Source organism: Rhipicephalus microplus, chromosome 3, assembly GCF_043290135.1.
Source record: "Rhipicephalus microplus isolate Deutch F79 chromosome 3, USDA_Rmic, whole genome shotgun sequence".
Taxonomy (NCBI): domain Eukaryota; kingdom Metazoa; phylum Arthropoda; class Arachnida; order Ixodida; family Ixodidae; genus Rhipicephalus; species Rhipicephalus microplus.
The window spans coordinates 164,949,768-165,078,959 of NC_134702.1; the positions used below are offsets into that span (position 1 = coordinate 164,949,768).

Consider the following 129,192-nt stretch of genomic DNA (forward strand, 5'->3'; position numbering starts at 1 on the left):
CCGTTGGCTTTGCCTTGCATGAAGAAAAACATCTCTCTGCCACGCTGCGTTGTGTCTCTCACCGAGGGAAAAACTAAATTATGGGTAGGTAACTGCTCATCCGAGTCTTTTGTACTACCAGAGGGAATGCGCCTTGCCATGTTTGAAGGGCAGTGCAGTATCTGCATAGGAGCTCTCAGCAATGCGGCAAATTCGGACTATGCTGATGTATCCGGCACGGAATACGAATTTTATAAGATGGTTAGCAAGTCTATTCCCTCGCATAAGCGCAAAGTGTTGGTTACACTGCTGGCAAGGCACGCTAAAGTATTTGATTTTGCACGGAAGTCGCATAGACCTCAGACGCCCAGCACACGCACTCGTCACAAGATCGACACCGTACCTGCGCACTCCCTCAGACAAAAACCTTATCGAGTTTCCGCGTCAGAGCGCAAGGCAATTTCAGAGCAAGTCAGCGAGATGCTAACCTCTTGCGTAATTCAAGAATCGTCAAGTCCCTGGGCCGCGCCTGTTATCTTGGTCAAGAAAAAAGAAGGGTCCTGGAGGTTCTGCGTTCACTACCGACGTCTCAACTCTATAACTAAGAAGGACGTGTACCCGCTTCCTCACATCGATGATGTCATCGACTGCCTGCATTCAGCGTCCTATTTTTCATCGGTGGACTTGCGATCCAGGTATTGGCAGATCCCCATGGATCCGGCTGACAAAGAAAAGACGGCCTTTGTTACACCCGACGATCTGTTTGAGTTTAATGTTATGCCATTCGGCTTGTGTACTGCCCCCGCCACATTTGAAAGATATATGGACACCGTTTTACGGGACCTCAAATGGGAAATTTGCCTGTGTTACCTGGACGATGTGGTGATTTTTGGCCGAATATTTGAAGAACATAATCATCGCTTTGACCTCGTTTTAACCTGTCTCGAGGAAGCTGCGCTTACACTGAACTCAAAAAAATGTCGCTTTGGAGAACGTGAAACCTTGGTTCTGGGACACCTGGTGGATAAAAATGGCGTGAGACCGGACCCGCAGAATGTCGCCGCTGTCAGCAACTTCAAGCAGCCGCAGTCCCCCAGGGAGTTGCGTAGCTTCCTGGGCCTGTGTTCTTACTTTCGTCGATTTGTTCCGAATTTCGCTGATAAAGCACAACCACTGACTGACTTGCTGCAAAAGGATGTCCCTTTCCACTGGACACCGGATTGCGAAGCAGCCTTTAAGGAGCTTCGGTTCATATTGACTTCAGGACCGGTACTATGCCATTTCGATCCTTCTGCTGAAACGGAAATCCACACAGATGCCAGTGGAATCGGCCTTGGTGCAGTGATTGTTCAGCGCCATGACAATGCTGAACACGTGGTTGCTTACGCGAGTCGTTCGTTGAGCAAAGCAGAACGAAATTACACAGTCACAGAACAGGAGTGCCTCGCAGTCGTTTTCGCCGTGCACAAGTTTCGCCCATACATCTACGGCCGTCGCTTCTCGGTAATCACCGACCATCATTCTCTATGCTGGTTGGTACGCCTCCGAGACCCATCTGGACGACTGGCGCGATGGGCTTTGCGCTTACAGGAGTTCGACTTCACAGTACGCTACAAGAGGGGTAACCGGCACGCAGACGCCGACTGCCTATCGCGCCTTCCTCTACCGACGACTGAGTGTGACGCTGACAACTTCGACCAGTATATCGGCGCTATTGCCTCTGAGTTCCTTGATCTCACGACTTTCCGGACAGCCCAACAAGAGGACCGCTCCTTATATTCTCTGTTCGCCTCCGCAAATGAACACGCAAACCCAAGCTCTTTTGTGGTTCATTACGGCGTCCTTTACAGGAAGAATTATTCCGGACAAGGCGCCTGTCTGCTTCTAGTTGTTCCACGCACTTTACGGGCTCATGTCTTTCGGTCCTTACACGACGACGCAACCTGCGGCCACATGGGCTTCGCCAGAACGCTTCAACGAATCCAGCAAAGGTTCTATTGGCCCAAGATGCGACACGACACGGAAAAATACGTTGCTGGGTGCGAACGATGCCAACGACACAAAACGTCCCACGGCTACGCCGCCAGGACTTCTCCATCCTGTTCCACCTCCTAACTCTCCCTTCGAGACTGTTGGTGTCGATCTGCTCGGTCCATTTCCACAATCGAGCAGTAACAATCGATGGGTCGTCGTCTGTGTTGACCACCTAACGCGCTACGCAGAAACTGCTGCAATACCTGCTGCAACGGCCATGCACGTGTCGCAGTTTATGCTTCGCTCTATAATTCTCCGCCATGGTCGTCCACGCGTTGTCATTAGCGACCACGGACGTCAGTTCGTTAACGACGTCGTTGAAGAGATCCTGCGTCTGTCTACCTGCCAATTCCGCCATGCCACACCATATCACCCGCAGACCAATGGTCTCGTAGAGCGCACGAACCGTACTCTCACGAACATGCTGTCTATTTATGTCGATTCTAAGCACAAAAACTGGGACGAAGTGCTACCTTACATCACGGACGCGTACAATACCGCGAAGCATGAGACTACAGGTTACTCTCCATTTTACCTGCTGTACGCTCGCTTCCCACGATTTTGTCTCGACACTATACTACCTTTTACACTAGACGTGGAAACCTCGATAGCCGAGACGCTCTGCCGCGCAAAAGAAGCCCGTCGCATCGCACGCCTCCGAACCTTGGCATCCCAGCAGCGTTCTAAGAAACGTTACGACGCCTGCCATCGCTCCGTATCTTATAGTAAGGGCGATCTTGTGTGGTTATGGACACCAGTCCGCAAACGTGGTTTGTGCCAGAAGTTCTTGGCCCACTATTCCTGTCCATTCGTCATTCTTGACCGCCTCAGCGACGTCACGTACGTAATCTCGAGCGTCACAAGCAATGGTCGCCGCTCTAGCAAAACACAACTGACGCACGTTGCGCGCCTTAAACCGTGCCACCATCAACCATCTGAGTGACTCGCCCAGAGGGCATCGTCTGCGAACCGGGAAGTGAAACGCGCTAGCGAAGATTCGACAAAGAGGAGGAAGAGACTCGGCTGGCTCGCGAGCGACGCTGTGCATCCTTCGCTGAGCTACACTTCTGCATTACCCATCTTGTAAATAAACGCGTTCCATCGTCACAATATTTCACAATCTCAATAACGAAAATTTTCAATGCTTTCCGAGAAGATATCCCCAGCAAATGTCGTAAAGACTGCTCAGAAGTAACCGAACGATATCTCTTTCACTGAAATAAGTGCTAGCTGATATTTATGTATTGCGTGATACCGCAGACAAACATCTTGGAACGCGTATCTGGGACTCCAGCGAAATAGCGAATAGCTTTAAAAGACATCACGTGAAGGAGTTCTTATAAACAGCAGTGTTAGTGCCTTTGCATGACTGGCCAATGAAAGGTCTAAACTCTACATATGTATCGGTCATTAACGACTGAGATGAGCTTTAGTTCCTTGCTTCAATTTTCACCATCAAAGATGTATTGTAAGTTGAAGTAATAAAACAAATGTGTACATATCACGATTGTGACATAATGTTTAACGCAAGCATTTGTAGGCAGCACGAGACGTGTATTCTCCAACGACTTTGCGATAGTCATGTCTTGGTTTTTTCCTATTGATTTACTTGGCCCAAATTTATTCACTTCAGTGATGTACACACTTCTGTGTATTTTGAGAGTCGCGGGGCTGTGTTTACGCGTATAACTATACAGGGTGTCTCACATAACTTCAGCCAAGAATTTAAAAGTGAAAGGCACTTAGAAGGCGAATTGAACCAAACGCAAACTACTCGCACAAGCCAGTAGGTACTCAGGCTATTTTTTTTCATGCTAACCAATTGACAATTTAATTCGTAATTTTAATTATGGGTTGGAAACCAAAAATAAAGACACTAAGATGTAGACCACTTTCAGAAACCACCAAAAACTCGTTTCCTGTACGATACGTCTAGCGCTGTTATTTTTTACGCGTTCTAAAGAAAGCCCATAGCAGTACTATATCGGTGCGCTCGCGGTGCGTCCCACGGCTTCTCTTGACGTTTCGCGGGCTTTCTTTACAATGTCGAAAAAATAACAGTGCGAGACGGATCGTGCAGGAAACAATTTAGTCGGTGGTTTCTGAAAGTGCTCTACATATCAGTGTTCATATTTTTGGTTTCATGTTAATAATTAAAAATGGATAATTAAGAGTTAGGTTTATTAGTATAGGGAGAAATAAAAAAAAGCCTCAGTACCTACAGTCTAGAGCGACTAGTGTGCGTTTGGTTCAAATCGCCTCCTAAGTGCCTTTCACTTTTAAATTCTTGGCTCAAAGTATCTGGGACTCCCTGTATAGTACAGTGTCTCCACCAAAGACGCGTGAGCGAATTTGGTGTTCATTTCCATTTTTTTCCTTCCGTATCTTCCTCTCATCTTTATATTGCACTGTTTTATTGCCCCAGCGTAAGGGGGCCAACAGTTAGCGCCTATGTCTGCTTCTACTTCCTGCCCTCTCTGTTGACTTCTTCCTTCCTTCCTGTTCACACATTCTATCACACCAATACATTTTCACCTATCCGTGTAAACAGTCAATGGCATGCTCACGTACTGATGACTGATTTCTTCACAAATGTTTCTCATCTTAATTGGATTTCGAATCTACACTTTTCCTTTGTTTGCATTTTGTCACGTCGCATATATTAGCTTGCGTGCTTTAGATCTGAAGAAATTCTGTATGTCTCAAGTATTTCTGATTATCTGAAGACTTCCGGTCCAAACGGTAAAAACTGGTAAAATGAAATGAACACAAATGTTTAATTCCAAGGAATGAGCTAAGCTGCCCCTGATGCCTTGGTCCCGCCTACGTAGGCGTTTAAAACGCATGTTTCATTCTTATAAACTTTTAGTTCTCTTACTAAGAATCCCCTTTTAAAGCCATTTCATCAAATATTGTGTGCAGTTTCACAAAATCAAGACTCTATGTTATGAATTATTGCTTTACTCGCAGCTTTTGAGACTTCGTTCTAATAACCTGCTTCATAACCATGGGCAATATTACACTAACTTAAGTTCAAGTCCTCGCTAATTTCACTTTGGATGACCCCATCATTCACATTACTATCAGAAGAAGCCGTCTACTGTGGTGTGGTAGGGTACCCATATATTCTCTTATAGCTTTCTTTTTCAAGTACATTCAAGCCTTGATAGCTCGCCCACGTCCAATCATGCCGTGAACGGCATTCGAGAGACTATATAAGGTTTCTTGATCCATTTTCTGGCACTAAGTTTCACTACTGTCTAGGTATACGCCTGGCAGTAAACGACCTCGGCAGGGTTCGGATCATGCATTCGCAACAGTCAAAAAGGTCACGTGGTCTTTCTGTATAGTAGATCGCGAAGGAAGCATTGCTTTTAGTCGGAAAGGATCTTGTCGTGAAGTCGAAAAGAAAAAAATTCATACAGCATTGCATTTGGTTTCCCACAGAGATACTGTCACTACACCTGGGGACATTTAGTATACACTTAACTAGAATTAATCTTTCACTCCCACTGCGCTACGCAACAGCGCTGACTTTATTGACCTCCCAAAAGTTTTAGCGACAGAATAGGGGGGGGGGGGGGGGGGGAATGGAGGATACTTTATCCTTACTTTATTACATTGTGAATGACAAAAGACGTTTGTTATAACTATCCGACTTGCCTCTCGACTCTGAAGGATAGTGCACGTAGTGCGTACTGCCCAAAGCAAAACGTGTGTGCTATCACTAAGCGAAAATGAGTCTGTAGCCCCAAAACGTGTTTGTATCTGTGGAATCCGATACAAACACGTTCAATCACGTGAAATTTCCTAAACTGTCAAACACGGGCTAAAGCACAGCTGGCTCCGTATCACCTCTTAAAACGCTCCTAAACCACTCCAAGTTCGCAGACGAGAGGGTGGTTTTCTTATCGCCTTCACTGCCCTTTCTAGCTCTATCACACCCTCGCCACTTATATTTTTCGTAAAGCACGTGGAAAACGTCAGTGCTAAGCTTTAAGCAAATGAAGATGTTATGCTTTTTGACGGCACGCTGTTATCTACACTCGCAGTGTAGAAATCACACAAAACGAAGTGAAATAAGCGGATTTTAGTTCTACAACACAGGTTGAACTCAAAGTGCGGGGACAATACCTGTATGAGTATTCCGTGTGAAATAAGCCAAGAGAGAAAACGAAACGTTTATTTCAATTGTTTTCAGTGAAAAGATTAGTGAGTGAAATTCTCAAGTAGGGATCCCATCGGTGCGGGCAGCTGTCCTCAGACATGTCACGAGGGCCTCTGGAATCCTGGGACCAGAACTGGGCAGAGCTATTTCCTACCCTTTCTATTCCGGGTTGTGAATAAAAAAAAAAACACAATACAACCGATTGCGTAGAGGAGGCTCGCGCCATCTGGTCTTTTTCACTAAAAACAAACCAGTTCGACTTCCGCGCAGCATCGAGGGGTGGCGAGTATATCGCTCGCCAGCGCAGCAATACGCTCTTGGAAGCATAACGGAATAATTGTTTGATATATTTTCGATTCAAATGAACATGAATTTTTAAAAAGATTTCTTAATAAAATATCGTTTTTATTGTAAACATCGACTCACGACGCGGCCAAGTGAGCAGTGTCATTATTGCAACCTGTCGTCGGTAGTGGTATTGAATGGTAAACATAACTCCCTTCAAAATAAAAGCTCATACAATGTAATGGTTACTTTTCAATAATTCTCAATTGCTGATGCACGAATTGGTTTCTTTACTTCATAGTGCTTCGAAGAACTCATCTATAACATTTATGTTTTTTTGTGCGTAACATGCGCACGCGTACCCACATTTTGATTTATTCTATCTAATTGAAGTGATGAGTTTTTTGCATTGTCACCTTGGTCTAGAATTGTTCTGGTTCCGTGAGTTTCTTTTGGGTTTTGTTCCTTGCCAAAGCTTTCGGCGCATTTGCATAACGTGTTTTTGTGAACATGAAAACGTAATCTGTTTTGAAATCGAATTGGGGTTGTCCGAATAGTCGAAAATTTTTAATAATCGAATACAAGGCTGCTTAAATTGCTGAATATTTTTCGAATGCTTCTGCAATGATTAGCACCGACTGGACAGCCAAAAAAAAACAACAACGTGTCGCAAGAAGGAACGGTTGTTGTTCTTCCTTTCTTGAATGATTGAAATGCCAAGATTCATGCTAGTGTAGCTTTTACGGTGCTTTGTGTGTTTAGGATTGTGAAATTTTCACCTTGGACGCCAATGTGGCAGAACTGATTTTGTCCTTGAACCACTATTTTATCATCATACTGATGCTGTTTTTTCATAAAGACTTTGCTTTTGGGCTTTAGAATAATTTAGAAGCAGGTGACATAGTGCCACCTCAAATACTGAAGCATACCTACTGTATTCATATTGCAGGTCTACAGACATCAAAATTTTGTTGCCATTGTTGGCGTCAAATGAAAAACCATGACTTCAAGGACCCAGAGAATGTACTGTTGAACATAAATGCACCCTGAAAAAATAATTTCAGTGTGATTTTAGAAGTAAGTATTAGTTCGCCGTGCACCAGGACCTGCCAACAGTGTATGAGACCCCCGGCAGGCGTGCGCGTATGATATCGCGACGTTCACATGGTTGCTTCGCACCGTGACTACGTTGGTGACGCACTAGTCGCCATTTCGAATGTTTTGGTGTAGCGGAAGGGACCATATGTATCACGTTTAGTACGTGAAGTCAGCGATATTAGCCAGGCTGGTTCTTCAAATCACAAGAATCGGCAATGTAGCCGCACGTCAAGCTAGTTTCAATATCAGTAGTTGCGTAAGGGCATTTCCCTATCAAAACAAAAATCTTATCGGCATATGCTCAGCATTCTTCTCGCTAAGAGACCTCACTGAATACAGAAGATTTATGGGCTAGAAAAAACACACCTAAGGAAAATGATGTCAGATTTCGTTATAATATACCTCAAAGGCTTTTGCAACTACGGAATTGGAGCTTGCCTCAATATACAAATATGAGACATCGTCAGTCAAATAAACATAACAGTAGTGCTTATTTGCCTATTTTTTATTGTGAACATTTGTCTGAAAGTTACCATGCACAAGTTGTAAAATTTTAAGCGTGTCTTTAAAATGGTTACCTTGTTATTCTCTAAAGCTATTGTAAAAAGAGTCAATTCATGCTCGTATTTGATTCTTTATACTGACTATTCGATTGTCAATAGATTCGGTTCTAAATTTCACTAATCGCACATCTTTAATTGCGATGATATTGAAAGTAAACGAAACACATGAGGGGCGAGGAGATATACGCACTTCAGATGCAGGAGTACTGCCGGGGGGGGGGAGTGAAAGGGGGCCTGGAGTTTTTCCATATATAGAGCATGCCTGGATCACTTCGCAACCCACCCTCCGCCTAGTACCCCTGTCACACAGCCAATACATTGTCATTTACAACAAGTGTCATTCGTTTGCAAGGTTAATTGTTTTCTGTCACACGGGGAAACTGATGCCATTTAATAAAAACGCCATTTTCGGTTCAACAAGTTCCCGAAACACATTTGCATTCGATTTTGGTCTGAATAAATTGTCTTGGCACCAGAAACATTTACTGAGATGACTGTTACTTATGTGTACGTAACTTTTATCATTCGTAAAAATTATGTTCTTTATTAGATCAACGTATTATTTGTTTGATGACATAATTGCACGCGTGAAAGTTTTTGGAAAAAAGACTACTCTCAACTACAGCTGCTAAATGCCGACCATCTTTGATTTTTGCGCTGTCGTCGTTGTTGCCTGTATTGCGGATGTTCATCGTTCGATTGCACGTGTGGTGGTAACCAAAGTGGTGACTACACGAAACTGCTGCGACCTTCTCATTTATGCAGTCGGGAAGTCGCGCGCCTCACTTCAGCTGACTGTATCATGCCAGGTCGCGGGCCATGTTGGTTTTCGAGTGTGTCGTGTAGCTGTTCCAAGTTGTGTGAAGCGGCCACGTTTATACTAAGGTGAACGTTTTCACCCATAAAAAATATTTCTTTGGGGATACACGCTTGTTGCACGCATGTAATACTATATTCTTATTTTTTTCCAAAATCCATAGCTCAGGAGGGCTAAAGTCATGGTCATCGTTTCAAAAATGATATTCCTTTCCATCGTGTGACAGCATCCAGGTAAAATCAGATTAGGTACGCTTCATGTCCTTTGTTGTAAATGATACGAGATTTGCCACGCAACAGGGGTATAAATTTCATGCTTCATAGCCCCCTGAAGGAACTTATTTGTTGTGGGTGACCCTCCTGTAAAACGTTGGCCCTGTATCTGCATGTGTCACAGCAAATGTCGTCGAAAGAATATATTCTTGTGTATGAAGAGAGTGAACAAAACGTTCATTTGATGTTCTGCACGACAAAATCGGTGAGTTGTATTCTGGAAGCGCTTCGTTAGAGAGTCTCGATCCGTGCAGTGAAAGCTTAAGAGCGCATTGATGCACGTTAGACACGAGCACCATCTGGCAGTTATCTTCGAAAACAAAGGAAGGCGTGCGCGCCCGAAGAAAGAGATGCGTGCTTGTCTTGGAGGCGAGTAGAAGTAGAACGCAATTTATTGATTGATATGTCGGGTTTAACGTCCAAAAACCACCATATGATTATGATAGACGACGTAGTGGAGGGCTCCGGAAATTTCGACCACCTGGGGCTCTTTAACGTGCACCCAAATCTGAGCACACGGACCTACAACATTCCCACCTCCATCGGATATGCAGCCGCAGCAGACGAGATTCAATCCCGCGGCCTGCAGGTCAGCAGCCGAATACCTTAGGCACTAGACCGCGGCGGCGGGGCGGAGTAGAACGCAAAGTGACGGGCAGGGGCCTCCACCTTGTCGTGTCAGCAAAGCGTTAGAAACACTCGCCTTCTCGAGCATCGCGTTACCGGTCCTTCAAATTACTTGTGTGTGCCTTCTCTAGTATTAAGGCACACATACAAAACATCGACGTGTTGTTAGGGTGCCTCACATATGCGCAATAATTTCTTTTCAATTGGCAATCGCACAAGTATCAACGCTGAAACATGAGCAATTGGTGGGCGCTGCGGATGGGGTTGGCCGTTTGAGGTATCGTTTCGTCACTTTGGTGCCATAAGGGGTTATCGTTACCGCGGAAAAACAGGCAGACAGACGGACAGACAGACAGACAGACAGACAGACAGACAGACAGACAGACAGACAGACAGACAGACAGACAGACAGACAGACAGGCAGGCAGACAGGCAGGCAGACAGGCAGGCAGGCAGACAGGGCAAAATTTTTATCGCCTTTAAAGAATCCTGGAGCCATCCCTGTGCAGGTGGTTGCTTGCATGTCAGCACCTCAAGTGAAGGAACTTTACCATGTGCGCGCTATAGCGCCATCTGCTTTTCTCTCGTAAAAACGGCGCAACTTTAGTTCACCATTGCACCGACACGTGGCGAGTGCGTCGTTGTCCTGCGCGGTGTTTGCAACTTGGAAAGCATTACGAATGGCGACGTTTATAACAAAGCCACAGTGTTTTGGCGAAACCGAAATTCGTCTTTCCTGCACAAGCAACAACCCTCAGCGGATAAGTGCCAACAAAACTGGGTACGCTCAATAATCACCATTTGTCCACTAGACCTGACGAAGAGATCACTCAGGCAGTCAATGCAAATAAGGTCTTTCGGACAGACGCAACCAATACCTGGGCATAATAAATGAACCACCGGGATCAATACTGCGATGAACTGATCAACCAGCAGCAGGTTGAAGTACGCTGTTTAGCATGGAAGGCTTGGGGCCGCTGTTTGCAGGCTGCAAAAATAAAATGAACCATTTTAGAAATTCGATTTATTTCGCTTTGCAATGTTGGTTTTCGAGTGTGTCGTGTAGCTGTTCAAAGTTGTGTGAAGCGGCCACGTTTATATTAAGGTGAACGTTTTTACCCATAAAAAATATTTCGTTGTGCAGAAGTCTACGTTGTAGACTTCTGCGGTAAACGCTGCCTGGCACGAAGCGCTGAAAGCGCCACTATTACTAAAATTTATTGCAGACACGGGGCATCCGTTAGCTCGACATATTTGGTAGAGATGACGTTCACGTTTCTCTTTTGTTTCATGCATTGAATGGGACTCAAGCCTAACTGTTGACCTGTGTGTGAAAGAAGGCTTGTAAGAATTGTAATAAAATTAACTAACTACCAAAGCTTCACTGGTGTGAAAAGTTCAAAAAGCCCAAGAGGAATATCAAACGTACACGCTGAAAATTGTAGATCACACTGAGTCATAAGCTGCGACTCTCACTGGCATAGAAGTTTACAAATGAAATATGTATAGTATAAAAGAGCGGTGGCGTAGCTGGGGGGTTGCACACATGGCCCATGGTCCCCTTCCCCTGAATTTTTTCTTCCCTTGGCACACTGAGTGCTAAATGCCGTTTGCCGGCCCGGCCCCCTGTTCAGATCAAGGAGGTACCCCCTGCCTACCACACTCCTGCAAAAAATGTCTGCCTGCTGCCATGTCAAAGACTGCGGCACATAACTCAATAGGTGACCGGTAATAAGGGCAATCGCAGGAAACTGTGGGATATGACGGCTTCCGGTTCGACGCACCACCTGGGTTAGAAGGGAACGCGCGCATTTTTGTACCACTCCATTGAAAAAAGCACCTCTCCGTGCAATGTCAGTGCTTTAGATGTTAGTTTTTTTTTTTTTTTGCTAACTGTGACTGTGACGACGACAAGCTACGAAAGCCATGAACGGTAAGGAAACTTTTTTATCGCAGTAAAATGGTCTGCAATGTTTTTATGTTGCTCGGGAGTACTGTCAGTTTGGCTAGCAGATCAGTCGATACAGAGGACAGTTTTCATTGTATGATACGTTGCTGCAGATGAAAAGTCACCATTTTAAAGACCCTAGAAGATGGAGCTGACTGTAGCAGTGTGCTAAGAGTTCATTTCGGGATCACTGCTTCGGCCGACATCGTCGGTCGATCGGCGAAGCGCAGTACTTATTGAGCGCGTTGAGATATCCTTTTTTTTTTCTATCCTTCAGCACGCTATAAGATGCATTTTTTAAAAGAGGCCAGATGCTCTTTTGAACGCTGATCTTGGTCAAGCTGCGCAGCACGGCGGCATATAAACTGTACAGTCGAGCATAGATGGCGCCGAATAATCGAAACCCTGCGATAGTTTAACACGCCTCTTGCTTTGTTTTCCGTCCTGGCGCCCTGTTTAACCAAGATAAACGCCGATGCACTAGTCCAGCGCTTCATGTAAACTTACTCTTGAGTGACGCTTTCACGTTTTTCGTCATATATGTAAGTGCAATGGCCGGCGTTCAATTCGTATGGCAAGTAGATTTCGCCCGCCCGTTCCCATAATAATTTGCAAGCCGCGCCTGCGCAACAATTTATTTCTTCATATAATATTCGCAGAAAATTCGTGCGTAAGCTTTTCATTAGTGCGAAATACAAACGTAACTGTGAGAAAACTCATCGCACACTCTGACGTCAACGTTTGGTACCCAAAGACCAACTATCGCTGTAGCTCTCTTCACAGCCGCGGCCCACCTCATTTTTCTTTATTCATTAATCGATACTTGCGTTCGCCTTTCACGCTCGACTTGAATCAGGTAACGGCTGAACAGGTGACCATGGTTTATCAGGGCGAAGGTAAACGGGCACCCACGTGCGCGAATACCGCATAATTTGAGGCTTGCGGTGGAGCGGTTCGCCGTCGTCTACTCTTCTCGAACCGGAAGCCGGCAGCAGACGGTGCACCCCACCATTCCTTGCTCTTTTACTGGTCATCTATTTAGCATGAAGCCCATGTCAATCTGAATGTCGTCGGCACGCTACAAGCCGTATCACAAGTCAAGTAATCTAAATACATTGTACTTAAGTGCCATGCCATGATTCTCGTTTTCCTTCAATTATCACACCTAACTCCCTTTGGCCTGGTTTCAGTTTCTAACCGCCATGACACTGAGTCTCCAGAAGTTTGTTCACACTCTTTTTCGTGATGACAAAAAAAATGAGCTTCTGACTTTTCTACCGAGCATTTGAATTCAAACCATTAACAATATTTCTTCAGTATATATCTATGAACCTCAGAAGTAGGCTTTCAATTTAACAATCGCTTCTCCTATTCAACCACTGCATCACAGGGTCCACGTATAAGATGTTGTGTATAATTTCCATTCCGTGCAAATTTGCAGGCACGCTGATCATCACGTTAAAAATAATTGAAAAGAGGTCTAGCCCCTGGAACATCTCTCTACGCCCCATATTTGATGTTTTCGAGAAACTGTCTGCTCATTCTAATGGTGGCTCCGTGGTTTGTGAGAAAATATCTTGCGCAGTTGTATGCTTTAACGCCTACATTTAGTGCGCTTAGGTTCGCGAGTAAGGCTTGATTGATATGTGGGGTTTAACGTCCCAAAACCACCATATGATTATGAGAGACGCCGTAGTGGAGGGCTCCGGAAATTTCGACCACCTGGGGTTCTTTAACGTGCACCCAAATCTGAGCACACGGGCCTACAACATTTCCGCCTCCATCGGAAATGCAGCCGCCGCAGCCGGGATTTGAACCCGCGACCTGCGGGTCAGCAGCCGAGTACCTTAGCCACTAGACCACCGCGGCGGGGCCGCGAGTAAGGCTTCGTGTTTTGACATTATCAAACTAATTCACCGCAGTATTCTGCAAATAAAAACTAACACCTCCCAAACTAACATCGAGCACAAAAAGTCATGTTAACGTACCTGTCTTTCATGCCCGGACTGAAATTCACAAGCATACCCTTTTCCACGGACCTCAAAAAATGTGAAACGCTATAACAGGTCACAATCCTTCCTTATCCAGGCAATAGTTCTTGAGTGTTATAATTGTCTGCGAAATATAACCCCCTATTATTTTCTGTATTCTATCTTTTCCTTGTTGCTTCTTCTCCTGTTTATGTTACTGTTCTTTAACGTATTTGCAACCAACTCATGCGATTGCTCTGCAACTGTGCTGGAATATGTCAAAATAAATAAGTTGATAATAAATTGCACAGATTTCAAGCATTGTGGGGATCAATTTGTTTTGAAGCGTTCAGTGTGGGTCTCCCTACGCAGCATATTTTTTTTTCTATTTATTAAGGCTCAAACACCTTGGCTCGCACAATGTGCAGCTGCTGTCCTCAAGACTCGCTTCGCCATGGTCCCCAGTCGAAACGCAGTTGTGAAACAACTGTGGGCAATACCGACTACAGAGCAAAGGTGGCACACATATGGTTTTAGAAAGTAAAAGGCCTTAACACCGCAAAAACACTGACAATCCATCACCCATCAATCAAAGCATATCACAGAGTAAATGGTTAAAACGACCGACAACTAATTTTGATGGTGCCGTATTTTTTTTAGCAAAACGAAAAATTTGTCGGTCAGTGACTCTAATCACGGAATCACGAAGCGGTAAGCACCACGAAACGTTTGTGTTCTGAGATATTATATCTATGGCGAACATGAAGTCGTACACTCACATGCCTCAAACAGTGAGCGCACGGCTGGTTCGTGCTCGAGCGTGGTGGTTTACTGCGCATGCGTGCACTACACGCGCATGCGCCCCGGCTCAACTTGGTCTCTTGGTGGCCGTGACGCCAGCGCCGCTTCTCACCAACTTCGTTTACGTATTAAACAGCGCAGAATTGAACGACACTGGATAATGATATACATACTAAATTCTGAAGGCTGGCGCGCATGACAGCCTCAAGATACGTGACTACGTGCAGGAAAGTGATCGACTCCTTATTTTATAAACCACCTTGAATTTTCCTCCGCTAGGCTGCGCACCTTTGTGGTTTTTATTAGAGTGCTTCGATGCCCGCTCCTCCGGGGGCGCGAGCATCGAGGCACTCTAGCTTTTATTACGTCTAAATACGATTTAAAATTATAGATTCTACTCACATTAAGAAAAATGCTGAAATTAGCGACTATATTTCATCGTCTTTTTCTTTTCTGCTAATATCGAATCACATCTTCTAGCAAGCTGTATGTCTCTTTAAAGGCCAACTCCAGCGATTTTAGACCTTGTCAGGATAATGTTGCTTTTATGTTCCTTAGACCCTCTTCTCATGCGCCCCATAACTCAAATGCTAAAAAAATTGAAAACAATTAATAATTACCTAAAAACCGCAATACCAAAACCGAAACCCAACTAAGTGTGCTTCTACGTGTGGCGTAAAGATTTGCCCGACGCTGTCGGATCCTGCCTGATGCACCTAATGCCCGCCTGATGGCACTTTCTGTCCACGCCGTCCACGGCGATCGCCTAAACCACTTACGCTGTCATGGTGATATATGACGAATCATGTGCGGCTCACAACGCAACACCACTTGACATATCACACTCCCACCAAAACGGAAAAGGAAATTGCACACTCAACCAAGGAAGCGCTGGCCAAACCCACATAATCCATAGCAGAGAAGCAGGCGCTGCAGTGGCACTTCAATTCGTCGCTTTCGCCAGGCAAAACTCAACGTCACACACAAAATCTTGGCATTAAGTCTGGCAAGCAAGGTGAGCGTTTGAAGGCAAGCTATAAAATTCATTTAAAAAGAATCTGTGAAATTATCAAGCCTGCAATTGGGAATGAATGGTGCACACGTGCAAATCAACGTATCCAGTGAATTTTATTGAAATCCACTAACCTCAATAATTTGCCGGAATAGGTCTTTAACAACACGAATAGTAAAAGCGCTGAACCAAACCAAAATAGACCTCAATTCATCATCCGATGCACACAACTTCACCACATCATCAGCACTCACTTTGTAGATCTGCCTTAATTTTTTTTCGCCAAGCATTATAAGCTATATGAATGTCTTTGAATTAACTGAATGGCTGTGAGAATATCGAGGTTTTAGGTCAGTAGCACCTAAAGGAAAACACGTAAGCGAAAAAAACTTGCTACACACGTCCAAGCTGATTCGTTTTATCGAAGTGAAGTGGACGCTCAGTCGTCCGTGAATTTCCACACGATCGTGCAACGCTTGACAATAGCTTGTTTCTTTATGATAATGTGTGCAACGTTGGTTATATTTTTATCTTTCATATTCTGATTTGTTGTGTATACTGGCATGGCTCTGATGTTGGACAATATGTTAATGCCTCGCATATTGCCTGGGTTCGATTCCGGCAGGAACTTTGTTGACCACTCTTTACTTCTATCGCAATTTTGTGACGCGGGCTTCTTCACACTATAGTGTGAACATCTATAGAAAGTCGGTTCTTGTTGCTGTCTTTCATTCACGTGTGGAGCGTAGCCCGATTCCATGGGCCGCGGTAGGCAGGTAGAGAGTGAGTGAGAATTTATTAGAAGGCAGAGAGGTCGGCCTGAGCTAGTTCGCTCTAGCCTGCTACTCTACACAGGCGATAAAGGAAAGGGGAAGGAAAGAGGGATGAAGGGTGATGATGGGGACAAGAAGAGGTAGTGCGTATGTACAGTAGCCACTTAGCATGGTACCCAACAGTCTAGTTTCTAGTCCAGTGGTTTTTATAAAGTCTAGAACAGCCTTTGTAGCAGTTTTTGACACTGTTTGGTCGTTCATTGCTGACAATATGTGGCTTTCACTTAATGGTGTTCGTCCAATGCTTGCCAACGTTGCAGTTAGCATTTTTCTTTGCGCCACATATAATGCACAGTCACAAAATGTGTGAGCTATTGTTTGGCGCACTTGGCAGCGTTCACAAATTGGGCTGTTCGCACGGCCGATTAGGTGGGTGTAGTGGCGAGTGAAGGCGACGCCCAGGCGAATTCGGTGCAGTATATTAGCATGTCTTCGGCTGATTTTATCTGGAAGACGAAAAGTCATACTGGGGTCTGTTTCCTGCAGGCGCTTGTTCCGGTGATCTGGTAGCGACCAGTAAGTGGCAGCGCATTCGCGCATGAGTGATCTCAACAATGTGTTGACGTCACCTCGCGAGTAGGGTACTTTGACGTACATAGGAGCGTTGTATATTGCCGCTCTTGCTTCGCAATCGACTGTTTCGTTGCCAACCAGGCGGCAGTGCCCAGGAATCCATTGGAGTGTAATCAAGTGACCGCTCCTGTGTGTTAGGTCGAATTCTTGGACGATTCCTAACGTTAACTCGTAAAATTGGCCTCTTCTTGAGCAAGAATGAATAGCTTGAAGCGCTGATTTTGAATCAGACAGAATCGTCCATTTACGCGGTGCTTGGTCGCTCACAAACTTTATGGCTTCTTGTATAGCAACAAGTTCTGCAGCTGTCGAAGATGACCTATGATCTAATTTGTACTGTCGGGAAATACCGAGTTGAGGGATCACGAAGGCTGCAGCTGAGGCGGATGAAGTTACGGATCTATCGGTGTAAATGTGCACAGTGTCGCTGTATCGGTCATCTAAATGTGCCAAGGTGAGTTGCTTGAGGGCAATATAAGAAACATGCGACTTATACGAAATTCCACGTATGTGAAGGCACACCAGTGGTTTAGTCAATGTCCATGGAGGCACTGCAGGAATTACGGCAGGTGCAAAGCCTGACGGGATCATGTGCCTATGCGTATCGAGGCATCGCGAATAGGTACAGCCTGGTCAGTCCACTTGTAGCGAAGACAAAGGGTGCTGTGCATGTCGGGTCAGCAGACGAAGGTGCACTCAAAGAGGCTCACAGGACGTGTAAACCTGCATAGGGTAGGTGCGTGACTCCTCTACAGTGCCAGAGGTAGATGTGCACCGTGGTAGGCCAAGACATATTCTCAGTGCTCGTGTCTGAAAGCTCTCTAAAGTACAATGGCACGTTGCCCGCATGCTGGAAAGCACAGGTGAGCTGTACCTTATATAGCCCACAAATAATGCCTTGTATAACTGCAGAAGACTTTTTTCCGAAGGGCGCCATCTCAGTCCTGCTATAACACGAAGGACATACACAAAACTGATTAGTTTGTTTCGCAGCACGGACACATGCTTTGACCAGGACAGATTATGATCAATGACGAGCCCTAAATAGCGGTGGTGCTTAACCACGGGAATCACTGCTCCGTGAGCGAAGATTGGGTACCGCGACATTGATTTCTTCGTAAATGCCAATGCAGCACATTTTGCTATTGAAAGTTCCAGGCCTTGACGACGTAAGTACTTAGATGTTATTGATGTGCTTTGTTGTAGCCTTGCTCGCAGTTGTGGTCGCGTTGCTCCAGATGCCCATATGCATATGTCGTCCGCATGCGCACTGATTCTGACAACGTCGGGAAGCTCAACTTCAAGGCCAATGAGTGTTATGTTAAAAAGCATGGGGCTCAGGACGGCGCCTTGCGGAACTCCACGGCTTACGAGGTGCCTGGCCATGTCACCGTCAGATGTCGACATAAAAATGGTACGTCCTCTGAGATAGCTCCCTATCCATGCGTGTAGTCGGCCACCTACGCCGATGTCTTCAAGTGCGTCAAGAATGGCCTCATGGTAGACGCTATCATACGCGCCCTTTATATCTAAGAAAATGGCCCCTACCAATCCCCGACGTTGTTTTTCCTTTTCAACAGAAGAAACTAGATCTACAACACCATCTATAGAGGATCGACCACTACGGAAGCCATTTATAAAATCTGGTAAGCCGACATTATTCTCCAGCAGCCATTCCAATCTTGCCAGCACCATGCGTTCCATCACCTTACCGATGCAACTGGCTAGGGCAATGGGTCTATAAGAAGACAACTTGTGTGAACACTTGCCTGGTTTCAGTAAGGCCACTAAGCGGCTGCACTTCCAACTCTCTGGGACTGTCGCTGTTTCCCACGCAGAGTTGTAGAACGACAAGAGAGCCTGCCTTGCTTCCTGGCTGAGGTGATATAGAGCCGAATAAGTAATTCCGTCAGGCCCTGGTGCGGACGACCGTCGGGACGTAGAAATCGCAGCGTCGAGTTCGTGCATTGTGAATGGTAAATCGAGGCGATCGTCGCTGGATGGCGGTGAGGCTAAATACGAAGGTGATATCGATGAGGAGGACATACCTACGAGTAAGTGGCAGTAATCTTCTGCAACCTCTACTTCAGGTCGAACTTGCTTTAGAGCCAAAGATCGGAAAGGGAACAACTGTTGAGTGGGCGTCTGAAGGCTTGGGACTGTTTGCCGTATTCGAGACAGGATTTTTCTGGGATCTAGAGAGCCACAAAATACTCTCCACCGTTGCCTATCGAGCTTATAAAGGTGTCGCAATACATGTCGCTGTGCTTGGCGTGCTGTGGATAGGTCAGATGGTGATTTCGTCCTCCTGTATTTCCTCTCTACCCGACGACGGATTGCACGAAGGTATTCATATAATGCGTCAAGTTGTGATCTTGGTAGCGACACATTCACAAGTTTCGTATGTGTTTTTAAGGCTGATGCAATTAGGCTTTCTATTTCAGATATAGATTGAATGTTCCCGCACAGAGCATTTACAGAAGCTTGGAATCCTGGCCAGTCTACGCTTTTCACAGGCCGGGCAGACAAACGACGGAATCCTTTTAGCTGTATATATGTAGGGAGATGGTCACTTCCATGTGTTTCAACGTCTACAAACCAACAGGTGGTAGGCAAGAGACTTCTGCTCACAAAACATACGTCTAGACAGCTGCTGTACGATGCGCCACGGAGGTGAGTAGGTGAGCCATCGTTAATGGACATAAGGCCCTGATTGAGCACAAAATCGGCAATGTCCCTACCGCGGGTGTTCATTGAGGCAGAACCCCACATGGGATCATGTGCATTAAAATCCCCAACTAATACATGTGGTCCAGGGCAAGCTTGGAGAACAGACAAGAGATGGGGACAGTCCACGTGGCTTCTGGGGGGAATGTATCCACCAATGATTGATATTGAACGTCGCTTGTGCTTTATAGATAGGCAAATATAGTCGTTAGAAGCATGAGGAGCCACGGATTGTCTCATGTACGTTAAATCTTGACATACGCATATAATTACTTTGCTCGCATTGCGATCATCACGTGACCACAAAGTGACGTATCTGGAAATACGAAACGACGACATCATATTCGGCTCACAAATTACAACCAACGGAAATATGTATTTAAATATCCGTTGTCGAAAGTCAGACAATCGGCTTCGCAAACCTCGTGCGTTCCACTGCATTATAGCAGAGGTGCGCACACGTTCATCGTAGAAATTCGCCATGTTGTTTGTGAAAGGGTCAGCAGTAGTGGTTCCAGCACGTTGAGGATCTGCACTGCTGTTTTCGCTCCTAGTGTGTGTAGCTCGTTGAGAATCGCACGAATAGATTTTAGTAGATGTTTCAGCATAGTTTGGCTCTTCTCAGTGTCTTGCCTATCATTTTCCGCCCTCTTTGAAGTTGCAGCCCATGATGTGGTATTTTTTATTGCTCCGGTCGGCAGCGAATGCCACTCAGTATCTGAAGCATCGGCGTGCAACGCGGGCGTTGGTCCACTTTCTGCATCCCTGGGACGTGGTGCGTACAACATGGGTGTAGCGGCCTGATAATGCGCACGTGTGTGTTCATCTGTTGCTGATGGTGATGCATCACTCCTATGTCCACTATGCTTTCGCTGGTGCCTACGTTTTGGACGACGTCTGTGTCGGCGGATGGACGTGACTGCCTCTCTGTGTGTCGAGTTGTCTCTGACCATCTTCCGCAGGACGCGAATTTCTTCTTTGATTTTCGGGCACTCCTTCGACGTTGCTTCATGTGCACCAGAGCAGTTTGGGCATTTCAATGGAACAGCAGTATCGCAGTTTTCCACCTTATGAGACCCGCCACACCGCAGGCAAGTTGTCTCACTTTTGCACACTGCGCTGACGTGTCCCAACTTGCCACACTTGTGACACTGCAAAGGCCGTGGCACGTAAGGGCGCACGGGATGTCTCACGTATCCAACCTTCACGCTAGGGGGCAGAGTCTCAGAATCAAATACTAGTTTGATGCAGCGAGACTGCCCGAAGCGGCGTATGGTCACGATTTTGACTGTCGACGTCACAAGATTCTGCAGGTCAGCGTCTGTGATGTCAGCGTCGACGTCATTTATCACGCCAGTCGTTGTTCCTTTCCCGTGAGCGAGAAACGCGCGAACTGAAATACTTCCGAGCTGCGTGACGGCCTTCAGTTTGTCAAGAATGGTTTTGTTTGTCACATCAACTGACAATATGTTTTTCTTGCTATTTATGCGAATTTCATTCACTTGAGCAGGTGCAACTCGCTCGAAATAATTAGTCAATGACTGCCTGTTTAGTGAGTTCAGGTTGTCTGATAAAGACATGGGTACATACGAGATGGTGAAACATCGCTTGCCTTTGTCTATCGCTGGTTGTGGCTCCGCCGTTGATGACGTCCTGCGAAGCTTCCTTTTCAACCGGCGGGTATGGAATGTCCTGAAGTCAGCTTCCGATTCCATCTCTTCCACTGATGAGCTCTCGGTAGAATCATCACAAGGAGCAGATGCGCCAACGCGGTCACCCACATTCGGTCCATCCTTATGCAAACGGCTAGGGCCCACTGTCTCGTTGGATGGATGGTCCCCCATCCCGGGGGTGACGTCTTCCGTTCCGCTTGTTCAGAGAAAGTCAGGAATTCTGACAGTTTAAGAAAAAACGATAGTTGTTCAAGGCAGAATTATGCCCGAACGCTGGTAGGCAGGTATGTGTCACAAGGGACGAATGTGAAGGGTTTCATGACGTACACCACTAGCGTGTCATGATACGTTCGTAATAAGCTTGTCGTTTAATGAGCTCTTAATCGTGCTCGTCACACACTAACGTCCTTCTGTGCTAATTTTGATTCTAACCACATTGTGGAGAAGAGTGTGCCCAGACAGCTGTGTACAACGATGGATGCACAAATATAAAAGGTCGAAGTGCCTTTGGTCGGCAAATAAATCACTTGCATTTTAATATAAATGAACAAAAAAATAAATCAATGGCATTACCGAGCACGCCAGAGATTGGCTCCTTAAGTGTGAATCTCTGGCGTGCTCGGTAATGCCATTTGTATGTTACCTGCCAAGCCGCAGCCCTGCTTAGCAAGCACCTATAGAACGGCGTCACAAGCACGGTCATAGCAGAGTGAGGGACCAGTTTTTCGTAATGCTGTGGTGCGGCTAACGTTAAACTGCCTAGCTGCTTTTCTTCATTTTCTCGCGAAGGTCGTGAAGACAAAGGCTCCGCAGTTAACTTCATTGGAGCCGAGATCTAGAACGTGCTAGGACAACCGAGGAATGCGATGCGCAGCATAATTGCTATCATATACGCTTTGAATGCATCACTGATGTAGAAGAAAAGGTGCACACGCGCACCACCTTCTTCTTCCATCCTATCGTATACCCTCTATTCGGGCCACCTACCTTAACAGCTTTTGTCCTACTTAGTGGCTTTTTTTTGTTCTGAACATACAGGACACCTTTCGAATGAATAATAAACAGGTTTCAAAATTTTGATCGTGACAGGGACAGGTTGATTTTGTGCCCTTCACTCACTGCGCAAAGGTTAGTCTGAAAGACAACGACACGTTGAGTGTTCGACGACCACGACTTTGTTAAAAAGTTCACCCAGCGTCAGTTGCATTAACGGCTGCGATGCTTATACGTGGGCGAAGGAGCGAAATGTGCGGCAGATACATTTGCGTACTAAGTGATACATCACTAGACCAAACTGCGATTTCACGGCAGGTAAAATGCCCCAACGTGTGTTAGTTCACGCAAGTGTTACTGCTCATGTCCAAGCACATTAGATTAAAACGCATGTGCGAGATCCAACAGGAATGAAGGGCGTAAAATAAAAGTGACCACTGGTGTATGCACCTGTGACCAACTATGCGCAGTATGCTTGTGACACAATTTGCTGGTCATCAAAAGTGTGCACCATTCTTACCGACCTACATTAAGTAGCTTTCAGGCTGACGCAAAGCATCACGCCATCCTTTAAATCATTTAAACCATGACACGAAGTTATTTTATCCGTGTATGGTACCGATATGACTTGATTTCTTCCTATGCTATTAAAAATAAGTGTGTTTATTGGCAACATTACTGAACATTCAAGGCGTTGATAATCACACAAGTTACTTCATTCAGAACCCAATGGAAACAAGGTTCAAAGAAATGAATATTCATAACAATCTTCCACTATATTCAGAAACTTTTCCTCTCAACACTGCATTGACGTGGGCTTTATTCCGTGCCCTAAATGGAAGTTGTAACAATAAAATGATGTAATCAGCTTAGCAAAAAAATAAAATTAGTTTTAATGGCCACCTAAGCAAAAAGCCTGCTGGTAGGGTCCTCTCTTTCCGATTTCACGTGGGTTCTCATGCTTGAGATTTAACACCTCTAAGTACATACAAATAATGAAAGGAAACCAAAATTCCAGTTACCAGTTATGACCAGTAAACATTGTGTGTAACTGTACACCGCTTGGCACTCATTTACATGCGTGAGTAGTCAATGTCGCGGGGGGTGTACGGTTACACAGAACAACCCCACTGCTTCATTTATTCATCATTAAAGACTTTATGAGTATGCCGAGATTGTTTTCGTTCTTTTTTTTGAAATCTCATATCATTCATTCGACAGAGAAAAGGGAATAGTGCTTCCTCGCTCTTGAAACAAATCGTGCCTTCTTAAGAAAGCACATACTCATCGCACAGCTTGAAGACGTCATAGTAAAGAAATAACAAGCACATCCTTGCATGTAGCTTTGTAAAATGTTAACGCTCGATTATGACAAAATACAACATTCGTTACCACAGCAGCCACTTGCCGGTTACACGACTCGCCCCCCTCCTCCGTTTTGGTGGATCGACTCAAAAAGGCGACAGAAAGAGAAGAAGGAAAAAGGCAGAGAAATATGTGGCTGATCCCCCTATTCATGAAGCGGTATAACACAAAGGTGAAACGCGTCTTCTTAAAGGTAGCTGATAATTCATTGTGCATTGTGGCCGTAACAGCAAGAAATTGAAAAGTCACGTGAAGAACGGCAAGCAGCACAACACTTGCAGCGCACACCTCAAGCAGTAAGCAAATACGAAATTAGCATACACAAGATGAGCTCGGACTAACAACTGCCTCAGCTCAACACTTCAAGCGCGCTGTTCATACAAAACGAAATACGCACAAAACGAGTGCATAAGTATGCACATGACAAGCCACAACTGTGACATTTTTTCGCATATCTTACTTCTTCATTTGTGAGCAGCGCGCTCTTTTTGTGAACGCAGCCGCGGCAGTGAGTGAAGGGACTTTCGTTCTCTGCCAAATGACCAGTATTATAAGCATGCGAGCCAGAGAAACCACGCTCCCTGGAGGTGGTGCTCCTTGAAGGCGACGAACTTCAGAGCACGCCCATCCCGAGCCCGTCACGCCATTTCGCCACAGATGATAAAAACGCGCTAAAGCTTCAAAGCTCAGAGGGCACCAAACGGTGTATGATGTATGTGAACAGATAGCCATTAGCAGCATCGACAACGTTCGCTCCGCGGCATAGTGGTTAGGACATGCACTGTGAATCAACAGGTTCTTGGTTCGCCGCCGTGCGATAGAATCTTTCCTTCCGTTGTTTTCTTTGCAGTCTGTTAGTATATACTTTACAACGTCATATCCGTGACGGAAATACGTCAGCGGAGCTATGGTGGACCCCGGTATAAAACACTTAAATGTACGAATGAATTTCGGGAATTTCACATTTCACTTTGTGACAACCGAAGTGCGAAATGCCATGTATACGATCTTTTTAGCCATGAATTGAGTACTGCTTGAGAAAATCACGAATTCTTTTATTAAAAAAAACATATGTAGCGCACAAAAACATATGTAGCAGAATTGTGTTCAACTTTCCAGCACCCATGACCAAATTAGTTATTGGAAAGATGCGTACCCTGCCCAGCTCACGAAGTTGCGCTTAATTTGATGCTCTCTACTGTATAAGAGCAGTCCCCTGTGATTGGCGGTGGTAAGGAGAGCTACCTCATTTAGGTATAGACCAACTTGGGGCACAATACAGCCAACAGTTATAGGCTGTCTACCATCACCAGTCCCCGCACCACGATAGCCAGCCTTTTTTAAGACAATACTCTTTCTTGGGGCCTTCGACGCAAAACTTTTGGTCTGTCTGTCTGTTTGTCGCCTCTTAACGGTACCGAGCACTTCCAACGGCTCCAGCAATTAACTCAAACGACCGACCCCATTCGCAGCGCCCACCAATATTGCTCAAGGTTCAGAGTTCATATTTCTGCAATTGTCAAATAAAAAGCAATTATCGCGCATATCAGGGGCACCATAACAATACGTATATATTCTCTATGTGCGTCTTTTACTAGAAAATGCATTCATAAGTTATTCTAGGAACAGTAGCATTTATCACGCGGCGCCAACCATACAACGCTTGCACAAAAAGGGAAGTGTTTCCAACGCTTTGCTAAAACGACACGTTGGTGGCACCTACCCGGTGTCTTGCGTTCTCTACGTTATCACCTCTGAGACGGGTGCGCACCCCTGTCTCATAGCTGCGACTTTTGTTTTCCGAGATAACTGCCAGATAGCGCTCATGTCTCACGTGGCACGTGACTTGGTGCGCTCGTTCGCCTCTGACACACGCTCGAGGCACTCTAAGGAAGCGTCTCCAGAATACCATTCACCGCTTTTCTCGCACACAACAATAATAAACGTTTTTTTTTTCAATTTCTCTAGACGCAAGACTATCGTCTTCTGACGACATTTGCAGAATAACATGTATATACGGGGCCAATTTTTGTTTTTGTGATGCCACGCAATACGATTATGGTGCTGGTGATGAAGGAGCAGTTCATATGGGTTTAAATGCTGCTTTTAGCAAAAACCATTGTGGTAACAGAACCGAGCGAGGGGCGGGGGGCAGAAAGAAGAAAAAGAAAGCAGGTTGAATGATATGTGTGGTTTGACGTCCCAAAACCACCCTATGTATATGAGAGACGCCGTAGTGGAGGACTTGGGAAATTTTGACCGCCTCGGGTTCTTTAACGTGTACCCAAGTGTGAGCACACTGGGCCAGACCATTTTCAGCTCGTTCGAAAATGCAGCCGCTGCAGCCGACATTCGATCCCACGACCTGTGGGCCGGCGGCCGAGTACCTTAGCCACTAGACCACCATGGCGGGCAAAGAAGGAAGGTAGCAGCGATTTCTTTACGGATGGGACTTGATGTACTAGTGCTGGTTAACATGCCTGCCTTTCCCTTCATTTCTTCGTGCCTCCCTTCCTTCCTTTGTATGGATATATATGTATATATATGCACCATGTTATGTACATATGCAAAATTGAAATACTTCGAAGACCTCCCCCCCCCCCATTTTTTAGCTTACTAAACCAATACTGGGAGACGTTTCTCATGGCAAACTTCTATCATGCGCTTTCATCAACATTCGGCAATAAACCGTGTTTGCTCAACACCAAATTTTGTATCAGACAGAAAAGAGATAGGATGATTGACCGAAAAAATATCCGTTGAGCTAATCCGTATGTGATGAGGACACTTGGGGTCTAAGCGAATGGAGAGTTGCGAAGGCACTGCGAAGTCATAACAATAGCATTCTTCACCCTATTGCAAAAACCAGCGTCACTGGGTACCAGCGTCCAGCGCAATGCCTGATTATGGGCCCAGTATGGCGCTCGTACCAGCGCCTCCGAGCGCAGCTGCTGGGACGCTGGAGTGCCATCGTCCCAGTACTGTGAGGAAAATAGCTTCAAGGGGTTAAAACAGGGGTGCCCATTCACCATAAATAAATAAATGAATATACAAGCAAAATAGCACGCATTCACATCGAAAGTTAAATAAAAAAAAGTAAAACGCCTCTTAACAGTATTCGATCTCGCCACTTCCTGATTCTTAGTTGAGTGCACTACCCACTACGCTACGCCAGAACATGCATATGGGGTTTGTAAAATGACTATCTATTCGAAGAACGGGCCGTTCAACTTCATGTTCACAAGTCGCACAGTCAAGACTGACCCAATAATCCTTTCGAAATAACAATTGCGTCTTGATTAGACAGTGACGACCGGCTTCCGGGCAGCGAATTACGTGCGGATATTAGCAAGAGCGCCAAGTTTTTTGAAGCATCCACACGTTAACTCTGAAAAATCTCAAATTGACTGGAGCAGCAGCCACAGATTGTCAGCAGTTGCTGCCGATAGTTTTTTTTTTCTTTTGATTGTCGGCTCTCGCGTGCACTTGCTACTGGTCAACATGTACAGATAATTTAAAATTACTTATTCGATAGATATGTGTGCTCACGAGTGAACATTGATTTTTGATTTCGCGCAAGTTACAATGTAGCAGTACACATCCGGCGTGCCAGACTACATATTTGCAGTTATATCGATACCTGCAACTAAGAAACCGCCGTACAAAAGACTAACGCAATCCGCTGAAAAAGTATGCCAGTATGTCAGTTCACTAACGCGTACCGAAATTACTAACTCAAAATTGCGTGTTCTTACATACGTGTCAGAGAAGTACAGGCTCCTGCGCTCAGAAGGAAGCCTTTGGCGACAGCCTACGTTGCTGAAAGCACGACACATAAACCGTCGCCGCTCCTTGTACGGGCATCGGACACGCAGATAAATGGTCAATTTCAGCTTAGGGATGTCTAAACTGTACTTTACAGCCATTCTTACACTTTAGAATTGTGCCGACTTAAAGTAAAAAGCACCGGTTGCATGTACACCGACGCAGCCGACACGATAGGCCTCGTTGGGACTGGGCCCTGGGTATAAGGCTGCTCTCGAAGCAGCTGAGTTGCGATGCTTGAAGTTTTTGCATTTGAGCTTTGCGACATTTCTAACTGTTACCTAAACTTTACCTGAAGTAAGCGGAAGGTCAATCAATGCCAGAATTGCATTTACGGAGTGGCGATGCTGAGCGAACAGCCGTTTTTCTGGCCTTCGCTGGCAGTATACAGCAGGCGTGCCAGTGTGCAGATATATGCATGTATATCAATACGAACAGTAAAAAAGAACACCCAAACACCAAAAAAAAACACCAATGCAATCCGCTGAAAACGTATTCCAAGGAGTGAGTTCACGAAGGCGTACCAAATTACCAACTCAAAATTGCGTAATGTTACATATCAGTCAGGAAAGTACAGGTTAAGTGCGCCGGCAGCTTTCGGTGAAAGCCTACGTAGCTGAAAGCGAGGCGTTCTATCGTCAGCGCTCCTTGTGCGAACATCAACACAAGATAGAATAGTTGATTTAGGTTCATGAATGTCAAAACCATACTTTACAGTTATTCTCACACTTTAAAGTTGTGTGTACATGAAGTAAGAAGCGCCAGAACACATATACCAACGCGGCCGGCCCGACAGGTTTAATGCTCGCTGGGCTGGGCACTGAGTAAGACCGCCCTCGATGCGGTGAGTTGGGATGGTTGAAGATTGTGCATTTGAGCTCCGGAACATTTCTAACTCTTACCTGAAGTAAGTAGAAAGATAAGCGTGGTCAGACATACATTCATGCGGTGTGGCGGAATTGAACAACAACTGTTTTCCTCGCCTCCACTGGGAAACCTTGCGAAGCGATAGAGAGAGCCCATTTACGTTTGGTCAACTTTGCGGCAAAAACAATTTCCTGTTTCTGTTAGGAGTGGCATGCAGCTCCAGGCTTACAAACACTGCAACTTGGAATCGTTACAGCAATACACGTTTGATGCGAATATGGCTGGTAAACGCGAGGGCATATGCGAAAAAAGTGCATTATAATTGCTGCGATGCGTACGTGCGCCTTAAAGTACATATGCTCGGTATCCCCTAGGGTAGCATCTCTCCGAGCCGTTGAATCAAGCGCTTTATATTTAACGACACCGAAACATATCATGGCACACGGTACAATAACGTGCAAGCGGCGCTGGTAGAAACAGTGCGTGCTCCAGTATTCACCAGCGCTCGCCAGTGAAAATTCCAGCGCTTCCAGCGCTTTGCAGTGCGCACTAGCATCACAGCAGTTGAGCCAGCGTTCCTAACAGTGTGACACCGCTTTTTTCTGGTGCGCCCAGCGAAATGCCAGTGGTTACAAACGTGTACCAACGTCTCCAGCGTGTACCAGTGCCAAAAAACGTACTGGCACCACGCTCTTTTTTTTAATAGGGCAAGAACGACACAGAAGCAATGTCCGTGGAGTGTTGCCTTCAGAATTAACTCGAGAAGATAATAAATGATTAAATAATTCTTTCATTGACACTTCCTATTCAGCTTTGTTTTTCGAAACCAACGCAACCACTTTAATGCGGGAAAAAAGATCGAGCTGTACGCATAAGGCCATTACTCTCTATGCGAATGACCAGATGTACGTGGTCGAAGCGCTGAAGTTGCAGGTCACCAGCCGCCCTAATTTCAGTTACGTTAGGTGGGCATCATTCGGTTGTGATGACAAGTTTGTCATACGGAGATCATGTCCTTTCAAGTCGTTACGGTTTTCCGTTTTTTTTATTGTCATTTCATTATCCTATTGGCTAGCAAGTCAACTTTAACAAAGCCAGCAATACGCTGTTATAGCATCCTAGTTTCTTGCTCTTTATATACTGTGGTCAAAATACCTAATTCTCTCACTTTCATGCACAATCATGTTTCACTGCCGTATTTTTTTCCTCCCACTTTTCTAAGGTAAACAGCGCTGTTTATTTAAAAAAAATGAATCGTTACTAACTTTCCCAATTTTCAATACTACTCAATTTCTGTTTCCCATTTCCTTTATTAAAGACTCAACCCCATTTATATATTCATTTTTTGTTGAAAATTTGAGAACTCTTCACAGTTTACTTGAATATTCAATAGTAATTTCCCTCACACAATAACACTCTGTATTATTTTAAAAAAATACATGGCTTCTAAGCGAAGAGTATTTTTTATTTACTAGCGAACACTTGATTCGCGATCATGTACAGCAAACGAAGGATTCTTTTCTTTTTTGTGGTGACATGGTGATTTACTTCGGAGGGCCGTGAGGGTTCTGTCCGCTCCTTGCGCGAGTCACCATGTCCCGGATGAGCTTCAGGGCTTCAGCAGCAACCTGTTCGTACTCGGGGAGGGCCTTCTTGAAGCGCTGGTAGTACTCCTTCAACTGCGGGAACTTCTCAAGGCCATCGTACTCGGCACCCTGCGATGCAATGCAAAACATTCGAGGATTTTAAAAAAATACACTTTTCGAGAAAAATTTTGCACAAAACTGAAACGTGCCCACAGTCAAACACAACTTCAGAAGTCCGAGGCATTTTATCCTCCAAGGCGTTTGCACACGAGCTTGTACCAGTGGCGCTCTCCAGTTTGACGTCGTGAGATGAATGACAAGGGGGCCATCATTAGTGAATATTGCGGAGTACCTAAGCGAGATAATTTTTTCAGCCATGGAGCGGGTTGGCTGCTGTGCTTCGATCGTGTGGCATGGGCACTCTCCGCACTTCTTTAGTTGTATTAGATTTTAGGAAGCACACAACCTACCTTAATATACAAATAGCAATTATATATATGCCACTGACAATTATCAACGCGCCTAATATTATCATTCATTTATCATTATCAAGGTACCTTAATCGAGGAGAAGGCAAAATCAAAATAAAGCAGAAATTTCCTTTATAAGAGCTGAGCAAACAACTCACTTCTCAGGGAGGATAAGAAAGGAACCGAAAATTAGATGTAAGAGAGTAAAACCCAGTACATATAAGGTCATGTCCGGAAACCACGTCAGACAGGGTAACGTTGTGTCAAAATAAAAACCTGCACAAGTTCTTCCCTAAAGTTTTGTCTAGTTGCAAGAACCTATAGGACACTCGCCATCGCATCGTGGCTACGCGGTGGTCGAATCTCGCATTTCTGTCACCGATTTCTGTGCGCTATAAGTTTATTGCATAACTTGCCACGCAGTAGCTCACAATACACTCAGGTACCACTACACTCTTGTAAAGTCTCTTTATTCGACCATAGCCTATATATTCTTTTTTTTGCTTGCACCTAAGTCAATACTTACCCATTAAAAGTGGTGTTGGGCCCAAATGAATCATACATCTATACTTCTACTACAGCGTTTTCGTGTTGTTCTCCGAGGAGATCTCACTTAGAACTGGCAGCACATATCCACCAACCACCTTTATTTCGCCAGTTTTTTTTTCTTTTTCGTTGTCTGACTTTTCAAAACCACTAATAACACGAAGGGAGGACTCCAGCAATGTTCTAATAAAGAGAAGTTCTTGTAGTGCGGGGGCCTCTAAATTACTCTTGACAAACCATGAAATAGCGTTAGTTTACAAAGTATTCCTAACTTGCAGTCTTGAAACACTATGCTAAGAAATTGTATCGCAAAAAGAGCAAATTGTTTATAAATTATCCAAGTTCAAGTTTTTGGGATTACGTCTGAAATAGACAATGTTTTAAAAACTTCCCATAGCATTAACCTTATAAACTAGCAATTGTGCCAAATGTATTTAACGAGCATACTGCTAACTAACTTTTTAATAAGCCAGCTTAGATGTTCTTTAATGTACCGAGAATTAACGCTAAGTGCTCGAAATCTACCATTGTATAGCAAGCAGTTCCTGGCTGCGGAAACAAATGAGTTAGAAAATGACTAAAACAGCTTTACTAAGTCGAAATTCGACAAGAGCCTAGCATGACCTTCTTTTTGGGCCTCATAAAAGATATTGCTCTCATTGAAGTAATCAATCTTTACCTCACTATGATTTAAGTTGTTTCGTGTTCCCTCTCGTCTGTTTTGCTATTTTATACAAACTCAGACAACGTATTCGATGGCCCATTTAGATAAGCGGCAACATGATACGCACATAGCTGACGTTGCACATAAATTCAAGGGCGCCCCTCTATATTGTAGAACACTTGTCTATAAGCTAAAATACGAGTGGGACTGCTTGACTTGTGAACGATCACTAGAGTGAGACGAACAATTAGACCGTATAACCTATCGTAACACATTCTGTTCGCTGTTGGCATGGTGATTATTTGAAATAAAATATCCTGTTTCCATTTCTGGGCAACGTATGAGGTAATCACTTTCTTTTGCATTCATAAAACTTATTTTATTGCAAACAATACCAAACAGAGAAATGTCATCAATGACTCCGTGTATGTGGCTCGAACCACGCTGTGGGGTGTCACGTTGGTTCCCTATTTCATATATTAGACGGCCCGCAGTGATTTCCGGAAAGCCCAGCAAGTAACATTGACAATAAAAAAAACGATGTGAGTCGAAATGGATATTGCGATTGTCAGTATGTACCGAAGGTGAGGTATGTAAAAAATACCACTGAGTACTTTTCGTTTCTTGGCGTTAGCTTGAAGTTACACCCATGGCACTGTTTTTTTTTAGGGGCGAAGCTCCTTATGGCGTGGCTTGTGCATTTCTCGTAGTACGTAACCACCAGTGGCACATACCCGAAATAGGTATAACATTTGACCTCCAAGGTGGTGCCAGTGAGAGATTTTTTCTGTGCGTTGTTTAACAATAAAAAATAGTGCTCAATGTACATGTCAATAGCTGCTAATGGGGAATGAGAAACAGGAGCATTCGGCTTTTAGTCAACGCGCACGCTGCGATCCCCATTAGCAGCCATTGGCATGTACATTGAGCACTATCGGAGAAGAAAGGGTTGCTACATTATACTCGCTGGGTGTAACCTCCTTAGTTTTAGAAAGCTTTAGCGATCGTTGAGCCGCAGGGCCGTGAATACAATGAACTTGTATATACCATGAATGAATTCGAGGTGGTTAAAGGGGGGAAGCAGATACGAAGCGCAAGCCGTAAGAAATTAAAAGCTGAATCCTCCTGTCTCTCATTTCACATTGGCAGCCACTGGCGTGTACATTGAGCACTATCTGACAGGAAAAGGTTGCTACGTTATACTCGCTGGGCGTAACCTTCTTGGTTTTAGAAAGGTTTAGTGAGCATTGGGCCGCAGTGTCATGAATACAGTGAACTAGTATATACCATGAACTCAAGGTGGTTGAAGGTGGGAAGTAGACCCGAAGCGCAAGCCGTAAGAAAGTGTGCGTGTGCCACCTCTCGTTTAGTCCTTGGAATGTCCACTGAATGGCGGTGCTTCTATATGGGGAATATATGATAAAAAGATGCGAGATGGTGGGACTTGGAGTGTTGAATAGATGGACGAACGGACACACAGACAGATGCATGGATGGACGCATGAACGGACGCAGGGGCGGATGCATGAACGAACGCAGGGACGGGCGCACGAACAGACGCATGGATGGTCACACAGACGGACGCATGGACGGACGAATGCTTCGCCCCACTCTCCATCATTCTGCCATTTTTTTTATTCGCCTAGCGCCGAATATTTTCTGCCAAGGGGATGAGGCATAGAGAGACACACGAGAGACAAAAGATGTGAACCTTACGTTGTTGAGCTGATATCTTCATAAAGTCTAACCTTCTGCGTTGGGCAATGCTGCGCCGCGGATGAGTACGCAGATCGCCTTTTTTTATGCAGTCGGGGTATTTATGCTCGAAAGAACCAGCTTCTTTCATGAATACAATCGTAAGACACACCTCATGTAGCTATTGTCTTTCAATTCCTCTTTCTATTCAACTGAAGTACATCGGTTTAGGTAGAGAAAAGTGTCGCTTCCCACGCTATACAACGAAGTGACGCTAACTTCACCCTGGTCAAATGAGGCATTCACAGGGCTGAAATATTTTGCTTCAAGAAAACTGTAGATATCGGGCTGTGAGTTATTATTGCACGAGAATTAAATGTATAAAATGAACATCAAGATAGTTTGTACGTTAAGGTGGTCACGTGGCCTAATTAAAATTCATGGGTGCAAAGCAAAAAAAAATTATGCAGCTTCCCACAAGGGGTGCCAATCCTCAAGAAAGAGCGAAGCTGGGCAGCCTTTTTTTGTTTCTTTTCGGTTTTCTTTCTCTTCCCTCCCTTCTTGGCCGTTTATCCTTTATTGTTTTTTGTCTTTTTTCTCTCTTCCTTGTCATGGTTATATTTCTTGCTTGATTGCATTTTTTATCACATTTTTCTGCCATTTGAGTCTCTCTATGTCGTACTCGCTTCCTTTTTTTTGCTAATTTTATTACGTGGGTTCGGCTAAGTTACACCAAGCGCACTAGTTAATTTCTGCGTGGTGATAAGAGTTGATGATTCAAGTGCTAGAATAGCAGTAGTAAGAAGTTTCTTTGAGTAAGAAGAAGAATGTTGAGCACATGCTCACAATTCTACACAAAGAGCGCTGTGCCAAGCGACAGTCCAGCCCTCTGAAGTTTTCCGCTCTAACAACTTCCACTCATTTGATGCTTTTCACAATGTTCAGACTTCCGGATTAAGAGCCTTGCTTCTTGGGAAACTTCGTTTGGTTAGGTTGCTTTTGTTTAAGGAGCTTGACAGCATCTGACGACATGTGATCAACACACGGGTTAGGGAAGGGTTTTGTGTAATTCTAAAGTTTCTTCAATGTGGACAGTACATGGGCTTCTTGCATTGCATCTACATTGGCTGCACGCGCTAAGCCCAGAGACAGATGTACTTTTAGTTTAATAGAAAGTTATTGTATCAAAAAACCGTCACAGTTACCTTCGTAGTTTTTTCACCAAATAAAATGTCACTGTCGTGGCTTTCGTGGAACTCAAATGCATATTTACCGAGCGTCTGTTTACGTACTGCTTATCATTGTGCAACAGCCTTTGCTAACAATGTATAATTTGCTTTTGTATAAAAAGCAATGGTATGCAGCCCTCGGTAATACAACTCGCGAAGACATTAAGAGCTATGGCAAATGATTTCTCACCATGTTACCAGCTCTGAGCACTCATCGCTGTCGGAGGTAAACTCAGCTGAGGCCTAAGCTGGCGGTAAATCAGCAATAAGCAAATGCCGGCGATAACTTTACGATAAGTACAGAATCATATCGCGCTGGCTTTGTTGCTTTCATCTTTTTTCTACCACTTCTTGGGGAACCAAGCTACACACGCTGCCCTTGTTTCAATCTCATTATTTCAGTTGCTCTTAACTTTTTATCAAACTGCTTTTACTTAGCAGAAAGTATGCAAGCAGTCTATACGCAAAAGCTAGCTTCCATATTTTTATATCTGCATCACCTTGCCAATCTTCTACTCTACATAGACATGAGCCATGTCCAGTGGTTGCCGAAAATTGTAGAACCCCTTTGCTAACCCTCCTTCCGTCTGAATGCATCAAGCTCACAGTAACAAAGCAGAAAGCGAACGCAGTTTCACACGCACCTCAATGACTACTCCCAACGTGCAGGCAAGACCAATGTCCGCCAGGGTGACGTTGTCGCCGCACAGGAACTTCTTGTCTCCCAGCAGCGTTACGGCGGCGCCAAGGGCCTTATCATACGCCTCCTTCAGGTCTGATGTCGGTTCCTGACCCTTGAACCACTTAGGCCGCTGCAACGATTCAGACAAAGAAGTAAATTCAGAGAGTTACAGAATGCAAACACAACACGAGAAATCAGATAACAGCTGCGCTCGTTGTTCTCGCTTAGTGGCGTAGTCGTTTGGAGCGCCGTGCAGGCCCTGGTTGTGCTTTTAAGCGTCACATAGGCGTGCTTTACACTTATCTCTAAGCAACCATTGTGGAGTCAACGCCCGACTAGGAGGTCTCGGAAGCATTCGCATAAGGCGGCAAACGAAGTTAATGCTTATGCGTTGCGTTAAACCACCTCAACGGATGCTAATGCCATGTTTTGTGGTGTCAAACTTACACTACGCATACAGTGAGGGAGAGTTTCCCTACCAGTCAGCGAAATCGTGCTCGAATTTCTATGTGAAAGTGGTTTCTTATGCCTGTCATAAAACCTATGCTCATGTTATTGGATCATACGTAGAAACTCGTCTGCTATGGCACATATGCGATGAAATCAAACGAAACAAACGGCAGTCATCTCAAGAAATGATAACCAAAACCGTGATAAAGCCAAGGAACCACCTGTTTGACTAACTTGACCAAGTTCAGCGAAAAAGCAGTGCATCGAACTTCTCACCTTTATTAGTTTTCAAGAATGTAGTAACGTGTTATCGCTTGCATATGCGTTTGTGTTTGTTTTTGTGTACTCAACAATGTAAGAAGTAGTGCCCCGCTCATATATAGTTAAATCAAATAAAGCTTTACATAAATACACCGTGACAAAGAATTTATTTTATCTCCATTATACACGACTGCCAGCCCAGTTACGGTGCTTAAAGTGTATGAATAGAGTAATGACAAAAATAAAAGAAACACAGCCGTGGTGCTTTACGCGCGTTCCAATGCCCTTCGACACGACGTCTCTCATTCATGCACTCAACATGAGCGCGGCCCTGCGTGACCTCGCACTTTATTTTCATCTCTAGTAAAAAATAGAAAAAAAAAGACTCGCGGAGAAGCTCTAAACAAGTTTCTTGACCTCTGGTGATTCCGAAATAAAATATGGTTTTGGAGGGAGCCCATATCGTCGTGCATGTTTTTATACGTGCCGCAAGAAAAGAACAAAACATTTCGTTGGTGCCCGCAATTCCACGTACGCTTTACTCTCAAAGCGTTTTCTTTCGGTCGTGTCTGCACGTAATGACAACGAAGAAAAGGAGGGGAGTGCGGTGGGCATTTTCAGAACGTACTATAGGTCATTCGCCGGTTTCCAACAATGAAAGTAAAGATGGCCATGAGCTTTGTCGGTAACAGAAAATAATTTGAGCTGTTCTCTTTTACTTTGGTTCGAGGAAACCGCGCGCCTAAATATAGCTCCAGGTAACAATCAAAAAAGAAAATCACGCACGTTGGCACAACTAAAGTACTCCCACTGAGCGGAGCATTGATCTCCGATCTCCTAATGTCCCTTCATTACGCTCCCTCACTGCTGTCCAAGAAAACTTGCACGTACAGAAATAGCGCCTGCATTATGTAATATTGAGAACGATATGAGAAAATAGTCGCATGTTTGCTTCAGGCAATAGCCTATGGAATATTACCGTTGCCGTTTCGCCCAGACCGGAAGCACTCGCGCGTGTTATAAAGGCAAGAGTGGCTGAGAAACCATGCTCCAAACTTAAGCGGTAGAGAGAAATTTACTCGAGTAGCCTAAAAATTAGATCAATAGCTCGTGCCACATGCTTTGAGGTGAGTTGTGCAGCAGCGAAAGTACCTTCTTGTCTGGCAAAGTGGTATCTTTTCATACAATGTGGCCAATATTTTTCTAATAATTTGTAAAGGTTAGCGAACGCTCAGAGTCTTCGGTTATATTGCTATCACCTGAGAGCTAATGACCGCGTGTCAAAAGTGCACCTGACCATACCACTCCAAGTGAAAGAAGACTGGTAAAAAAGAACTAAAGAAATTATTAGCCGCTGTACAGCACTGGGTATTTTTCAAAATTACCTTTCATGAATTATCAGTGGTGTCTAGTAGCAAGATAACAGAGCGTTGTGAAATTTGCCACAAATTTTAATCTTAGGTTTTTCCTGGCATCAGTTGGCCATTGGCGCTTATAAAATGTCCTAGTATCATAATTTCCTAAAATTTCAGTTGCCCTTCTTCGTTCAAAACCAAACGAAAAAATGCGACAGAAATGGTTTGTATGCGATTCAAGTACGCCACATATTTCTTAACATTTTTATCCATACTGGTGCATGGCAAATATGAGCATGCTATATGAACGCTGTATGCATTCCGCAGAAATGCATGAATAATTACTAGCGTGATATAGACAATGTGACAGTAAATACAAAGAGCAGCCAGCAGCACACTTACGAAGTATGCCATCTGTGCCGACAACAAGGTGCCGGACTCAAAGAAAAGCAGCCTGTTGACGGTGGCTCTCTTTTGCAAGTCCTTCGGGTACAGCGTGGACTCCGGAGCATACTTGTCCACCAGGTACATCCCGATGGCACGGCTGAAATTGTTGAATATTGGCAGAAACAGGCAGAACAAATTTCATGAGTTTCAGGAGAGCTTCGCAAACCGTGGCTTCATGTTTGAATAATGCAGTCGTTATTAGGTGTTCCCTTTTTTTGCTAGAGAGTTTATAATTTAGAACTTACAACGAAGCCACGCAAAATATAGGGATAGTTATTTATAGAAGCTAGACCAGTGATCTTCGAATAACGAGTCACTGATTCTGTTCCACTGAGGTACATTTGAAATAACAGCTTTGATTGTCAGCTTAGGCATCGCCAGAGCTGTACAAGATTCTGGTACTACTCAATCGAAGGCTGGACCAGCAGCGCGAGACGTTAAGTGAGTATGTTTGTCCATAAAGTTCTGCGTGCCTTCCTTATCTTCCAACTTGTACAGACACAGTTTTTTATAGCAAGTCTTTTCAGACTTTTGCACCCATTCACCATCATGTGATGGAGATTTTAAGGGAGATTGTGAACGAGGACTGTGTAGGCAAATGTTCGTTAAAACTGAGAAGCTTAAAGAAGCCACAATAAAAGATTGTACAACATACCTTTCCCAAAGAACAAAACCATTATCGTTGATTGTGGGGACGGTATGTACCGGGTTCAACTGCAATAAAGAAAAAAATATCCGCTGACAATTTTTCTATGTGGAGGATCGCTCGAAGCTCCTTTGAGCTCCATCAGTCATATCAGTAATATCAAGAACTCTATGAGATGACGCTGCTATGTTATTACAACCATGGTAATGCCTTTGTGTGATGGCAAGATTGTTAGGTAGCAGTAACTTCCTAGATAATTAGAAATGAATCCATTTGCCTTAAAATGCTTCCCGAGAACGTTGAATTAATTAAAGAAGAATGGTGGGAGTAGAGTCTAGTGTAGTGCGTTGCCACCTGCATGATCTAAGCAATCTCTAGAATTTCCCTTCAGTAAAAAAAATTCGTTGGTCATTATATTTTTATTTTAAATCTTCAGAACTTGAAGTTTTTCTCACGCTGGCATCGAGCAGAAAAAAAAATATTAGAACTAGACAAATTCTTTCGATGCTCTAACTTTTTGCCGCCAACTCAAGCAAGCATCTTGTTATGACAGTGACTGCTTCTTTTAAAAATGTAACTTCCGTCACACCTATAGGTACTGATGCTACTACGGGTAAATATTTGAATACGTGTGATAATATAATAATGTGGTCGTAAGTATTCGTACCAGATATAGCGGCCACTAAGAGATACTAAAATTTAAAATTGAAAAAGAAAACTGATCATTGTCTGTGTGTTAGAAACCAGTAATAGTTTTTTTATTTACAAATTATTCTTAAGAATAATCTAAGGGATTAAGGGCGACATACTTAACGCTGTTGCCAACACCTTCACTCCTGCATTTTCAGATATGTGTACTCTTCTTCTATACGCAATACGACTCGAAGGAAACGCATCGGCAAAGTAGTCGTGCTCTTACGGTCTTGGACAATGTCTCTGTTAGGGCCTATCTTTCGTTTTTAAGAACCTACATTCAGTATGGCATGACACGAGGATCTTTTGTCGAGGTTCAACACTCTGTATATCCTAATTGCAATTTTTGCACCCGCTATCTATGCTACATTTGCAAACGTTTCGTTTACATTCACCAGTGCTTTGGAATTGATTTGTTCCGCAAATTTTTTTGCACATTTACTCCACCCCGCTACTGTAACAGCTTGTATCAGTCGTTCGGCACGACGTCCCTTAGAGACCATTGAATATCCTTGTGTTGCTTAGGTGGTTTTATCTGCCCACACGCAGGGCACAGCTTCAGCTTCCAAGTCCCGCTTTCTCTGTCGCTCACAGTAATCAGCTGATAAAGCACTTGAACAATCGTCTGCATTTTCGATCATGCGTCTCGAAAATTTCCTGATATCTGTCACATATCTCAGTCCCGTCAAATTATACTAGGTAGAAGCCAGCTCGTTGACTGTATGAAAGAACGCACGATTCGTACAGGCTCACCTTGACAAACTCGGGGTTGAGGTGCTCCTTGGCCATGAGGTTAAAGTTGTTCAACTTGAGCTCGACGCCCAGTTTCTTGGCTACAACTCTGACGAACGTGCATGGTGGGCTTCCCGGAGCGTTGTACAGTTCCACAACCATTGTGCTCTTTCGTAGGTTCTCGCTGCCCGCGCGTACACTTGCCTCGTAAAGTAAGTTTCCCCGGGTTTTTCTTCCTCCTGCCGGCGGTCCCTCCAGAAAGTAACGATATATAGTAATTTTCTTATCACCCTCTATGCATTCTCTTTTAGGTGTTCGAATTGGTTCGAGATAAAAAGCACTGTACTTCGCACTGGATCTTTTTATGGGCGTTTTTTTCTTGTTACACCTCCTGATAGCGGGTGACGCCTACCTCTCTTGCTAGGTTTGCGTGGAAAGCGGCTGTAGTGAGTGGCAGTCTCAATAACGCACCCCTGCGTATCTCGAGCGGGGAACAGCTGATAAAGTATGTAAGAATAATAGAAAACAGCTTTCACCGCAATAGTCACAAGCTCGTAGGGTCAGACTGAATCAGGTTCCAGACATTTCCTTTGTGTCGTCCAAGCTGAGGCGACGTCTAAAAGATAAGCACGTTATGATAGTGAGACACCAGTCGCATGGTGCGTAAGCTAACAAGTGCAATCGTAGATAACGTGTATCGGAGTACACGTGACTGTGACTCAGCGTTGCTCGAGTAGTGCAGATGCCACACGATAACAAGATTTCAGCTTTCCGGTTTAATCAACGGGTCATAGCTCGGTCGTGTTTCGACGTCCTCACCATTTTAAATAAATTGAGCTTATTGATGCTGGTACGCTCACTGGTATCTATTTGTTAGTGCAAACAACCATAACGACACATTTAGAACAATAAAAACGCTACACATCTACTGACAAACTTAACGCGCCTATATGAACAGAAGCCAGAAAGTGAACAAGTGAAATGGTTAAGTGAATGGGCAAATGCGTGCGCTGTGACAGGGAAAGCAATGGCGCTAAGCGTCGCGGAAGAAAATCGCTCATAAAAAGCCACCACAAGAATGATTCTCTATAAGGCCTCTTTGAAAATGAAAAACTAAATTTCCTCTTTTTATTTGTGCCATATTCCTTTCGCATTCATGAGTAGGTTTCAAACAGAACAAATCCTAAATATTTTTTTCAACTTCGTAACTAACCTTTACTGCATTATACGCCTTAAAACACGGGCCAAATGGAGTTAACGCGTTGACCACCTAAGCAAAATGTATTTGAGTGCTCTGGCTGTGAGCTAGAGCAATCACATTGCACGCTTCTTTATGAAACAGCCACTGACCCATGTGCCTGGTTTGTTTAAGTATGTAATACCAGAGTTTGCCTCGTGGTAGCGGAATTTCATTGATAGCCTCTATTGCAGTTCACAAAATAAAGTATACATGCATAACTTCACAGCCTTCATTTTAAACGCGAAGCATTTCAAAGCGAACTTCGGTGACTTTGAGCGTATCTATCTGTATATATATATATCCACCTACGTTTGGGTGTTCTCGTGGTCACCTCCTTATTTTGGCGTGAACCAAAATTAACATGAGAGGGTAAGACGGCTTGACAATTATGACGCGCTGGTCAAGACATTAAAAACGCCACACCTGCGCGTAAGGCGCTGCACAGTCACTGCAAAAGCTGGAAGAGCGGCCTTTCAGAACCTTTTCTAAGCACTCATTGGGTAGCTACTGCAAGCGCATTTGCTTGATAACCACTATGGCATTATTTGGAAAAATATTTTTGTAGTAGGCCGGAATTCACTGCGTAATTTTTTGTCATTCTTCTACGAATTGTGGCATCCGCTGAACACTTGCAAGGAATTTTGTGCCGATCATTCATGCAATGACTGACGACAATAAGAAATCATGCCTGAAGTGGGTATGCGCCACAGTTATTAGGTGAACAAGAACAGGCTTTTGTAATAGGTTAGATCATTGGACGACCCACTAGTTACGCGATTCGCATTGTGTGACGAGTGGTTGTTCTTTCGCTGTTTTAAAACGCTTTATAAGTCGCATTCACGTGATTGCTTTCCCAATATCAAACCTGCCTAGGATAAGTTTGCCAACGAGTTTCAAGCACCGGCGTGGCTCAGTGGTAGAATACTGAGCTGGCACCCAGTGGACCCGGCTTCGAGCCGGGTCCGCTGGGTACCAGCTGTGTCGCTAGGTACGATGTGATTAAGGACACCGGCGGTGGCGGTGGACAACTACGGTGGCGCGTCAACCGAGTTGTGATCTCGTAACAGCTTTCCCTGGAATTGTGTCACAATTCCGTCGCGTACGCTAGCAAAGTCTTCTCGCCAGACAGTGGCACATACCCAAGGGCGGGTATGTGCCACGGGGGATCGACAATTGGTGTCTGCCCAGGAACGACTACACACATGGGCAATTCTGACACGCAAACGTTAAGAAATACCCGACATCGGTACCATCGACCCGACGAATGCAAAGAATAAATGGCAGGGTCTCAGCTGGAATCAAATCCAAGCATTCTGCGTGGCAATGAAGCCTTTTACCAGAGAGCAAAGCTAGGTCTCGGAACTATTTCTCAAATAGATGCCAGTCTTCATGAAACGTCAATAGTGGCTGCAGCTCTTGCTACCCAATTTTATAGACATTACATATGTACTTCGTTGATACAGGCGTCACGTCGGGTTAACGTCAGTTGTGGTTAGTTGCTATGCGCTGAAGTTGATTTATGTAACAGGGTCTAGGGCCAGCATCTTCGCGAGCATCAGCGCTTCATATCAGCGTCTGGCGTTGCTAATACGCATGTTCCAGTTGGCATTGCTGCGCAAGTGCAAACGACTGGCTATATGAATATCTGAGACTATTCGACATTTGTCTAGGCGTGCAACATTTGTACGTATCATTAGCGTCATTTCTTGAAGTGTCACTCAATAAAAAAATTGCAAGATGGGCACCTTCCTTCCGCACGCTTCGTATAACGTCGATTCCCAGGAACGTGGGATCTGCCGAATTTTTCCGCCGCAAGATGAAGTGAACTAAAGAGCCATGCGAGCTATTACGGGGGTGAAGCAGCAGCACAAATGATAGAACGTATAAGAACATAAGCACCGCATTTTCTGGTTGCCTTTATAAGGTGGTTGGATAGTCGGCCATGACTAATCAACGTCGATGCTGCTCGGCTACTGACCCGAAGGGTTGCGGGTTGTATCCCGGCCGCGGCGCCCGCATTTCAGTGGAGGCGAAATGGTAGAGGCCTGTGTATTCTGTGATGCCAGTGCACGCTATAAAACAACAGGTGGTAAAAGCTTCTAGAGCCCCTGAATACGAAATCCCTCATAATTATATGCGAGTTCTGGGGCATAAATCCCAAGATATTATCATTAGGCGGCGGTACACGCCGTGTTCATATGGCATAACTACAACGTGCATTCTCGAACCTACGGTTCGCTTGCACAATAAAGGCGTTATGTGTTCCATATAATTTTTTTTTGTTCTGTAAGCATGCTGTGATAACTATTGAAGTCGACAATGTCATGTAAAACTACTTGGACGGGAGAAAACATGATAAAAGAAACAATACCGAGACCTCAAAGTGTATTTAACAAATATTAAAGCAATTAGGAGGACAGTCTACGGAATCAGTTGACGACGGTGTTCGCGGCGCGTCCGCGAATGCACCATTACCGGTAGACAACAGAATTTCACTTTTTCCAAATATCGTCTTCGTGGCCCCACTGATTTGTGGAGGCTGTGCCGTGGTACTTGTACTGCGTATTTTTAGTCATCATGTTGGCTATTGAAGGCACCTATTCCATTTTTTATAATGATAATTTGTATTTCCGCTCCAGGTAATATCGGAATACGTCTTGATGTGTTTTCTATGCTTGAATAATGAATCATTAGTGTTTAACATTCTTTCTACGCTTGTGTTTAAAGACTTTGAGCTTGTCGTCCACTTGAAGCACAGTGGGAGCCATGCAGTACTGATGTGAGCACTGCATTCATGCAGGCCTGTGCATATTCCCGGCATTGCGTTTCTCCTGGAGGAGTTGATAAGAGTGAACCATTATGAATGATAAAAGTGATGAGGTTCTTAGAACGTTGAAGCGCATGCTGACTTTGATAACGGCTATTCACTCTTCTTGACGTGTCGGCATTTCCCAGTTGGTGGGTGGTAATCGCACGAAGGTAAGCCGCAACTTACACAGATATTGCCAGAATAGAATGAAGACCTCGAGTGCAGAAAACTGAATATTTAGAGGTGCCAAATAAACATAAATCACTGCAAGGAAGGCTTGTGCTATTCTCCACCTCTGTCTTTACCTTGTTTTTAAAGGAGGAGCTGTTAAGACGAACTGAGCAGTGCGAACAAAACTATTTTTTGTAACCATGAGCCGAAACGAGGTCTTTTCGTCCTCCTCTTCATTTTCATCTTGTTAACTTTCGTCTGACTACCGAAACACGTGCGCCGATTCGTCTGGCGTGGAACCCATTAACTGCCATGGGCGATGAAATCAGTACAGTGAGCGAGAGAGAAAAAAAGATATAAGGGAACTGAAAGAAAAATTTTTGATGAAAAACACTCTTGACAAACAGGGATTTAAACCCGCGTACCCGTGACCTGAAGGCAAACGTGGCGACCAATATCGATATGAGCACGCAATCCCACCATCGCATAGCCTTGTATTGTGTAATACTAGAAGAAAGTTGGAACGAGATGCGAGTGTTGGGCAGGGAGATTAGAGGGTATGAAAGAAAAAAAAAGGACGGGTGAGTATAAAGTCTGACTTCGGAAGGAAGTGAAAAATAGAAGAGGAGAGAGAAACAAAGAGAGAGAGAGAGAAATAGAAAGATAGGGAAAGAAAGAAGAACCGAGAAACAGAGGGAGAAAAAAAACAGGAAAGAAAAACAACGATGAAAAATCAACCTGATAATAAAGAATAAAGAAAGACGCAGGAAAGTATAAAGTAGAGAAAAGTGAAATAAAAGAAGAAGTGAGAAAGGGAAAAAGAAACATCGAAGGCCGTCCACTTTGTTAGGGATTGGTGAATCTGCCTAAAGAATCATCCCACGCCACAAGTTCCTTATTGCTAAGATCGAAACATACAAAACTATGCACTTCAAAATCGGCGTCCGGCTGCTCTAACTGTTCTGGCACACGTCTGCTGGGAGCCAAATCTTGCCATCTTGGCTACGCCTTATACCCACTGAACGAGATTGAGACCATTTCACAATCAATACCTAGCCGCTCAAAGAAACGGCAATCGTGTCTTTAGGCTGGTGACTAAAGCTTGAACAGACTCTGAGTGGCAAATGATCCTTTGACAGTCTTATACACCTGCTGCAGCAGCCTCGCTGCTTGTGCGCCGTCATCGCCCAGCGCGGCGTCATACGGATGCTGTTTGAATTACAACGAAAACCAACATACTCATCTCCTAATGGCTCACACAACCATGACACTCTGTGAAGCCTAGATGTTTGTGATCGATTCGATGGTGCTCTCGCCCTGCCTTGACACAATGCATGCATTCGGTACATTCTGGCCACTATATGAATGTGTGCACTGACGCACATCTTGTCAAGGTGCGCCGTTATCGATAGTGTCACGTAAGCCGATTCCTGTTGTCTCCTCAATAAGAGTCAAAGTGTAGACATAAGTGTCCTAGAGTCTAATGACCTGTACATTCCAGTGGCGACCGTAAGGTAAGACCACAAAGACCACGAGCGAGGACACACATCTTGCAATGTCGAACAATTTGTTTTTATACATATGCTCTACTTTTATTAACATGAAATTAACTATATGCATTCACATATATCAATCAATCGATCGATCGATCAATACTTTATTTAGTGTGCCCAGAAACAGCTCCAAGGTCCTTGTGCACGCGCACGCAAGAATAAAGCAATAAACATAAGCAATACATTGCAGCCTACAGAAAAAAAAATCAGATAATGAGAGCGTAAACACACAGACAAATAAATCTGCGTGGAAGGAGAAGAATAAAAGGTAAGACCACAAACGTGGAATGCCAGTGGAAAATGAAGGGTAAAATACACAACTATATGAAAGGCTTCCTGAAAAACGAAAAAGAAGGAATCTGTACGCAATGACAGTGCAAAGCTGAGATAAAAACAATGACAGTGGACTGTAAATTCATCAACAAAATAAAACTTGAAATTATATATATTTCGTATTCAGTAAGCAGAAAAGTCTTGAAAGAAGTTTGCAGGTGCATGAATCGGTCGATTCTTTCTGCTCAAATAAGTTACGCGGAATCCAAAAGTTTACGCTACTGAGAAGCAAAGTGCAGGATGTCATAGCGTCAACTAGTTTCTAAAGAAATAACAGGTCAACGCGATATTGTCGGCAGTGAAGTGAAGACAATGATAATAATCTGGCAGTGTTAGAACGGAATCCAGAGTCATTACCAGCAAAACTATGGTAGACAATGCTTATGAAGTTTTTCTAGACGCTCTCAGTAGAGTGAGTACCAGGTTATGCAATGTCAATCCAGGTCACCGATGCATACTACAATTGAGGAACACATATTGCGGTGTACAGTTCGTGGAAGGATGTAGGAGAACTGAATTCGCGGGAGATTATGCATACACAACTGAGAGAACAATGGGCTCGCGTGGCAGTACGTTTCGTGTGTGCAGAAAAATTCAGAATACTATCAAAAGAACACCAAAATCACTGAACTCAAAAAATTACATAACGACACGGTACCGGTCAAGTGAGAAAATGACGCGATGGATGTTTTGCGAGATATGCTCATAAACTTGGTCTTCGAGGTATTCGGGGAAAGGTTATTTTTTTAACACTATTCAGAGAAAGAACAACATTCAGAGCAAAAGACCGTAGAACATTCAATGCAAACGACAGTAGTTAAAAAATTTCCTTAAATATCTCGATGTCATCCGCACAGAAGAGAAAAAAAAACAACAATGAGTTGCAAAAGAAGCCTGGTTAACGTAAATAAAAAATAGGAGTGTGCTTAATACTGAACCATCAGGGACACCACTAGTAAATTTTTAAAAGGAAGACATTCAGTCATTTACGGCAACATAACATGATCTATTAGGCACATATCTAAGCAAGCGTTTGAAAACAGACGATTAAACATCGAAGTTCGCAAGTTTAACCAAAAACAGTGAGTGGCTGTCTACGTCAGAAGCTTTGCTCAGGTCATGGTGAACTACGTCAACCTGTCTTCTCTGCGAAATAGGTGGGGTGATATGCGTCATAAAACTAACAAGATTTACGCTTGTTCAGCGGCCAGGAAGTAACCCGTGTTGACCACGAATCAATGAACTTTTCAAGGTAACCTAAAATAAGCCTTGAAGAGTCAGCTCAAAGGTGTTTGATTTGTCACACAGTAGAGAAATTGAGTGATAATTGAAAACAATTGTTTTTCAGCTTGATCTAAATACTGCAAAAACACGCCCAGTTTTGCACATGCCGCAAAATGTGGAAGCATTCAGACAGTTAATAAATGTTGGTGTCAGCACTGCGGTAAATTTACTACAATAAGCCTTTAGTATGGCGAATGCGATGTCATCAGGGCCACACAATAAGAATGATTTTGAGCGCATAATGCATGAGCAGATGAGCTTTCAATCCAGCGACAGACCAATAGATGTGCTAATTGTGTGGTGCTGCTGTGCTATCTGAGTCCTGGAATCTGAGCCCTTATAAAGGTATGAAAAATGGGTGGCGAAACAGTAAGCTACGTTGTTCACTTCGACGCCATCCGAGTTCACTAGCCGAAAGGACTCCTCACTTTTGTTTGACCATTTGCGTAGATATTTCCAAAGCTCAGCTTGCTTTTCAAAAGCAGTAAATAATAATAATAATAATAATAATAATAATAATAATAATAATAATAATAATAATAATAATAATAATAATAATAATAATAATAATAATAATAATAATAATAATAATAATATAAATAAATAATAATAATAATAATAATAATAATAATAATAATAACAACTTATTGTGCACATCCATAAGAAATACAAAGAAACGGGCCTGTCTAAGTCCCCAGGACTTATGCGACTAGGCCTGGCAGAGCCGGTTACAGCGATGTGGATACAGGGTAACAAAACTATTGTTGTTTCCTTACCAACGAACAGACAAACGATTAACACCATTACTTTTTTACAGGTAGTAAATAAAGAAGAGGAACAAAGGAGGGGCACAGAGCATACGTGGCATACAAATAGACCTTGTGATTTTACAGCTCAGTGAGTAATTTCTTTATATGCCTTTTTGAACTCACTGAAAAAAATTGGTCAGGTAGTGCATTGAAAATTTTTGAAATATATACATTTTTACATGCTTCTCCATATCTGGTAGAGAACCGTGGTACTATAAACGTTTTTTTTCTCTCAGGGGTCGACGCGTTACAAGTGGCACTTTAATGTCATCACACCAATTGTATCTTAGAACAACTCTCTTAATAAACAAATCCTGGAATACACAAAAGCCCTAATCCCGAAAAATAGTACTGGCATCTATATAACTAGTGAAAGCTACAATTTTTTAAATATTTCGAAGGAAACTATCAATGCGTGTTTTCCAGCCTTTTGAGCAAAATGAAAAATATTGTAACAGACTAGAAAAAGGTAGAGAAGAGAGGCAGAGGAAGACGAAGAGTCTTGGCACGATGGTCGTTTGCGGCAGCGCACTGCGATCGTGCCAAGACTCTTTGTCTTCCTCTGCCTCTCTTCTCTACCTTTTTCTAGTCTGTTACAATATGTTATCCTATGTGTCACTGCACTATATGCTAACAAATGAACTATCATTTTTTTCACTGTTAGAGGCACCAAGCTTTTAATATTAAAAAGCGGACATGCAGCACTTCTCAGTTTGGAACAAATACATGTCATGAGATGTTGCCTAGATACACCATTATGAAAAATTACGCCTAGGTCTCTGAATGTTTCGACATTTTCCACTGCAGTTTATAATAATAATAATAATAATAATAATAATAATAATAATAATAATAATAATAATAATAATAATATATTCGGTGTTATTATTGTACCATTACCATTAATAAAGCAAGCATGATCACAATAAATAGCACTGGCTATCCAACGGTATATCAGCGACATGACGCGGCGAAGTTAATTCCAATAACGCGCACGCAGGTGCTAGCATTTTTGCAGCAGCGTAAATTCGGTGAAAGCATGCAATAAGAATGGCAGCACGTTTTGTGCTAAATCACAACGGTATTCCCCATCACATATACCGGCTAGAAGTATGCTTCGTTTCTGTTCAATAAATGTGCTCCAGATTTCGCAGTTAGTTCTACGGAAAGTGCGTTGTCGTCGGTTGTGAGACATTATGACGATAAACTTCAGGGAGGGTGGGGGGCACTTTCATGGGGTGCTTCTCAATGAGGGATCCTGACCTTCTTTAACCCAATGAATAACGCCTCTGGTAAATGCTATTGCCTGAATTCATGCATTATCAGATTTCTGCCTTGTAAAGACTATGCTTAAGCACGCGTTCCTTTCGACATATTGTACAATAGTAACTATAGCAGCTTCAGCTGTGGAGCCCACAATTGAGTAGGAATCGAAAGAGCATCTTCATTGCCGCTGATTAAAAAGGGGAACGTGGGTAAATAGACCACATCAATGTTTTCATTACCGAATTTGCCAGCTATTGGACTAAACCGAAGAAACACTGGTTTCAAGAAAAGTATTCAGGGTACGTACACATTTAATAACGTCGAGTACGATTAGCTCCATAAAATATACACTGGCTATACGCACCTCAAGTCACTCAGTGTAGAAGTCACTGATTTCATAAAATGTTGCTTCAGCGTCTGCAGCGTTTTCTTGTTCTTTTATCTCATTCTTACTTGCATTGGCAAGGTCATAGACGTATTGATAAGTTTTCCAGCAAAAATGCGAGTGGAACCATTCGGTACATTATCTCCAGAGTATGTTCCACCTCGATTTGATAGGCATGGGAGACGCTATCAGTTCCAGACCAATCTCGAGACGTACTCTGGAGAGAGCGATTTTCTTCTATCACGCGAATAGAAACGTTGTGATTGTCTGCCGAACAGCAGTACATGTGGCTGTTGCCGTCATGATAAGCAATTCAAGCACGTTCTTTGGGACTGGCCTCAGTGTTGTTTGCATTGTTGACCATTAGGAATTGAAATGTTGCTTTGCCTGAGGCACCGGTAACCACAGCACTGAATCTTATGAATGTTCACTCCTTTAGACTTTGCAGCAAAAACCCGCGAAAGAATTGTCTCGATTTCAGAGAAAGCGAAACAAGCAAAGCTAAGTTTGACCTCAGTGAATCCCAGTGGGAAGGAAACGTTCATGTGATAATTTAGCCTGTGACTTGGTCATTGGCTGCTGTCGTCTATGTGTTAACTGTCCGCCATTATGCTTAAGGTGTTCTTCATGTGTTTCAACATGTTATTGCTCAAACTGAGTGTTTTGTTATCAACTATATTGTTATGCAAGCTTAAGGCTTGGAGATTTGGTGTTTACAACGTGGAAAGGTTTCACAGTGCTTTTTCTATGGCTCGCAAAGGCCGCAGATACAAAATAAGATGGCGTCTTCGTCTTTAATGTTTTCGTCTAAGTTATATGCAAGGTTGTTCCGTGTTTCGTCATAACTGTCCTTGTTAACGATCGTTTCTTTTCTTTTTTTTTTGTTTCAGGCGGTATGGTAGGGTGAACCCCACAAAAAGTAAAATTTGCTATTTTTATCGCCAAAAATTCACTGCTCTTCAAGGAACAAACTTGCGGAAGCCCTACGTTGAGCGGCTGCGCCAAGCGGTTTAAATATTGTATCAAAGTGCGCCGCACGCCCTCGGCGTAAGCAGTACGTGCATCTAAAACTTCGTTTTTCGCGAATAAAGTTTGTTATAAATATTGTTACACAAGGCAAGGTGACTTAATGGGGGTTTTTAATGGGCCTTGAGTCCGCGATCACCGTATAATGATGATCATCGCCACCGCCATGGCTCGTACCCATTCAGAGGGATCACAGTGAAGGCAACGTCGTCTTCATTCTCCACCCGCGCTTCCTTTGTTTTTCCTGATAGTGATACTTCTTATCATTCCTCCGGTCTCAGACGAAGCCCTCTTGGCGAGTCATTCTTGCATCCTTCGTGTGAACGGCTTCAGGCGGCAACATGCGTCACCTCTGTCTTGCATGAACGTCGGCCACTAGTGGTGACACGTGCAATTTCATAGTTGACCTCGCTGAGACGATGCAGTATCACGAAAAGACCGTTGTAGTGTGCCAGTAGTTTTGGGCTCAAGCCACGTCTGCGTATTGGGGTCCACACCCACACTAGATCACCGTGGGCAGAGGTTACATGCCTGTGTTGACTGTCGTAGCGAGTTTTGAAGGACTCTTGTGCTGCCAGTGTACGTAAACAGGCAAGTCGACGTGTCTCTTCCGCACGACACAAACTTTCCACAATGGTTAAATCGTCATGGACGACAAAAAGAAAGATAATGTCCAGCGTATGTCGAAGTCAGCGAGCGTAGAGCAGACACAAAGGGCTGTAGCCTGTCGTTTCGTGTTTCGACGTGTTGAAGGCATACGCGATGAATGGTAAAACTTCATCCCAGTTTTTGTGGTCGGAGGCGACGTACATTGACAACATGTTGATCAACGTTTGGTTTGTGCGCTCGGTGAGGCCGTTAGTTTGCGGATGATACGCAGTTGAGTGTCGGAACTTGGAGCCACACAAACGAAGTAACAATTCGACAATATCAGCGGTAAATTGTCGTCCACGGTCACTCATTATCACGCGAGGATGTCCGTGTCGGAGGATGACTGAATGCAACAGGAACTCCGAAACCTCGACTTCCGTGGCGGAGCATAAGGCAGCCGTCTCGCAGTACCGCGTCAGGTAGTCGGCGCATACAATTATCCACCGGTTACCTTTTGAGGAGCGTGGAAACGGTCCCATCAGATCAATGCCGACCTTTTCAAAAGGGGAACCGGGAGGCTTTGAAGGTTTCAGGTGACCAACTGAACCCGAGGAGGGCCGCTTGTGACTCTGGCACTACGTACAGCTGGTCACGTAGTTCTGAATTGTCTTGCTCATTTTCGGCCAATAGAACCGCTCTTTCGTGCGACTAAGTGTTCGTGGGGTGCCTAAATGGCCAGAGGTGGGGTCATCATGAGTGAGACGCAGAACAGCATTTGAAGGGACGCAGGAACAACTAGAAGAAAGCGGGTGCCCGTCGTGGACAAGTTTCTCTGGTAAAGAAGACCATTTCGGACGCAGAATCGGCCTTCACTTAATGAATTTCTCGCTCCAGGGAAGAGAGCTTTCAAGCTTGGGTCATTACGCTGCTCAGCGGCGAAAGTCACGGCATCGGGAAAGCCAGACGACAGAGAAGCGATAAGGTGGTCAAAGTTATCTCCTTCACAATCTGTCGATGGTAGCGGCATTCTGGAGAGGCAATCCGCATCAGCGTGTAGACGGCCAGTCTTGTATGAAATGGTGAAGACATGTTCTTGCAAACGAATGGCCCATCGAGCGAGGCGGCCGTATGGGTCACGAAGGTTGACCAGCCAACACAGGGAATGGTGATCTGTGACGATAGTGAACGGGCGACCACAGATGTATGAGCGAAATCGTTGCCGATTCCTGTGTTATTCCGTTTTCCAGCATCTCTTGGACTTGCTCGTTGATGATCTTGCGCTCCGATGGTGCCACTCGGTAAGGTTTCTGCCTAATGGGATGCGCCGACTCAGTGTGGATCTGATGACGTATCCGGGACGCAGGGATTAAGGGCCTTTGGCTGTATTTAGAAAAATCGAACACTTTCGAGTGCTTAGATAGAACGTCGAGCAGAGTATGACGTTCGCTTTGGTCAAGTGACTTGCTGACCATTTTTAGCAATTGGGCATTTTCTGAACCTTCTAAGCCTAGATGTTCATTTTGGTTTGTAGCATCAACAAGCGCAACCAGCGTCGTACATGACTCGGGTCTAAATACTGCAAGTTTATAGCCGCCTGGCTGACTTGCAGTATCCTTATCAATATTCTTATCAATATGTTAACTTTACTGTTCCTTTTTTGAAGAAGTACTGAATCAATTCTGATAAAACTTCGCATGCATGAGCCTCATAGAGTTGAAAATAATTGAACTACAAAAAAATGTTAATATCGTAATAAGTCGAGCTGCAAAAAATTTACACAGCATGATGCACCTTTTGGACTTTGTTAATGTATATATTTTATTTTTTAAGAGCATTTCGCTAAAGGATGTCGTATTTCTTGAAAGGATATAACCTATGTGTATATACAATAACACGGCTGAATATCATTATATTTTTTTCAATGGTTGTAGAGGAAAAGTACATTGAATAAGTGATCCAAGTTCGAAATGTGGGAGTGAGCCTTAAGAAGAATAGTCAAAGTAGGGGTATAAAAAGAGTATCACGTTATACTCAGTGCTATTTTCTGTGAGCACATGAAATAGTATGCTAACACTTGCAGCTGCTACGGTAGCTGGGAGCAGACATGAATTTGTCGTACACGCACAAGGCACGAAATGTTTCTTGTGAACGGAGTTTCTAACCACTGCATCTTCATTTTCAAGCATACCTTCCATTCGTGCTTTCTCGATTTGTTGCTCTTCACTGCTTGACTCGGATAGGAACGTTCTCGAGCTTTACTATGAGAGCTGCTTATTACTTCAGTGTTATGGCCAACATTTTGTACAATGCCACTCTGCAATCAGCACACACGTGTGAGACGAAGGCATATGTCCTATTCCTGATATAAATAAATGCTAGTGTTATATTGAATCAAAGTTTAATGTGCTGTCTCAATTTCAAGCAACATTGTAGGCAGGCCCAATAATACTGAATATGCTCTTCAGTATACAATAAATGCTGTAAGCAAAGTGAAACAAAACACAGAAAAAATGTCTTGGTGATTGTTCACGAAAACACTGACGATAAATAACGCCCACTGTGTGATCTTCCACAATTCGCAAAACTTCTTTGTGGTCGTTGTTACGCGGAGTCCTCACGATTGTGCTAAGCCACCCACCAATATGTCGGGCTTCGCGTAGCAACTTAATGGATGTATTCTATGCTCTCACTCTGTCAAAAGAACGAAAAGACGGTGTTGAGTGTGAATGGTGGGCAGTTGTGCGTGATACAGATATTTGGCACGTTGTACCTAAATGACTACTGTGCACACTTAAACAATAATGAGGTCAGTTTTACGGCAGCTAGCTTTCGTAATCTTCATAAGTTGCTGCGAAGAAGCGCGAAATGCGTATGTGAATCCAGCGTCCAGTAGATGCCTCATAAAGGAAGACGTTGAGTAGAATTTACATTTTTCTCCTAAGCGTATAACACCTCGCCATCAGTAGATAACATGGATATCGATACATCCAGCATCTGGATTGGCTGAAATATCTGTGACAAACTATACGTTGCACATGTCGTGCTGTTCGTGTTATTTGAGTGCACCCCTAGGAATTGCATTTCCCGGCGGCGAACTGTCAAGTGCGTTTTTGTTATTACAGTGGCTTGTAAGATTTATCGATGAGCACACGAAGATAAGAATAAAAAAGTGGGTAAATATGTCTTTCTTGGCAAGCTCTGTTACAGTAGATCCCACTGAGAACTATCAGGTATTCTCGTAGTACTGTCATAGCGTATGCAGTCACACTGAACATAACTAAAGTTACATCTCAAAACCGTGGCGGTTTGTATACAAGCGATCGGTGCATTAAAGTATGCTACTGCTTGTGTAAGCGGAGCTCTAGAGCCATTGGAAAGCTTTCGAAGACCCGCAGTAAAGCTCCGTAACTCAGACTTTCACACGGTACTTGGTGAGCACCCAGTGACGTGTATGATTTTCGTTGCTGCACCAAAGAACATTGCTAACAGCTGCTATTCTAGCCGGAAAAGCATCGCGTAAGAAGGCAAGGACCCCAGCTGACTTCACTAGAAGGCTTCTTTGGGGCGCCGCCACCAGTTTCGCATGTGGCCAAGAACCCTGTAGCGATCATCTCAGAGGTGACTCTAAGTTGCCTCTTTACGGCTACAGACACATATAGCTGGCCTGCTTTTGTGTCTACTGGCACCTTGAACTAGCACCTTGAAATCGCATGAGCGAGAATCAACCGGTAGGTCAGCCCTGATAGCGTTGACGTACAGCCGGACAATAGAATTGAAGGGGTGTACGAACTCGTGTTATCGCCTGCAATAGGTGTAGCCCAGCAAGACTCGTGGGTTATATTCACTGTGTTTGCCCACTGATGGGTGTAAACTACATTGCTACCAATTTACAAGTCGTAAATTATAATCGACCTAGTTTATTTGGCCAGCATATACAACGCCCGAACGAATACGCACGTGAACCTAAACGAATTGGTTCATGTTCAACTGCGACATTCATGTACTTTTTTGTTGTGCCGTAACAATGCTATAAAAGTAGCATGATCCAAACGGGTCACGCGGCGCACACAGCATCATCAGTATTGGGGTCAAGGGGTCAGGCCACAGTGTGGAATTACTGTCAGTTTACTGCGAAAACCTTGACATGTCCACGCGGCAACACTGAATAAATAAGTTCTTTGAGTGAAACAGATGAATACCTACAGCTACGTACGTAGATATAGGCACACATGATGTTAAGGTGACTGTTGAGCAGAAGTCATTTATCCAGCACACTGGGGGCTTTCTTGTTTCTTACCTAAAGTACCCGAACGAGGCGGAATATATATAGGACGCATCAGGAAAACAGCGCGGCAGCACTTGTCAAAGAAAAGATAAGACGCGACTTTTCAAAGGTGAAGTGCAACGGGGAATCTATACGGTACAAGTTTGATCAACAATTGAAGTTTCAGAAGTGAAGAGTTTAATCAAGTTTACTGGTGCTTTTCTTGGTAATCCGATTAACATTTTAGGACTTTAGGTCGATGTTCATAAAACTTCGATGTCATAAATATAGCTTAGACCACAGGGCCTATTAAAGATGCCCAATATCACCTGTGATGAAGCGGTGAGTGGGAGAGGAAGTGCGTTTGGTACTAGCAATTAAATAAAGCATTAAAGTGGCCGTACGCTGAAGGAGGAGTTTGCGTCTTGGGTGTGTGAGTCGGCTACATCTAAAAGACTGTCTATCCGACTGTAAAACTTCACCATAAAATGCAATGACGGACGCAGTTGAGCCCCTCGGGGCTCGAAATATTGGTAGCGTTGTGGCACAACGGCGGAGACGCGTGGCAGGCCGGTATGTCGACAGGGTTGTGCACTTGTTGGCCGCAAAGATCGGAACAGACATATAGTTGCGAAATTGTCTCCTTGGTCGCTTACCTCTCTACATACGGTAGACAGTGAAAGCTGATGGTTTTGTTCACAGCGTGTGGCAGCAGCTGTGTATACCTTATAGGCAGTGTCAATGATGATAACATGTTAAATGCAGGGGTATTACCCACTACGAATTAATTTGTTCTGTAACTGTGCGTCTGCAATTTACAACTGTGAATTCGCTTGTTTGTTTGTAGCCTGAAATTCTAGGCACATACCCACTCTGTGGGATTGGCCAAGAAAACACAAGGTATCCTATGAACGCGAACTGCACTACTGCTTGCCAAAAAGAAAATGATGTACAAAAAAGAAGACATTATAAAAAAAGATCCAAGGAGCGAAAAACTAAAAACAAAGAAAATAAAGAAAATAATTACTATTACACTACCGATAACATGACTTTTGGAGCCTAACAGATAGCAGAGCTTTCCAAACCCTATTAATTTGCGATGTGTGCGTGATATTTATTCACAATTTGAAAATTATTTCCGCACTCCTTTTTTTTTGAGTATTTGTTAACGTTGCCATAATGTTGTAATTCGTTGAGCGGCTTGAATGAAATTGCACACCACATCGAATACACCTCTGTGGCAATGTCCCAAAAATGAAGCACCGTAATTTATAACAGTTTCTGTGAATAAATTTAAACCTAGATTGGCAAACGAAATAACTAGTAGTCTTTTCCTAATTACTGCGTAGTTTTGGCATACTCTAAAATGATGTTTAATAGCTTCTGATTCTTCGCCGAACTAACAAAGTGGGGAAATCATCAGAGCAGCTCTGTGTAAATAAAAACATAAAGGGGGGACACGCCATGGGAATTTGGAAATAATAAATTCATGTTTTTTCGCGTTACTGCACTGAGGTTTCTATAGAAGTTTCAGGTGCTGATAATGAGTCCACTTTTTGATATTTTCCAACCTATCTGTAAAAATAAAAAATTTTTTATATCTTATCCCTGCCAAGTATTTCAACTCTGGAAGATGTGAAATATTGGTTCATCAAGTCATGCTTGCACAAAAGAATATGCCAGTTCATTTATTTCCAACTCGGGAAGTTCCAAAATTGTTAGTCCATCAAGTGATGCTCACACCAAAAAATCTGCCCGTTCATTTAATTGTAACCCGCAGTGACCGCGGACCCCCACTAATTTTAGTAGTTTTAACTGCGGTGGTGCTAATGTGCGGAACGCAGCTAAAGTAAATCTGCTGTAATAATTTCACTGGTTTCGTTTGAAAAAAGCTTTCTAAGTGCTCAAATAATGGCTACAATCTCGGCTTCAAATATAGAAGGGAAATCTGGATGTCTTATTCAGAAAGACCAGCCGAAGAAATCAGAGACACGTCATATAGCTGTGTTTTCATTGTTCACAGAAGCATCTATGGCTATCACATTATTTTTGTCGGCATGTACCAGGTAATCCTTTTATATAATGCTCAAGCATTTGAGAGATTGCAACTTAGAATTTGGGGTGAAGAATTCATCACATTTTATACTAATGTTGAAGGTTGATGAATTTGTTTCAATTACCGTTTTAATAGCTACATTTCTGGAATCCCATGTCTTCTTAACAAAAATTATCTGAGGTGTACGAAATTGTAGCCAATCAGCAAAAAAGGAGTCAGAGTCACTGATAAATGCATACTCTGATTTTAGAGCCGGTAAACTGTAAAACTCAAAAGAGGTTTGAACCGTTAGGATGTGGAATCGACAGAGGCGTGTTGGCAAGCGCACTTCCTGATACATTGCATTAGTCGCCACGAACCTGAGAAGCCCCAAGCATCTTCGGAGGGCTTCTCGCTCTAACATTACAAGAGGTCTATTTTCATAACCAGCGCCGCCCGAGAATAATACGCACCAATATTCGAGTATTGGGTGCATGTACAATTTTTATAACATTAAACTTGTGTCTCTTCGCTACCAGTCTTTTCTGTTACTTAGCCTGCGTAATGAACCTGACAACCGTTGCGCCTCTGCTGCTATATATTCCATGTGTGGGCTGCAGTTCAGCTTTTCATTAAAAATCATGCCTAAGTACTTGACTGAATCTACTTGTGGAATGGGTTCCTGATTATATAATACAGAAATTGAAATTGAATCTGCTAGGGGAACACTAGGAGCACCCTTTTACTGATGTTTGATGAAAATGATGTTGACTTCAACCACATTTCATGAATATCATTATATCTTTGCAATTTTTCGATACATTAGGTAACTGCAAAATGCTACATACTTCGTGTACCTTTTTCGGCAACGTTAAGATAATATTACGAGTTAGAATTTATAGTAAATCTACCCGCCACGACCACCTATCACCAGGGGAAATGCGAGTTTTAAAACAGTGGATGCTATAAGTTCACTGCCAGTAAGAAGAATGGGCCTGCAATTTATTTGAAAGGGTAAGTCATAGCGTACAGGCATTTAACAACTTTACTTGAGAGTAAACAAATGAGTTCCGTCCAGTTGACAAATCGTCAAGTGCCAGGTTTCGGTGACGTGTTTACTGAGAAGTGAGATCATCTGTTCTCGTGACAGCCTTCAAATGCAGCATTTCCTTGAAATCTAAATCAAGTAGAGGTCGCACGACAGTTGTTCTTCTAGTTCTTCTGTGTGGCGAAGGTGAACACAATAGCTTCCATATGGTAAACACAATCTCTTCCATAAGAGGCCTACTTTTTAGGAACTCGCTCGGCAAGCTTCGTATACTCGTGCATTGTCCAGCGGTGGCTGGCGTGTACACCAGTGTTGCCAGTGTACACTTCTCCGGTCACTCCTTACGGTGTCTTCTCCGGTGATTTCAAGAATGCTCACTTGATGGCGCGCCACCACCGAAGGCGTCACATTTCGATGGCCCGTGTGCTCGCCTCCTCTCGACTACGTCGACTTCGTTCTCGTCGCTTCGTTGGTACGCGTCAACACGAGACAAGTTATTATCATAAGTGTTATGCTCGGGTACCGATATTCCCCAAAGCCCCCTCACTTGCTTGCTCTCAATCCTGTTGAAGAACGCCTGATAGCCCCACGTCTGCCATTTATGAGCGATAAGCATTTGACTCACGGCAACGACAAGCTTAGCGAAAATGGGCAGGTGGTTATTGTGCCAATACACGTGGCCAACACTGTGTGGTGCCGGTTGCTGAATGTGCCCGACAACGCTGCCTTCGACGTACCCATCACCACCATGTTCCGATTCATTAGCAAGCCTTTTTACAGAATAATTCTCGCCAAGAAACATGCCCTGTCCCTTCGAGCGAACTTCTCTAACATCATACGCTTTGTGGATATGGTGGTGATCTTTTTCTTCTGCACTAAAGCCAGTGCAAACTAACTCCCCACTGCTCTTGTAGCGTACGCCCTACTGCAATCTACTACAGCACGGAAATGCACCAGCCTAAAAGCATTTTTTCGAGGGAGTGAAAGGGATATTCGAGAAAATATTATATTGCATTGGAGTCAGCAATGATCACTGCAACCAAGCGATATTTTTCTTGTTATGGTGCACTATTTTCATGGAATATTGTTCGTGTAAATATTATTAATCGGTATATTCAGTGAAAGAAATGATAAATACATTTCATAAACAGTGCACGTAGCTAACCTGAAACTATCATGTCTTGAAAACGTTATCAAGAAGTTCAAAAAGGGATGTTTTATTGTACGTGTAACATGCACATAAAGAAACGAAACAACGAAAACAAATAAATGCAGTGTATGGTGACATCAGATGGCAGGAATATCAAAACAATAGTTGTACTATGATGCTGCTCAAAATTACCGCTAAGGCTACGCAATCTAACATCATAGGCAGCAGATTTACTGCGTAAGATTATTATGCTGTGAATCTTTATTACCGACAATTGTTCTTCAAAAAAGTCAGGGTAACTAACTTTTTAGCAGGTTCGCAACTCTTCTAATTCAGTTCTTCGACAACCTCGCTGGGAATTCGGAAGCTTGTTCAGTGTAAACTTACAGTTAATAAATTAACCAAAAAATTCTCGAACATTCCTAATCACACTGCTGTTTCTTATGTCCGAATGCCATGTTACGTAACAATCCAACACGCCTAATTCATCACAAAATAAGCGTTTGCACCACCCAAGGGGCCCTAACCTATAAATGTCGGACCTACATAACTGCTCTAAATATACCATTATTTTTCGAGAAAATACTAAAACAATAGGCACTAGTACCAGAAACTAGTACGATTTTCTAATATAAGCACTAAAAATATTAGTATCTTATTTGAAGGTTATTCTATAAATGGTGTTTCCGAGATAAGGTGTGCGTCAGTTACTGTTCATTCACTTACCAGTTCTTTAAAAAGTGTAAGATGGAACGATCTTGTGCATACCACTACGCGTACATGCTAATCGATGCCTTCATAGTGGGGGCCCCTCATATTATGAAAGCAAGAAATAGTTTTTCATTGCATCCTACTCCTAACTAAATCTTTAAATAACAGTAATTTCCCTAAAAACTTCATTTATTGTTTTATGATACTCACTTAAATCGGAGGACACGTCAACTTCAAAAGGAATGACAAAGAAGAGGAAGTTTGTTAGAATTTATTACGCTGGCTGCCCATTTTCCACCTATTCATTACCGAACCACATCCCCTATAAGTAGTAGCAAATTATTAGAGCACGTAATGTTACGAATCTCACCGAATTTTTAGAGGCTGACTCAGTGATGTCTTGTTCAGAGAATTTTCTCTTTTGGGGGGGGGGGGGATTTTCACCTGTCATTTTGAATCAAAGGCAAAAAAAATCTTCGTGATATTGCACAGAATTTCAGGAATGGTTCAATTCACCTTTGAAGAGTGATAATTAGTGGTAAAAATGCTCCTCCATCTGCTGTTTTGGTTCTGACGCATGAACCACGCGAGCATGGTCTTTGAGATTTGTTTGTGATATTTACGTGGAGCAATTTATAGTTCACTAGTAGTTTTAAATTTGAAGCCCACAATGTGCAGTGTATCAACAGTATATGAATTAATAAGGGCATGCTGTTGTTGTGCGACATTGTAGGGGCTAGTCATGATATTAAAAGTCATGAGTATGAGAGAAACGTTTAGTTATAATATGTGTGTGCATAAATGGGGGTGGAATTTAGTACTGTTGTGCAGAAAATATTGCTAGAAATTTTGTCAACATTCGCAGGAAAAAAATTCTCCAAATTCAAATTTCTCATGTCTATGATTAGGAATTATTTGGCGTATTACGGAACATCACTGGGCTAACTCTTACTTCACTGATGTTCAATATTGTTTAAGAAAATTTTACTCCTGGGAAAATAAGCTTGCTTCTTTCAATCAGCTGCATGAAATCACCAAGTGCTCGTACTGCGCTGTTTGCTGAATTTCCGTAAGCTATAGGTAAGGTGTCTTGTGAACTGCTACTCTTTAATTTAAACCTGCTGTATCAATCCTTCAGACATGACTAGAACTTTTCGTCCATAATTGCCTCCGCTGCGTGTTCCCGTGAATTTTTTTCACTTGTACTGCTCCAAACATTTAATGAGTTTGATCATTGCCTATGTTCATGGTTGGTTCACGTACGTCCTCCTTGCTTGACATTCACTGGGGAGGCTCATGGTGTCCTTAAGCGATCCTTGTCACTTTCTCCTGCGCGGGCCCTCCTTCTTGAGATGAAATAAAATTGAATTGAATTGAACTCAATTGAACTGCTAATGATCATAATTCCCCGCTCGATGAAGCAAACTCAGATGTGTCACAAGGTTCCGTGTAGGAAGGTGGACCACTTCTTCTATGTAGCAATGATGCAAATTCTTCAATAAATAAACTTAAAAAAACTTTACTGTTTGGTGAGTTGGTGTTGACATTAAAACCATCGTGAGAGCGCAACTAAACCCAACACAAAAGAAGAAACAGACGAGGGCAGGCGCCTGTCCTTGTCTGTTTCTTCTGGTGTGTTGCGTTCGGTTGCACCCTCAAGATGGTTTCTTCAATAACTTTGAACATCCTTCTGCCTGCGTGTGTTTATGTTACATATAGCGAAATATTGCTAAGTTAATTATTTGAAAATCCTTCAAGCTAGTCGAAATAGTATAGCGAAATAGTATATAGAATGGCTTCGTAAAATCGATTGCAGTAATAAATGTAACGTAGTGCACGTCTCTGAGGCAGCTGTATTACTAAAGTCTTAACCAGTTTCGCTTACATTCGCTCATGTCATAAACGTGTCTTGCCGTGCATCAATTAGGTTAAGTTGACCACAAGTACGTTAGTAACAATGCTAATTGCATGCTTGGTCACTTACCACGTAACTTTTTTGAGGCCCTCTGTGCTTTAGGACAACTTACTTGCAACACTGGTATACGTTTTAAATTTTAGTATTCATCTGTAGTATGAGATGAATACTCAAATCCCAGCCATGTCAGGCTTATCACAAGTCCGTTCAATTCGATGAGTAGCTAAGGTGCTCGGCTGCTGCCCTGAAGATGGCAGGTTCGATTCTGGTTACAATGGTCCGATTTCGCTGGAGGTGAATTGGTAGATACCTGTGTCCTATGCGATGTCAGTGCAAGTTAAAGAACACCAGATCTTCAAAATTTCCGGAGCCTCCTACTACGGCATTTCTCATAATCTTGTTGTGGTTAGAGGACGTAAAACTCCAAGTAATATTGTTACGGGAAGGAGACTGACTCAGAGGGGTAGTCACCGATGTATATACAGCTGGTTAGGCGAGCAGCGCCAGCCACACAGATTAGCTCGTGCCAGTCTATCTGCTTTGTCTTCTTCAGCTCCATGCACTGGCACGTAGCATGACCCCCGGCGACAGAGGCACCATCCCGGTGCTTTAAAGGTCGTTATCTGACACATTATTGTAGGGCTTCATCCGCGAGACGTGTACGATATAAATGGGCCGCATAGTAGATCATGATGGACAGATGGGGCTGATCTTGTTGGTGACAGGTGTTGCTTGACGCAATATACGGTAGGGTCCCGTGTAATGAGACAGACGTTTTTCGGATAGACCCAGCCGACAATGAGGGGACCAGAGTAAAACGAGGGTACCGGAAGTGAAAAGTACGTCTCTATGTTTCGCATCGTACCGACGGCATCGTACCGATGGCATCGGGTAGTCACCGATGTATTTACAGCCGGTTAGCCGAGCAGCGTCAGCCACACAGATTAGCTCGTACCAGTCTATCTGCTTTGTCTTCTTCAGCTCCATGCACTGGCACGTAGCAATATCAATATTTTAGCCATATCACCTATCTTGAAATAACACAAACAACTGTGCTCAATTAAACCTTTTTAACAATAACAGGGCAGTTATTACAACTTGAATGAAATAAATGACCTGACAGTTATTTAATTGACTAACCAAGGCAAAGAAGCCATCTTTCGCTTTTTCATTAAGATATTCTACCATTTATTTATTGATGACGGTTTTGTACTCCCATTCAAATACATTAAAAACACGGGGATCATTCATCAAATGGCAATATTAGTAATTTCCAGTAAGCCTTTCTTTGTATCGTCTGTTCACCGTGAGTATCAGGAATGACATTGTGTTTCCTCGAGTGTCCCAACCATAACGGACAAGAGGATTTTCCGCGAGACATTCGCTAACATTAACAAACAGGAGGCTTATTCTTTTACATGTAATCACCACCCATGTTTGCATATTTTGTTTTTGTCTCAAACTAGTTCTACCTGCTTTTATGTTTGAGCTTTACCTTAACTTACAATGCGCATTTGTTCTTTGCAGTTAATAAATTTCAAACACATTACCTTACTCTTCCATGATATTTCCTGAGGCGTTATCAAAATGTATTATTAAACTAATATTACCTACTGTTGTTAGGCTTGCTCGACCAGAGACCACCGCGTATGGTTCCATGCTCGAACGCAGCGTAGTGAGCTCACCGCCGCTGAGCAATAAATTACCGCTACCACTCCCGAGTCGCAAGTTTCAGACAGTGTCTACGTCGCTTCATCTGAGTTGTGTCTTTCTTGCGCTAGCCTTCTTTCTCCATCTAAAGCGCACAATTTCTGTTAGAAAGAGGTGATAGCGATAAGCCGTCTCAACGATAATTCAAACCACATATCAGACAATGGTTTTGTTACAGGCAGATGTTTCTTCGCCAGGCCGTCTTATCGAGCTCGCTTTGCTTGCGTTAACAATCCGTGTGATAAAGCCACTATCATTTGCCAGTGTGCATGCGCACTGTGGCAAATTTTAAAGCGTGCTTCGTCACCATGCCTGAATCGAGTGAACCTCAAAATGGAATGTCACTATGGAACACCTTGCTAATAGCTCGAGGTGTATTGGTATTGCTTTTTTGACAACTAAAGGCCACTCTGAAGAAGCGCCTTGCGTTCATTTTTTCGGCTTTCTTAGTGTTGCATTTGTATTGCACTGCTACACTGAGAATTTACCGACGGCACCAGCATAAAATCATCAGCGTGTGAAGACGATCTTGCTGAGTATTCAGTGCGCAGTCTCAAAGTTAGCGTTATGTCAACTGAGATTTTATGCATGTGGAATATAATCCATGTGCATAACGTACAAGCGCGTGCCGAAAAACACACTTCGTTAAGCTTCTAAGAAAAAGCAGAAACCATGCCCACATACAGGGGCACTCAGGGGCCCAAGCGCAAATCGCACAAAAAGGTGTCATTTTACACATTTGATGTGAACGACAAAACATTCTTGCGAACCGTGCAAGGGCTACAACAAGTATCTTCGGAACACTGCTCATTGTTTTGACGACGGTAGCTTAGTGCACATAAAATTGTGCTAACTGCAGTTCTAAGCTATACCTCACACGTCAAAATAGAAATACGTCTGAGATTTCGAAATAAATTTTAGCAGTAATTGAGTTGAATCAACACTTCACCTCAGGTCGTTTCTGCTAATATTTATTAACCTGAACCCCCCTTCCCCTTCCCGGCAATTGTCCCGGCTATTGACTTCGCCCGTGGTACGTACAAACGCAATATTACAGAGAGACGTTGTTGCTTTATGAAACGACTGCGCCCCATTCTGACGCACGGCGATGTAATTGTTCCGCAATACATGCGGTATCATAGAGGCAATGAGTTACATCGAGTAAACAACAAAAGTATCGGCCGACGCATTTGCAGTCCTTTTCTCTCTCTGTCCCTCACGTTTGAGTGGCGTTGCACGCCCCGCCCAATGCGAGTACAGAGTGGGGGCCCTGAGCCGTAGGGCACTTGGGTCGGCCTAGGGAAATCATTAACGCTCTCGCAAGTTATCGCAGAGCACCCTCGACTTCCAGGTCGAGGGGTACCTCCCTCTCTACCAGTGGTCTATGGCGTGGGATTCCGAACGTCTCACGAATACGTCGCCACACGTGAGCGTTCCAGATACTAGCTCTACGTTGTGGCAAGTGCGCTGCCGACTCTCGTTTCGAGCAAACACGGTCCTCTTCGTGGACGACACAGAATCGTGCATTGTGCACGCCACATACCTTTCGAGGCCTCCTTGCAGTTTGTTCAGGACATTGACTGCCGGCGTGTGACTCTATGCCTGGTGTTTCAGAATATATGTGGGCCTATTACTATTAAGAAAATAAGTTTCTCAAAGTGAAAATGGGACTGATTGACGAATAAAGTCAAAGCGCACAATGGTGTTTGTTTTCTTTATTATCATGATCACTGTAAGTTGCTACCAATTGGGTGCCAAATGAACGCAGAATAATGCTTCCTTCAACTTATAGGACCACTTAAAATACCAATAGGCTTTCTCTCGCTCTCACTCACATATGATATTTAGGCGTGTTGCATTGAATAATAGTTTTGTTCCAGTGAAAATAATGTATCAATCAAATACTTATCAATTCACTTAGTGGTTCAATATTCCAGCTGGGATCGCTAATAAATAAATCTTGCAAAAATAGCGTGCGGTGATACACTATACAGCCACGATAGCCTGCAAACATGACCAAACTTTCACGGCTGACCTGGAAACTGGCCGACCTCTCTGTCTTCCTGCTTCTTTCTTTCCTTCTTTCTTTCCTTCCTTCCTTCCTTCTTTCTTTCTTTCTTCTCTTAATATAAGTAATAATAATATTGTTACTATTTACTGAGTTACTCTGGCTGGCAGACATGCGCAAATCGGTGTTAAAGACTAAGGTACGATGGCGGGTAACTGCAAAGGGATCAGTGAAAACAAGACAATTCGCACAGACAGTGCCGCACGAGTGCCTATGTGTAAGTTGGCGGAAATAACGCATAAGTATCCCATCAAAAAAAAAACATTCATGGATAATTGCTCTTCGACATTCGGACAAAAGTCTCACACTATGTTGCTGAATAGAACGGACATTTTTATTGTTTTTAGATCGTACGTATGCTCCCAAAAATGGAGGAGATATTCGATCACGTGTGAACGCCACAATATAAGAGCGCAGATTATTCGCGATACATTTAATGAAGGCGAGAGGATGATATTGGCTAAAAGCAATAAATGCTTGCCGAAAAAGCTCGGCCGGTTCCTAAAAACTCATCTTACGTTCCATAGCAAACCACTTGTATCGCGCACAAATCAGCCCCAACTTTCTTTATATGCCCAACGAGTACGGCTTTCTTCAGTATTTCTAACTGATTGCAATAATTCAGATGATTCAGACTTGAAGACGGTAATACAAAACGTGCGCTCTTTTCTTTTCAAATGTACGTTTGAAATCTTTATAATTACCAACCCACGACTATACAAGCCGAGCGCATGAATGAAGCAGACTGGCTTTATTCTTCATCGTTATAGAGTTTGTAGACCACTCACTGCTTCAGCAGTGGTCATTTCGTCGTAAAGGAATGATTGTTGCTTACCAGCAAAATAGAAAAGCCAAAGCAGCCTGCATGATTTCGTAGACTGATACGTACAAACAGCAGATTGATATCAATGAAAATAGCAGTCATGTCGCCTCCACAAAAAAAGCCGGCAATGCCTTGCTTGAGAAAAAGAAATATTATTCATTTAAAATGCGGCTTGTAAGTAGTAAGAACAATAATTCCGCCAATTCGGCAACAATTCCACCATTTCTTTCAACAAGCTGTGTAATTAGTTAGAATAGGTCAATAGGTTATATCATCAGTATTTATTTAACCGTCACAATCTTGAACAGAAGATATCAGCGAATTGTGATTACGTTCGCCAACGCCTCACCTAAAGGCAATTTCATATAGGAACTTCACTCCTGTATTGTGTAGTGCCGAAATTGAGACGTATTTTACGACAATGCGTTGGCTAATTCACATTGTGCTCACATATATGAGCAAGGCGGGCACAAAGGGTTAATTTTAATTATAACCTAGGCTTGGTATACTTAAATTTTGGCGAGCATAGTTACAGCGTTTCTAAAATGTAATTTCATAAAATAGCTTGATGTTTTGGTGCAGTAAAAACAGTTATTCAATTATAAATGAGTGACTCGGCGTGCCGTCATTCAATCACGGACAATGCCCGATGCTTCGTGTTCTCCGTGCATGACTGTTTGCAAATTACCTAAACAAAAGGTGCCGCCTGCCTTGTTATTCGTGCCAATTAATGTCATGAACTTCATTCTGCCTTTGGCGTTGTGACGTGATTGTGGCCTGCTTTCGACTGCGTCTCAATCACACTAGAAGCCCAGGCTCGCGAACGGCTTCGATCTCCACCTTTGGTCATTAAATGTGGTCGTCAATTTCCTGCGAGGCGTCTCGCCATTAAAATGTGGCTGTGGGATACGCCATGACAATGCTGGTAAGTGCGATGCGAAACTATCAAACAATCTGATCAAGTAAGCGATTGCGCTCCCGGTGGGTTTCGTTATCCACGTGCTAGCATTTTTGTCATGCAGGAAATATTCATGATCGTTATTAGGAACCACATTTTGCCTATACATTCGCATCTTAGCAAGCGCAGGAGATACTGCTCTCTTATTGTTTTTACAGTTTTTACATGGTTGGAGAGGGAATATGACTGTTACTGGCACAATTGTAGTTCCCGCAACACTGCGTGAGATCACTAGGCGACTTATGTCTAGGCCACATGTTACCACGGGCTCTTGATGTTGACGAAAGCATAGGCAATCTATTCAAAATGAAACTGTTTGTTTGGTCGTAATTGTGACCGGTAAAGGGCAAGTGAGATTACAGCGAAACACACTGACACTTATAGCGGCGAACAGAGCGTCGGCCTTCGATCATCCGACAAGCAGTGACGAACTTCAGCATTTATACATGTGCCGTCGAATATTCCAGCGTTATCGCTGGAGTAGAAAAACACAAGCTGACAATCAGCAACGCTTACGTGTGGTCTGGCCTGAAGTGCTACTTCCGTGCGGCCCTCGAACAGAACCAGCTAATCGCAAACGCCAGCCTTGGAAGAGGTCCTAGTGCGCGTAAAACAAACCAAGACGTGTAAATTTCAGTGAAGCCTCCCTTTTTCATGGCTTCAATGACCAGGCAGAACGTGTTTGACGAGTTCTCGTTGTGACGCAGGACGTCAGACTTCGAAGGGGCCCAGGGTTGTCACTGGTGGTTACACTGCGCCAAGTTGACTATTTTTGGACCCATCTGGTGACGACAATTTTCAATTTGCACCTAGGCTCTTTTCTTGTTGTTTAAAATTTACCGGTTTTACTTATTTAAAAACGGTTTCATTTATTCATCAGTAGTAAGGGCTCTGTTCATAATGCCATTCCCATTCTGTATGGATGCCGATTCGAAGATAATGTTGCTAATTTTGATATATTTGGCTTGAGTACTGGCGCTCTTTAAATCTGAATGCATTTCTGAGCCGGGCTGTTTCAGGCATCCGGCGTTATCCACGGCGATATCCACGCGCCAGCAGATGTCATCACTCCACCCTCACTCCATCTCCCATTGCAACAGCGGTGGTCGCGCACGCTTATCCTTACCCTAGCAAGCGGAGCATGTGATGCGACAGAGTGTGGGAGAGCATAGAAAGAGTGCTTCGCCGCTCCTTCTCTAAGCCTTCGCTCTTTCTTCTCCCTTTGCCCCACTCTTCCGTCCGCTCGCGTCTCACTCTCGACCGTTCACTGGGTGGCTGAGCGCCTCTTGAGTCTAGAACGCTGCCATCTTACTCTTCCGCCCGCTCACTCCTTACTCTCGACAGTTTGCTGGCTGGGTGCCTCTCAAAGCGATGGCAGAAGCCCGTGAAGGCGAATGCCTGACGTTGAAGGTACCTTCTCTTGGCGCAAGAAAGGCATTCGCATTTCCTCATGATTCTCTTCGGGAAAATGGTGGCATTTTTCCATTTCGGCCGACTGCAACCCCGAAGGCGACAGTACATTTGCAATTTGGCTTGCAGCTAAAAGGGCCCTGAAACACTTTTTCAAATAACGATGAAAATGATTCACTAGAACAGTCTATTGCCTCACGAATTCGACACCGCAAATATTTTAGGAATCCGTCCAGTGCGAGTGGAGTTAAAAAGATATGCCGCTTGCAACAATGGCATTCTCACTTCTCTTGTCCCGGCGAAAGCGCTTGAAGCTAAGCAGGGAAAGATGGCGGGGGCAAAGAGAAACGTCACGCGAGCGTTGTGACCTTGAGTACTTTTTTTTCTTTTAACGCACAGATTATCAGTGTAATCGCGCGCGCGCACGCGTGGACGAGTCGCGGCCGCCCGCAGCGATCTCTATAACGACCGAGCGCGCCATCTTCAAGTTGGCCAATGGCTGATTGATCGGCTTTTTGTGAGTAAATTTTGAGCCTCCTGATTTTTAGAGAAAAAAAAGCAATATTTAGCAGAATTTGCTAACATATTGTGAATTTCACGCCACGAGCTGTGCTCTCACATTTGATTCACATGTTGTCGGGACCATAGGACCATAGAGTTTCCCAAAAAACTATAGGGGACTCTGGCGCTGCGATCGTTCAGCGACCATGGAATTGATGGGTAGTACACACATTTGCCTAGTCTTTGTAATTGCGGGCGGCGAGTCATACTTGCGGCTTCGTTTATTGCTGTGTTTCGGTTTTGTTTTGAAAGAAAAATTCAACCCTTTTGAACTTTGCCACCCGATTTGGAGGGGTAAGTCTACAAGAATAAAATAATGAAGCGCAACCGCTGAACATTTGCTAATATTTGTTTCGTAAGAAAACAGCTCCAAGCCACACGAACACACACGGAGCCAAAAGCAGGCCAGAAGTACGAATATTAGACAAATGTGTGTACTACCCATCATTCCCATGCTCGCTGAAGCACCGAGCGTTGCAGCTCCAATAGTAGACACTAGTGCCAGATTTCCCTCTGGTGTATATTAGGGAACTCTATGGTCGGGACTACCAATTGGCAGCTTTTACTGACCGGGCTGAAAACGTGTTGCAGGGCCCTTTTAAGGCCTGACCACAATTACCTGCTTTATGACGTGGCGCCGCGCCCTTCTCTCTATAGTAGGAGAGGGTGCACAGCTTCGCTAAGCAACGTGCCTTCTTTCTGCATCCGTCGCGTCAATTGCATGCGCTGACGCTCTGTAACAAGTATACGTGGTCGGGCGTTTAGAGCTGCTGCGCCACCCGACGGGTAGGAAAGCATGCAGCGCATGTGCGATGTACACTACAAAGGCGCTCTTAGTGTTTTCGATGACTGTATATCTTAAGGAAACTTTACAAAGAACTCTTTCGTGTGTTATTTGTGCGTACAGGTGATTATTGTGATTTACACGTAAAAGAGAAACAGCAACACAAACGCATCAGTGATACGAATGACTCCAACAAACTCTCACCGCTTTTGGGATCATATTTACGCAAAAGAACGCTGAACACTGATTACAAAGTCAAATTGAGCGAACGAAGTTCTTATCGTATAAATATTAGTTTAATTACTTGGAAATATTTCACCTAATTTCGTGGTTAAATGAGCAATAAAGAGGTAAATAACCATGTCTCTTTGTAAATTTCAAGTATTTAAGTAATTATGCAATTAAACACAAACAGAGCAAGCTACGGCATACCGAGAAAGTTTATTCATGCTTATACGATGTCCCTCTGTACAGACGCGCGTTACTTTATCAGGGAACCGAGATAGAAGAAGCACAAGGGCAAAGAAAGGTACGTGCACACAAGGCTGCTACATCGACTGAAAAACCTTGAAGACATCCTTGCCGCCAGAATTTATGAAATTTTAAAGCGGAGTGGAACGTTTTGTACGATGTGGGTCCCGCATGTCGACAAGTCTAGGCCACTTTGCCGATACGCGGCCATCTCTTTATGCCCCACGCCTTTTTCTGACATGTAAACTCTCAAAGGGATGTCATTGTTGTGTGCCTTAGCATTAAAAAGTATAAGATTAGTAAGTCACTGCTTTGAACGCCTTTACACAATAAGTTGTTACTTAGGCTTTATTGCACAGTTCAAAGGTGACCGCCTAATTCTAGTCCTACGCGTGAACCCCCTCTCCCGCTTAAAATAAAAAGAAAGTATCACCCATGTCCACTCCTTTACGCCGGATACTTTTTTATATTTACCTTCAGCGATGTCATATGAAAGTTCTATATAGGCCTTTCACCTCCAATTGAAAAGAAACACAAGCCATGTAATCATCATGCTTCGCATCATACCATCGATTCTTAAGTTACGTGGACTGGGCCAAATTTTTTCTCTATATCGCTCTCTATGATTATATGACTATGGCGTTTCCCAACATACATCATTAGAAGTAGTACATATTAGTCGTCAATATAAATATTGGGCGTTCCTGCCTAAATAATGAATGTCTCACCCAGAAAGTTGAAAGTTTTGAACATCATTGTACATCAATACGGAAGTCATCGGAAGTACAAAAAACACAGCTGTAATTCATGACTGAGATTGTACAAAATACATAGCTGTATTTCATGACTGAGATTGATCGTTGTATCGCCAACACCATAACGCATTCGTTAGTAGCTAATGATGTTTCGTATACGCAGTGTACTCATTCACTCAGCGCTCAGCCTAAGCCGTACAATTCTGCGTAGGGCAGCCCCGCCGCGGTGGTCTAGGGACTAAGGTACTCGGCTGCTGACCCGGAGGTCGCGGGTTCCAATCCTGGCTGCGGCGGCTGCATTTCCAATGGAGGCGTAAATGTTGTAGGCCCGTGTGCTCAGATTTGGGTGCACACTAAAGCACCCCAGCTGGTCGAAATTTCGGAGCCCTGCACTACGGCGTCTCTCATATTCAAATGGTGGTTTTTGGACGTTAAACCCCACATATCAATCAATCAATCAATCAATCTGGGTAGGGCAGCCCAGAAGCGTCGATAATAGAAGAAGGGTAAAAAAAATGGAAGGGTCGATAAGGGCGTCACACTTCATCCAACGTCGCATGCCTGTTTCCAAGCTGGCGCCTCTGCGTTCGAGGCGATAATTCGTGATTTTGTATAGGTTTGATATGCGCACACCACGGTCCACCATGCACAATCTTCGCTTCTAGTTCTCAGACTGAAAAGCAGGTAGATGTTCCATATTATTTTGTCTGATATCAATTGGTGATCAATTTTCTTTCCTTGGCACAAATACTTTATCACTCGCTTCGCGCCCCGACGACGGAAGCACGCGAACGTGTTTTGTGATTGAGGAAACGAACAAAGAAAAGGCGCCTCTCCCCGAGAATGAGAAGTGCATGTTTCTATCTTCGTATTTGTAACAGCGAGGGTTGGCAATCTAGAAGCGATAGGACGCGCTCCAAGGTATAGTCGACTTCAACCTCGCTAAGTCCCTGCGCTTGTGTTGATGCACAAAGCATGGCGCCCACGTACGGCGTACCGAAGTCGATTCCGGAGCTTCTCCAGGTCCGTTATCGCGCTTTCTCGGCTAGGGCGAGGACTTCGCGGATGTCGCTCGGGTAGGTGACAATCGCGATGCCCCAAATTGAAAAAAAAGAAAGACAAAACAAAGATCATGATGAAAAAAAATGGAGTCGAGTAACAACGTTTCTGGGGCATTTCATCTGAGCTCTCAGTTTCGTCAGCTCTCCTCCTTCCACGCCTTCCGTTTGCCGCTGAATAAATAGGGCTGATTTCCGTACTTGTGTCTGCAGCCTAGATAGATGGGATGCGTACAACGTTCCCGGTAGTGATTCCGCCACGGATCTTTTGTCGATGCAAGCCGCGGTGATAAAATCGGTCTCCTTGAGTAACTCGGGGACACACTTTCTTTTATTTTCCCGAGTACACTTATCGCCTACAGTCGTACTCATTTCCCTTAATTGTTTTCACCGGTTTCCTTTGGGTAAATAATTGCGAATGCCGTATATAGCTGCAACCAAGCACCTCGTGCCACTCTAGCTGTGGACTGATCAAATTATTTTCATTTCTAATTGTAAATCTGCCTAAGTGAACCAGCACTTGAGACTCTGAATTTGAAGATAGCATTATCACAAGATTCGGGAGGCTAACTGGAGACAAAGTATACGTAGCAGGGCTGTATGTTGACCTCGTACGTTGAAGCGTCGTACTAACTGCCATTGACTTTGCGTATTCGAGAAGAAGAAAATAAAGACATCAAAATATCAAAGGTTTACCTAGAGTTCAAATATTTAGCAGTCTAACACTGCTGCTGATAGCAAGTAACGGCACCCCGTTCAATGAAATACCTGTTCGTTATTCTTACCCATGTCCCAGGCCCATAAACAGCAATTTTTCTTCCGGAGGAGGTGCCCTCATTGAAAGCCTTGAAAAGCACTATTTAATTATTTCTTTGGTAAAACACCTTCTTCCATCCAGAATTACAGGGGGGTCGGGGAGGGGGCGCAAAGCCCCTTCGGCTTTCTCTTTGGTTATGGGTCTGCCGCGGCATAAGTCGGATTGTGTAATTTGCGAAAGGTATGAACTCTGCCTCAAAAAATGGTTTACTTTTTGCGTTGCTAGAACTTACTTTGCCCTTTATTGACTTATTTCACATTACGATCATTAGGGATGCCTAGAAATTTTACACGAGTACGAAAGTCTACTCATCAGAAGCAAATCAAGATAAATGCTGAATTAAGTATGATGTGAGAATTTTCACATGTTTTCTTCATTTTGTTCTCTGTCTGTCACACTTGTGAATTTATGAGCGTAAATAGTTGCGGTAGCGCTGTAAAGGCACTATATATGTATATATATATATATATATATATATATATATATATATATATATATATGATGTTACGGGAGAATAACTTTACTTTATAAAACGAGGAATAAACTCGGTGGTGGACAAGATGGCGCCCAGTTGGCTCACCGATCTGACAACATCGTTCTCCTCTTTGTCTTCTTCGTCGTTCTCATCCTACCGTTACATGATTTCCCCGGCGGCTGGAGCACCGACCCGGTGCTAATCAGGAGGCACTGGAGTAATACGGTTTGAGTCGCGTAACATGCACTACGTCAGTGTGAGGGTGAAGGATGGCGGGGTCCGTAGGGGTGATTTCGTATGTGACGTCAGTTACTTGGCGTAAGATACGGTAGGGACCTGAATAGCGTGGGAGTAACTTCTCCGAAAGTCCAACGCGGCGCGAGGGGAACCATAACAGAACGAGATCTCCGGGTGTGAAGTGGACGTCACGATGGCGGGCGTCGTATACGCTCTTCTGATTGTCCTGGGAGTCCAGTAAGCGTCGTCGAGCAACTTGGCGTGCCGCTTGGGCCTTCATTATTGCATCACGAGCGTACTGAGACTTGTCATTTAGTCCGGCCGGCAGGAGGGTGTCGAAAGGTAGCGCAGGGTCACGGCCGAACAACAGAAAAAAAGGAGAGAACCCAGCGGTGTCGTGTCTGGAAGAATTGTACGCGAATGTTACAAACGGTAACGTAGTGTCCCAGTCGCGGTGATCGGCGGAGACATACATGGAGAGCATGTCGGTGAGAGTGCGATTGAGGCGCTCCGTTAGACCATTTGTTTGTGGATGGTAAGCAGTCGAGAGCTTGTGTTTAGTGGCGCAGGAGCGGAGGAGGTCATCAACCACTTTGGAAAGGAAGTAGCTGCCTCGGTCGGTAAGGAGTTGTCGAGGGGCGCCATGATGTAAGATGACGTCCTCCAAAAGGAAATCGGCCACGTCAGTTGCACAGCTGGTTGGAAGGGCCCGTGTGATCGCGTATCGGGTAGCATAATCGGTTGCTACTGCAATCCACCGATTACCCGCAGCTGACGTAGGAAAAGGGCCAAGCAGGTCCACGCCAACACGGTAGAATGGGTCTTGTGGGATGTGCAGTGGCTGAAGACGTCCGGCCGGAGGGGCATTTGGTTTTTTCCGTCGTTGACAAGGGTCGCAGGCTGCAATATAACGGCAGACGTCGCGGTACATGCCAGGCCAGAAGAAGCGCCGGCGAACTCTGTCGTAGGTCCGTGACACGCCGAGGTGACCCGCTGTAGGTGCATCATGAAGCTGGGCGAGAACAGTGTGACGCAATTGAATGGGAACGACGAGTAGTCTTTCGGGGCCGTCAGGACGCATATTGCAACGGTACAATACACCATCATGTATTTCAAACATTCGAAGGGAAGGGTCGGGCCTCACCGATGTGAGCCTTCGGATAATACCGTCCAAGAAAGTATCTCGTCGCTGCTCGATTCCAATGTCATGAAACGCGGATAGAGAGAAAACGTCGATAGGAAGGGTGGTTTTAGAGGAGTCGCCGTCTGGAGGGTCGACAGGATACCGGGACAAGCAGTCCGCATCTTGATGCAGGCGGCCGGTTTTATACAGGACTGAGTAATCAAATTCTTGAAGGCGCAGCGCCCAACGGCCAAGACGGCCTGAAGGGTCTTTAAGGGAGGAAAGCCAGCACAAGGCGTGGTGATCTGTGATTACTGTGAATGGCCGGCCGTACAAATAGGGACGAAATTTACCGACTGCCCAAACAAGTGCCAAACATTCCCGTTCGGTTATTGAATATTTTCTTTCAGCAGGCGAAAGAAGACGGCTGGCATAAGCAACAACACGGTCTCGTCCTTGTTGTTTCTGGGCGAGGACTGCACCGATGCCATAGCCACTTGCGTCTGTACGAACTTCTGTTGGAGATGAAATATCAAAGTGGGCGAGGATAGGCGGAGACGTAAGCAGACACACTAGATTTTGAAACGCATCTGCTTGCTCAGGGCCCCAGATGAAGCCAGCGTCTTTTTTGAGAAGTTGAGTGAGAGGGCGTGCTACGTCGGCGAAGTTTTTAACAAAGCGGCGGAAGTAAGAACAGAGGCCAACGAAACTGCGAACGTCTTTGGTACAGGTTGGTACAGGGAAATCTCTTACTGCGCGTATTTTATCTTGATCAGGGCGAACCCCCACGGAATCAACGAGGTGTCCGAGGACAGAAATTTCACGACGGCCGAAGTGGCACTTTGCCGAATTGAGTTGCAGGCCCGCCTTACGAAAGACAGATAAGATTTTCGATAGCCTTTCAAGGTGCGTCGCAAAAGAAGGCGAAAAAACGATAACGTCGTCCAGGTAGCACAGGCAGATGGACCACTTGAAGCCGTGCAACAGAGCGTCCATCATACGTTCGAATGTGGCGGGCGCATTACATAAACCGAATGGCATCACTTTAAACTCGTAAAGGCCGTCGGGAGTGATAAACGCCGTCTTCTCACGGTCCATGTCATCAACGGCAATCTGCCAGTACCCAGAGCGGAGGTCAATGGAGGAAAAATATTTTGCGCCGTGAAGGCAATCCAGGGCATCGTCTATGCGTGGTAAAGGGTAGACGTCCTTCTTCGTTATTTTGTTTAAATGGCGATAATCGACGCAAAATCTCCAGCTGTTGTCCTTCTTCTTTACAAGTACAACAGGGGACGCCCAGGGACTGCATGAAGGCTCGATGATATTCCGAGAAAGCATTTTGTCGACCTCCTGTTGGATGATGCGCCGCTCTGCATGGGAAACACGGTAGGGTCTCCGATGGATGGGACTCGTATCGCCTGTATCAATCCGGTGCTTAACAACGGACGTCTGGCCGAGTGGGCGGTCGCCAAGGTCGAAGATGTCCCAAAAAGATGCAAGCAGGGAACGCAGGTCGTTAGCTTGTTCTTTTGGCAAGTCGGGGGCAATCATCTTGGTTAACACACTTTGGTCTGATGGAGGAGTAGACGAAGTTTTTTCGGCACTCGGGATGCTGTCATAACTTAGAGTGCAAATATGGCACTCTGCCGCCGGCACGATCTCGGCTAGAGATATACCACGAGGGAGGACTTGTGTACATAGTGAAAAATTCACTAAGGGTAGGCAGGATGCATTGGCCGTAATAGTGATGACGGTGTGAGGAAACGCAACGTTGTGCGAAAGCAGGACGTCAACATTGGGGGACACAATATAAACACCGTCTGGGACAGGTGGAACAGGGGAGACGCCTATGTAAGCTACTGTTCGTTGAGGGAGACGCAGGTGTTCTGTAGAACAAAGCCGACTTGGAGGGCAACTTGGAGGATCAACAACATTAGGTAGAGCGAGTTGCACTATACCGGCAGAGCAGTCTATCAAGGCCGAATGTTCAGACAAAAAGTCTTGGCCCAAAATTATGTCATTAGGGCAGTGTTCTAAAACATAAAACAGAACTGATGTGTGGTGTCCGGCGACGCTGACGCGAGCTGAGCACACACCAATTACGGCGACTTTTCCACCATCGGCCGTTCGGACCACAGGAGTTGGGCCAGGAGTAAGGACTTTCTTCAGCCGTGCTCTAAGGTCAGCGTTCATGATAGACACGTGTGCGCCAGTGTCAATGAGGGCTGTAGTAGGTACACCGTCGACGTCAACATTGATAAGGTTCTGATGTGCGGGCAAGGTCAGTAGAGGATTTTGGCATCGGGTCGGTATTGCAGCATCACCTCCAAGAGCTGCTCCCGTCAGTTTTCCGGAGGTGAACGCCGGAACGAGCTTGGGGACGGCGATCGGCGAGATGGGGGCGAGCGGGAGAAACGGCGTTGTGGCGAAGGGGAGCGGCTGGATCGGGGGCGCGAGGAATTCTCAGGCGTTAGCGGCTCTGTTTTCGGTGATGAGCGTGAATTCCAGACAGGTGGGCGATGGGGCGGAGGGTGAGGCCACGGAGCAGAGCTGGACCAAGCACGGCAGTGACGCGAAATGTGGCCTATACGACCGCAATTGAAGCATATCGGCCGGTCGTCTGGGGTGCGCCATACCGCCGGGTCGCGATAATGTGGGCTGGCAGAAAAACGTCGGTTGGGCGGAACAGTCACGGGTGGATTTGGTGTGGCGTAGTCTGGACGATGAATGGAGCAGACGTTTAAGCCGGCGTTGGCCAGTTCTTGCCTCACGACGGTCTGTATGAGAGAGACGGTGGCGTGATAGCTTTCGGAGTTGGGGGAGGCTGACACGAGTGGAGCTGCGGCTTCTATTTCCCGACGGACAATACGGACAACGTCACCGGGACTTTCCGTAGAAGGCAGGCGAGGGTCTTCGCATGTGGATGTTGCAGCCGTGTTTGGAAGCCGGGCAAACTGGTGGAGAACACGGCGGCTCTTCGCTTCTTCAAAGCGCCGGCATTCAGAAATAATGTCGTGGACCGTAGATGAATTCTTGAACACAAGAAGGTGAAAGGCGTCATCTGCTATGCCCTTAATAATATGGCCAACCTTATCGGCTTCGGACATCTGCGAGTCTACCTTGCGGCACAAAGCGAGCACGTCCTGAATGTACGTGAGGTATGATTCGGTGCACGTCTGAACTCGACGTGCGAGCTCGTTTTGGGCGGCGCGTTGACTTCCCACAGGCCTGCCAAATAGCTCCCGGAGCTTTTGCTTGCATAACTCCCAGCTAGTCAGTTCTTCCTCGTGCGTCTCGTACCAGACCTTTGCGGTACCTCTGAGATAAAAAATCACGTTGGCCAGCATGAGCGTTGGATCCCATCGCATACGTACACCCACTCGTTCGTATGACTTCAGCCAGGCTTCTACGTCAATGCCATCAGTGCCAGAAAAGGTACCTGGATCTCTCGGAGGCTCCAAGATGAGGGTTGACGGTCCAGTTGGAGAAAGCACGGACGTAGTTGGAGAAGGCACGGTAGTCGGGGAAGGGTCGGCATTGTTGACTGCAGTCGCCATGGGGGAGACCACTAGGCGCCCGCTACGAAGCTCCGTTTTGCGTGAAGTGAGTACCCCGCACCTCCCACCAATGATGTTACGGGAGAATAACTTTACTTTATAAAACGAGGAATAAACTCGGTGGTGGACAAGATGGCGCCCAGTTGGCTCACCGATCTGACAACATCGTTCTCCTCTTTGTCTTCTTCGTCGTTCTCATCCTACCGTTACAATATATATATATATATATATATATATATATATATATATATATATATATATATATATATATATGTATATATATATATATATATATATATATATATATATATATATATATATATATATATATATATATATATATATATATATATATATATATATATATATATATATATATATATATATGTATATATATATATATATATATATATATATATATATATGAAAGTAGATGCGCTTTCACATAGCAACTGTTTATTCTGCTGACGTTTCGACTGGAACCCCGTCTTTTTCAAGGCACAATAATATTTACACATGTTCCGTGTCTTCTTATAGCCTGTCGAGACAGGAGAGAAGGGGTCAAAAGAAAAGTAAAAAAAGAAAAAAGAAACAGCGAAACAGGAGGAGAAATGTTAAATAATTATAGAAAATCTAGGAGAAGAAGCAAGACCGACAAGGCGTAATTAGAAAGGGGCAGCATCTCAACAGAGTAGGGCAGAGGTAGATGAGGAATGCCATCATTGTCAAGAATACCTCCCCCGCACCCACTCTTCCCCAAGTGGGCAGTGTGCCACCGTTCTTGTATTTAACCTTTCCGTGTAATCCACTGGCAGCTCGTTCCTCTTTGAAGTTTAAGACAAGTTAATGGGCAGAGCTTAAGCGCTACGAGTGCGTGCTGGTGGTGTAGGGAGGAATCAAAAAGCTGGTGATAGAGGCGCCGCCATTGATATTCATTATATGCACCGGCTCCTTGTCAGTGAAGGAACAGAATTTGCATTAACAATTGAAGATGAAAAACAAAGAAAAGGGGGGGGGGGACTGTAAGACATCCGGGACAGTCACCATACAGTTGCGGCTCACTGAGAAGACATGCACGCATGTATAACAAAACTAACGAAACCACCTAGCTGTCAGCTCCTTGTCAGTGAAGAAACAGAATGTGCGTTAAAACTTAAATAAGAAAAAAAAGAAAAGAAAAGGAGGGGGGGCTGTACGACATCTGGGAGCACTTATCTGTGCGTTCCGGCTGTGCTTGATGAGGCAAACCATTTCTATGTTGTCAGATGCAAAGGCCAACAGCTTTGTTAGCGGGTAATAGTATTGTCGTAATGAGACCGGACTGATCAGAGAGAAGCGTTTGCGTCTTTTAGAGGTCGTAACGCTGACAGAGTGCCTGGGGGTTGATTTATTCCGTATTTTATTATGTTAAATTTGTAGATAAAATAAGATTCCCGTTGTTCCCGTTCTCTGATTGTTCGAAAGATGTTTTCTAATAGTGTAACCCTGATGTCGTCAAAGCTGTGGTCTTTTAATGTGCTGTGTTTTGAAAGTCGAAGGCCTGGCAGGGATCGTACATGTAACCGATGGTTGTTGAATCTAATTCTAAATGGAGTGTCTGTCTGGCCCACGTATTGCTTGTTACATATCCCACATTCCAGGAGGTATATGACGTTGTCTGGATCACAGTCTAGTGCACCTCTTATCCTGTGCTTAAAATCCGAGTGGGTGCTTTTCGCCAATGTCGTTGTCTGCATGTGTTTGCATACCTTGCATCTGCTTTTTCCGCAAGGGTGACACCCAATTTGAGATTTCATGCCTATCTTTGAATTAATTATATGGTCCTTCATATTTTTCGGCCGTCTGTATACCCCACACAAACTGACACGCGGACTTATATTCACGCGGACTTACATTCTGCGCTGCCAACGGAAGGTACGATGAATTCACGCTCCTAAAAGACCTAGACGACATCGCACGATATTTACGATTGGAGGAATATTTCTTCGATAAACCCCAAAAAGATAACGCATTTTTTGTGGGGTAATCGGACGGCAATGGACTCCACACGCCAACAGAGATCGACATCTGGATCTCTATGTAGACGCGGTTCAGAAAGATGTTATACATGCGTACAAGTTGCACAAAGCAAGCATGAATAACTTATGAAAACGAGAAAAAGAGGCACTACTCACGTTGAGCAACTGCGAAGATCTCGTCATTAAACCAGCAGACAAAGGAGGCGCGATTGTTGTTCTGAATAGATCGGAATACATTGAGGAAGGCAAGCGACAACTAAATAACAAACAATTCTAGAAACACCTAGACTTTGACCCTACCACCGAGCACAAAAAGATCATTGTAACAACCCTAGAGGATCTCACACGTGAAGGCGCTATTGATTCAAAGCTTAAAAAGGCACTTATTACGGTATGTTCGGCGCCTGGTCGTTTTTACATGCTGCCGAAGATTCATAAAGAGAATAACCCTGCAGACCCATTATATCAGGCACGGGAACGCTAACAGAACCTATTTCCAGTTATATTGATTCTTTAATCAAAGACATACCCACACATGAGTCCTTCTTGCGTGACACAAACCATTTCCTTCGGGAAATAGCAGACGTAAAAATTCCAGACGGTGCATTTCTCGTAACATTGGATGTTAACTCACTCTACACAAATATCCCACATGACAATGTGGGATATTTGTAAGGCGCTTGTTGAACCGTATGGCACACACAACCCTGTCGCATATCCAAGCAAAAAAGTAATTGAAATCTTCACAAGACTTGTACTCGAATCGAACAGCTTTGAATTTAACAACCACTACTACCTTCAAATCAGCGGCACGGCAATGGGTACAAGACTGGCCCCAAACTACGCTAACATATTCATGCACCACATAGAGTCCAATTTTCTTTCATCTTGTGATATCGCACCATTATTCTATAAACGATACCTAGATGATATGTTCATATAATGGACACATTCGGAAAACGAGCTCCTCAAATTCATACAGGCATTCAACCAGGTACACCTAAGCATTTATTTTACACACTCATACTCTAACACTGAAATAAACTTTCTTGATGTACTCATTCGAGTTGACGATGGTGCGTTGGTAACTAGCGTATACAGAAAACCTACGGACAGGCAACAATACCTGCACTTCAAAAGCTGCCACCCGCGACATTGCAAGACCAGCATTCCCTATTCCCAAGCACACAGATTCCGACGAATCTGCTCCCGCACCGAGGACTTTCACAAAAACAGCACACATATGCGCGAAGTACTCCTTATTCAAGAATATCCGCCAGCTATCATCGATGACGCCATCAAAAAAGCTGAAAATCTGGACCACCAGATTCTCCTCAACCTCCAGAAAAACGCCGACCAACACCGCAACAAAAACTTGCTATTAACTTTCACGAGCAACCCACCGAACATAAACAAGGACCTAAGGAAACACTTTGACATATTAGAACAGAGCGTGCGACAATCCAAAATTTTCACTTCTCCTACTTGTGTGGTATACAGACGGCCGCAAAATATAAAGGATCATATAATAAATTCAAAGATAGGCGTGAAATCTCAAATTGGGTGTCACCCTTGCGGAAAAAGCAGATGCAAGGTATGCAAACACATGCAGACAACGACAGTGGCGAAAAGCACCCACTCGGATTTTAAACACAGGATAAGAGGTGCACTAGACTGTGACCCAGACAACGTCATATACCTCCTGGAATGTGGGATATGTAACAAGCAATACGTGGGCCAGACAGACACTTCGTTTAGAATTAGATTCAACAACCATCGCGTACATGTACGATCCCTGCCAGGCCTTCGACTTTCAAAACACAGCACATTAAAAGACCACAGCTTTGAGGACATCAGGGTTACACTATTAGAAAACATCTTTCGAACAATCAGAGAACGGGAACAACGGGAATCTTATTTTATCTACAAATTTAACATGATAAAATACGGAATAAATCAACACCCAGGCACTCTGTCAGCGTTACGACCTCTAAAAGACGCAAACGCTTCTCCCTAATCAGTCCGGTCTCATTACGACAATACTATTACCCGCTAACAAAGCTTTTAGCCTATGCATCTGACAACATAGAAATGGTTTGCCTCATCAAGCACAGCCGGAACGCACAGATAAGTGGTCCCGGATGTCATACAGCCCCCCCCTTTTCTTTTTTTTTCTTTTTTTCTTCATTAAGTTTTAAAGCACATTTTGTTCCTTCACTCACAAGGAGCTGACAGCTAGGTGGTTTCGTTAACTTTATCATACATGCGTGCATGTCTTCTCAGTGAGCTGCAACTGTGTGGTGACTGTCCCGGATGTCCTACAGTCCACCCCCCCTTTTCTTTTTTTTCTCCTTCAATTTTTAACGCAAATTCTGTTCCTTCACTGACAAGGAGCCGGTGCATATAATGAATATCAATGGCGGCGCCTCTATCACCAGCTTTTTGATTCCTCCCGACGCCACCAGCACGCACTCGGAGCGCTTAAGCTCTCCTCATTAACTAGTCTTAAACTTGAAAGAGGAACGAGCCGCCAGCGGATTACACGGAAAGGTGAAATACAAGAATGGCGGCACACTGCCCACTCGGGGAAGAGTGGGTGCGGGGGAGGTATTTTTGACAATGATGGCATTGCTCATCTCCCTCTGCCCTACTCTGTTGAGATGCTGCCCCTTTTTAATTACGCCGTGTCGGTCTTGCTTCTTCTACTAGATTTTCTATAATTATTTAACCTTTCTCCTCCTGTTTCGCTGTTTCTTTTTTCTTTTTTACTTTTCTTTTGACCCCTTGCCTCCTGTGTCGACAGGCTATAAGAAGACATGGAACATGTGTAAATATTATTGTGCCTTGAAAAAGACGGGGTTCCCGTCGAAACGTCGGCAGAATAAACAGTTGCTTTGTGAAAGCGCATCTACTTTCATATTTATAACCTTACGGCAACCGAAGTTATTCTTCTATATATATATATATATATATATATATATATATATATATATATATATATATATATATATATATATATATATATATATATATATATATATATATATACATATATATATATATATATATATATATATACGCCGGAGACGCACAGCGGGGGCGACGAGAGTCAGCTTGTAACAGCAGACGGCCATCACACTCGGTATTAGCGAGGTGTCACAAGTATAACGAATACAACGGGCCCAGAAGTCAAAAAGCCGTTTCCCCAGACCTCATTCTCAAAATGTTCTGACATTGGCAGGCGCACACTTTCTCAGCGGTGGCGCACGCATGCCGAACACGCAGCATCGCCACTGTCTTTCGACAGCCCACCATCTTAGCTCCACTTTCAAGAGAAACAATGGCACCCACTCGCGCCAGCGCCTAGCTGCTCAAATACAGGATGGCTACGCAGACCACGTTTCTCTTTCTTCTCTCATCAGCGAATGGAATTGTGTGGGCCGAGCTATCCCAACTCCGGGTCTGATTTTACGCTCGTCAGTTGTCAGTTAAAGAGTCTGCGTCTTAAAGACAAGTATGTGCCGTTTTCTTTCTGCATTCTTTGTCTTTTGTTCTCGCGACTTCTCGCCACTTGAGGTAGCCTTGACCAGACATCACGCCGCTTCCGTGGCCTCGAATGTTGTCCGCCTACTGTTCTTCCTTGTTGTTGTGGCAGTGCCGGAAAGAGGAAGTTACTGCCTCAAACTACCTTTAACGAACGTGCGTTGTTTGGACGAAGATGTTGGGACTCTCTAGCCGAGCCTCAACTTCTGCGAGCGGTCCACCGTCTCACCTTCAACTATATTGAACGGCCTACTTTTCCATTTATCCTTTGAGAGCTTGGTAGCATATTTCCTTTTGTGATTTGATGGACTCTTCCCTGGCATACTTATATACCTTTCTTATCGCAAGCAGAATGTCAGTGGTAGTGTGCTGCAAAACATTTGCTTTAAAACGCACACGAAAAAAGATTAAAAGGTGTGCGTCGAAGAAGACACTTTGCCTATCGACCAGAAAGTTAGAAGGGTAGTGAAGGTGACAGACCTATTTAGAGCTGTATATGATCTCATTAACACAATTTGCGCATAGCTCATTTCATGCTTTCGAGAAGTTTCTTAAAAGAGTAAATTCCATTATCTACCTCGCGCGGTGAGAAATGCTGGGCTTTAAATAAAGTTTATTCATTATATTTCCCGCCGCAAATGCACGGTAAGTCTGACTACTTATAGAATTTACGTCAGCTGTATGACTTTTGTGTCTGAAGCTTTATCTATAGTCTCAACTGATCGCAACGTGACCGTAATCAATGCTACGCTACACCTTTTGAGCAAACCTGAAGCAATTTTCATTCGTCCCCAGAAGCGTTCATACACGCACATGAATGGTAAACCTGCCTGGAATGAAGAAAAATCTTTATAAATGCCACTTACGCGTCCATCCAGGGCATCGAGACTCAGTACTTAAAGAGAGCAGCGCAGACACAGCAATAACCCGTGCTTCATAGCAGCTACGTTGCGGCATATACGCAGCGTTATAACCGTCTCTAGATACGGTGATCTTTGCTTACTTAAAACTGTATTAGCACGCCTCACTTTCGGCCTATATAACCACATTCACTTTTGTAAACTTTTTATGTACTTTTTGTAGATTTTTATATCATATCTTTTAGCGCAGAGAAACGACATTGTTCTTCAGCACAGAGAAGAGAAGTATAATTCAGCCACCCTTCGAGGTCGTAGTGTTCTTTGAATGAAGTATGGCTATAGTCTTACGACTGTTCGTCGCCTCATAGATAAGTAGATCAGTACATTAAGTCAGGTTCGACGTTTTACTCTATCGAATCACATTATTACTATTCGTTAGCTTGCAGTTTGGTGCTCCGGACTATTTATCACCATGACGTGTTTATTCACATGAATCTAAAGCTGCGCGCGTGGTATGACATTCACGTATCGCTTCGACTGAACAATGACCGTCACTACAGCCCAAAGTGAACACGTTCTTGTGCTGGTGAGTCGCTAAGCCATCGTGCATAGTTGAACGTTAGGTGAGGAACTTGTGAACAACGCATGCGATGCTGTTGCACAGCAGTGGTCGGCGTTGCACTTGGTAGGTTTGTAATTAATAAATGCGAAGCATCTTCTTTTGTAATGCAGATTCCTATAGCGTTTTGTCATCTATCTATCTATCTATCTATCTATCTATCTATCTATCTATCTATCTATCTATCTATCTATCTATCTATCTATCTATCTATCTATCTATCTATCTATCTATCTATCTATCTATCTATCTATCTATCTATCTATCTGTCTATCTGTCTGTCTGTCTGTCTGTCTGTCTGTCTGTCTGTCTGTCTGTCTGTCTGTCTGTCTGTCTGTCTGTCTGTCTGTCTGTCGGTCTGTCTGTCTTATGACAGGGTAAGAGGGCTTGACGTTAATGACTGTCTAGTCATGGTCTCAACAGTGTGAAAATCTATGTCGATGAAAAAGCTTATGAGATATTTAGAAGTGGGATAATTTACGACAAAATACTAGGTTGTTTAGAACACGCTTATTTCTGAAAGATACAAATGCGATATTTTATAGATGATATGAAAAAAAAAGAATTATGAACTACTGTTTTCTAGAGTTGCAATGTTACTTAATTTGTAAGTTTGCTCGCAAGTCAAATAACATACGTGTAATATAGTATGAAACTGCTTAATGCAGCACGCGTTGTTTTCTAATATGTATTAGAACTTATTTTAAATTGTGCTCAATAAGTTTGAGCGCACACTTAGTGAAGGTTAAGGTATCATGTTTACTTAATGATTAATTTGACTGAAGATTTATAACAAGGGAATATTAGGTTGAGGCAGACTATTGAGAAAGAGCACAATTTATAAAATCGCAAAAAAAGCAGTTGGCTTTCCCCTTCAAGATATCTCAAGCAAATGCAGATGAAACCACGTCATTATTTTGAATGCAATGAGGTTGGCGCAAGCTGGACATCACAGCCGCATGAAAAAGAGAATGGGCAAGCCAAATCCCTACTATCGCCGTAGCAGCCAACAGGAAGTTTCGCGACACGCACGCAGGAAAGGCATGTATTTCGCGATTTCTTCTCGAGACGAGTTCCGGAAGGGCATTGAATTAAGCGCCAGAAAACTAAGGAAGAGATGGAGGGCACTGACTACGCTGGCTTGAAACACCGAACCCGTACCGAGTGCCAATAGCTGCACAGTGTTCAGGCGAAGCTCTCTGGCGAATACCTAAGGCATTTTTAATTCACGCATTTCCAGAAAAATAGACAGTTGACCTTCTGGCTTTCTACAAAAATATTATGCACATCTTTCCATTTCATGCGAGCACATAGGCTCGAAAACATTTTCCTTTCCACTTTTTTTTGTTTGTATAGCACACATTTATGAACTTTGTGGCCATATATATATATATATATATATATATATATATATATATATATATATATATATATATATATATATATATATATATATATATATATATATACATATATATATATATATATATATATATATATATATATATATATATATATATATATATATGTGTGTGTGTGTGTGTGTGTGTGTGTGTGTTATTGTCTTTATAGATAATGGCATAGCGCTAACATTGTACAAATATTTTTGCGTAAGTACTATGGCTCATGTGTAAGACATCCCAAATTCCTTTTGTACCAGCGGAATATTTATACTGGTATGTGTTCCTGATTGGGTGCCGAGAATTCTTCACTGATCCTGTTTGTTTTGCTTAGGCTACGTGTGGTTCAATCAACATATTGCCTTTCTCGCCACTAACATTTTATTCTTAATAAACTTCCCTACTCTAGAAATATTGCGTGGTTCCCTAATATTCATTTGCAAGACATGCTCCATGATTCTGTTCTCTTAACCTTAACTGGAAATCCTCATATTGTATCATGCTTCAATATACCCCTTTCATAATTTGGAAATGCGCTTCTCGGCACTGCATGTTTGCCCTTCTAATTTCGGTACCTGTACTACTTCAAATGGAGACCAGGTCCTAGTTCAACACGCTGGGGTTCGTCTATTATGCACAGTAATGTCGAGATAGCTAAAGCTGCACTTTCCAAGCCTTAGTGCAAGTGAACTGTGCTTGAACACTTTGTTTCCAAAAAGTAACTCGCCTCCATTGGCAGAGCAAACTAAATAGCAGGAAAGCTAGCTTCACAATTATGAAAAGGGTCTATGGCGTGATAACTTGTTAATGCGTCTATCTCTTTTCAATCACGATTCGGGTGCACGTTAAAGAACCCCAGCTAATAGAAATTTCCGGAGCCCTTCACTACAGCGTCTCTTATTCTTGGATGTTCAACTCTGCATATCAATCAATGAATGTGCTTTCAATCAAGATCGCTTTTGGGTGGTTTGCGTTGTGAAACGCCTGTTGTGAAAGGTATGCTCTCAGCTACCACCTACTGAGGTGACTGAGCCACCTGAACTGAGCCACCTGAACTTCGGTGGCTCAGTCGGTAAGATTTAGCAGCAATTACCGAGCAGCCACCGCAACGCATTATTCAAGTTAACACCGGTGAGAAGCACTGATGGGTCAAGCGTTTGGTAAGTTGATTGATTAGGATTTACTTCGCAAGCGAAGCACTTCATGCCATTAATTGGCACTTGTCACTGTCGCTGGCGATGGGAATGTTGGTGTGTTGGTATTTTATGATGCCCGATGGTAGAACAAGATAAGGACAGATACAGAAAAAGAGACACTTCGCACTTTTTTTAGTTCTTTTTCACTTGATCCTTGCTTTACTCCGGCGTTTTCATTAGTTGTTTTTCTGCAGTTCGCTCTGCGCTCTAGAGTTAGTTTGAGAACAGTGAGCGAATGTTTCTAAATAGAGTAGAGTAATTCATTACATTTAGGATAGCATACCGGCTGAGAAAAACTCAAGTGAAATTCGGCCTCCACGTCGAGGTTAAAGCTGAAGCGGTCGTTCTCAGGTTGTTACATATCACGAATTACTCAATCCACACTTAATTAGCAAGATATATTTACAAAAAGAGGTGCATATGAATTGTCAGAATTGTATTGACAATATTGTTCTGGATCGTATGATTTGACAAAAACATCTGTAGTGCATGAAAGCAAGAGGTGTAAAAAAATTGGCCCCGAATCTGCAAGTTACACTGCCTGTGTCGTCAAAATACGATAATCTGGCCTTTGGAGAGAGTGAATAAAACTTTTTTTGAAGTTCTGCGCAAGAAAATCGGTGAATGGTATTCTGGAGGCACTGTGTTGTTCTGCGCAAGAAAATCGGTGAATGGTATTCTGGAAGAACTGTGTGAGAGCGCCTCGAACGTGTAGCGGAGGTGAACGAGTGCATCGAGGCACGTTAGACACGAGCGCCATCTGGCACTTATCTTCGAAGACCAAGGAAGGCGTGAGCACCCGCGGAGGAAGATGGGTGCCTGTCTCGGAGGTGATAAGGTGTAAAACGCAAAGCGACGGGCAGGTGCCACCACCGTGTCGTCTTAGCAAAGCGTTGGAAACACGTTTTTGAGCATCGTGTTGCACTGTCAGCGCAGCGTAATAAACACTATGGTCCTCAGAATAACTTGTGTGTGCCTGCTCTAGTATAAAGGGACACGTACAAGACATTGAAGTGTTGCTATGGTGCCTCAGATATGCGAAATAATTGTTTTTTAATTGACAATCACACAAGTAAGAAAGCTGAACCTTGAGCAATATTGGTGGGTGCTGTGGATAGGGTCGGCCGTTAGATGCCTTTTGAGGTATAGTTAAGGGCCTCCAAACAGACAAATATGCAGACAGACAGACAGGCAGACAGATACACAGACAGACAGACCAAACTTCTTCCGTCGAGGGTCCCGAATAAAGTCTTAAAATGTCTTTAAGGGTGTCTTTAAATCGCCTTTAAAAATGCAAGCTGAGGTGAGGTGCTATCAGGTTTAAACGAGAGCACCGTAAGTGCGCTACGTGTCTATAGTAGATCGCTTAGCTAAGTTGATTATTATAAACTAGCATTGACCACGAGTGGTGCTGCACTGGGCGACATAAAACGTGGAGTTTTTGTAATAAAAAGTTATCTACGATCTAAATGGTTCAGCGCAGTGCAAATAGTGTCGTGTGCGATGACAAATCAATATTCAACGAAAAAGTAGGAAGAAGAAGAAGTGGCTCTGTTTGGTCGCTGTTTCTGTGCAGTGTTCGACTTTTGCTCTATTCTTGGACTATTACGCTGACATCAATTTCTTCCTCGGCGTGCCAACAAGACGTCGGATGAAGACTTCAAGGGATCAGCGCCTTACGGGTACGAGGTTCCTTTATCAAAGACTTGGCTTGTACGTGACCACTACAGTGGATGGTAGCCATCGCCACAAGCCTAAGGCGCTTACAAGTGTGTCAACCCTCATGAGACAAAAGACACAATGAAAAGCCTGGGAGCTTACAGGTGCGACAACAGGTGCGACAAAACCTCCTAAAGCCGGCACAATTAGTCATTAACAACCGGAAAACGGCCCAGCGAGCTCAACAGCAATGGAATATCATGAAGCTGAGAGCAAGGAGCTCTGCTCGTAAGAGAATCTTTTCGACGATAAAACGTCAACTAATAACTTAAGTGGTGAAAAACAGATGGGCGAAGATGAATTATTTACATCGGTTGCATACAAAAAGAAGCGAGCAGAGGGCATCGCAGTCATCCTTCGCCCACCAACTGAAGGTGATAGTCTCAGGAAAATACACCTCAATCGAGTGTCAGCCGAAGTAGTTTCAGCTGCCAAAAAAAGTACAGTCGTTCAGAACTACCAGAGATTGAAGCTTCAGTGTCAGCGTTGCTTTCTTAGCTTCGGCAAAGCGCCTTGTGATGCTTTCGAATGTAGGCGGCCTGGAGTTAAACCTTTCATCCCAGAGACATACACTCGGAACATTGGGCAAGTGAAGCATATACCTCTGCAGTATTCAGACGAACAATTCCTAGAGTACTTGAGAGATGCAGGGGTTATATCGGTGCGACGGCAAATGAAATATTTCTGCCAGGAAGATGGAGCACTAATGTCATGTCCACTTCACACAGTGATTCTGACTTTTCGAGATGACCACCCGATTCCAGGAAGCATCAACCTAGGATTCACCAGTCACAAGTAGAAAAATATCTTGGTCCAGCCCTTTGGTTCTATAACCACCAGTGATTTGGAGACATGGCGAAAAGTTGCCGTAGCACTCGCCGGTGTGAGATCTGCTTAGAGGAACACCACCATTAAGGGTGCAAGTCAGTCTTCAGCCTAAGTCTGCGAACAGTGCAGTTAATCACGTTGTCTCATATTTAGGCTGCCTGCAAAGTAAAGCTGCTGCGAAAATGCGTCAGCGTGAGCTCATCCGTGGAAGGAAACCATGCCCCAATGAACCCTCTGCAAACCTCGAGATTGTTCATCCTGTACGTGATCTACCTCAGCGCACAACCACACCAACAACAGCCGAGAAACACACCAAGACAAGAGAGAACCACGAAGAGCACACCCGAGAGACCACACAAGAGAAGTGCATTCAAGTATCCGACCTACGCGTTAAAGCTGCGAACGTTCCCGCGACCTTAGCCGGAAAGTAGCAGAGTTGGCAGCGCCAGTGTTTGCCCAGGCTACAACATCGAAACATCACGTCATTCTCAGCAGAACTCAGAAACTGGACCATTCAATGGTGACCGTGCCTCTGCAGCAGTCATGCAATTGATTATACCAATGCTTTTCGTTACACTTAAAGCAATCCTGTCTGCTCTACCAGAAGCAAACAACCTGCCAGAAGTACTATTGGATGCACTATTGGAAGTACTATTGGAAGCACCTCTGGAAGCACTATTGTGTCAACAACCTGGGTCTAACCAGCGACAAGTAATGTATGAATAAGGGCTATAAAATGTTTTCATATTTCATTGGAATGCCAACAGTCTTCGAAAGAAGTGTGCTGACTTTCGTAAGCTCCTTTTGCATTATAACTTTCCAATATTTTGTATCCAAGAAGCAGGAACGAATGACGATTTTCGCCTTTCTAACTATATGATATATAAGTCATCTCGTCGAAGTGGTTCTAGCAGAGGGCTTCTGTGCGTTAGAAAAATCCTACCTTCTCACTAAGTTCACTCAAATGATTCGGACTTCCCGGAATTCGTTGCTTGTAAAGTATCCTTCGGTGAGTTGTGCATAACAGCGATTGATCTTTACTTATACATCCTTCAAGCCGTATTGCAGTGGATTAGCTAGCAAATATCTTTAATAGTTCTAATTCATATGCATCAGTATGTGGAAACTTTAATGCGCACTACATATTCTGGGTACAGTGATCGATATGATGCATGTGAGACCGTTGTTGAGTGCGCCGCAGAGAAATGCAATATGACTGTTTTAAATGACGGTTTCCCAACTATTCGCTGTAGGCATAAATACCCGTGTTGCATAAATGTTACCATGTGCTCCCATGGTCTAGTGAATGGTGTGCGATGAACAACGGATGAACAAACACGTGGAAGTGACCATTTTCTTATTCTTACAAATCACCCCTATTTGAGGAAGGACGATATCAGGCGCTACAGCAAACTGACGAACTGGAAAGCATTTCGGCACCACCTGACAAACCAACATAGAAAACTTACGACAGTTGAAAGCGTTACTAAATTTTTGCAGGATAATGCGAGTAATTGTACAAAAAAAAAGTCGCGATTCAAAGAGAGCATGCTGCAGTCGACGGATAGTAGGAACATTTAAGAGCCATCAGAAGACGTTCAGAATGAGCATATCGACGCAGTGGAAGTTAAAAAGCTTACACAGTGTAACGCGCAGACGACTAAGAAATTCAAGTAACCGACGCTGGCGCAATTTTTGCGGGCTGCTCTTTTTCCACACACCTGTTCCAGAAATTTGGCTTGTAATTAGAGTACTTAGTGGCCCTGTATTAAAGAGCTTCCCGTTTCGTGCTCTTGCTGTAGCCCTGGACACACGGGAAGTTGTGTAGCAGATGAATATTGTCAACTTATCACTAGGCCCAGCGACAGGATGTGCATTATTTGAAAACTCTGTCACGTTTGCCAACCAGATAATTAATGGCTGCTATTGGGCTCAGCATACTCAACTGGACTATGTATTTACGTTGAGTGAGGTGCAATGTGCTAAACCATCATTTCGTAAAAAATTGGCATTTGGACCGGACGGCATTACGTACATAATGCTAAAGAACCTTGGGCCAACAGGTACAACTATTCTCTCAGATATTTATAAAATTCTATGAACGCAAGAAATTGTATCCGAGTCTTGAAAGTATGCTCAGATCATTTCGATCTTAAAACCGGCTAAAACGCCTTTGAGCCTTGATTCGTTCCACCAAATTAGTATGTCAAGTTGTTTATGTAAGGTAATAAAAATGATTGATGCGCGTCATCAGTGGTGGTGCAACGGAATCAGTGTATTCTCCAGCTACTTAACAGGTTTTAGGAAAAAGAGATGCACAATGGGCGGAATACTAGACATAGTAACGTATGTGGAGGATTAATCCGCCTGTGGTAATTTGACGGTCGCAGTGTTTTTAGACATCAAAACGGCATTTGACACAGTCAGTCACACTCCTGTTCTGATGAGTATGTTGGAACTCGGACTGTCCCGCAGGTCTTTGTGGTGGATATCTAAATTGTTCTTCAGGTCACAAAATATTCATTCAGACGAGCGAGGAAAAGAGTGCGGAACACGACGGCAGACAGGGAGCACCACAAGGAAGCGTACTTAGCCTTGTTATTTTCAACTGTGTTTTGCCTGGCTTAGCAAAAATATTGCCTTCTATGTTAAAATACTCATTATATGCAGATGTGTGCATTTAGGCATCTGGCACGAACATTTGGATAAATCAGATTGGATTGAAAGACAGCATGAATATCATTAACCACTTTTTAAAGAAGGAGGATTGATTCATTCGCACGCAAAGAGTGATGTCTTGCCTTTAAACCGTAAGAAGTTGAAAACTTCATTTTGAATTTAGAAGGAGAACCAGTAATGACTGTGACACAGCATCGGTTTCTGGGAGTAATACTTGAGAGGAAGCTATCAAGGGCACCAATCATAAAGAAACTCGAAGACGAGGTGAATACGCTAGTGATTATACTCCGCAAAATTGCTGGGACATCATGGGGCGGATCTGTATCATCCATGCTTGCACTTCACAATAGTTTAATACGAAAAAAAGTTGGATATTCAGCAGCAGTCTTAAATCACCTTTCCAGCACTTCAGCGGGGCGACTTCAAACACTATTAGCTAGTGGACTGTGCGTCTTTCTATGTGTTTCACAAGCGACTTCCAGCAGCCTTGTCATAGCAGAGATTCGACAACCAGCCTTTACATTCATGAAAAGAATCGGAAAATGTCGCCATTTTTTTGCATACATACGCAGCACAAAGACCACCGATTGGCTCTGGAGATTTTACGAAGGAATAAAAGCAATGCTCACGAAGAGATACAGAATATTCTACACATATTACCAAGAAATGAAATTAGGAGGTTTGAAGAGAACTATCCTCCCTGGCTCCTTGAAATACCAAGCGTTGAATTCTCAGCAGATGGCATTACCAGAAAGAGAGACATGTTCATCCAAGCTACTCAATAACTAGGGCTTTATCTGATGCACATGAGGTATCCTGAGTACATACACGTTTACACAGATGGCTCGAGTATTACAACGTCTTCAACATCAGCATTCATTATACCACAGCTCAATATTAAGGAATCATTTAAATCATGTCGCACGACGTCATCTACTTCAGCTGAGCTTTTCGCTATTCTGTATGCTATGAAGTTTATAAACTCGGCAGCACACGCTAGAAAATGGGTACTTTTCAGTGATTCACAGGCCGCATTCGGATCGTTCTCCGTTACAAACACGACAGTAATTAGTGATAGTATGACATACGAAACGCTGAAACAGCTCACCAAAGCAGACAACGCGCAACATTAGATCAAATTCTAGTGAATATTTGGCCATTGCAACATTCCTGAGAACACAACTGCCCATGAAGCGGCACGTCAAGCACATCGTAAAGATGTTACTGTTTCTTTACCAATTTAGAAAAATGGATTGCGCTATATTATAAAGCTTACAACTTTCAGAGTGAGCGAAACTGCTCGGTCTGACCAAAGTATAAAGAGCTGTGATTTATATCACATCAAGTTATTCATTGAATTGAAAAAAATATTCTAGTATTAGATAGTATGATGGAAACTCTCAGTCACCTGTTCACGCTAGACACCGCATACACAAAACATTTTTTGCACAAAATTGGCAGAGTTGAAACTCCCGAATGTTAATGAGAATTCATAGGTGAAGACGTATTTCACCTTCTCATAGACTGTCCACATCATGACACGCCATGACACTTTCCTAAATCGGAACTGTTGGCATTGGACCGCAGACCCTTTAGCATCAAGAAACTTTATGGGCCCGTGGCCAATTAGAGTTTTACAGACGCACGCCTTAAAAGCGTTAACACGTTTCTTACAAGACAGTGGCATTGCTCACAAGTACTAAGAAATAACGAACTTTCATTTGTATAACACATGTCATCTTATTATGCACAGTATCATATGACAATCATCATACGTGTGTGCTGAAGGGAATGACGTGTCGATTGTTATGTACACTCGAGCGAATATATCTTTATAAGGACCAGACGTGTGCTCTGCTGTTTTGCGCTGGTTGTACCAAATATTACCGAGGGACATTATCAGATACTTCATTCGTTGACTTTTGAACATTTCCTTATCATTGTGTATTGATATGTGCCTATAAGTGTGTTTTTGCATATGGGTGCTCAAGTGTTCTATTTTCCATGCGCTGCTTTGTATGTATTAGTTTATTATACGTGTTAAACTTGCACTTAAGGGCTAAAGAGAAGCCGATGCCATACTTAGCGCCAACTTCTGCCTATATATCACATTAGAAAAAAAAGAAAATATGCATTCTATAGCATCATCGCAGTTGCAAGAGTCACGCAAAGGTACCTGATAATGAAAGGCAAAAAAGCCTGCTTCCATGCTAGTCGTTCATGACCACTGGTGGGACATATATGTTTAAATTTGCAGCTTCTTCAATAAAGCGAGATCGTTCAAGTGACTGTTACAGACTCCAGATTGCGCCACAAAGCATCAGCGAATGAACAAAGGTCCCCCTCCCCGCGTATGTTCTCAACAAACGTCTGATCGAATACCTCAAAGAAATTCCAACTGTGAGTGGGGTCTTTATGTGTGTCAGTTTACTTCTACTATTTTCTTCCGCTCTTTGTGTATTTCTTCCTATTTTCGCCTTTCTCTTTAGTGTCTGTCTGTCGATCTCTATCTCGCTTTCGCGCTTTCTTTTTCTCTTTTCCTATCTTGATTTCATACCTCCTATATTGATCTCGATTTATGTTTCTGTATTTCCTACCTTCTTTTTGATGCGTTGCACTGCTCTCCCCCATCTTTGCCACGCTCACTCTCGTGTCCCGCTTTTTTGCAATATTATGCTATACAAGGCAATGCATTACATTTAACGATTTGACATGTTTGACATGTTTAACTTTCTGACATGTTTGGATGTTGAAATGGTTACAAAACCCCCCTTAAAACCACAAGTACACGGGTAATAGAATCCCTCCATGACAAGAATGTTTTTGATACTCATCCTTTCTATCACTTACTTTTCAACCTTTTCTTTCTCTCTCTCTTGCGTCACCCACCAAAGTTACCGCATTCCGCGCCGCAAAAAATGGCGCTCGTGTTCTGGGAGTGAGGCAGATGATGAAGAGCACGAGTGGAGGGTGGAACGAAGAGACTGCATGCCAGTTTATGAGGATAATTCATTGTTCCCTCTGTATGAACTAACGGTCAACCTAATCATCTATGTTGTTGAAAATTTGTTAATGTCTCTAGCCACGAAGCTACATCTCTTTTAAACTACTATCGAAACCGGTTACTATTTTCACATAAAATAGAAATGAATATTTCACCCATCAATAGTTAAAGTAGTTATTTCACTGCCAGATAAGAAATTCTAGTTCAGTAAGTGCGGTATTTGTTATATTCCTGTCCTTGTGGATAGTAAGAAAAAGTGTGAAACCTTGCTTAGTCCGTCATGTTTTATTTAGTGTAAAAGACAAGAATGTGTCAGGGCATGCGTGACATTGATCGGCCTCAAACGAAGCGTAAATTAAATGTATTCTACACACAGTGATGCCTGTATATTTCATAGAACAGATGCGTATATCTGACAACGAAGGCACGCAGCTAAGATACACCAAAAGGAAATTTCCTGATAGCATAGGCCGTAATGTATACAGCTCGTTGTAGCGCGGTATCATCATTCCAAGCAGTAGTAGCAAGATTAAGGCAATGGAAACCTTCAAAACCACCTAGGACGCAGCCGCTTCTCAAAGTTACCTGTGAAATGGATGACATACGGAAACAGCCGACATGCCGCCTCTAGTAGCGGCACAGATGGTACTTCATCATATCCATATAATGCATGATGAAAAAACCCAAATATATACAGATAGATAATGCACTGAAGAAGCGTGAGCCTGTGCGGTCTTTATACCTGAATATCCGAAAAAGAGAATGTACAAATTATCGCACAAATCTTCATCGACGACCGCAGAATTGGTGGCTGTCTTTGAAGAAGTTATGCTTATCTGCGAGAATTCTGAGCCACAAAAGTGGGTACTATTCACGGATAGCAAACCTACCCTTGAGCTATGAAATGAAGGCGAGATAACTTTACAAAAATGATTAAATAGCACAATGTATCGCAGAAACTGTGAAATATGTCTCTGCGCAGGGTCACAAGAGCGTATTCTTATGAATACCTAGTCACATTGGAATAAAGGGAAATGAAAAGGCTGGCAGCTTCGCCAAAAAGCATTGAACGAAGGACAGGATTGCGCGATTCCTGTGTCTGGGGCAGATATTAGACATTTTTTTACGCAAGGAGCTAACCATTGTTCGATAAAGAAATGGTTTGATAGCCCTAAATCAAAAGAATCAGTACTATATGAAGTTGATCCACACAGAAAATTTTTCATAGCGACCGATCTCCCTTGAACCTCAGAGACATTAATCCACAGACTTCGATTTAAAATAGCATACACAAACCGCTTCCTGCACAAAATACGTCGATACGATTCCCGGAATGCCATTGTGGTTATGCAGAAGAAAATGTTCCTCATATTATTTTGGAGTGCGTTAAATGCGCGAATAAAAGAGCAATATTAAGGAACCAATTAGCAAGTTTGGACAGACGGCCCCTCACAACAAATAAATTACTCATACCATGGCCTTAGATAAATCTTCAGAAAAGGTGAACACCTTCCTGACAAACTTTTTAGTGGAGGCCGGACTGGATAAGCGCCTATGATAGACAGCCAGGGTTTGATAATTGTGAATGTGTTAGCACGTACACTGACAGTACAAAAGGAAGCTGTGCGTGTGAACAGTTTATGAAAGTTTGAAGTGCTGCTACCAAACTCTGCACTGGCATGATATTTCAACTGGTTTGAGTGTGCTAATATGTTTTTTTCGGATTGTTCATTTTTGAGTATTGTTCAGTATTATTCTTTTTTTTCGCTGCAGAACCTATGAATATGGAGTAGCCGAGGCAATATGAACCTCAAGCTCTCCACAACAAAACAGTTAGTTAGAAAGAGTTAGAGATAAAAATAGGTGATTTACTGCATAGCGTGGCAAAGAACAGGCCTGACTACTGTTTCTCTACTGAATATTTCAGTACACGAAGACTACATACATAGGAACAAATTGTGGCTTCCCCATATTGCGGGCAGACAGGTAACACGGCTCGAACAATGGATTGGGTGCTGGCGTGCTTCACATAGCAAAGACAAGCTCGACAAAGAAGAGTTTCACGGTAATGTGCACATGCTGATAGCATCACAAGTGCAAATTGACAGAGTGCGGGGTAGAGGTACAGAAATGTCGCAGCCGTCCGCTCTTTGTACGTGCATGGCGCATATTGCATTCTGCGGAAGACGACGCCACACCTCGCCGTTCGTCATGGCCTTTAATGCTCTTGTCTTCGAGGAAAACGGAACCTGACCACGAGTCCCGTCACGTTTGCCGCTCTCCGCTTGCATAGCATCTTCCTCGTTAAGGTTCCCCACGTTACGAAACAAGCGACGAAACCCACTCGTGAAGCCTCCCGAGAACAATTACATAGCAGCGCCTCTGAAACAACACTGGCTCCAATTTCAGAATTTCAAAACTTAGTGCACGTTTTTACTGCCCAAGTCGTTTTAACAACACCCGGCTAGTTGATTTACCACACGGGAAGATGTGGTGTGCTGTGCGACGAGAGGCTTTCTTTCTTTGTTAGTGGCACGAGCGAAAAAATTTAGAACTCGCCTGGTAGAGTACCGCGAAGTACATTCACGTTTGCGGCGAATTGCTTTCACATAGACGCTTCTTTGTCTTCTCACGCGGATCGCAGCTTGTCGGCCTTGAGTTTAAAGCGGCAAAACCTTCGTCCGCTATGTTTTCTAAGCCAAGGTGCGTGAGCAGAAATTGTAAGTGGCTATAACGGAGAGCCATTCGTTTCGTGCTTCACGGCGACACTTTCCGCGAAAGACGCAGCAGGCGTGGTTTGGGAGGAGCGCGAAGGGAATATTTTAAAATTGGGTGGGGTCCAACGGGCAAGCATGTGGTTTCCAACCGGCCTATATCCATGGATCAATGTAGCAAATATACCGAGAGCTAAAAAGCAAGCTCGACAAAGAAAGCCAGAGGACGTGTTTCGTTGTGTACGAGTGTCGGCGAGAAAACTAGGCAAGCTTATTGTGGGACCTCAGATTTCACACTAAAGGCGATGTTCAAATGAGCAGTTTAGCTTAGAAGGGTGCTAGCTGGTATGACATCATGATTTTTTTAGCACGAGATCAGAACAACGAAAAAGCGACAAGACAAAGAAAAGCGCTATCTTCTTCTTGTCCCTTTGTCATCGTTTTCATCTCACGCTCTAATAATCAGCAGTATGGCGCTTTGGTTTCAGAGAACACGAGACATAAAAAAACTCTGAACATTCTGGCTGTTTCGCATAGCTGACATGTATTCGGATTTCCGACCTGCTTTAAAGAGTGGTCACAACATGTACTGAGCAGTTTGACAAATAGCTGGGACATGATAGATTTATTTATTTATTTATTTATTTATTTATTCATTTATTGATATCTGGTGGTCTGCAAACTTTTCAAGCCAACTCTACATAGGTCCCGCTTTACGACTAAAGCGAAATCGCTGTGTATAATTCAATAGAAATATAACCACTCTTGACTAGCCCCTGCCACACCTGTCAATTCAGCTTTGGTGTGAAAATGTACGGGCTTCAGGCTACATTTGTATAGCTTTCAATGAAATATTTTTGTGTAGCATTCGTTAGTTTGTATGAGTTAGATAGCGGCTGTGTAACAAAGTACAATTTAAGAAAATGAGAGGGTCCTCTGAGTGAGTTTGGTTTCTTGAATTGCCACATATGCAACTGTTCTTGAAGAGACTGCTGATGTCTTTGGTAGATAACTATAATCATTTCGCACTTCTTTACAAAAAGGAGCTTGCAAGAGATTCCTTCTGGCTGAACGGCGCAACGCCACAATATTAATGAGCCAACTAGTCCAACTACGAAGCCTTGAGACCTGCCTGTGCATCCGTTAATTTCTTTTCTCCTTGAGAGGATTATATGTCTGGCACATGCAGACAAAAAAAAAACTGTGAAATAGATTATTTGTTTTGATGGTATAGTTTGTCTATTTTTTTTTCAGTAGACGATCATTTCGTTTTTTTTTTTCACAGTCACCTTTTCACAGTTATGGATGCCTGTTTTGAAAGCAACTAACCCAGCGATTTTGCCATCACAACAACCTTTTACTTACGAGATTATGTAATTCGAATATGAACAAACGTGGCAGAAGTATCAAGGAATTTCCAGAGTAGACTAATGTACAGGCATGCACAATATCCGAGGCGCCTAGCGTTACCTGCTATGTTTCTCTCAAGCGACCATCTGTGCTTGCAGTAACACCGCTAGCAAGCAAATAATTTGCAGTTACTGGTTTCATTATACAAACATGTACCATGCTTCCAGCTACTGGTAATTGTCGAGGCTGCAAAGAGTATAATACAATGACAAAGTCCACTGACAATGTGGAGTCAATGGTTGAGCTCACAGTCCCAAATAAATGTCGATGACCTCGCTTGTGCCTTACACGAATGCAGGCATGTGTACGTACTCCTATCAACTCTACGCGGCGATCTCTGTATAGCCCCAGGCCGTTGAAAAGGCGGCCGCTGCGGTTAACCCGCGAAATCGGGATCATCGCTTGGCGACACGCTTTTTCGAACTCATTATAATGGCAGCTTAGCGTCCCTCGGAACGGCACACATGGCTTGTTCCACACAAGCAGGAACACCACGCCGCTAATTATGGGAGAGATGTCTTCTTCTTCGTCGCCCTATTACGCCTTTAGGCTACTTAAAGAAGGAGGGGTCCCAGTCTATGTGGGTTTGAGCGCTGCAACGCTTCCCTGTCATCAAGAGTGACTTAAATGGCCGAATAATTAAGACGCAACGAGGATTTGTTGGCTGCAGGCTGTTGTTTTTCCACATTTTCTCTCAGCGTGGAACTAATGGCACGTACCACGCAAGAGTTCGTAGCGTACCCGTAGGTAGGGAGCCCGGGTGCCGCGAGAGAGCCGATTGGGGCCACACCGTTTCATCGTAGCCGCCTTTCTCTCTCAGACCACTGTTCTTAGTTTTTACGAAAGCCCTCAAGCGGCACAACGAACCTGCAGATTTCTGGAGTTGGCGAAGAGTTTCGGGAAGGATCGGTGACTTGGCAACGCTCTGCGCTTTGTACGGGGGCTGCTCCTTTGTACGTGTCTGCAAGGCGTGTACACTGCGTTGTACGGCTGAAAGCACGAGGGGAGCATGTGTATGTGTGTGTGTGTAGTTTTGGCGCAGCGTCGTGACACGTGGTGCTGCCTTGTTAGCAGGGACCGTCCAGCCCAGTCTGCTTCCTCCCACCTAATCGTGCCTCGCCCAGAACAAAGGAAACGCCACGCTGTCGCCGTTTAACCGGACGACCTTCGTGGCTCCCGTTTCGACTTAGTTTTTTTTTTTCTTACTGTTCCGCTTCGCCTCGTTCCTGTTGTTTCCGAAGCAGCACTGTTGCTGGAGTGTTTTCTTTTTCCTGCTTTCCTCTTAAACAGACCACGGAGCCAGGCGCAGAGTGTGTGGTATCGATGGTAGCTGGGCGGTTACATGTTATACACCACATTGCCATAGAAACAGTGTAGTTGTGATACAAATGGCTTGCTCCGTGCTTTGATTCATTGGCATGATATTGACATCATTCCTAAGTGTCAACGAGTGCGTCATATTTGTCAAGATTTTCGTGCATAGTGCAAAAAAGTTTGTACATCTGGGTAAGCGTAATGTCTATTGTGTCCCCGCTGAACCTTGGAACCATCACTTGAGCGGAGGTTTATTAACGTGAAGCTCATTGAACGTGCTCTCTTCCGTAAGAATTATCCGATAGGTTAGCACAAATATGATCCCCGGTTTTCTACTACACACACAAGGATGGGTAACGAATTGAGTAATGCAATCACTGTTGCCCGTCACCATCACAAAAAGAAAAAAAAAGATGGTAATAGATTACGCAAATGCATTCCGAAAAAAATCACAGTGATCTCTTCTCTCCAACCATATATTGTGTGCATTGCGCTAAACGTACTGAAACTTATAAATTAGTGCTCCTGGCTTCCCTCAACGGGACAGTTTTCAAAGAAAACTTGAGGCATATTTGTTGAACTCAATCAGTTCGTAATCACTCTTGTTCACCCACACAAGCAGTCACTACAGCTTCAACAGCGCAAAAAAAAATTAAGTTTAGACAAACTTTACATTTAACTATGACTACTTTCATGTCTTAATTAAGAAATTTTTGTAGTCGCAGACAAATACGAATAAAAATAAGGAAGAACTGGGTGGGGACGTATTCACAAGACTCGGAGCAACTACGTGCCCGGTTGAAGAAGCGCTGAGAGGAGCTTTAGACGCACGACCATTTTTTTATTTTACTGCGAATAGAATGCGACAAATGGCTGAGTAAAACGGGTGGCTTAGGTGATTCAGAAGTGCACTACCAAGGTGGTCTACTTGTTTTGGCACTCGAATGCTTACCCGAAGGTCGCCGGATCGGATCCCGGCCGAGGTGTCTGCACTTTCAATGCAGGCGAGAATGCTTGCGTCATGTGTGCTTAGAACTAGGTACACGTTCAACAACCCCAGGGGGTCTAAATTTCCAGAGCCCTCCACTACGATGTCTTTCATTATCATATCGTTGTTTTCGGATGTTAAACCTTGTTTAACACATTCTTTATTTTGAGGTAAGAAAACAAAAACCCTCGGCCCACACCATAAACGGATAGCAGGGAACACCAATTAGAAAAAAAAACAGGGCAGGAGCCAAGTGAAATTAGGAGGGGAAACGATGTGCAGGAAAAGCAGACCCCCCCCCCCTCCCAGCTGAACTGGATAAAAAATGAAAAAGAAAAGCTGTTACTTTGGTGTACAATGTTGATCTTGCTTCGAACCTGTTTGACCGAGTTAAATAAGCTTCAGTGAAGAGTCTTGTGATGCGAAGATAAATGGGGCGTCCTTGGAGATCTTGCTTCCTGTCAGTTGATCGAGTAGAAGTTCCCTGTTGATTTAAACTTCTCTGTCTAAATGACTGCTCTGTAAAACTAAAAGAAAAACTCTTTTTTTACTGCCTCCCTTCATCCGCCCCGATAACGTTAAGTTGGTTCGCATATTATTTCCATTATATTTTTCTTGTAGGAGATACGGAGTAGGTAAGTGAGTTGGAACTATTCTTGTCATTTTGTTTCATTTTTTTATATATAGTGATATTTAGTGGATTTCAAATGCGACAGAATCCGCTATACCACAGGTGATTCACAAGCGATGCGCAGGTTTCCTTCTAAAAATTGCTGCTGAACCTGAATGGATTTCTGTGCCGATGAGCGGACGCCCGCCTCTCAAGCTCTTTTTAGGGGCGAAGCTCCTTATAGCGGCACCCATTCGTCCCTCGTAGTCTGTAACAAGTTTAACATTTTGACCTCCAAGGCGGTGTCGGTGAGAGACTTCTTTTGTGCGTTGTTGAACAATAAAAAATAGTGCTCAATGTACATGTCAATGGCTGCTAATGGGGAATGAGAGACAGGAGCATTCGGCTTTTAGTTAACGCGCAGGCTGCGATCACCATTAGCGGCCATTGGCATGTACATTGAGCACTATCTGGCAAGAAAGGGTTGCTACGTTATACTCGCTGGGTGTAACCTCCTTAGTTTAGAAAAGTTTAGCGAGCGTTGAGCCGCAGTGCCATGAATACAATGAACTTGTATATACCATGAATGAACACGAGGTGGTTAAAAATGGGAAGTCAATACGAAGCGCAAGCCGTAAGAAAGTAAAAGCCGAATTCTCCGCCTCTCATTTCCCAATAGCAGCCATTGGCATGTACATTGAGCACTATCTGACTGAAAAAAAAAATGGCAGCATATCCACGGAGTGAATGATGGAGAGTGGGGCGAAGCATTCGTCCGTCCATGCGTCCGTCTGTGTGACCGTCCATGCGTCTGTTCATGTGCCCGTCCCTGCGTTCGTTCATGCATCCGCCCCTGCGTCCGTTCATGCTTCCATCCATGCATCTGTCTGTGTGTCCGTTCGTCCATCTATTCAACACTCCAAGTCCCACCATCTCGCATCTATTTATCCTATATTCCCCATCTAGAAGCACCGCCATTCAGTGGACATTCCAAGGACTAAACGGGAGGTGGCACACGCACACTTTCTTACGGGTTGCGCTTCGGGTCTACTTCCCACCTTCAACCACCATGGTTAATGGTATATACTAGTTCACTGTATTCATGGCACTGCGGCCCAATGCTCGCTAAACCTTTCTAAAACCAAGGAGGTTACGCCCAGCGAGTATAACGTAGCAACCTTTTCCTGTCAGATAGTGCTCAATGTACATGCCAGTGGCTGCTAATGTAAAATGAGAGACAGGAGGATTCAGCTTTTAATTTCTTACGGCTTGCGCTTCGTATCTGCTTCCCCTCTTTAACCACCTCAAATTCATTCATGGTATATACTAGTTCATTGTATTCATGGCCCTGCGGCTCAACGCTTGCTAAACCTTTCTAAAACTAAGGAGATTACACCCAGCGAGTATAATGTAGCAACCCTTTCTTGTCCAATAGTGCTCAATGTGCATGCCAATGGCTGCTAATGGGGATCGCAGCGTGCGCGTTGACTAAAAGCCGAATGCTCCTGTCTCTCATTCCCTATTAGCAGCCATTGGCATGTAAATTGAGCACTATTTTTTATTGTTAAACAACGCACAGAAGAAATCTCTCACCGGCACCACCTTGGAGGTCAAATGTTATACCTATTTCGGGTATGTGCCACTGTTGGTTACATACCACGAGGGACGCACAAGCCATGCCATAAGGAGCCTCGCCCCTAAAAGTTTGCTACGTCATACTCGCTGGGCGTAACCTCCTTGGTTTTCGAAAGGCTTAGCGAGCGTTCGGCCGCAGTGCCATGAATACAGTGAACTAGTATATACCATGAACTCGAGGTGGTTAAAGGTGGGAAGTGGGCCCGAAGCGCAAGCCGTAAGAAAGTGTGCGTGTGCCACCTCTCGTTTAGTCCTTGGAATGTCCGCTGGATGGCGGTGCTTCTATATGAGGAATATATGAGGAAAAGATGCGATATGGTGGTACTTGGAGTGTTGAATAGATGGACGAACGAACACATAGACAGATGCATGGATGGACGCATGAACGGACGCAGGGGCAGCTGCATGGATGACCGCAGGGACGAACGCACGAACAGACGCACGCACGAACGGGCGTATTGACGCATGAACGGTCACACTGACGGACGCATGCACGGACGGAAGCAAGAACGAATGGACGGACAAATTCTTTGCCCCACTCTCCATCATTCACTCCGTGGATATGCTGCCATTTTTTATTATTAATTTGTGAATGGTCTATTGTTGAAGTTACTTCAACGCGTATTGGGAAGCCCAGCGTTCTTTGTCAGATTACTGAGTGAGTGAAACAACTTTATTGACGACCCGGCATAAAGGGGGAAGAGGTAGGGGGATTAAAGCGAGACACTAGCGTGCTCGGACGTCCCGCAGCAGCAACCTACTCGCGTCAAACCCGTGGGGGCGCCGCTTTCGGCCGCTGGCGTTCCAGGATGCTAAGCACGTGCTGGACCACGTCTCTTTGGTTGCCTGGCTCTCGGCTGATGATTTTGCTGCTTATGGCAGTTGACATTATTTCTTGGTTGCCCAACGGTGGTGCACAGTCCCAGAAGAGGTGTGTCTGGGTGGCTCGCGCCTTCTTGCAGTGTTGGCATACATCAGTGGTGTAAACCTCCAGGCAAACGACAACGGAAACCATTGAAACATAGAAGCATGTCAGATTACTGACATTTTAGCACTGCTTACAGTCAAACTGAACAGCGCTGCTGCTGTGCCATTTAGCCTTTCCAGGGGCAGATTTTTTACTGCTTTAGAATATTTGATGTGTTTGAATCCACCATTAACCCTGTTGCAGTTTAGCTTAAACCATGCTTGTACTAGATCGCCATGCATTACATTCGGAACGTTCAGAGCTTTTAATGCTACATGCTCAGCATGTATCCCAGCAACGATGGTAGCTTGAATGCTGCGAAAGCCAATCCGAGTTCTGGGTTATCACGTTGCCACCATGCACACGGCCACACGAGATTCGTAACGCATCAGATCGATTCGATCTGCGCTATGTCGGCAATTGCCTTTATCGCCGCAATCCAATGCGGATTCTTCTTGGGCGTGCTGGAACGCGGAAGGATTTCTGCCCTCCTTCTCGTTTCACTTCTTCGAAGAATCCTTGCGCAAAGACGCCTTTCTTCCCGACGCTATCGACGTGTGTCTTCTCTGAAGCGGACCACGGAGTACGTACCGGATAAAACAACGGGACACCGCTTAGACGCTGAAGCGAATGCAAGAAAAAAAAAAGAATGTCTTGCCGAAGTAGTAAGAAGAAAGTAAGACCCACAAATTAAGTGTGCAGGCGGTGCTAACACCACTTTCATGCTCCGCTTCTTCCCGATGCTGTCCGGGCACGAGAGCAACCAGGTGGGGTGAGATAAAAAGTAAAAAAAAAGTAAAAGCAAGTCAAAACGCATGAAGGCAGAAAGTGTGGCCACATCTACAGCTTCTCCGTCTAGAACGTTCGCGGAGGTCCGTGCGACGGCCGTCGTCGTGAGGTCCAGCTTCGTTTCTTTTTGTAGAAGTTCACTTTCTCTGGCACCCACTTTCTTTCACGAAACCTTGGCACGCAACCACAACGCGTCTGTATTGAGGAATGCTGCTCCTAGCGATACGGAAGGAAGAGCTACATAAAATGCTGACCACGTTGGCTTTTTTTTTCGTTCATGTGTTCGAGTTCGAGCGCCTCCCACGTGCTCCTAAAACAAAGTATCGACAGGATGCCAAAGGCTATATTGTTACATTGTGCCAAGCTTCCGGTCAACCTATGTGCTCCTAACTATACTTCCCAGAACAATCAATGGAGTAGGTGCACAGAAGAAAAGCAGCAAGAAAGTGAAATTATCGTATATTACGGATAGATTTTAAGGTAACCAATCACGTGTTCATGTAAATGAATGCGCGTCGTCACGCGGCCAAACTTTTCCCTTTCTCGAATCTTCGTTGAAGTAGAGATTCAGAACCAGACCTACAATTCTCCCACGCAACTTTTGATGTATCGGTCTGCATAAAATACGTAAAGATTTGAATCCTCATGGCAAGCCCTCACGCAAGTCGAAGCCGTTAGATTTTTTTTTTGTTGACGCCCTCGTTCAACCCTGTTGTATCAGTTGCCGGCAATGTGTGATGTTTTCATATATATTTAAAAAACCAGTGTGCATAAAAGCTTTTTTTATGTTACTAACACTTGGCGACATTGCATTCCTTACGTAGCCCCTCAGGGTCACCGCCAAGTGGGTGTTGTTAAAAATTGCAAAGCACCTGGTATTAAATAAGCCTCGTTAGTTTCGTACACAATAAAACTAGTATGGAAGGGTACGAAAGTATGACTGACATTACTGCCACTTCTTGGCATCAGTAACTTGAAATGCTTGTCAGTTACGTCGTGATTAACTTCCCTAAAAGCACATATGGCTCATAAACGAATTGAATTCACGGGTATGAACTACGCGTAGACAGAAAGAAAAAAATAGAATAAGAAAGAATTCGGTAAGCAAAGAAAAAAAGAATGAACAAGATAAAGTAAATACAGGAAAGAATTGTCTGTTACTGATGCCCGCTTGGCATTGCAGGTGTAATTCAGAGCAATTAATGAAATGCATTAGGTGCTAGTGCAATTAGGAACAATCGAACCGGACAAAACAGTTCTTCACGTTTTTCTTAAATGTTCAAGGGCTCATTGTGTCCATCAATTTGGCGGGTGTGAATGGTATGCTGTACTTGCCACACTAAACAACGTGACCTAGCGCGGCCACAAAAAGATTGGTTCCCCGCAAACATGGATTGTGGACTACATAGTGAGCAAAAGAATACGTGAGTTTCACGGGTGTGAAAGCACAAGGTTATAGAGAATCTGACAACAAGCGCCACCGCCTGGCGAACACAAGTTGCGTTCTTGTTTTACCTTTTTGTAATTATCTTCTGTCTCTTTACACGGAGAGTGTTTTTCGCTCCCAGTTCGATTCCCGGCTGCGGCGGCTGCATTTCCGATGGAGGCGGAAATGTTGTAGGCCCGTGTGCTCAGATTTGGGCGCACGTTAAAGAACCCCAGGTGGTCAAAATTTCCGGAGCCCTCCACTACGGCGTCTCTCATAATCATATGGTGGTTTTGGGACGTTAAACCCCACAAATCAATCAATGTTTTTCGCTCCCACAACACTTCGGTGACGTATTTCCGTCGTAGGAATTACGTCAAAAATAAACATGAATAAAGGACAAAAAAGTTCTGTCAACGGCAGCCACACCCACGACCTATCGGTCGGCGACAACAAGCGCTGAGCACGCTATCCACTGCACCATAGCATCTGTTTTTTGTTTACTATTTCGCCCCGGTCACACACATTGTAGTCTCTGAATAAACGCCTTCTATACCTAAACTGTCATCTCGTTACGTTCTTGGTAAAATGCAGTCATGCGTTACAATCGTGACATCAGCATTAAATTCCTTCAACACGTCATTTTTAAGCGTCCGTCCACTTCGGCGCGTTTCTTATAGTAGAAGTGCTATTTTCTCAACACCCCAAGGTGGCAACCTTAAGCCAGGCGTCGGCGTCGCTCACAGCATCCACACACACTAAAAGTCGCTCTGCGACACCCGTCGTTTTCACCTGCCTGTAACTTCACGTTCCTTTTTTACACTCGCCAAGAAAAAAATTACTACCGGCCAACAGAGAATAGGAAAGGTCCTCTTCAGGAGAGGGACATCCCGTTGAGGGCTGAACAGAGAGGGATAGAGTGACCCGATACTGTGACATTACGAACTTTTATAAAACAATTTAAGCGTATTTATCCACCAGCAAGCTCCAAACTCGAGCAACCCGAAGTGGTAGGTTGGAGGCACTTACAAACCCATACTTTGCCCAACCCCGTTAAACCCGGACTTCTATCTAGATGATACTTGCGAATTGTGCGGCTAGAATCACGTGTCCCTAAGGCAAATTTTCTGGGAATGTGCAATTTTAGCACAAATAAATGCAGTCTGCCCATATGAGGCTCCGGCAAGGTGGACGGCGGCGATGTGGAGCTCCAACCTACGGGATCAACTTTGGACTGTCCAGCGGAACCACGCGACAGCGAGAAGACACGGCATCCGGTCATTTTCGGGTGTGGCCTAGGCCCAGGCCGCGAACTTACCAGAATTATCCATAAAGTTGTTACCACCACCAACAGAAAAACACGATGAGCGTTGCGTTTCCCTGTGGTAGGGCAGTGGTGATAATTAACTCCAACATACTTCGAGCACTTGGTCACGAGCGTGCGACCATAGCCAAAGTTCGGCATCCAATCAGTCACGCTCCTCTGGTTGTGACATAGAATTCTCTGGTTCTACTCTCATCATTAACTACTACAGCTACCACAAGATTGTATGACCACAAGCGTTTGCTTAATCATTATTTTTGGATGTAGTCATCGGGATGCCGCTGTATCACTCAGCGTCAACGTGGAAATATCCACGTTAAACGTTGCCAGAGCTGTCAAACATCAAGAGACATTGCGCAAGGTCTCTTATACTAGTTTACAGTAAGTATTACACTAGTTCTGTAAGTATACGTTTCTTTTGTATGTTACACCGACTCCTATGACAGAAGGATCAGCTATGTTATTCATTTTTTCCCTATCTTTTCCGTTTGTTCTTTGTATCATCTTTATCTTTTCCTTTTTTCATTGTAGTCTTTGCTACTTTCTCTCCTTTTAAGCGTTACATCAATCCAGATGACTGTCACTTCTATTTCCCTTTGTTTGCTGTTTCATACTTTGCAAGACTATGCACGTAATTGCATGAAAGACGTAAAATGGTTTACTATTTCACGAAGTCCTATTATTCTTTCTTACTCTCAGATCTTTCCTCACCCTCACTTCCCTTTCGCGCGCCGTTGCTATACTATACTATACGGAAGCAAATCATCGCAGAAACATTCAAGAAGTCCCGAAACACCAAAACCTAGAAATAATACAGAGACCCAACCCAGAAACCGAAGCCCAGAAGCCTTGCTGTACGGTAGGCCACCGTGAGATAAAACCAGTTGTACGATAGGCTGCACTACAGCAAGCTATTGAAACACATGAATATTTCTAATTTCTGGAAATTTGTTTCACTCGCCACTGCTTTCACTCTCACAAGATGAAAACTGCCTTTACGTGGCTTGTAACACCAATAGAATAGTTAAAAGAAGCTGTTAGAAGGACCGATAGCTTTTGCCATGCCACTTGACTGGGCTGTGGCTTAGCAGTTTGCGGTTAATGAGCATTCGCCTAATACTGACTATCGCTGATAGAAGAAATAAATAGGTTTCAGAAGCGAATTGAATGACAAGGGAACACGACGTAATGTTACTAGCTGTGAAAAATTCAGTGGGCTGAAGAGGTTGGCAAACCACTTTAAGCACGGTGTTTTACCACTGTTGCCTATTCACGAAATAAGGCGAAATTTCAAAGGTATTCCACTAATTTCCGTTGCAATAGTTATTATGAAAATTTCTGCTTAAACTACACGCCCACAAATGCACGAATGTTTAAGCCAGATGAGTTGCATTAAAATTTTGTTTGAGAAAAAAGTGAACAAAAGTTTCAGACCTCCCGAAAGAATCCACAACATAGCATAGAGACACAAATCGCACAATTTTCATAGCTGGGTTCTTCATAGGAAAATTTAATCGATTTTATTTGCATATCTGTTCATATTTTCTGCATAGCCTCCTTTGTCCAATACGCTGTCTTGCGTCGAGCATTCAGCATCGCGTTGCTTTTGCCAATGCAAGATTTTCCTGTGTAGTACCCTGATTTTATGCTGTCCTCCTTCAAAATATTCAGTGCACTTACACTGTCCTTATCGAAGTTGGCCGCAGGATCATCATGCATGGCAAACTAGGCAAGCTTTAGTACAGCTCCTTTGAGCCTGCTGCCACAAGAGTTCATTGAAGCACAAATTAACATTTTGTGTGTTTCCATGCAGACACTTCTTAAGAATTCTACTTCATCCAAACACAGATCACTGTGAAAAGTTTTCACTATATAGAGTACATAGTTTAGAACCTCTTCATTGTGCACACGCATCTTTCGGTACCCTCACCAGCTCTTCGGTTCAAGCGGGTACAGACCATGTCTAAAATGCTTGTCTGTAGAGCTCCAGTCAAAAACACTGGCTAAAGTTGCTGTTTCACTGCAGAAAGGTTCCCCACCTTAGCTCTTATGGCGATGCCATAGTAGTTTTGCAGGTGTTCAATGGGGACGTCATTGAGCTTTTCTCAACCACCAAGTCCACACACTTGTCTTCTTGAGTAGCCAACAGGCTTCTGGACATGCCTAATGCATTCAAGTTTCTAGACGTCATTTATAGGCATGTCTTTCAAAGCGACGTAGCTCTTGAAACCTCTTTACTGTAGTATTGCAAGTACTTCAAGCTTTTTGTTGGTTGCAACCTGTCAAGTATATGGTATAGACCAATCATCTCCACATGTTACCACTACTGCATAGATTGCTTGACAAGAAGATCGCTTTGCCTTCCAATTCTGGCCAAATGCACTTTCTGGCTTCAACCTGCTTTTTGTTATGCAAGGCTTGCATCAACCAGAATGAACCTCAGCATTATTAAGTTTTATCGTTTCGATGGTGCTCACACATACAGTCATCGAAATATGAATTTCAAGGCTTGTGTCAAGTTCCACTACCTGAAACTCCACGCTGAGCCCTCCCATTAAAATTCTTGGAAACTCTGCAGCATTCAGAATCGGCATCAACATCACTTCTCCCAGTGCCGCTGAAGATCGATACAATATATATTCGTAGGCGGAATGACGAAGTGTAGCACTGTTATGAGCATCACAGGTATGCTCGTCAACGTTTCTGCACCTGCGTGCCCTTTTTCGAAATGGCACGTCACATCAACGATGGGAACATTGCTCTCATTAGCCCGCCCCCACTCCGCCACCCCCTCGATTTATCGAACACACGCTGGAAACCACAACGAGCACTCATGCTCACACATGTTGAGAATATCTCCCGGTTATGGCATGACCCGACATTCAGTAATGTGTTCATGTATTCGCTATAAGCCAGTGAATGAAACATAGAAGACAAAATAACAGGGTTCCATATCCGGATTTTTCGGAGCATAAAATCCTGTAGCGGGGCTTCGTACGTTTCTGTGATGTGCCCAACCTCTTTCGCAGTCGCCGCACACCCGCTTCTACTATGTTGAAAGACGACCTCATCATCGTCTATGAATCCCCAATTCGCTTATGCTGCGTTGTGCTCTTCGCTTTGAATTAAGTCATTTTGACGCAATTATGGCCTATGTGACCTAAATATACAGCCCTATCTGCGTCAATACAAGGATACAATTTAAGAAGCCTTACGTTTACTGACCGAGGTAAACAACAAAAAATGCCGAAGCATCGTGCGTACCCCTTGTGACCAGTTTTGGATATGTGAAAACTACGGGGAACGCAAAGTTATATTGAGCGACACTCTCTAATGTTATTCATAAAATTTCTTAAATGCCATATATAGACTAACAGCACTTACAATGTTGAAGACGTTTCTCGTTTTTAAAATAGCAATAATAAAGAAAAAACAGCACCAACAATAGGATACAGAGATATATGTTTTATTGAACAGTTGGAGATGCTTTTTTGGCTTTTTGCCTGATATGCTACACCACGTGCTGGGTGGTGATACATGTAGTGATAAACACGTAACGCACACAGCCAAACGTAAGTTACACTATTTATAAATGACTGCCTAAGAACTCCGTACCAATGGTTAAACAGCGACAGCTGAAGTGTTCGGATATGGTATTCAGTAGTTGGTTCAACGGGACGCTGCACAGAAGCTTTTAACAATTATTGGTTTCCTAACGGCACGGTCGACACATGCAACCAGAACCGAAGAATGCCAGCAGGTAAGAAAGCCACGTGCACGAGGCCCGATAGCGGTAAATCACGACTTGCTCTTTAGGGCGAAGCTTGGGCATTCTCCTTTTCTTCCTTTTTTTTCGCAATGACATAACATATTTCACCAATGTAATTTCTTGTGTAAATTCCCATGCCATGAATCCACCATTATTGTAATGTACTGCCCCACAAATACCATTTTACTGCAAGATGTTTATTTATTGGGGCCTGTATTGTGAAGAGGGACCCACTACCTTCAACGTCACACTGCTTACTTTGTGTTGCAGAATGTTTTCTGTGTTGGCCCGTATTGAATTTTAAATGAAGAAACATGGCGAAAATACGAGAATGAGCATTATAAATGGCATACGTTGTTGAAGCACAATTTATTTTTCCGTATAATGCATTGTGTATGGTTTCGGTTCCGCAGACCAAGTGTCTTCTGCATCATCATTACAACCACCACTACCACAATAACAACAACAATAACAATAACAACACACACTATATTGAGAGGCTTCACATGGGAGAATTATGACTCGTTTAGGAACCACACCTGACTGGGCAGCTTTTTCTAAACTTTTGTCAGCAGGGATTCCAAAGTTCCAGCAAGTTTAGCTAAATGTGTGTTTTTGCACTTTACATGACTCAAGTTCCTGTTGCTGAGACTGCAGTAGTGCAACCACCATGGCCGGAAGACACCTCATCAACTGACTTTCCACCACAGCCATTGGCTCACCTTTAGAGCTGCCTAGCACATTTCGCAGATGGTGCTGCCTTAAAATGGCGCCAACTGCTGGCGTTTTATAAGGAAAAAAGCCACGCTCAAATCAACCTTGTAAACGCAAGGCAAGTGATCGATAGCTATTAGTTGTCCGTTTTTCCTTTAGTATACTTACTTTGTTTCGCATATTTTGTCTAAATTTCGATTCTTCACACTTCCCACAGCACCATTTTATGCATTCTGGTGATCGTGCCAAGTGATGTTGTTTGTTTTCACCCTTTCGTGTAATTCCCCGTTCACGCTTTCAAGGTATGTGAACCGTGTGTCACTTTAACCTCCATTTTCTGTTTCAAGCGGTTTCGCTTTCTTGTGGAGGCAATTTTATATCAACGGCATGCCCGCCTCGCTTTCACTTCTGCCTCATGAAACGTGGTTATATTCGTGTACATCTAATATGTGAACTCGTTTTTCGAAGCCACTATGCATGTACCGTGCAGAAAATCATCAGCAAAGCCACGTGACTCAAGCGTGCAGCTAAGCGACCGCACACGCAGCCGCCAAGCCAGGAACAATGGCCTAAAACAGCGTTGTGCGTGACGGGCATGTGGCGCTTATTTCGAGCACAACTGATTGAACAGTTCTGCATTGCTCCACAAAGCATTGGAGCGGTAGCACTGATTTCGAGGCACACGTTAAACCTGCAGCCCGTCCTCACAGGTAATGATTTATTATTCCGAAAGGACACGTTTCCCTCGGTTGAATGACCGAGAAATGAAATATGCATTGCAATGTGTAAGCAAAATGAAGATTTTAGCCTAAACGATAGCTCGGGACAGTTGGTTTTTCATGAAGAAAAAAAAAATAGCGCAAAAGAAGACAAATCAGGAGTAAGATGCGCACATACACCTGCCCCTATACATCTCTATCCACTCGTGCTGTTTTCAACATGTTTTCGGCTATTATCTCCCCTATGATTTCTGAAATAACACACATCCATTATAGCGTTGTCCGAATGTCCCTCCATATCTTTATATTAATTATTTCGTCATACTTCGCCACTTTTTCTATGCTAATGGATAACATCAGGGACCTTTTTTCTCTATCCAATATCGATAATTCCTATGCAACACACTCGTTGACATTCCAACAGTGTGTTAAGTTGCCCCATCGCTGGTCTGGAGAGCAATGGAATGCGGGATAAACAGGTGGAGTCACATTGCATATAGTCCGTATACCCACTCCGTTTTTCTCCGTTGCTTCTCCACCTCCCATGCTTCCATTTCCATCGGGGCTGGCTATATGCGTCGGCTTTCCAGAGACACCGACCAGACTGTCTCACCGTACACAACGAAGGCGCGCGTGTGAGAAGTCGTGCTCGCGGTCTTGGAAGAGAAGTCCCGCACGCGTACCGTATACGTTTCCCGCTTCCTTGTGCAGGGCGGATGAACAAAAGGTGCGCTGGCCGCCGCAGTGGCCCTGGGAACAACAAGGGGACGATGACTTCGGCGACGACCGCGAACTCTCCGCTTCCCAACTTGCGCGTGCGCGTGACGCCTGAGCATTAGACGCGCCCGCATTGGAAGCTGAGCCAATTGAAAATTGCCGCCACCGCCGCTTTCAATTTGAAGGCGCGATAACGGGGCCAGCTGTCGGACGCCGGTTTTTTCTCCGCCTAAAGACACGTTGGTTCGGTATTGATGTGCACCGGTGTACAATATGTCCGACCGGGAACACCAGTTAAAGAGAGAAGGCTTGGACAAGCAAACTGTCGTTTTACTTTCGCCGTCATTTCCATTCGTGAACGCTTTGTCGGTGTCCCCTTTTTAGCGCCATTGTACAGGAAGCCGTATTCTTTAGGAGATACCCATTTGAGGCGGCAGAAAGCCTGAGGCCAGAATCTATTTAGGTGTAAAGCAATTCGCAGCTCTTTTCCTTCGTTCTTTTTTCGGTTGGTCATATTTCTTTCTGATCAGAGCTTAATGCGAATGAGGCGCGTAAAAAAAGATGCACTAGATTACCTCTCTCATGCTGTCACAATATAGCCTGTAGATAGAGGTATCAGTTATCTATTGCAGCCGAAAATTCTGTCTTTGTGTGTCACGTCGTCCAAGGCTCAACAAAATAGTCCTTGGTGACACGGTAAAAAGAAACCGAAATCGGTAGGTGGGAAACCGTGCTACAGATCACAAGGTACGAGGACTTAAGTGAGTCTATATTCGGAATTTTGTGAGTACTAAGAAAAGCGGTGTCGAAGGAAGGATTTAAATACCGGAAGAGATAAGATATACAGATCATTGGTCTAGTTTGGCGTCTTGCGACTCTTTTCGATCCGTTTGCAGTTAGATTGAGTAAATTGGTTTGATATGACGGTATAATTAGACCCCATTGGCCAGATAAATGGAAAAACTTTGCATTATAAGCGATAAATGGACCGATATCCTCGCATCACCTTGACTTTCTCAAGCTCTCTCATTCACATATTCTCAAACTTGCTTAATGAAGGGCGCGAAAATTCAGGGTAATCCAAGAAGTGTAGCCGAATGGCTAAAAGTTCCACATCGGTTCATTGCTAAATGTTTCGAAGAGGAGAAGCATCCGATGATGCTCGGCGGCTTGCATTTCGCTTGATCCCCAAAACGAGTCCTGCAGGCTTCAAAAGACGCAGGACTGCAGGTGCCTCTTACAAGACTGCGTCTTTTAAATACTAAGGCTTCCTAATGAGAAGTGCACAGCACAGTGCTCTTGTTATTACTTCAGTTTTTCTTATTCTTTTTGGGAATTAATATTGAATAGTTACACCAACTATTGCTAAAGGTCACAATGTAAAGACACGAAGCAGCGAGTTCTAACGCTTACATGTGCACTGGCAGCGACGTTGACGCTGGCGCTCATCGCGTTGTTGAGCAGGTGAAAAACCAAGGGAGGCGCAAAACACGCAGTGACGGGCAGTGTTTACTACGGGAACATACCAATTGCTGCTAATGGCCAATGAGAGACAGAAGACTCTGATTGGACACAGAGACTCGTAGTCCACTTTCAGTTGACATGTACGCTGCGAATATTAATTATTCAACGACGCACAGGAGATATCTCCAAGTAGCGCTAACTTGAAGGTCAAGATCTGGTTCTTATATATACGGGGCGACCAGTGAATGGTTGTGTCGCGTGAGCAGCCACTTTTTTCAATGAGAAAGCTCGCTAGCAGACGCTGCCTGCATCAGCGTTGCGTGGCGAGAGAGGGAGTTAGAAGGAAGAAAGGAGAGAGGTGCCGCGCATGCGCAATGAGCGTGGTCACGCCGCACACCGGCTTGAGCTCAATCCTAAGCTGCTTCGCATCTGATAAAGTAAAACCAAAGTATGCCCTGTGCAGAGGGATTTGAAGTTAGCAGAAGCAGCTATATACTTTCTTACGGGTGAAATGTAGTTGTTTCTTCTTGAATCACAATTTCAAGTGTAGGAATGATAAAAAGTGCTTTAAGCCATGTTTCATTCACTGTACGTAGTTCAGAAAGGTTGAGCTTACAAAAGAAACATTTCATTGGTTCAGTTGGTTTTCTCTAAAATGCACCACATCTTGTAGGAGGCATGAAAATAGGTTTGTTCATTACTCATGAATGATATTTCAGGTAAAGCTATTCAGGCATACTTCGTAGCATGTATTGCGTTTGACGCGTAATACCCTAATATGTTTCTAACTCCCGAGGCAAAATATCTAGGCACGAATTCCGGCTACAACATAGGTTTAGAGCGCTGTGTGATTCATGTTCTCAAAAGACTAGAAATAACGCTAAATTTTCATGTTACACAAGTTGTCACCCCTGTTTTGTCTTGAGCTCTATCGAATTGTCGCGCTTCAATTCTCTTTGTTTTGCGACACTGTGATGCCGTAATACCGACACAGCAACATGAAACTCGAAATATAGTGAAGTATAGTAAATAAAACAACAAGAACTTCCGTAACGCTGGCTGTAATCACCTCTATCGAAACAAAGTCACTTATAAAGAACGAGAACTTGGTGTGTTGGCGGATTGCCATAAGCGACAACTGTGAACTCAGGAATAAAGAAAGTGATAATTTGTCGTATACTTGTTGCACATCGAAGAACTAGTTCAGGTGATCGTGGGCTTAGCACTTTCCAAGTTATCTACATGGCTGTACTCGCCCCGCGGCGGTGGTTTAGTGGCTGAGGTACTCGGCTGCTGACCCGCAGGTCGCGGGACCGAATCCCGGATGCGGCCGCTGCAGTTCCGATGGAGGTGGAAATGTTGTAGGCCCGTGTGATCAGATTTGGGTGGACGTTAAAGAACCCTCAGGTGGTCGAAACTTCCGGAGCCCTCCACTACGGCATTTCTCATGATGATATGGTGGTTTTCGGACGTTAAAACTCACATATCAATCAAATCATGGCTGTACTGCTACGCCGAAGTAAATTTCCTATTATATATTGGAACGAATTGTAATGCTTTGGCATTTGAGGCATGAGATCTCCATTATTCTTGCAATTTCAATGGCTACTTAACTGAAATTAGCTACCCAGTAGTCAGTAGAGATATTAGGAAATGTTACGTTTGTAAAACGACGAGTGGTGGCCCAACCTATGCGGCTTTTTTACAGTTAGAAAAAAGGTGCCAATGTCTTAGGGGCATAGCAACATTATATCTGGGGTGTAACGTCCCAAAACCACCATATTATTATGACAGATGCCGTAATGGAGAGCTCCGGAAGGGGCACAGCAGCAAGCATGCATAACAGCGCGTTCATTTATACATCTCCGTTACTAAATTCTGATTCGTGTGCTCTATATGTGTCGACAAAGTTTTGGTAACGCTGTAATGTCGATTCACTTTAGCTGCTTCATATCTTAAGTGTAGTGCTTTAAAAGCTCGGTACACCTTGCCTGTAGCGGATAACACAGGTTAAATCAGGGCCGTTGTAAAGCGGATTCCCAGGCTGCATACCCAAGCTGTCACAATGCCACCGACTCTGTGTCTTGCTTCGCCTGAGTAAGTGCCGTAAAGCTGTTTGCTTTTGCGTGATTTGGCGCTTTTATGAGTTCACTATCTGCATTTTCTGGCTCTAACGAAGTTCCGTCCTCATTAACGTGGCACTTTAACGCTTTTTACAACCTCATTGTTTTAACTATTTCTCTAGCTGGTCACGTACACTCAAGGCTTAAGAGATATGTGCCGCAAGAACGGCTGCGATAGGGGCACGCAGTGCAAAGTTATTCAGCGTGGAGATTTCAAAATTCAATTGAATGAATGCTTACTCTCAACTCGATTTTTGCGAACTCAGCTAGACCATGTTTCCCTCATCCACTAACGTTGGAAGGCTTCCCAATGAAATGAACTGAAAGCCATGCCGTACAGGAAGCTTGCATGCCATATTACCCGCTGTGTCCACCGTATTGACGACGCCATTGCGATGGTAACAAATAATGTAAGGCTTGAATATGGAATGAACCGTGCGAAACGAGGCTGCTCTCAAAAGATTTATAATGTTTTGTAGCTTTACTTATCTTTCTTTTTGCGATAGCGTCTAAATATCAACGCTCTTACATTCTTTCCGTTTAGTTTCCTCAAACAACGGTGCGTGGATCGTCCCAGGCTTGTTTCTTCTAGAACCATGGCGTTCGACGCATTCTTTGACCGGTTTTTCAGTTTCCAAGCCGAAAAAACTTAGAGAGCTTCATTCTCTTCCGCGCTCAGTGAAGAACCAAAGTAAAAACAAAATCCACTAGTAATTCCTATTTTGGTGCAATTCCGCGATGACATTTATTGTTACGTTTATCAAATCACAGGTCTGTGCCTTTCATTGCCATTTCCGCTCGAAATAATTCCTCTACGAGTTATGCAGTCAGCACCAATGTTTTGAAGCGCTACAGAGCCCCCTTAAAGCATTATGTTTCTTTACATAAATACGGTGGAACAGAGTAGATACTCTGAAAGCGTTTCTTTATTGTATATTTTTGATAAGCGCGTTTTTAGTGACTTGCTGTAGCACCTAATACGGTGTAATGTTACATATGAAAAGTAAAAAAAAACACTGCATTCATCATTTTCTAGATTACGACGCTGTGTCTGTTCTCAAGCCTACTTCTTATGCTAGTCAATGACCTCAATTTTGCTTTGCGCCTGTTCGGTTCTCTTTGATATTGAGATTCCAACAGAGGTGGCGAAGGTTATATAAAAAGAGAATATAAAGAAAACAAGAAACAGGACTAACTTCTATGGAGCATTCATTGTCGCCACAACGGTCTCGCAGATACCTTTTTTCACGGGAGGTCCAATCGGTCCCGTTTGGGCGTACACGGACATTTTCAACGCTCCCATTGTTTTAAAGCGAGGAACGACAGAGACAGCATATCTATTGTTTTGCGAAGAAGAGAAATAAATATAATAGTACAAGCTTTTTTGTATTTTTTAACGGTCGTCGTTTCGAACGGTGCCTCTTGTAAAGCGTGGGCCGTGCCGTTTGGCGATCTACCATTGTTTCGAAATATAGGCGGCTATAGAGTGGCGTTCCGTACGCCCATTCGGGAGCGCGTGTTCGTTTTTTATTTAGATAAGTTCTTCCGTACGAAACGTGGAGAGCTCTCGAAATAGAAGTGCTCGATACCACGCCGTCGCAGCTACCTCGACAGCAACAGCCATGACTCAGAAACTATAATGTTATTATCACGCGCCCGTTTTGTGTTTTCATGTAACCGTACCAAACCACGGCCGTCCTGCGTGCGGCGCAATAGAATGTCAAAACATCACATTTATTTTATATTATCATGATTACCTTGAGCGTGCGGTTTGATAAGCTTGAGCTCCACTTGTGCAGTTCAGTCGGGAATCTAACCTCAGCAGAGATGATAACGCTGGAATGTTTCATTCCATGGTTATGTAAATGTCAAAGTGTCTATGAAGATTACCCAAGTGAGACCAACCTGACTGTCACTATATTTTTATAATTTAGCATCCCGAAACCACCATATATCCACCATATATATGAGAGACACCGTAGTGCAGTGCTACATAAATTTTGACCACCTGGGTTTTTTTTAATTTGCACCCAAATCTGAGCACACGGGCCTACAGCATTTTCGCATCCATCGAAACGTCCCAAAACCACCATAGCAAGGCTTGGTACAAGCAAGGCTTGGTACAAGCTATAGCACAGCAAAGTGTTTAGTCTCTCAAGACCACGTGATCATGAAAACTAGGTGTGTTTTTAAAAATACCTAACAAATAAATATCAGAAGAATTGAACATCACGTGTGTTTGAAAAAAAAATGTTGACGTTTTAGCGTACTTAACACACTCTACTACGAAAGCAGTAGCCGTCCCCGACAATCTGTTGAACGTCTCACAAAGACGATGTGTGTCTACAAGTGTTAACTCATTTGTAGTACTTTGTACTCTACTATGGAAGACCAGTAACCTGTCCCGATGTTCAGTGACTACAATTATGTTTAGAAAACGGGGTTAACGGTTCAGAGTACTTGGTACTCTAATATGCGAGAGCTGAAAGCTGTTCCTAGGGTCTCACACTTGATGGGGCCGCATCGACGAAATTTACGCATGAACCGGGCCCACAACGGCACCCGCAGCTTTTGCCTCGCATGCCCAACGAGTGGAAAGACTGAAACCGGTTTTGAAAAAAAAATGACTGAACTTTATACAAACTGAAAGCGTTCACACACACACAGCTGGTTCAATCGCTCTTTTGTGTTCTCCTGCATTTATTGCAACTGTTTCGTCATTTCCTTTACAAATTATGACAGAATTCACGGGTAGAAATTCGCATTCGCTGCTGTAAGCTCCCTGATTTTGAAGCTCTATGTGGCAATTTTATAAATGTGTTACGTTTGGCAACCCGTTACAGGGCGGCGCTAGAAACCACTGTGAAGTTTACACAATGGTGAACGATTGTTTGCTTATACCAGGAGTCTGACACGTATTGGGACGGGGGGTCTAGTTGTATGCTGGTGACATGGGAGAGCGGTGCACGACAAATAAGGAGGGAAAAGCAGCTTTCAAGCCAAGAGAAAAATTGAGCGAATGAAAAATACTGATCCACAAAACTGGAATAAAAATCCCGTTTAATTTCAGCACGGATGTCGCCGGGCTGCATTGTGTCATCATATATTAGGTGTCAAGATTGTTTTTTTTTTCACTCTGACATTTGATGCTGAATATTGTTATTCATCTAATCGGATAGCTAATTAAGCGGGTGGGAGGCCGGAGTCTTACAATATTCCTGAGGCTACATAATACGGAGCTGCGAGGTGCAGGTCTAATGATGCTGTGCCTACCGAGGTAGCGCCCTGGAGGTTCCTTCTGACGTTGCGGAAGAAAGGTGGAGCAAGAGACTATGAAGGGTTTCAAGTATGTGATAACAGCTGAATTGAAGCGTTGTAATCTAGTGACTTTCTGGTCACTTCATTTACCAGTCTCTGACGTCCCAGCGGGAAGCGAATGTTTATGCTGTTTCAGCGTACGGATAGCCTGCTTTTACATTTTCTTATAAAAGCAAGGCAATTTGAATTCATAAATGCCTTTGATAACGTGAGGTAGAGCTTAGAAGATTGTTTATGTAAAACATTTTGTGAAGAATAGGAACAAAGACGTTGAAAAGCTTTGAATTACCGAAGAAGGCTTGTGTTCTCTGCCAATGTTAGAAGGCAATTTCGGTAGATGAAACCGACAGACGTGGAGGGCATATGGGTAGCAAATTTGTTAGAAGACAGCATTCCGCTCTCCCGTGGTAGAGTACTAAGTACTCAAAACTATAAGCACTTTCTTCTCAACAAATGATTGTTGATTGTTGTGCAGACAGCACACTGCAACCACAAGAATGACGGTGTCTTCTTTATAATAATATTTTTAGTATTATAGTCAAGCCGCCTAAAAATTATGTAAAGCGAGCAAGTTCAGTGTACATGAAGTACACTTCGGCTGATGAACTTTTTCTAAGATATAAACTAGGCAAGCGGAGTTGAAGAATATTTTCTAGTTGGTGTGCTTTCCGTGAACTTAGTTATAGATTCTTCTCGGCCAGCATTGAATAGCAACATTTGTCTGAAAGATAGCAGCATTTTTGGTGGCAAAAAATAACTTTGTTTCTCTGTGTAATTTTTCGTAAAGTAGTCACATTGCTTAATGTTCTTTCTCTCATCTACATTTCCAAAAAAAAAAAAAAACTGAAGCTTGCAATATCGTGCCATTTCTCTTCTGTGACCAGGCCGCCATGCCTGGTCACACAGAAGGGGGGGGGGGCGCAAGGTCAGCCCCTATACATAGAATAATAGGGAAGGGCCAGTGCAAGTCGGGCATGAGGAGGGGCGCATAGTCAGCCTAATAAATTTACTGCACGCCCTCCCCCCCCCCCCCCCCACTGAAGCGGAGCTCTGCACATGCTTATGCCAAAGGCGCAAAGCTGCAAGCTTGCGAAGTGGAGGCCAAGCACCAGGGAAAAGCCAATGTCTCCCAAATGTGAACTGGTGAAGCTGAGGAAATTTCGCAATGAAGACTTGCCACTAAAACTGTGGGCAGCGAGAACCACTGCACAAATTACCGCAAGGAAGGTTATCACGAATGACAACTTCGCTGAACGATCCTCTGCCCGAAGTGGATGAACTGTAGATTTTTTTTTTCTTTTGTGCAGCGGATGCTTTATCGCTGAGTGTTCGTAAAATGACCAAGAACAACTAATGAAAATGCCACAGTGTTGAAAACAGGTTGCTTCCGCAGGTTTTATGAATGGCAGACTTACAGTCCCCTAAAAAAAAAAACCAAAGGGTAACAGTTTTTTGCTTGCGTCAATAGGTTTGCTCTCTGTATGAGGTACTAAATTAATATTTTTAAAAGGTGCTGTGCCTACCAGCCCCCACTTGATTATATGAACAGCCGAGGTAGCGCCCTGGAGGTTCCTTATCAATCTAAGTGAATGGAAGAGCCTATAGAACAGCAGTAGCTGCAAAACGCACACCAAGGAAAAACAAGGTATTCGGTTAACTGTTATATACTACAAAATGAAACTCAAACAGTTGATGGTTCACCTTATTGAGCTTTTTATCAGTATTTTCATTCAGCTGAATAATGACAGTTTACATGCAGCTTGTATTGTACACCCACAAAGCTAAGGCGACGGAGAAGAAACTTTTCAGAGTTCTACGCAAAGACGCCTAACAGTTGTGCATGTTAGTTCTATAGGCCAGATCGTTAGGCGTTCAAAAAAACCTGTTTTAGGCACCCCGAAGGGGCACATAAAACAATGTGTTTGATCTCTATCAGCGTAGATAGGTACAATAAATCTTTATATAAATTCAAATACCATCAAAAAAAGACGTGCGCCAATTGTGCATGTGACAGGAACGCAAAAAAAATACTATTTGTGATGACACAAAGACATCAACAGTCAGCTTGCAACTGCTTCATGAGGCTACTGGGCTAATGAATTCCAATCAACTGACATTCAACTAGCACACTGCTCACAATCATCTTCAACGGTCTTTGTCACTTAACTGAGTGCAGTATATATAGTGTAAAAAGCTTCCGAAAGAATACTTGAAAGCTGGGAATAACTCATTAAAAAGCGCTACATTATGCATAACTACACCAAATAAATTAACACACCTAAAACAGTCTTGTAATAAAATTTAGAAAATACGAAGGTTTACTAAGACAAGAAAGTGTTCTTACCAGATGAATATTATATATTACGTGCAACTGTGGAAATCATCTCATACACAGTGAAATCGAAAGACAAGACATTGAAACCAAACCGAACACACTTACCCTCGTTTGAAGTGCAACAGTTGGAAGGAATCTCTTCGGAGAGCATGAGAGACGTATTTTAAATATTGCTATGACAGTCATGGAAACAATAGCAAACAGAGAGAGAAAGAGAAACAACTTTATTGAAAGCCACGACGAGATCGTTGACATCAGCGTGCCCGTAGTGCGGAGGATAGTGACCAGTAGCTTGCCACGACCGTGGCAAGCTACTAGCTATTATCCTGTTTCTTCCCAGTTACCTGGGAAGAGACATTTGTCTCTTCCCAGGTAACTGCTTGTGCCTGAACACGGTAATCAGTCAACGATAGGAGTGACTCCCACTCTTTGAACGAGGAAGGTGGAAGTAGTGTCTTAGGTGGAGGATTCCCACACAGATGCCCAGTTATTGTTGAGTTATACTTCACCTATACATCAGTGGTTATTTCCCAATTAAATTATCTTGCGAGTCAGCACCTGTCTGTGTTGTTTTTCTTCGTCTTCGTCTCGTGTTCGCTGTATCAACCAAGATGTCCGATTTTCACCTACAAGTTCCATCTCCAGATTCAAAATTGTAACTGTCGTCACTACACAATGAGCTCGTGCGTAGTGAAGGAATGATTTACAGATGTTTGTGGAGTGTAGTTGTACACGGTAACGTTTTAAATATTAGCCGCCACTCGGATATAACAGTGCTCACGAGTGAATGGTCTTAAAACACCTTTAGTGACAGAAAATATCTCGGTCTTGTGCCAGTACGATGGTAACACTTCACGTGCCTTTCCTGTTACTGCTGCTTGAGCAACGAAGGTGATTCTTTGCTGTACAAGGATAGGCAGCAAAAATTTGGCTATTACAGTTCCTCCCAACATTCAATTTATGCTCGCGAGGAATGTGATGTTGACGCACAAGTAGGTGAGGTTTCCTTGCAGGCTATCTATGGAGAGGACTACTTTAGCGTTTGTAACTTAGCATCCTGTTTACTGCAAAATCCCCAATCTCGATCTAGATATTTCAAAAGTAGCAGTTGCCAAACTCAACAGCTTCTAAACATGTTTGCCAGGGCTCTGGCACATTGGGTACGTACGGCATCTCCTTGCACATGCGCTCGCAAGAGGTTGCGTTGAGAAACAGGGTGCCTTGGCTTTCGTCTTCTGGGATTGCGTTGAACAACAAGAGTAGGTTGAACTCTTTTACCATTCCGAGCAGTCAATATTACCCGGTACCATGAAGAATGAATTCAAGCTGCACTAGCTAGAAAGCTGAACTTGAGGTTAAATCGATTTGATACAAGAGCCTACTTTTATACAAGCATTTAGAGGCATATACGTGCGTTTTGACGCAAACTCCTAGAATAGCCGTTTGTAGGCAATCTTTAGCTTTGCCCTCCTTTAGCTTGGTTTACAGGGAGCACACGGGACGAAGATAAAGAAAAAGAACACAGTCTTTATTTTCCTTGCTTGCGGTGTGTTTGGATGCTTCCCTGTTCGTTTGTTTTTTGTATTTTAAGCTGAGTTGCATTTCACGTGTACTTCAGTGGTTCTTTCCCAAATAAATTTTGTCGTGAGCCAGCAGCTGTGTGTGTTCTTTTTCTTCGTCTTCGTCTCGTGTGTGCTGTATCAACCAAGATGTCCCATTTTCACCTAATCAGAAGATTGATAGACCATTTGGATTATTTGTTCCACACACACCTCCCTTCTTATGACGCATAAAAAGAAGAACACCCCTGCTCTGTGACTACTACAAGTATGTCGATACGTCAGAGGAGCATATCCTTATAGGATATCCGCAATGTGAAGAACAACGTGCCGTACTGAGTGATTGCTTAAACCGACTCGACAGACAACCATTTCCGATTGGAATAATTCTCGGACCGTGGCCACGTTTCCATAAAATTCACGCAGCGAGCACCCTCCGTGAATTATTAAAGGACACAAATTTAATTGTCTGCCTTTAGTTCATATTTTACCTTGCCGTTATGTGTACGCACTCGATCCGCTAGGTGATCCCGACATATTAACTGGACTATGCCTGTACATAGTGTGCTCGTTCATGTATTATAAGCCTGATATGGCATATAATATAAATATAGTTTTTCTTACCTTGTTCCTAATTAAGTACTTCTACTTACTGTTTTGATGTTGAGATAGCCGGCTCTAACTTAGTCTACCTTTCTCTATTTTTTCAGGTATAAATAAAAAAGACAAAAACCAACTCGCACAAGCTTCCTTCTTTTGCTCTCCTTTGCCTCTAGTTCACGCTCACATATAAAAGTGGCGCTGAAAAAACCGTAGTAAGCAAGTAGGCACTTGCCTGAATTCCGGTCTCTAGTTTTTACCTGTTTGTGTGCAGCCTTATGCAGAAGATAGAAACCGTAATTTTTGGAATACCTTGAGTCAACGCTGTCAGGTTACAACAAATGTTAGTATTTGTCGACTGTTACGCATGTTTTTCCAAGTAGGTGTTATCATTATTTCTTTTTCGTATTTACTTTTTCTTGGATGTTAACGCATGTGCTGATTTTCTTTGTGATTAGATTTTTCTTTGTACCCTGCCTTCTCAGTTGCGCAGTCGCAAAGGTGGGCCATGGGACTAGGACTTCTGAACATATGTGTGTATTCCTTCTTTATTTGTGACTTCAGCGCCTTGTTTTTCCTTCCTCCATTTTGTTTGTATACTAGCGCTGTTTCTACATATAAGCATGAACAACCAATGAGCCCAACTTTTGCTTCTAGAAACCATAATGTTGCATCTAGTGGTTAAGGCACCCGTTGATTCCAAGTTTCCAGAGGACTTGAACAATACAATAAAGATGAACAAAACGCAAAACCATCTCTATCCATACTAAGAATAATTTCGAAGCAGAAACTTACAAAGAAAGCCTCTTGTGGCTGTCGATTTTCACTTTTCGTAGCTACTGACCCACAGGTCGCGGGATCAAATCCCCACTGGGGCAGCTGCATTCCTGATGGAGGCAAAAATGCTGTAGGCCCGTATGCCCAGATTCAGGCAGGTCGGCGAAATTTTCGGAGCCCTCCCCTACGGCATCTTTCATAGACATATGGTGGTTTTGGGACGTTAAACCCCACATATCAATTATTTCTCTTTTTGTACCGCTGACTACCATTGTGAACATGCTGTCTACCATTTCACGTTTGTTTATTTTTCCCCCGCTCACACTAAGCAATCAGAACAGGGAAGGGATGAGATAATGTATGTGTAGTGCATCACTGTTTTTAACAGATTCCATTACGGAGCTGTTGAGAGCCAACAGTGCCAGGGGCAAGGAGTGCCACTACTGAAAAGCAGTATTTCTTCGATTACGCATGCAGCAAGCGCACAGCCTTGAATGCCGTCTGCTCAGGCTTCGGCGTCAAGGTGTTTTATATGTAAGCTCTTGTACTTCGAATGTACCGCAAGACTCTTGTGCTGGAGTTCATAGGTGCACTTTCAGCGAACTATACCTTATGACCCCACGGTTCTTGAAGGAATAAGATCAGCAAAACATGACCACGAAAGAATGTTCTGGCATATTCTGTGAATATATAAAATTTGGATATCCCATACTCTTTCCCAGTTCATGTAATAATATTTGTTGTCTTTAATATTTACATAATAACAAGGATG

The 129,192-nt window shown here is 43.8% G+C and overlaps 1 protein-coding gene across 1 annotated transcript; it reads right to left on the bottom strand.

Moving 5' to 3' along the window:
* Positions 1 to 29,874: 29,874 nt before the first annotated feature.
* On the bottom strand, positions 29,875 to 64,149 carry LOC119186073 (glutathione S-transferase D1). The gene is made up of 6 exons (XM_075890455.1): positions 64,090 to 64,149; positions 39,907 to 40,137; positions 38,470 to 38,528; positions 37,770 to 37,911; positions 35,264 to 35,431; positions 29,875 to 30,145 (listed from the first exon to the last, which is right to left on the bottom strand). Exons 1-6 carry the CDS (start codon positions 64,132 to 64,134, stop codon positions 29,975 to 29,977), a joined length of 816 nt encoding a protein of 271 aa, XP_075746570.1. The 5' UTR covers positions 64,135 to 64,149; the 3' UTR covers positions 29,875 to 29,974.
* Between the last annotated feature and the right edge of the window lie 65,043 nt (positions 64,150 to 129,192).

Bases quoted from the DNA above. Each gene is read 5' to 3' on its own strand.
- LOC119186073 (XM_075890455.1), bottom strand. From the start codon at position 64,134: ATGGAACCATACGCGGTGGTCTCTGGTCGAGCAAGCCTAACAACA. The intron at 40,138-64,089 runs GTAGGTAATATT...TACTTTCTGGAG, and splicing joins GTCGAGCAAGCCTAACAACA to GGACCGCCGGCAGGAGGAAG. The intron at 37,912-38,469 runs GTATGTTGTACA...CAACAATTTCAG, and splicing joins GGTTTTGTTCTTTGGGAAAG to CCGTGCCATCGGGATGTACC.